The 144,179-nt window shown below is 39.3% G+C and overlaps 5 protein-coding genes and 1 long non-coding RNA gene across 11 annotated transcripts in view; 3 read left to right on the forward strand and 3 right to left on the reverse strand.

Moving 5' to 3' along the window:
* Positions 1-280: 280 nt before the first annotated feature.
* Positions 281-10,759, reverse strand: map9 (microtubule-associated protein 9). 4 transcript variants are annotated; one of them, XM_064335349.1, is made up of 14 exons: positions 10,623-10,759; positions 10,027-10,103; positions 9,550-9,637; positions 8,752-9,360; positions 7,725-7,933; positions 7,282-7,384; positions 7,003-7,070; positions 6,479-6,552; positions 5,958-6,111; positions 5,565-5,654; positions 3,990-4,151; positions 3,157-3,302; positions 2,269-2,369; positions 281-597 (listed from the first exon to the last, which is right to left on the reverse strand). In XM_064335349.1, exons 2-14 carry the CDS (start codon positions 10,099-10,101, stop codon positions 377-379), a joined length of 2,100 nt encoding a protein of 699 aa, XP_064191419.1. In that variant the 5' UTR covers positions 10,102-10,103; positions 10,623-10,759; the 3' UTR covers positions 281-376. The 4 variants fall into 4 exon arrangements, with proteins under 4 accessions (XP_064191419.1, XP_064191420.1, XP_064191418.1 ...); XM_064335350.1 differs by having other exon boundaries at positions 10,499-10,745; XM_064335348.1 differs by lacking the exon at positions 10,623-10,759 and adding an exon at positions 10,175-10,444.
* Positions 10,760-26,005: 15,246 nt separating this feature from the next.
* gucy1a1 (guanylate cyclase 1 soluble subunit alpha 1) lies at positions 26,006-39,183 on the forward strand. 2 transcript variants are annotated; one of them, XM_064335353.1, is made up of 8 exons: positions 26,006-26,569; positions 26,810-26,871; positions 28,616-28,710; positions 28,797-29,509; positions 32,134-32,619; positions 34,383-34,526; positions 38,070-38,224; positions 38,664-39,183. In XM_064335353.1, the coding sequence occupies exons 1-8, from the start codon at positions 26,285-26,287 to the stop codon at positions 38,803-38,805; spliced, it is 2,082 nt and encodes a 693-aa protein (XP_064191423.1). In that variant the 5' UTR covers positions 26,006-26,284; the 3' UTR covers positions 38,806-39,183. The 2 variants fall into 2 exon arrangements, with proteins under 2 accessions (XP_064191423.1, XP_064191424.1); XM_064335354.1 differs by having other exon boundaries at positions 26,015-26,521.
* A 4,067-nt stretch (positions 39,184-43,250) lies between these two features.
* gucy1b1 (guanylate cyclase 1 soluble subunit beta 1) lies at positions 43,251-64,630 on the forward strand. Its single transcript, XM_064335355.1, has 13 exons — positions 43,251-43,388; positions 43,830-43,903; positions 46,604-46,704; positions 47,162-47,280; positions 47,854-48,051; positions 50,969-51,199; positions 52,372-52,488; positions 52,957-53,090; positions 54,522-54,719; positions 56,841-57,078; positions 59,797-59,937; positions 63,103-63,257; positions 63,440-64,630. The coding sequence occupies exons 1-13, from the start codon at positions 43,386-43,388 to the stop codon at positions 63,570-63,572; spliced, it is 1,842 nt and encodes a 613-aa protein (XP_064191425.1). The 5' UTR covers positions 43,251-43,385; the 3' UTR covers positions 63,573-64,630.
* An 8,098-nt stretch (positions 64,631-72,728) lies between these two features.
* Positions 72,729-79,412, forward strand: LOC135254828 (tryptophan 2,3-dioxygenase B-like). 2 transcript variants are annotated; one of them, XM_064335356.1, is made up of 12 exons: positions 72,729-72,954; positions 73,142-73,244; positions 73,465-73,555; positions 73,813-73,883; positions 74,150-74,277; positions 74,908-75,094; positions 75,674-75,781; positions 75,914-76,025; positions 77,570-77,627; positions 77,718-77,797; positions 78,052-78,142; positions 78,536-79,412. In XM_064335356.1, the coding sequence occupies exons 1-12, from the start codon at positions 72,920-72,922 to the stop codon at positions 78,687-78,689; spliced, it is 1,218 nt and encodes a 405-aa protein (XP_064191426.1). In that variant the 5' UTR covers positions 72,729-72,919; the 3' UTR covers positions 78,690-79,412. The 2 variants fall into 2 exon arrangements, with proteins under 2 accessions (XP_064191426.1, XP_064191427.1); XM_064335357.1 differs by having other exon boundaries at positions 74,911-75,094.
* LOC135254829 (uncharacterized) lies at positions 75,102-85,291 on the reverse strand. The gene is made up of 3 exons (XR_010329971.1): positions 85,206-85,291; positions 75,627-75,730; positions 75,102-75,204 (listed from the first exon to the last, which is right to left on the reverse strand). It is a non-coding gene; the product is annotated as an uncharacterized LOC135254829 (long non-coding RNA).
* A 41,474-nt stretch (positions 85,292-126,765) lies between these two features.
* Positions 126,766-144,179, reverse strand: part of LOC135254830 (platelet-derived growth factor C-like) — a 37,333-nt gene continuing 19,919 nt past the window's right edge. Inside the window, exons 2-6 of the mRNA XM_064335360.1 lie at positions 139,530-139,725; positions 137,648-137,828; positions 130,023-130,230; positions 129,239-129,459; positions 126,766-128,702 (exon numbers count right to left, since the gene is read on the reverse strand). Of these exons, the coding sequence (XP_064191430.1) occupies positions 128,595-128,702; positions 129,239-129,459; positions 130,023-130,230; positions 137,648-137,828; positions 139,530-139,725 (914 nt within the window). The 3' untranslated portion in view covers positions 126,766-128,594. The remainder of the gene's footprint in view (positions 128,703-129,238; positions 129,460-130,022; positions 130,231-137,647; positions 137,829-139,529; positions 139,726-144,179) is intronic.

Here is a 144,179-nt window from a genome sequence, read left to right on the forward strand (position 1 = left end):
GTCTGGTTTAGCAGCCTCTTGGTAATTCTGCTTAAAAATAAACCGTGAAAAGGCACGGGCTAATTACAAGCCCTTCAATGGACATCAATGTACAATCAGGTGCACCGGTTCCTATTAGGCCAGAAAATGTTTTTTTTTTCTTTTTTTTTAAATCACAGATCAAAAGCAGAATGAAAGAAAATCATCAGAAAATCATGAATGCCTGGCTGTAATGCATGGTGGGTTGTGCTCATATGTCTTCCCCACAGTGTGCATAGTAAAATAAAACAAAACAATGATGAAAATTGCACAATGAAAAATATATTTTCTGCAAAACACAATCATTTACAGTACTGTAGATCATGAAAAAACAAAAACACATGCAATACATTTGAGCCTAAATTGTGTGATTCAGTGTAAAATTACGACTTTCTTGCGAGGGAGAAAACAGATATAAAAACACAGACGCGACTGAGTGGAGAAAATAAGCGGTTATGATTATCTTCCAAAAGGTACGGTTTTGTTGGGGGGGCTCCACGGAGGAGGGGGCTCGTCTTGGAGAATTGCGCGTATCTTTCTTTGAGTCCGCTCTCTTCTCTCTTGGCGCTCCTTCCTTTTCTGTGGGGGGAGGAGAAAAGAGGGATAACTTCCGACCTGGATCCAATCCCTCAATGCATAATCCACGATGGACCTCTGGGCTGCACACATACAACTGAAATGAATGTTTTTATTACATCAGATCCAACAGCACCATAGAGACCACTGTTATCAGGCAGATGACACTTCTAGGCAGAGCCTGGTAGCAGTATTCTAGCTACATGAAGAGGCCCAACCTTTGGCCATATTCAATCAACCCTCTGTGGTTTGTCTATAACAAATTTAAGAAACATAAGGCTGAGTTTGGTAATCATTTGATGTGATTGAAAGAACAATTTCAAAATGGTAAAACTAACTATTAAATTTGTTATTTAAAATTAACGATGCAATACGGTAGGCTGCAATGTATGCAAGATTAGTTCAAGAATAATATCAAGGCTTTTTCGCCAAATATCAAAGAACATTTAGCAGTTTGCATGCGACAACCACCAAATATCAAAAAAGATTAGCCCTTTAATCTGGTGAAAATAGTCAGGTATCAATAGAAATGTAAGAACAGGACGACGCTCAAATTGTGTGGCCAATGACGTCAAATTAAACCCGTATTGCATCTTTAAAGGAAAGTTAACACATGGTGAATGTGCATTACAATAAAATAACTCATTCCTAGTTCCAAAAATATCACTAGTTAGGTAGTTAGCATTCTAGCCTATATTTGGAACATTTCATTCTGTACAGTGGTGTCTAACATTCTGTTAGCCAGCTATTTTACCTGGAACAGAATCATGCACATACACAAATCATTCAGAGGGAGCCTCCTGGGAACACAACAGTGAAAGCAATGTGACTGAAATTGAGTGCAATCCCTGCCAGGGAACCAGTCTAATCTAGATTAGACCAGATTACATTAGACACAAGTCTACATTAGACAAACCAACTTCGCCAGTTGGAAGAATTACCAAACACAAGATACAATATAAGTCACTTCACAATTTCATCCACAGCCAGAGCTGTTTCCCAATCCTAATGCCTTCCAAGCACCTCATCTGCACAGCCAAATATTCCTACCCAATCCAGTATAAAGTCATTTAACATTCATTTAAAATATGGCAGTGGTTTTCAATGATTCACATTAAGATACTGGTACTGAAAAATCATTAGTAACATATAGCCCTATAGAGTATGGAATTTAGACTCAGACCTTTCGTTCCTTTCCTGTTTCCCAAACTTTACTTGTGGAAACGGAAAGTGCACTACTTAGAGTGATGAGACTTTCAGGGACTGGTCAGGCCATTTTATTCCAAGGTGAGGACGATTTGCCATGTTTTGCCATGCATGACCCCTGAAAGGCTGCCACCAAAGCAGGACACCTACCCTGCTCATGCAATTATAGGTGGCTAGCTAGATGGCCTACAACACTCTTAGTTTTGTGGTTCACTATCAGCAAAGACAGAATAGGTGCTGTCCCAGGCTGTTGTCATTGGGGCTATCCGACACCCTAGCTGGGAGAATAAAGCATTCTTTCAACGCTAAATCCTTTACTGCAAAAGCAATGGAAACATTAATACTATTTTACTAAATTTTCACCATGTGTTGTCTTTCCCCCTTTTGGACAAACCACAAAACGGGAGGATGGAATCACCCTCTGTGTACTTACCAGCCATTTTTCATACATCTCTAAAGCCATTTTACCCTTTTCTTCTTTCATATATTTCTCCTCCTCTTCTTTTATCTTTTCTTCTCTGCGTTTCCTCCTTACTTCCACAAGGATGTCCTTCTTCTTTACGTGACTCCTGAATCATTTGTGAAACAGTTTTTCATAAATGATGTACATGCTGTACAGAACTTCTGAGAGTCCTATATGAAGTAGCTATGTCCATTGCACCTACTAATTGTTTAGTTTTTATTTGTCTTTTGTTATGTAGGATAAAAGGTGCTTTTAAAATCAACTCTTGCAGAGTTTACATGAGTCCACTATAGCCAGATCAGTCTTGATTGTGTTAATTGAATTACCACTGGACTTATTACTGTGTGAACATCAAGCCCATGCCTCTTTTTGGTTATGCTCATTAATGCCTCTGCTTCATTCAACAGCAGTCAGTGAATGCACATGCAAGTGCTAGCGCAAGTGAGGAAGTCGGAATACAAATTTCACCATTCTAACTGCAAAAATTGATTCTTTCCGAATTCGCTTAATGTGCGTCACACGCCCTTGGTTTTCCATGACTGTCCACTACTCCCTCAGTAAAGTATTAACTGACAGGCCCAAGCAAATTATGAAGTAAAATGATGGCTGTAGCTTTAGAATACATCCTGACCTGTGCACACATCTGAAATACATTTTGAGCACTACAAACATTTAAACGATAACACATCACTGACAGCCAACATCTGAAAGCTTCCTGTCCTCTGCAATGTTTTTAGTACATATTTACATATGGTATACAATAACTTTTATTATCAATAATGCAATCTCATCATATATAATCTCATTCGCTATAATTTCATTGTTATTTTATATACTAGTGCCATCATTCTGTACCATCTCGATAAGGCCCCGGATATCAGTTGGGTATTTACCATTCTGAAAGGGTGGACGTGCAGTTTCTCTTTCGTTCCTCTTCCTCCTCCTCCTTCTTCTGCTTCAGCTTCTGTTCTGCCTCCTTTTGTTTTCTGTATTTCTCTTTAAGATACTCATCTTGCCCCGTTTTCCATTTCTCAAAGGCCTGAAATGCACAAGTAGGTATCAGTACAGCAGGAATAACCGTTACTTCAACAAGAATGGGGGAAAAACCATTTTTAAATCAGTGGGGAAAATATGTATCTGATGGGGGTGGGAGTCAGAGATGAGAGCAGAAGAATGCTGGGTAATTATGAATTGGGCAAACACTGCTGGTAGAGGGATTGGTCTGTTTAAGAAAAGAGATGGTCTACTCGAACAGAAAAAAATGCTATTAAATGTACTGTAGGCCTGATTGTAAAATTAGAAACCGCTCAGAATTGAAATCAAGTTTTATAGTAATTTATCCACCAAAAGATTTATTTTCATAAATGCTAACTGCCGAATTCACATAAACTCACATAAGCTGATTTAACACTTAACATTTTTCTGTGAACTTTTTTCTCCTTCATACAAAATATAAAAAATATGGGAAAATACAGGACAGGTGAAAAAAAAAAACAATGTGGAAGCAGTGAGAAATGTTTCGTGTGGGTGGGTGGGATGAAAGTAGCACATTGCGGGACCAATGCGACAGTGACCTACAAATACCCACAATTCCTGAACCCTAGCCTGCTCCATCTTGGCTATGTGGCCCTGTCTGCACTAGAGAAAAGAACCTTTACTAAGGCAGTCAAACAGGAGTCCACACAGTGAGGTAAACATTCATTATGATCAAATATTCAAAGCTTGCCTTCTTGGCCATTTCTTTCTTCTCCGCTTTTTCTTCCATTTCTTGTTGGAGTTTTTTCATCACTTCCTGCTTCTCTTTTAGCTTCGCTTTTATCGTTTCCGCTTTCTTCTCGTTCCAGGCGGCGAAGGACGACTTGGCGTCCACTTTTCTGGAAGCTTCCTCCTGTAAGGGAGGGCAGGTGCTGGCTTCAAACGGAATACCCAAGGACAGAAAGTACGGAAAACGAAGCACGTACCTGAAGATGTATTGGTGTGCTGATCCAATCCATGAGAAGATTTAATTAAGAGACATAATTGCCCCTATTTACATAATTCCATACCCAGAATTACCCATATGGAAAGGCTCAGAAACAGAGCAGACTCCCTACCTTCAATACTTTTTTTATTCATGGCATGCTAAAATGGGCATGCACAGAGTCTCATATAATATCAATGAATTTTCTTCAAAGAAGCTGGTCACTCAGGGGAAATGAATAAAGTTATCATTAAGATGAAGGATGTGACTCACTTTTAATGAAACTAAAATAGATTGATTTGATCGTGGGATCGCAATCTTTGGATACTTGGGAAACGCGATTGATTTACATGATTACCAACTTGACTAATCTTTCACATGACTCCTGAAATCCACTCTTTGAAGAACTGCTCCAAATTAAATAGAGCACGGATAGTACCTTATGGCAGATAATTAACTAGTAAAATAACCCCATGTGACAGATAGCAAATTGACTAAAAGATATTCTATACCAGACGGTCGCCAGCATTAAAATGCTCAGCACAACTTTCACTCCCCAGATGAAAGCGGCCACAGATGCACAGTACTTCCACACCCCCACAATCCCTGCCATTTCCCCCAGCGGAAACCATAGTGATTCAGCATGCTAAGCCACCGCCTCCTACCCCATTTGTAACCGCTGATCTGTCCTGGATCTCTGTGATTCACATATGCGACAATATGCTTGTATCATTACCTTGATGTTGTAGCTTGTCGTGCCTCCCAGTTTGACTGAGCACAGGTTAGGTCAGAGTAATGTTTGCTGTGTGAACTGGACTTAATGTGTCCATGGCTATGAATAACTATCACAAAAAGAGTATTGTACCTTATCGGACCTGTGTTTTGCAGTTGCTTCAATGACCTTCGGTATGCACTTACATCTGCCAAATAAATGTAATGTAATATGGCCAGTGACTCACTCTCAATATTTTGCACAATCATTAATGACTCACAGCTAAAGAGAGGAGCCTTGAAATATTAACGACCGTGGGCATGGAAAACAGTGGGACAGTTCCAGAACGTCCAAGAAAAAACAAACACACACACTTCCAGAGTAGGCCACTGCAGCACTGCAGGGAAGAATGGAGAGACTGCTCCCTCTGCTGGTAGCCAAAAGTGTTTGTTTTAAAGCAATAAAAATGAATATATAGGTAATGGAATTTCTATACGGTCATTTCTTGGGTGTACACAACCAGAGAGAGGTAAATGCACTTTAGAAATTTGTCCCTGCCATGTAATGAATGGTTCACAGGGGCCTTTGATCCAGACCAACTGAAATCTGAAAAAAAAAAATGTCCCCACCTGTTGTTTCTTCTCTTCGATCAACTGTTCCTCCAGCTTTTTAACTTTAATTGCTTCCTTTATTACTTTCTGTTTGGATTTCAACCATTCCTGTGAATTGTTTTGAAATATAAAATCAATGTGAACAAGAAATAATTCATTTTTCATTATGACATGGATACATGACAGGTAGAGTACATTTCAGCAAGAAGTACAATTAATTACCCAAAAAGAATAACTAATTATATACATTTTATGTTTTTATGTTTGCTTCTCTGGGTAAGAGCATCTGCTAAATGAAAAAGCAAATGTAAAGTAATGAAGTATGCTAAATTGTTTGCAAAATAATACATGACAATATAGAAAAGTACACAGTAACAGCATATGGGCTGTGTGGGAAAAGCAATCTTTTACCTGGTAGACAGTGGCCCGGACAGAGTCTGCCATATCGGGCTGGGATTTTATCTGAGATTCAAGGTCATCCAGGACCTTCAAAGCCCCCAGGTATCGAGACTCCGCAGCCTGAGCCAGGGCACTTTTAGGCCTCTTCTTGCTCTGGCCTTGAGAGCTTAAAAAAACAATGAGGATGCACAGAATCACACAGTGCGAATGCACAGAATCACACAGTGCGGATGCACAGAATCACAGGGTGGATGCACAGAATCACGCAACGTGAAATCAGCAAATGTTTTCTTCATTTGTGGTGTAATGGGTAATATTACACACTTAAGTTGCACACCACAAAAAAACCCAAAGAAAATTGATACCGCTCTGCTGGGCAGATCATTAAAGATTAAAACATGCGGATTCAGTGTCGTATGAACGTTCTGACATTGATATGACAGCAGAGCATTGTTTTGGTGCAAACCGCTTACTCAATAGCTGAGGGAGAAAATAATGATACACTGACAGGGCCCGGAAAGAGAGGCACTCACCTGTTATCGTGTGATTTATCTGTGGAGTGACTTTGTCCGCTGTTACCGCTGTTCAAGTCTTTCTCATCATCCTCCTGGGGAAAGCCACAAACGTCCATGTTATCAGGTCCTCTGCCACTTCAGTGCTCTATACTGACTGCAGTGCACCCCACAGCACCAAAGAATGTTCCAGAATCCTAAGTGCCCTTTTTGTGTTAATTAATTTAAATTGTTCGAAAAGCCAGATCCTTTGGAGACACTTGTACAATGGGAATATTTGAAATACGGCAAACAATTCTAGTCAATTGTATCAAGATGCTAATGTGTCTGATCATTGTCTGAAAAGACCAGCCAGGGAATCACTGCCTTTTATTGCACTAAATGGAACTCTTTAAATTAGCTGATAAAAAAACATTTGACTCTGCAAAGACACTTTAAAAAAATACCAATTGTCCACGGTTGAGACGGCTACTGCACATTGTATACCCCAGTGTTGTGTAGTGGGGGATGTCTGATAATGGCAATGGCTGCTCTGTTTTTCCAACCTGGTTAACCTCAAAGGACGTGGAACTGTATTCGTCCTTGCTGCCTTGCTTGTCCTGCTCCGGCAAACCTGAAAAGAACCACAAAATACAGGTATGACTTTTCGAGCTTTGAATTTTCATATGAAAACTCTTGCAATGGCACAAAAGATCTGTGACTTCGGGGGACTGTGCAAATTCGGAAGAATTGAAGATGAGTCAGTAGTGATTATTTAGCGATGAACAAAAATCACAGCTAGGTTCTGAAAAGAACCTAGACACACTTAAAAATGTACCCCTCACCGTCCAACGCGTCTGTAGATCTGCTGTAAGTGTCCGACAGCTGTCCTCTTGATGATGAACACTGACTGAACCGGGAGGAGATACACCGGTCTTCCTCTGTCCTCTGGAACACAGACACATGGGCCAGAAGCATTTTTTAAATAGCGTACTTCTTCCCCACTGTCCTCCCAATTATGAAAGTCCAGCCATATTCACAGGCTGTTCTAACCACTACGACCTCTGCTATCAATATGGGAATGCCAAGACAAGCAAACAGGAAAGTCCCATATCCAACCAAACAAACCAATCATTTTCTATAAGATAATGCATGTCTGACACAAGATATAACAGTAAAATAAACTGAAATGCACTGAGAGAACATTTAACTTCCTGTCCACAGTTTCTGTGCTGTAGTTCCCTTTGGCTCTGAGGCTCACAGAGGTCGCTGCGCTAAGGAGGCTAACCTGAGGGCTGGGATCTCTGAAGGCCTCTTTCTCCCCAGCTGAGGACGCGCTGCTGGCCCTGTCGGCCGAGGACAGGGGGATGGAGACGGAGGAGGTGGGCGGCCGGCTGACCTCCCCTCCGAACGCGCTCTCCTCCTCGGCCTGGCTCCCCTCCCCGGGAGGGCGCTGCCGGGGCCTGGGCTTCGGCCGTTCCTCCCTGAGGGGACTGCCTGTGTGTGGGGGAAGGAGGAAATGGGGGTAGGTTTTTCCTTATCTGACTGTGATAGCAGTGTTGTGCAGAGCTGGAGGAGCTGAGTCTGTCACCGTTAGGTCCCCAACTCTGATACCCTGCTGGGCAGCAGCTGCTGAGCCCATGAACTTAATCTGAATTCCTCTCGTGACTATCCGGCATGGTGACTATCCGGCAGTATAAAGGAATTACGGCAGTGGTAACCAACCCTGATCCTGGAGATCTACCGTCCTGTCGGTTTTCAGTCCAGCCCTCACAAAGCACTCCTCATTCAAAAGTTAGAGATCTCATTGAGCCACTAATTAGTAGAGTCAGGTGTGCCAAATTACGGTTGAAATGAAAACCTACTGGACGGTAGATCTCCAGGAACAGGGTTGGTTACCACTGGATTACGCGTTATGAAAACTGGCCTTATGGAAATTGTCCTTCAGCCAGAAACATAAAATCAGGGGTTTTTTGGATAGAGAAAAAACCTGGAAAAACTGAAATAATTATCAAACCGTAAAAAAGGACTGAGTTTAATCCTCCCCCATTTAATTTCTCTTTAATATCTTAAAAGAGTCTAACGTAACCCTAACCCCCTCTTACAAGGAGGTTTGATATATTTTCACCACAAGAGGGCACTGCGCACCACATAATGCACCTTGTCATTTCTATAATCTGCAACAAACTTATTTCCTTTATAAAAAAGTCAAGACCATTGAGACTTGACCGCAGTGGGTCTCTCATCGATATGAATACTAAGACCTCAGATGAGCACATTGGCAGAAAAAAGAAAAAGCCGGCATTCACTATAACCTGAGCGCGGGCTCTTCCTGACGTTTCGTTCTCGGGGTTGAGGGACAGGTGCTTCCTTCTCCACTCTCGTCAGTCCCTCCTTGTCCTCCGCAATGGGTGTTCCCACCGGCCTGCGTCCGTCAGTCTCCGTTTCCTTCCCCTTTCCGCCCGTCGCCTTTTCCCATCGCTCCCCATCGGTCGGTGTTTCCTGTCTCTCTTTACCCACCTCTCCCCAGTTCTCCTCCATGCCGGTCACTACTTCCTGCCTCTCCTCGCTCCTCTGCGAGGACGGGGGCCCAGGAGAGGCGGACCGGCTCCCGTCCGAGGTGCTCGGCTCCAGGCGGAACTGCACGGACTTGGGCCCGGACCTGTCGGAGCGGGAGGACTGGGAGGAGCCGCTCCTGCTGCCGCTCACCCCGCTCTCCGTCTCACCCCTCTCCGCGTTCCCCAGGTCCGAGGAGCTGCTGGGCGTGGGGGAGCCTTTCCGTCTGGTCTTCATGAAGGACACCCGCTTCGGCTTCGCGCTTTTCTGGTCCTCGTCGGACACCTTAAATTCCACCGCTTTCTTTTTTCCCGCTCTGAAAGTGTCCATCTTCTTCTTCCTCAGACTCAGAAGCTGCTCCAATGCATCTACAGGGTAAAAAAAAAACGATGGAAGGAGTGTCACGTTAATTTCGAAGCATATTGTAAGTCTGGGCATTCTAAGAAAAAGAAAAGACAAATACATGTGTGCGGTCATCAACTCACAAACAGAAATAAGTTGACGATTAAGAAAAATAGCATTTCATTTTTATTTGTACAAGATTTCAGATTATTTACCATCATCATCAAAGTCATCAGCATAAGAGTAACTCTCTTCAGTGTTCATCTTACGTGCTCTGGCAGTGATAGCAGCTTGTAGTTCATCCTGAGAAATACACACATACATGTATGTACATGGAATGTGTGTTTATATATATATATATATATATATATATATATATATATATATATATACACACACACACACACACTCACACTCTGTTATACTAATAATAATACTAATAATAATACAAAATATCCTGATAAATGTACTTGTGTTGTTAAAACATTGTGTTCTTATTTAGACTATGTTATTTCATACAAACAGTAAAACAGAAATACGAAATGCATATTTCTGATGTGGTCTTTAATCAATTAACTATGTCAGCTAATAAAAGAAATAGGTAGGAAATCGTTAATGTCAGGCTGGTGGTATTCAAAGACTCAAATGGCTACAACGTTAGCTATCTAACTGACTTCATTCTGCTTGTGTACCTGGAAGGATGTTCTCTTTGAGGTCTTGGGGCTTTTTTTGTATGCAAGTGTTGTGCTCAAAATGTCTTCTTCCATCTCTGTAAAAATAAAATACTTGAACTGCCAATACTTAGTTAGCAAGCAAACAAGTATAGCGCAGCTAAATTACCCGGGTAACGTTCCATTTTAATGCCATTCAGATGAGTTAATTGAGCTATCCCAGTTATAAATAGGCGTTTGCGGTATTAAGTAGCCAGCTGGCAGCTAACGTTTGGTATTTAGCGGACTTATATCTAGAGAAGCAGCTAGTTTATAATAATTACTGAAAGTATACACATTTTTATGTAGTCAGGTACCAATACAATGCAGACAACGACACTGTAGTTATTATAGCTGATGGTGAATATTAATGTTAGCAACACAAACTATTGTTAGCTACCTAGTGATAAAAACAGCCAGCTACATATGCCTCGCTTGTTTGCTAGCAACCTACCTGAAATTACTTAGCTAGACTATCATAAACGTATGCCTATATATTTTTTAAATAAAACTTGGATTATATTTGAATTCCACAAAAATTAATACAAATGCGTAATAGTATTACAATAAATTCATACATGCTAATAAATTTATACGAAATGCACGGCTGGTTCTGGCAGGAAAACTTAAATTGCAAGCTCGCTTCGGACTGCCTTCACCACTAATCGCAGCAGCCATATGTGACTGTTTCTAGGGAGACGGAACACAACGGAAGTGAACCTCTTTCCAGCTACCTATTTCCGGGATTTTAATATTCTCATTTATTTAACTTGAGACATCGCCATAGCTCCGTGGATATCACGCGTCGAAAAATATGGATAATGCGTTAAAATGTGAATTACGTCCTAAAGATGATATATCGTTCAATGCATATGGTTAATATCATATGCAATGTGGGAACAATTAATGATTTAACACAAAAGGCAATGTGTGCTTGTTCGAGAGGTTCATGTACATATGTGCTTGTTTGCGTGTTATTCAAAAAGCCGCTGCGAACTAGCAGTTCCAGAATGGATCATAAGAGGGAGGAAAAGATCTTATTTTAAAAAGGGTCTGCTGACATACATGTAGCTATGTTGTAAAGGGCGCTTTTTCATCCTTTGAAATGGAATGAAACATGTTGAGAAATAATGACCTAACGTTCGATTTGTAGTGGAGCGATTATCTCGCTTGTTCAAAAATCGAATTAGATAAATGAGCTATCATACAGAATTAACAAAGGGGATCTAGGTTGGATGTTTCCGGCTGTAGAACTATTTGTAGAAAAGTGCATCAAGACCTGCAGACTTCAAAATTTCCCCACTCCCACCAAGAAATAAGAATATTGTTGAATGGTGGTTTTAGGCCTACGCTATTTAAATATTACATTTCCTGATTCATTTCAGTCGTTTGGTCATATTTTGCTTGTCAACTACAACGCTTGTTTGCCTGCTTTTTATTTTAAATGATGGATTTGTGCTTTGGAATTTGTAATTATATTTCTAACTGTTTTAAAATCTTTTTTAAAATACTTTTTTAAAGAGTTCACACTATGGAAACCATAACACTGTTTACATCTGATAAAATTTTTTTGATGCTGCAATGTTTGTGAAAGCTAGCTTGTGCAGTAACTTAAACATTAGGCTGTTTATTGCATTATAATCTAGTCTATGTGCAAAGCAGACAGTTGTGCAAATGAAACAAAGCTGCACCTTTATTTTCTGTCAGCATCATAAGTTTTGTTTGGTTTTCTGAAATAGACCAGTGTTTTTCCAATGACAGTGTACACAGGATGAGAACCCTTTAGGTCAGTAAGTGACCATAGAAGTGGCTTTATTTTATCACCAGTTCCAGGTATTGATGCTTTCCTTGCTACGTGCTGACTGCTGCCTGCTAATCCTGCGTGTTAGTAGTAGCCAAGGGCCCTGAAAGTAATGCTGATGGATGTGGACACACGCTATCTAATTATTTTAGCATCAGTGCACATTCCCTGTCTCCCGATCTAATGCTGAGGTTACGCAATCACTACTGAGTGGTTCTTCAGTTAACCCCCCCCACCCTGCTTTTAAAACACAGAGGTGTAGGTGGGAAGAATCCTTTTAGGAGAATATTAGTTCGTTTTTTTTATTTTTTATGTTGCATCTCGAAGGGAAGGATGATTGTTGCATATGGTGGGCTCTCCACAAATTCCGCTCTAATACATTGTCCACGTGGCTTGCCCAGGGGCAATCTATTTCAATTACTCATAATAGCAGGGCAAATCATGGAGGTATGTCGGTTTTTACAAACTGCGCAGGCCTGCCTTCATGCAGCATCCTCTTGAGGCAAGCATAGATAATTCTGCTGTATTATGTCACCAACAAGGTGTTCTGCCAAGAGGGGTGCATTTGGACAGCATCTCTGCGCATCCTCCTGTTTTATGTTTTCAGGCAGTTTCATCCATGACCTCTTTAGACTCTCCTCCTCCAATTTTCTTTTCTTTTCAAGCAATCTGACAACCTATTTGTGTTAAGCACGCTATTTAATTTTACATTTCTCGACAATGCATGAGACACATTTTTAAACCCGAGTCCTTTATATGGCGTGAAACTCACTTTCTGGCAGTCGGCACAAAAACACAGAAAGTCTGGCGCGTGATCATTGTTTGTTCGTTCCCAGTTAATGTCAGACTTGCTAAATCTGGTGTTATGAGTCATCTCCATTACACTGCGCATCTGCTCGCTACACACCGCCATGGCTATTGTTTAGGTTTTTATGGATGTATACTACACAGCAGCTCCATGACCTGCATTAGGCAAATAAAGATGTAACAACATATGTACAAAGGGTCTGTGTGACTGGTGCAATGCAACTACTATATGCTATATATAATAAACATAGATTTGCCAATGGCTACTGACTATTGCAGTGGCATGTTTTCCCATTGTGACCTATTATGTATTTTCCAGTGATATACAGTTATGGAAATGGGATGCACTACAAAATGCTGTAAGAGATCAAATCCCATTTTTATCAAAACACACAAGAATAAATTATTATATGGGTCAATAAATAGTGAAATAATTCAATTAATCAATTCGAATAATCAAATAATACTTAACTCATTAGAAAATACTACTTCATCGTACTACAACATTGTTACAATTAATTCCATTTTTATTTAGTAATATCCGGTTTTTTTAAATGGCTTTTTTCAAGAGACTACTTTTATATCATAAAGGTACATTTCCGAATATCAGATTTCCAAATAGCTTTTTTCTCTCCGTTTTTCATTTCATGGCAACATTTATCATTTCATAATGACGCTGTCACAACAATGTCACAATATCCGATTTAGCCTTTGAGCAATGAAATAAAAGAAATGATAATTTTATTTGAAAAAGAATGGATTCAAAATTAAATCAATGAAACTTGCTGTTAAGCCGAGTGTACTTGTCAATCATCTCAATAGCCACAATAAACTTTGGTACAGACATGATTTGATTGCAGATGGTTGGGTTCATCCCTGCACTCAAACGAGTGCCTTAACCAGATGAGCCACATAGCAGCCCCTCTTTAAGCCTTTTATTGTTGCAGTGACTGAGCCTGTGTTGCTGGAAAAAGAATGCACGGGAGGTCTGTTTAACAAGCTGAGTGATTTAAATTTTAATGATGACTGATTATGAATGACAATTAATTGATATAAAGATGTCAGAAAGAAATGAACAAATACAATTTTTGAAATAAACCTTTAAAAAGATCTCAATGGTGATGTCCTGTCTGGTTTTCATACGTCCAAATATTTATTTTGTGTTAGACTTGATATTTACCCACAGTAATTATTTCAACTGAATGACAGTTAGCCAACATAGCTTGTGGAATGAGACAGGTGCAAGGGGATTGAAAAGGATCGACCAAAATATCAAGACCCCTCATGGTGCAGCAGATGTCAGTAACAATAATTTTCCAGAACAGCTCTGATTGAATGCTGCATCAGTTTTTCTCATGGCATCAGTCACACAGTCACAGACATGGACCCAGTCGTACATAGTCACACACCTGCACACACACGCATATAAAAATTCTAATACAAAGACACACATACACTGACAGTCACACACATGCACACACATACATGCGCACACACACACACATCTGTTATGTGTCCTTCCTAGCGTGAGTGTCACTTCAGTGACCATGTGCTTGGGGCAGTGCATCTAATGTCTGTCTATGCAGGGCCATCGCAGCAGATTTCAGCTATGCAAATGTCCTGGATGAGTTTGGCATCATACCGAAGTGTAGCATTTGATTTTCCCTCTGCCTGTTTTTGCTGAAAGCACTGGCATGGGATCTAAAAAGAAATCCTTCAAAAACCCACCCACGAATGACTAAATAAAATATTCCCAGCACTTTGTATAGCCTTTTTTCATCACTTTGGGAATGGTTTAAAGATAAACCATAAGTCAAGTTATTACCACAGGCAGTTTCTGGGATCATAGGGTCTGGCATCAAAAAATAGCATAAAACATTTGGAGTGAGCCATGGTATTTATCCGAAATAGACCCGGAAAATATGGTTATTAATACCTAAGGTATTATTTGCTTGAATCCAGCTCGCTCATACATTTCACCCATGAGTCAATACCGTTACTAGCGATGTGATCTCATGTGAACATCCAGACACAGACAAAATGAATCGGTATTGCACGCAATGGCTCAGCACTAGGTGAATCGTGACATCTGAGAACCAAAACCAAAAACATAAGAAAGCGAAGCTATTTATTGAATTCTAACATCAAACCATTTGCAATACTGCCAGGCAAAATGCATTTTCATTTTGAATGATTATAATTCCCTTTAAAAATAAGATTCTTATGTCCCTCTGCGTATAGATTACCTGACAGACTGTGACAGGACTTTTCACAGTGGTAATGGCATCTAAAATAATTTCCCACAGGGTAGAGTTTACAGTGACTCAACTCCACAACAGTTACCAGATGCTGACAGCTCATAGTCCATAGCAAGTAATTCAGCTTGTGCATATATTAGGACAAGAATCTAAGAAGATTCATTATTCATCTATTTATGCCACTAAATAAATCAATACTCATCTGAAGTCTTGTGTTTTTACCCATTCTATTTTTGTTTATTTTTTTTTTTAACAGTATGGTATTTTTATGCGCCATAATGTAAAACTGGTTCATTCGAAGGCAATAAAATATATCTGTATTATTTTGCATTCCACAAATGATCATTTTGCTATATTTCAGGATCCATTTACAAGAAAAACAATCCCTTTTGTTAAAAAGTTTTGTGAAATATTAAAAAGATCCAGTAATGTGCTGCTGGATGGCTCATTCTTGTTGAGACCCTGTGCTGTGGCACATGGATGAGCCTCGTGGCCTAGGATAAAATTTGTGCCAGGCTACTGCCGGCTGTGGCTGGTAGGTCGATAGCGCGATGTGCAATTAGTGATTGCATCGCCCAGGGTATAAGAGAGTTCAGTCAGTTAGGAGTCCACGTTTCATCATTATTCACCGACCCCCCCTGCTGGTCGATCGGGCGGCCGTCGACTGCATTTCTCAGCTGCATATGAAAGGTCTTCCTCTGACCCTGCTCTGTGCTAGCTTGGCTGTAGTCTGGAAAGAAGCAGCTGGCGACACCGTGTGCACAATAATGTAATGCATGTAAATGTACTGTCAGGATTCAATCTTATATTTAATGTTTCTTTCTGGGATTCTTTGTGGGACTAAGAGGGCTTGACAGAAGGATATCCAGTGAGAACCACGTAGCTTGATTATAAAGAAGCAAGAAAAATAATTTCTTTAAGGGCAGAGTGAAATAGGTGTTTTAGCTTAGTTTTTAGCAAATCAACTACAACTACAAATTTGCTACAATCAACATAACCCCTGTCTGTCTACAGTCTTGATAGTAATTGAGAAAAACCCATACAATTCTGTATATCATATTACAAAGTAATATATTATGTAATTATGTAATATTATTTAGATCATTTAAAAATTGTGAAACATGACAAAGTCATGCACAGCATGATCAGTACACCAACATCCTAAATTCCCTAAAGACCCCAACAGACAGATACATTTTCCTTTATATATCCATTGCAGTGTTCTGGAAATCACCCTTTTCGTCTTGAGACAGGATGTTCCCCCAGAAAAATCTACCTTCTTTTTTATTCTCTCTGGTGTTGGCATTTGCCATGTAGCTGGGTACAAAGTGCTCGACAAACATTCCTTGTATGTGAATCTGACGACAGCTGTGCACACAAAGGCCAACATGAACCAACAGTCGCCTTTTTGTATTTTACAGTCAGGGACCCAGGCTGCTATTTGGGCATTAGGCATGTCATGTTTCCAAGAGCCACCATGACACTCTATTTAAACAAACTATATTGTGCTGCTTTAAAAGCTTTCTGGCCAGTGGAGAAGCTCAGTGGGAATTTCATTGTTTACTCCAGATACCCTTTTAAGAACACTGACATTCTCAGGTTAAGTACAGTGGATACAAGTAAAAGTTTGGAGGACATCTGCATGTGGTTGGTAGCAACGAGTTGGTAGCAAACCAATAGAGCAACACTGACAGTGACTCTTTGATACTCTGTGGCTACTACTCGGTAATTCCCTCATGGATCCTGGAAGTATAGCTATGAAGTATCAACCAATCATCGTCTGGATTTATGAATGTACGACATGATTGGTAAAGCTCCTCTTTTATTAATTTTTTTTTACATTAACATTGACATTACAGTCATCTTATCCATATTACATAATGCCTGGCTGTCATATTGTATGTAAAAAGCCTAATCATGTGCTAGCTGAATATTAATTATTTCAATATTTACAAGAATTAAATGCATAGATTCAGTATCAAATGTTTGAGAAGTACAAACTGACAAAAAAAATATCCAGCACTCTTCTGATCCATATATAAGTCACTCACTGAATTCAGAGAAGAATTGTGCTTCTTATTGAGAATGGTACTTGGCATGCTGAATAAAGACAGTATGGTTACAGGACAGATATGGATGCATTTTTCTTTAATCCAAACTGCCTTTGGTCTGAAATATTTTCCTTTTTAAGATTTCATTAAGCAGAATGATCTATCTTATTTCCATTATCGTTTCAGATCTCATTTCAATACCGACAGAAGTTTCAAGCCAGACAAGAGCCAGATGGCCCTCAATTTCTCAAAGTTATGGAGTGATTACTGTCCCTGGCACAATCCTTTTAGGCCGCACATAAAATATTTGAAACAAAGAAGCCTGTTTGGACTGGGAGAGGACAGATAAGAGAGAAATAAACGTGACTGTAATTGAAAGCTTTTTAAAATTTCTATTCGCAGGGTCATGTCCTGCAACATAATGTGTCACGTTCATTTTGTTAATGGAGTGGGGCAGAACAGTGTCACGAAATGACAATATCTTCTCATGAGTGTGTAGTGGAGTGAGCTGTGTGGTCATTGACCAGACAGGCTGACTATGGGGAGGTCAGGTATGTTGACTTCGGAGAGAGCGCAAATCATGCAGAACGACTTCAACTGCCTGAAAGCACAGATGAAGTGGTTAGGCACATTGATCATGAAGAAAGGACGGTCAGGTAAGTTGATGACACATTCATACAGACTAGCTGTGGAGAGAAAGTTATTTGTCTGGGACACTGCAGGCCAGGCTGGCTGGCTGGCTGTGAAGCGAACACAGACAGACATGCTGCCAATACAGGAACTGTGATCAAGTAGGCTGAACTCAGTCTTTCTTTCCCTGACCTCACCCCACTCTGCTTTGATCACTATTGAGCTCATCGCTATTCTCAGGGCTGATGTTCAGCCTATTAACAACAGAGTACAGACATACAGTACAGTCTGTATTTGGACAATGACACAATTTTTCTTGTTTTGGCTCTGTATTACAGCACATTTGATTGAAAATGAAACAATGAATATGACATAAAGTGCTGACTGTCAGCTTTGAGGGTATTTACATACATATCGGATGATCTGTACATAGCAATTACATTTTCATAAATAGTCCTGCCATTTTAGGGGACCAAAAGTAATTGGATAAATTAACATAATCTTAAATAAATATTTAGTACTTAATTGCAAATCTTTGGTATTCAACAGCTGCCTGTCTGTCTGTGACCCATAGACATCACCAGATTTTGGGTGTCTTCCCTAGTAATGATTTGCCAGATCTGTAGGTTACTGCAGCCATCTTAAACTCCTGTTTATTTTGGTTGCTTTTTGTCTTCAGTCTTGGCTCTGGCATGTGAAACACATGTCAATTTGATTCAGGTTGGGTGGTTTGACCAGCCAAGAACATTTGGCTGGTCCAACCTCTTTTGGCCTCTTTTGTCCCTGAAAAATGTTTGCAGAATGTTTGGGCACATTTTCCTGCTGCAAGATGAAGCGCCATCCAATGAGCTTTGAGGCGTTTGGTTGGAATTGAGCAGCTAAAATGTTTCAGTACCCTTCCAAATTCATCTTCCTGCTGTCGTCAGCAGTCACATCATCAATAAAGACAAGTGAACCAGGTCCAGTGGCAGCCATACATGCCCAAGGCATAACATTGCCTCCATCATGTTTCACAGATGAGGTGGTATGCTTTGGATCATGAGCAGATCTTTCCTTTCTCCATACTTTCCTCTTTCCATCACTTTGGTACAGGTTAATACTCATCTCATTTGTCCACAAGAGTTTGTTCCAGAACTCTACAGTTTTTTAATGCACTTTTTAATGAGCAAACTATAACCTGGCCCTTCTGTTCTTGAGTCTCACCAGTGGTTTGCTTCTTGTGGTGGACCCTCTGAGGTTATGCTTTTGTAGTATGGTAGTATTTGAAACATCTACTGTATGCTTACATCCTGGAGAGTGTTCTTGATCCGTTTTATTGTGAGAAATGAAAGTATTCTTCAGTCATCCTCTCCAGTTGTCTTCTGAGGGCTACCAGGTAATTTACTGTTGCGGAGCTCGCCAATGTGTTTCTTATACTGTATCAAGTTTAGGACATAAACGCACCCAATCTGTTGGCTATGTCTCTGATCGATTTATTCTGATTTCTCACCCTCATGATGGCCTACTTTACTAGCATTGACACTCCTATAGTCTTCCCTTTGAGACACAACAGCAACAGACAACAAATGCAAATGCCACACCTAGAATCAACTCTCAACCTTTTGTTAGCTTTCTTGTGCATGAACTAATCATGCAACATCTCACAGTTAGCCAACAGCTGAATAGCCAATTGTATAATTGCTTCTGCTTCCCTAAAATGGAGGACCATGTATAAAAAAGGCTACACAAATTCCTGAACGGATCACCCGGCATGGCTGTAAATACTCTTATTAATTAATGCTGGCAGTCTGCACTTTAATATTCATTGTTTCATTTCAATTCTAATGTGCTGGATAATAGAGCCAAAACAACAAAAATGGTGTCACTGACCAAATGCTTATGGACTGTACTTATGACTACTTCTATTTGGCAGCACCAGATCTCAGGTTCATATGAAACTAGAATATGAAAGCATTGAAATATATAGACCCTGCCTTGAATCTGAAGGCAACTGATGAGTTAACATTCCACTTGTAGACGTTACGCAGGAGCACATGAATAAACCATGGAAAAGGAGCAGCTTCAGGGGTTGTGGCTTGCTGGGGAAGAATGGGCTGGAAGTGCTGGGCAGGTTGGCGATGCCAGCTGACGGTGCGAGGAGCGGATGTCTCACATTGATTTGGCACTGACTGTTTGGCAATCTGACCTGCTCCTTTTCTGATGTGTCAGTTCCCCCATGGATCTGGCCCAGGGTTAAACAGAGGGAAGCAATTAGTTAGAGGGGACGCTGAGAAAGCACGCAATGTGCATCTCAGAAGTTGAAAGTGAAGGCCTTGTTTTTGCAAATAGTTTTTCCTTGATTGCAACCCAGTCAAGTCAAAGGTCTCATCCCTGAAGTCCTGTGTCTATATATTGCCCTTTCGAAATGTCTCGAGTTTCCTCAAGGAAACTTTACATGATGAAATTCATTATAAATGGATAGTTTAATGTTATTTTTGAGGATAGTAATTTTAACCACTGCACATTTTTAAAAAAAACATTCAAATATTCAGTCGCACCCTGGTTTGAAGGAGTTCGTTTCTTTGCATGAACTGTTGGCAGTTACATAATCAGATTGAGATTCATACGATGGTGAGCGTATGTTCAGTTCTGTGTCTAAATAAAGAAAGGGGAAAACAGTTGCACACAGTTCCTTTAGTGGCTCATTTATATGAAGTTCAGAAACATGAATAAGGGACCGCATTGCCGGATTTTCTGCAGGGAGCGGACTTTGCTACTTTCTTCTAGATTGTTTAAACCACATAAACAGCTTGTTGCGTCAGCTTGTCAAATGCACGGTCAAGCACAGCATTCATGCCTCATTTAATTCACATTCTTTTTAATCACGTTATTGTTTACCGCTAGGAGGGAAATTTTCCCAAATCGCCCCTTCATTAACCATTTTAATTGAGTTTTATATCACGTAATGATGGCGTGCCTTCCTCATTTGACCTCTGTAGGTTAGACATTCTTATTCGTTAATTCATTTAAGGGATGTCGGAAACTTGAAAGTGTATTTTTTAAGGAACGAATGTGAAGAGAGGTACACTGATCAGATTACTGCAGTGACGGGCTGTGGGGTGAAAATAAGCAGGAGCTGGGAAAGAGCACGTAAGCTATTTTGAGCTTGGAAGATATTGCACGGATGGACCGGGCCCTCAGAAATATTGCTGCGCATTTCAGATTGAGAAGAAAGGCCAAATATTGTGTACTGCCGGTTATAAAAGGCATAGTATCATTCTTATGTAATTTGTTGTTGCTGTGTCTATTCCTACTCTCCCTTCCAAGTGTCCCATTTTCACTATGTCGAGGGAAAGTCTAAGAGCAAAATCAGATTTTTATTGTTTTCATTTGTTAGGTAGGGCTAAAAATAACTTATAAAAATTGTCCATCGAGTATCAGCATATCAGCATTAACATCCTATTTGGGTGTACTGCGATTTAGCACTTAAAGCTGTTTCTATTGTATTGTCTTTTTGTCTGTTTGTCTATCTATCTATCTATCTATCTATCTATCCATCTGTTTGTCTGTCTGTCTGTCAATCAATCTCTAAACAAACACACACATATAGCAGGTCAGAAAATACGAACAAAATATGAGGACGAAATCCTCTCAATTCAACTTCTTACCTTTGTTGTTGCCCAGGAAGCCTTTACAAATAAGCAGCAGGTATGTCCAAACACATAAACAACTGTATGACAAATATGGGGGGTAGATGAGATGAATTTAATCAACATTCATAAGCAGGGCTGCAGTCTTCAGGACAAGGAAATGGGAGAGCTTTCCCCTGGGGAATGCCTGTTTTCAGGTCTGTTGCTATGGCATTTCACGATAAGCAATTCCAATCACATACTCTTCCGATACTGCATCACTCGTGCTGTGATATTGAGTATACCTATATACAGACCTGGGAAAAATATGGTAATCCCCTCAACCACACACACAGACACATGTTCATGCCAATGATGTTACAGTGCATTGATCTCTGGTCATGAATGATTAATAAAAAATGTTTAATGCTGATATGTGTTATATTTCTTTTAAGTTAAAAATCACATCTCTTAAACTGATTTATTTTTTCATAACACTGTGCATCCTCTTTTTGCTGTTGTTCTGAATGTTTTTTATGGGTTATTGGTGCATGTCTGACAGGATGTAAATTTGTGCAGCTGGTGAAGGTTTTATACATTATGCACAAACGTACAGTACATATTGTTTTATGTATAGTTTTCACTGTATCGATCTGTCATTTATGTCATTAAGTCACAGAGAAAATAAATAAATGAAGAAGGAAACACTTTCCAGGCATAATTTATGCAAATTACTGTCAACATCCACATCTTCATGAACAAAAACTTGATGGAGGATCACTGTCAAATGCATTTTCAGAATGATCTGAATTAAAATATTGAAGTGGGAGGTTTGTTAATGCCAATGCTGTTGATATTGACATGAATCACACAAATCAATATTTGCCATTTACATTTTTTATACCTTTGAAAAAAGAAAACTAGAATAATGTTTATTCCTGAAGCATCATTCGTGCAATACAAAGAAAAGAAATCCAGGAAACTGGACTAACATGTGCTAAGAACATGTACCCTATCATTCCAGGAATGTTCTTGAAACCCAGTACATATTGGTGGCTGGGTTATGGACTTTAAGTAAATCAAAGTAGTAATTCAGTTCATAAAGAGCAAGGATATTATAGTTCAAAATAAAACCTTGGTGTTTTAGTAGAGAAGTTTATTACAGTAAAACCAGAGGAAAGCCTGCTCCTCAGAACAAGCCACTTCACTTCCCATTATGTGGTGTGAAGACTCACAGTATTGACTATGGCAAGCCAGCTGAGCTGTGGCCTTCTTCTGACACCCCACACCTCCCATACCCCCCATACCCCCCCCCCCCCCCTACACATACACACCACATACAACTCATCACTTTGGCACAAGAGGGGGTGGGGTGGGGGAAATTGACTCAAGTTCAATTTCTGCTTCAAGTTTTCTCAATAATGAACAACTTTGGCAAAGTGCAAATTACGCAACAGCAAATTCTGGCGAATGTTTAGTCCCCCTTACAATCTGCTTTGTTAATTTAACATTTTATGTGGATGTAGGCTCTGGTTCAATATAACTGGAATACATTTTTAAAGATAACTTGAAACAAGTATCTTGTTCTTTTTTTAGACACTTACACAACACAATAAACTCTCTCATCACCACAATTAAGAAAACATGTTATGTAAGATTTTGAGAAAAATGCCTTTCACCTCAGAGTTAGGAACATGCACACTTTGATTATATTACACACAAGAATTTATGCATAATTATTGATTCCAAAAAACATTGCTGAGTGTGGTGTGACATCCACAACATTAAGAACAAAATGTATTTTGTTTTGTATTTAATGAAACCTTCCTATGTAAAGAAAACTTGGATCATAATAGCTGTAGGGTTATACCAGTAAGTTTTCAGTATTTACTCGGAGATCAAGGAACAATTAATGATGTGACACAGATATAAACAGTGTGAACATGAAATGTTTTCACTGAGCAATCTTGCTAGATCATCTATTACATGTAAAATGTTATAAAATGGCTATACCTTAATTAGAGCAATTGCAGGTGCATTTCTTTTCTTGGTTCAATAGACAACATATTGAATTATTTCATAATAATGTTCCTTTAATAAGATGGGCTATTTGATAAGCATCTCTTCAATGCTTACTTGGAGCTTTTTTCAGCAGAAATCTAAAAGATATCATCTGATAAAATCGATTCAAACGTGAAAAGAGCTAAAAACAGAAGTCCAGAAAATAAAAATAAAAACATAAATACTTTTATTAAGTTCTCAAATGCCAGGATTTTATTGCGCAATGGGAGAGTAGGCTTGAGCTATCATGCTAATGAACTGTTTTGGTGGGTCATCCCAGATGCTCATCCTTGCATGAAGCACATTACAAATAATAACCGATTGTAGAAGGCTCCTCCCTTCCTGCTCATTATTCTTCCCACGCTTCCTGCTAGCATCACCAGAACTGTGCAACTGTGCGCGCAAGCTCTGAAGGAAAATGCACTCAGTTATCATTATCCTGGTGGTGAGTCTCATCACAGGCTGCATGGTGAGCTAATGACACAAACCACAGCCACAGCCATGATGACTGTACGCTGGGCATGACCTCATTCAAAAAACACAGCTGCTAGCAAATGATCATTTTAATAAAGAACGCGGTTAAAAGATTTGCAGAATTACACCCAACAGGACTCTTACCATTCAACAGTGAAATATGCACCTTATGTGCTGACATCACAAATTATAAAACAAACATTATGAATTCAGATAGTCATTTCTCCAACAATGGTGTAAAATATACAAAATGTAAATAATTATGGTTTTGCTTCATGATTACATTTTTACAGTTGCTGACTTGCGGTTGTGGGCCTTAATTGGCAGAGCATTGGTAAACATTTGTGGGTTAAATAAGATCTTATGTTAAATTTCTTCTTGATGACAGTGGGCATTTGCTTCATAAAAGATACAAGCAAATGATGCTTCCTTCAGCTTGATAAGCATAGCTCCATGAATCCCAAGTGACATGTGGGCCTATTTAGTTATCCAGTAATAAAAGGTAGACTCCAGAAGCAATCTGATATACTAGACAAATGAATGGCTGGGAGCCCAGCTTAAGAGTGAGTAATGTGATATCCTATGGAAACCAAACCAACAGGGAGAAAACTGTTTTTAAACACAGCCTGGAATGCATCTCGTATGCAGGAATGAGCCAAACTAACATGAGGCGAACGATGAGAGATGGATCACGTGGTAAATCCGAAAAGTCTCAGTTCAGTCAGCCTGCCAGTTATGCGCACACATTGGATATAGCCGGGTTTACCATGTGAAGGTGACAGGGAGACAAGCTTGGATGGCTCTGTCTGTTTACTGTAACATCCTGCTAAAGGGAGCTCAGAGTGATGAATATCAACGGAAAGGCATGCGGATCCTTCTGACGTTACGTTTTTGAGGCTCTCGTTCCCTTAGATAAAATCCAGATTTCTGTTTGTGCCACGTGAAAACAATTCCTTCAAACCTTCTTGGGTCTTATAATTTTTAATGGCAATGGGGGTATTCATTTGCTACGCTTTGTTTATATTTATGTACGTCTTGCAGTCAGAAATTTATAATATTTAATGTAACTGGGCACGAGTATTCACGCATATATATTTATAGATTTTTAGATGTATTTTAGATGAAAAAACAAGCATTGGAAAATAATGTTTCACTTATAATTTAATATTTATGAATTTGTAACATTGAGATTCATCTGGGACAATTGAGAATGTCTTTAAAGAACCACTACCTCAACATGTTTTTCTCTTTTTAATTTTTTTTTTTTGTTGTATTATTAAAGAAATTATATCCATTTAAATTGTTATCTTTGCTGAAGGTGCTAATGATAATTTACATACTATTACTGTCGGTATCACTATAGCTAACATGTTATTTTCAGAGGAAATGCTATATGTCATTGTGTTGCTTAGAAATAGAGTTGTGTATAGATTTGGGATATCCATGTTTTTAGCGTCCATGCGGTTGATTGATCATTTATATCTGAATGTGATACACTGAAGTGATTTATTGATATTTCATAAGAACATCATTTCACCACTAATAGGTGACATGAGTATGTGATTTACTGTAAGTTTTGCAATATTTATATGCAGATCACTACCAGCTGTGAAGAGAACAGTAATATCGATTTTGGGGAAGACTGAATTTTAATTATAGCCCATATTTCGGAAGCTTAGCCATTACATCAATGTGAGGAGGGTTGGATGGACAATATTAGACGTAATTTCATTGCGCTCATCAGACCGTGACATAAATTGTGCAATAGGCTAATTACAAATAGTTTCATCTTGCTGTGAGCGCGCAGGAGCTTCAGAAAAAAGACTCTGAAGACCGATCAGCGCTACTAGGTCACTGACTATTTGTGAACCATTGGGCACCAAATGAAAACAAACCAAATCACAGTCCTTGCTTGTCCAAACAGCTACCATGTTTACAAATTCGTGTATAAAAGTGTGCAGTTCAACCCTAAATTAACGAACACGTTGCCCTTAAATGTTACCCATGCTATTACTCAGCGATTGCACCACTTTAATCAGCATATTTTTTATTTTCAGCATATATATTAATGATTTCAAATGCATGCTAAAAATGCGTGAAAATCTACTGTGTACTCGGAGCCTTCGTGCGTGACTGCTCTCCACTCACATTATCTTCAAGCAATTATTTGGTTCAGTGCTTGCAGAATACATGGCATTTTATACGCATCCAAGCGAGCCCAACCTCCTTCAGCATCGATTGGCCACATCGAGGATCTCCCGTGGACTATCATTGGACAGTGGTACCATCGTTTCACTCATCATTTGCCCTTGAATTTACTATGAATCCTGCGTTTTGTTGCTGGCGTGGGGATAGGCTACTGATCTCTTGAAAAATATTTTAATTTCAGAAAGAGAAAGTACGCACTGGATTCATGCAAGTGCTTTGCACTTTCTGTGGACATCTTCTTGTGTGGGAATGCTGTCTGTCATGAGTTGGACACGACTCTGGAGTTCGTGGTGGACAAAATAGTCAATTGTGTTTGGGAGGGAGAAAAGTCGGTCGCTCAGAATGTTTTGCGCAAAACTGAAGGAACTAAAAATTAGCGGGGACTGTCCATTCTCTGTGGTGCTGCAAAATGAAGAACCAGGAGAGTCTAAGGAATGTGCAAAAGCAGGGGACACACTGCCAATATCGAATGAGGTGTGCGGTTCTCTACCGGGGACATTACCTCAGCGAAAGACAAGCAGAAGCAAAGTTAATCTGCATACATTAGGAGAAAGCGTCCGCAAGTTAATGTGTCCAGAGGTAAATAAAGCTTATCGTTTTTTTATGGACGTAGGCTTCACTTTTGAGGTAATGTATAATCAGACTTGTATCAATCATCAGGATTGTGAATGAGTAGAGTAAAGCGCTGTCTGAATTTAAAATGCACCCTGTCTGTGTTTTGTCTGCCCTGTCTCTGCCTTTGAATATTTGGACCTGTGGCGACATAAATAGAATCCGTTTTTTCACCAAGTTTCATATTTGGCCAGTATTGCTATGAACATCTGAATTGAGTATTTATTATTAACTTGCATACTTTGGTATTTGCAGTTTCAGCGGCTGCATACTGCTTTCCTAAGAATGACGAAACAACATAAATTAGACATGATATGGTAAGAATATGGTAAAACTCTTTACATCAATATGAAAGAAATGCTATTGATTGCAGTCAATTATTGCAATGATCTTAAGCATTAATACAAATCAGATTTCCAGGTTGTTGTGCTTTATGGTTCATACAGTACTGAATATTACAGCAGTACACTTAAAATTAAATTTAAATCTCCCCCATCCCCCCACTCGCAGCTCAGACAGGTGCCAGGGACACGAATTGAGCATTAAGATAGATGTTTTCGGTTGTGTGTGGCCACTTCAAATATTATTATTGCTATGATGTTATTGTTTTGATATTATAATTATCGTGCTATATGAATTCATATTTGAATTTTTTTTTGGAGAAGAATAAATAATAAGTTTAACCTCCCAAAGAGGTAATTGCTGAAACTTTAGTATATGGTTTATGACTGCATAGAGCATTTGAACTGTGCTAAATAGGCACTTCTATGATAGAACATATACTGAGGAACCATATCTGGTTTATTAAAATTTAATGTCATTTATGCACATTATTATGTAATTTAGCACATATTCAGGGTTACATGACAGAAGCAAATGAAAGATAGTTGATAAAAATCAGATTAAGAATGTCATTTGACGCATTCTATGTTGAACATGCACTACTGTAGTTCATGAAAACAAGACATGGTCAGACAACCTTTAAATGAAAAAAAAAAAAGATGCATGTAGTAAACCATTAAAAAGTGAGTGAAACCAGACAAAGGAACAAGTAAACAAAAGTTGGAGCAGGAATGTGATCTCGCTTTTTTGCTATATTTAATATGCAGAGCCCTACATAGAAACTATGTTAACCCTCCATAAGCACTGTAAGATTCATGTACACTTGTGCAAAGTAAGTGTATCACAGGTTGTACTATTCCACTATTTATGTCAAGGGAAATGTTATCATTATCATATTTGCTATATCTGTATATTGGGATAATACCATGTATATGTATGGTGGCATGGCATAACCTGTTACAGTATATTTCCGTTCAAAAGAGTATTTTTCTATGTTTATTAAGGTTATTATGAAGGTAGCTACTGTGCAACATTTGTCAGGAAGTGTTAGTCTCCTTCCAGTTTCGTTGTTTTTTTTTCTGAGAAAAAGAGGATGCTTGGAGCCACCAAATAAAAATAAGTTCAAAACAAAAATGAAATGTAAATAAGCTTAATTTAAATTTGGTGCATTTAAAGCTGGTCCCGTCTAAATCCTCAGTTATTTTGTCTGGGCAGGATTGTTTTCAGAAATTAATGAATTTTTGGATCTGTTGTTTCCCATTTTTGCATTTATACAATTTCTTTCAACATTTAAGATGACAGTACTTTTAAAAATGCAAGTATCTTTCCATGTTACAAACTTATTCACCAAAACTATAATTTCTAAATTTCTTAGCAAAATTTCTGATTTATTGATTGCAAGCGACAGCTGTGAGTTTATGACTGCACTTCACAAGCAAATAATTGTATTAGACTGCTGCCAGCAAAAATGTCCATGGGGAAATTTGCACTTTTTTTAATACACTAACTTGGGCTTTATAAACGGTGAAAAGAAGTTTGGATGCTAAACTCCGTGGCCATGGTACATACAGTACCTATTACTCTACCCAACAGAAGCCAAATGAATTGTGCCTTTAAGAATGTTTTCTATTGAATGAACATTTATGTTGTTATTTTATTATTACAGTATAACTGCATATTATTACATTGGTTTATACTTTTGGGTCTTTTTGTTGGCAGTCCTGCAGCAGTTTACTCAGACCTTTGTCAAGAGTGGAGCTTTGGAAATGCAGAAGACTTAATGGAGACCATGACAAATTATTCAGAAAAATCAGGTAAAGAAATGTTTAGTCTCAAACATATATTTAGTAAATAATTTCATAATTTATGGTTTCCCTAATGACCTTTTCAACAATTCCAGGCATTCAGATGGACACCCTGAGAGTGTCACTCGGGGTAGAGGTATTCAAAACATGCCACGAGGAGGACGGGCATATTTTGGGCGTAGTTGGGGGAGCGCTCCACGACTTCCTCAACAGTTTCAACGTCCTGCTGAAGCAGAGCGCGCCTCCGATCCCCGACAGCAGCGCCGGCTACGTAAACAAAGCCTCGGTCCTCTGCCTGGACAAAGACCCGGGCCTCCTGACGGTGTACTACTTCAACCCCCACCCGGCCACCGAGCTCTTCTTCCCGGGGATAATCAAAGCAGCCGCCCAGGTGCTGTACAAGACGGACGTGGAGGTGGTGATGGAGCCGTCGTGCGGCAAGGACAGCAGCCTGCAGGCCCGAGCCCAGCCCCACCTGCTCTACTCGGTGCAGGTGGCCGACCCCCGGAGGCTGACCCCTAGCCCGCTGATAACTCACGCGGCGGTGGAGATACCCATGTCTCTCTTCTACGCGACGTTCCCCTTCCACGTCCTCTTCGACGAGGACATGAGCCTGCTGCAGATCGGGGACGGGCTGAGGAGGCGCTTGAACCGCGGAGACGTCCAGAGGCGGCCGCTGTTCGAGGAGCACTTCCTGATCGTGTCCCCGCAAATCAGGAGCACCTTTCAAGGGATCCTAACCATGCTGAACACTCAGTTCATTTTGAGAATAAAGCAGGCAGCTAATCCTGGTGATGGAGCCGCTAAGGTAAAGCATTTTGTTTATTTTAATATCTTTCTTTAGTTCAGATTACAGACCAATACAGGAAAAAATTGTGCATAAAATTGCTTCAAGGCTCTGACTAAAAATAGACCTTGAATTAAAACAGTTGCGTACCGCACTATCAATCACAACTTCCAACAGCTGGAAGCACGCACTTATGCAGGAAGAAGGCGGCATTATCCCGGATGAGAGGAGATCCGAATGTCAAAACAATGGGAAAGGTTCGCCCATAAAATGCTTACACGGGGCCACTCAACTCCTGTCCTGGAACGCTGTAGCAGAGCGGGGTTTCCAGAATCCACTTTCTGAACCAGGGTGGGAAACTGCGTTGGTTCAATCAAGACGGCTGGCCTGGTTTCAATCAAAATCTGTCCGTTGCTTTGGCTCACAAATACATGCGAGTGTTTTTTTTCCCTTTGGTCATAGTCTGCCAAGTTCAGCGATCACCAAAATGAACATGTCAAACTGTGGCGGTGAAGAAGAAAATGGAACAATTGCATTTCATTTTGGATCAAAGTTATGGACAAGTTTTGGCTGAATCTAGGCCAATGATTAGCTGAATAAAGTGGTCCCATACAATAATGCAATGAAGGCCTTTAAACAGTGCAGCTGTTGGAGGACCAATGTTTTCACACTTTGAAGTTTGTGTTCCCTTTTTAATTAAATATAAAATATACTTCAAAGAACTGAATATTTTGGGTCCTTAATTTTGAGTAACACACACAACAAAATTATTAATATTAAATAATCGCTGATAGAGTACATTTTATCATAAGAACTGTGCTAGAGTTCGACATTGAACTTTTTACTGTATACTTAAGCAGGTTTGATCTCTCACACTAAATTTATAAGCGTCAAAAACCATGCAAGGCACATTTAATCCAAATGGCTTACCACCTTATAACTAAAGCAGTCATAATGTCCTTTATGACAGCCAAAAAAGAGTTAAAAAAAACATTAGTTTTCATGTTTTTTACATAACATTCTGTACTCCTCTCATCAGAAATTATGTAGGACTACAGTTGTTTATGAAACTTTTACAGTGTGGTAATGACATGCTGATGACAGTGTCATGTATGCTTTAGTACAGTAAGGTCTTTTGAAGTTCAGCTCTAACCACTGTATTAGGTTTCCAAGCAGTGGTCAGCAGAAGCCAATGGCTCTCCCAAGGTTTTTTTTCTTTTTCATTTCTTAGAAACTGAAGTTTACCAGAACCGTTCTAGATTAGTTTGAAATATAATATGAATATTTGGAATGATCTGGTGATGTATACGTAACTTGTTCTGGAGGCCATGCTTTATAAGACAGCCGTTACATTTTAAGATATAGCCTTGCTACTCATTAACTCTTGAATAGGACCCTGACATTGGGCGTGCTTATGTTATAAATTATACTATAAATGCAGGTTGAAATTATAGTTAATTCCCCACACAGCGTATACCAAACCATTGGGTGCCAGTATTATCAGTCATAGCAATGCTTCCCCGAGTTGCTCATAGATTATTTGGCACACATTTATGTCAAAGTCCACAGATGTCAGCAAATTAATTTTTGCTGCCAAACGTGTCACGTGGTATGGCAGGAATTTTGCTTCTCACAAATATGTGATGATACTCGTACAGCTGTCACTCATGGTCTGTCACTCGCCTAGCAATTACATTCGAAATTATGACAAATGTGGCAGCTTTTTATGTTAATTTAGCTGAGCAGTTCTTTTTCATGATTTGTTATTCATATGACCTTCAAATTTTAAACAGGTACACGATATGACATTGTTTTGATGAGTGAAATATGTTGCGTTATGTATGCCAAATTTACATAAGATATGTGTTCATTTGCTCAGATGTCCTATTAATTGTGAGTTACATAACATGTAGACTGCCTTGAAATTCTCACCAGCCCTTGCAGATGGGTGCTTCTAGTGTGTCGCATACATGTATATTCAAGTTGGCCTTGGTACACACAACAATTCTAAATATGCCTTCACACATTGTTTTTCTTGGACACCTGTGATGATGCAAGCAACATTGTGCTGCTATTTCTATACAACATTGTCAGCAACAATTTGACTGACAGTAGCATTGTGTAAGAAATGAAAACATAGCATTTTGTTACTGAGAGATACGGACAATTACATTGCAGTTAGATTGAATCTGGGCCTAGGACTCATTTATTTAATCATTTAGTGAGTTGGCCTGTGCTGAAACAGTGCTCTCAAAATATTGCTGTGTTGGGATACAGATTTACAGGTCAAGCTGTGCGTTTGTGCGGCAATTATGAATACATTTTATTTACATTTCATCCTCATCACCTCCTTGCTCTTTAATGGTTGTGGTGAGTATAGGGCAGAAAAGAATTTCTGTAATAAATGTAAACACTTATTACAACTGTTTCAAATGTTATCAAAGTTCGACATTCTTGCATGTCGAAGATATTTTGCAATATCTTATGCTGCTGTGAAATATTTTTATTATTATATTTCTGCAAAAGTTATGTATAGTATATTACAGTATTTTCAATTTCCATATTGGAAAAGCACTGCGAATGTGAGTAGTTTCTCCATTGACTTAACTGCCTCCTGCTGTTCTGTGGTTCCCTTCCCTCTCAAGCTCATGGACCTGAAAGGCCAAATGATCTTCATTTCTGAGTCAAACAGTATCCTGTTCCTGGGCTCGCCGTGCGTGGACAAGCTGGAGGAGCTCACCGGGCGGGGCCTGTACCTCTCGGACATCCCCATCCACAACGCCCTGCGGGACGTGGTCCTGGTGGGCGAGCAGGCCAAGGCCCAGGACGGGCTGAAGAAGAGGCTGGGCAAGGCCAAGGCCGCCCTGGAGCAGGCCCACCAGGCCCTGGAGGAGGAGAAGAGGAAGACCGTGGACCTGCTCTTCACCATCTTCCCTGGGGCCGTGGCCCGGCAGCTCTGGCAGGGTCAGTCGGTGCGGGCCAAGAAGTTTGAGCACGTGACCATGCTGTTCTCGGACATCGTGGGCTTCACGGCCATCTGCTCCCGGTGCACCCCCATGCAGGTGGTGACCATGCTGAATGAGCTCTACACCAGGTTTGACCACCACTGCGGAGAGCTGGACATATATAAGGTGCAGTGTTCCTCTGCCGATATATAAAAATATCTGCATATTTTTACATTTCAGCATTTAGCAGGTGGACTTATCCGGCGTGACCTTCAAAAGTGCATACAAAAATATTTGAATAATGATATTTCACTTTATAATGTGCAGTTTTAAAGTATAATTTAGTAAATATAAATATTTAGTGTTCATATTTAGTCATATTAAAGTATGAATGTTCACATACCGTATAGTTGTGTCATGATGCTTGGAGAACAACAGCGACTGGTAAAAATGAAAAATATGCAAACTTAGTTGAGTGTTTGTGATATGAGCTGACCACACATATCACATATATTTATTTATGTTTCTTGGAAACATACAAAAGCTTCATAAACAGTTTATGTGTAAGTGTCAAGATAGGTTTAATATATTTGACTGGGTTTTTATAGTACATGAAGTATATCCTAAACATATGTGCAGGTCATTGATTTAGGTTTTCTAGATGGCATCTTTTGTTTATTTAATGTGGAACTTAAAATATACCTCTATAAGTAAGCACAATATAGATCAAAATGGTACAGCATGCATGTTGTATAGAGCTAATTTTAAACCACAAACATTACCGATATAAATTTCCTTTTGACTGCTCTGTAGGATTAATAAGTATGTCCATTATAAATAGAACCAGCCATCTGCCCTATTGTCTGCATTGTAACCAAAGTGTTATTTATTGAAAGTGTGAAAACAATGGTACAAAACAGACTGCCTTTGGTGTAGATTAAGGGAGAGAGAGAGAGAGAGAGAGAGATACTTTACATTGATCCTGACTGAGGGTAGACACAGACAATGAGTGTGTGTGTGTGCATGTGTGTAGTATGTTCATAGTATGTTCATTCAGGTTATCAGCACCTTAACATGAGTAAGAGGTGGAGGGGGGGGCGTCCAGGTGTTTGGAGGTGGGGGGGGGGTGTTTGAAGCTGAAGAGAACACTCCCGTCCTGGCTTTTGGTGATTTCTGAAAAATGCCATTTTTGATTTCAGTTTATCTTAGAAATGTGCAGATGGTACCTGCATCATGGGCCCTGACTAAACTGGCATTATCACAGTGCACTGTGCCAATCTGATTAGAGCCTCGCAGGCATAATCAGCATGTCCCTACAGATTAAGAGCTTACCCATCTTGTGTGATCAGCCTTTCAGCCAGTGCTGATGAATTCGGAGCGTGCAAGGGGGTCAGATTAGGACCCGGACTGAACATTCACAGCTGGGACTAAAAATAGGTTCTCATACTTCCCTTGCCAGATGCCTTGCAGCTGCACTGTTGTTTATGAATTATATTTATATGGCGAAGCCTTTCCTCTCAATTGTAAGGGAAATGCTCCGCTGCACCTGTGGTTAGCACCATTCCTTTGCTCGAATGCGGGACACGATGTGGGGACCGAGATGACCAGCTTCAGAGTTGTTTATCGAGGGCAGGTGGTGTAAAGGCATTTATTGAGTAGTTTTTAATGATGATTATTTATCAACTGAATTTCATTAGGGACTACATAGCACGATACACAGGAACTTCAGTGCAAACCATTTTGGCCTAAGATACAGGAGGTCTCAGTTATTATGGGATTGTTGACAATCATTCCAAACCCCCTGTGAATTATTTGCATGCTTCAGAAGTAAGGCCACCCCGGCCTCTTCTCCTTCTGAAAGTGAGAGAAGACAAAACGTATAAAAAAAGAGCAAGGACCTCTGCACAGCACCCAGTGGGTCATGCGACGCCCCTGTGCCCGTGTTCCAGGTGGAGACGATCGGGGACGCGTACTGCGTGGCCGGCGGCCTGCACAAAGAGAGCCAGACGCACGCGGTGCAGATCGCGCTGATGGCCCTGAAGATGATGGAGCTCTCGGACGAGGTCATGACCCCCGCCGGGGAGCCAATCAAGGTCAGTGCCGTGCCTACTCCTCCCATTCACATCACTGTCTGGAGGTGGCGGGTTAAAGGATTAGCCCTGAAAATAATGATGCACAGCATCTGCTTGGTCCAACCCTGATCCATTCTGGGGTAGAGGAGCTTTTTTTCCAGCTTATGAATGTTAATGTACATTACTCCAGGGTAGCTGGAATGGATTAAATTAGATTCCATGTATTTTTAGATTTGAAAAAATAATGAGTGTGCACATCAAAGAAAGGGAGGTAGGGAAGTAGTTCCTATGCATTGGTTCTAGAAAGTCTGTACTTTACTTGAATTTTTATTTTAAAAGAATGAATAATGGACTTCATCTGTGCTGAAAAATAAGGAATACTATACCAGCTATCATTATTCGTTAAATATCCATACATTATGTTGTTAAATGGTATACAGGTCCTCAGACTATGATTTTCTTAATCAAAAAAATAAGTGTAAGTATTGTATTTTTATATATATTTTTTGTTTTCTTGTTTGTTTGTTTTTTCAGCCCTGGTCCTAGGTTTTTGCTTTCACTCATTTTCACTTAATGTATCAATTAGAGCAGCATACACAATGAACTCTCCTCACCTTGTCCTGGGTCTGAATTGGTTCGTCATTTTAAGGTGAAAACAAAAACCGGTGGCCCATCAGGAGCAAGGTTGAGAACAACCCTTGAGTTTCTATAATGCCAACACTTGGCTAATGACAGAAGGATGATTTTATTGTTGAACCCCCACATGTTGTTCAGAACATGACAGCGTTATTAGATTTTTATTGGATAATACAGAATGTCCAGTGAATATGAATGTTTATATCTTTTCATAAATCTGTCAGCTGCTCTGTAAATTAATCAGCTACCATTTATGGAGGCACCAAATTATCAGCAAAACAGCATTCAAGGATCTGAATTAATTCTCATTTGAGGCTGGTTAAATTGCACTGTTGTTCACTTTGGCCACTTGATGTTAGAGATGTGTAGAGGAGGGGCATCACTTTGTTGCTCCTGGCAAAGACAGGAAACCAAGAAGAAACAAACATGCTGTGACTGCTGATCGCGTAATTCTCGTGGTCTAACGGGAGCATCTCTGAGCTACGAAAATATCAACAAAAATTAGTAAATCATATTGTCCTGTCAATCATTCTCCACAGTCTTCGCTTAACATTGTAAGATGAATATTAATGTATTTATGGTTTATTTAAGTGGTGGCTATGTTTTCTTCTTGCTTAAAATATTGGTTTATACCACAGACAAGAGAATGGATGATTTACCTGAAGCATATTGTCACTCCAATAGCATATGCAAGACATCAGTGTGGTGCATTGTTTGAAATGTATCACCAGAAGGTTGCAGGTGCAAGTCTATGTTGTGGCTGTGCTCCAGTGTTCCTGGAGCAGGGCAGCTGTACTATATTGATAAATACTCTCGATGTGTAAATGGAACATCTTGAAAAGATCTAAGCTATGGTAACCCTCAAAAAGGTCCTATGCTCACCAAAATACAGAAATGTTCTGTTTCCTACAGAAATAACAACAATGACCACATACTCTTATCCCATAAGAACATTGCTTTGTAGCTTCTGACCTAATGTAAACACACAGAATTCAGATAAAACTTCACATGCCCACACAATAAAGCCCCAAACTTCAGTTATTTTGTGTTTTTTTCTCCTTCATTTTCCTGCCCATTTCATCATTACAAAATGCTCCAATCCCACAATCAATACTTCTCCTCATTGGACATTTAGCTACATCTTCTGCCAGTAACAACGTCTGATCAAAGTAATCTTATCAGAGTAGCCAACTGCTGTCACTTTCAGACAAGTTTTGACCAAGTTTAACTTTAGCTAGCTTGTTAATGGTTCTGTCGACAGAGCAAGTGTAACGTTAGCGAAGATGCCACCAAAATTCCCGTTCAGTAATGGTCAAATGGGAACCGGTGCCATAGTGCTACCAGGTTTCAGTACCCAAACAGTTCTCCAAGAATGGAAAATTGTAAAGTATGGTGAATAACCTTTCAAATGGTAAGATGAAGAAACACAGGGACAAGTTACATTAAATAATTTAGGTTTTTTTGTTGTAACGTGGCCTCGTTTTTTTAATCAATACCTTTAATGGCAGGTCTAGATTTTGCTGTTAATTCGCAATCAATTTAATTAATGACTTATTGACAGCGCTTTCTATGCCTGAGTAACTAGGCGTTTTTATGCAATGAAAATGTTTTTTGTTGAGATTATGAAATAACAGCACAAGGAAGCATATTCCATTTTTGGTTGCAATATCATTTTTAGTTAATGTTGACCCGGTTGAGGCAAATTGATTTTTTTGTTTTAAATCCCTATCTTGCACATCATTTGTTATACTTTATATCATATGAGACAAAGGTTTCATATAGAATTGCGATTGGAAAACTCAAAAATGCTCAGATAAAATAAAGGCATGTATTGAGGTATTTTAATGATGCTCACACACATGCTGACAATCATAATTGAGCAAGAAATACCTCAGTAATTGTAGTAGTCTGACTGTGTTCTGGCCAATCAGCATGCTTTCCACATTCCCTTTAAATGAGCAGTTGCATCACACATCCTTATTTTGCTGCGTTTGTTTCCACCGTTGACCACTAACCTGATTGTCCATTATGCTCTTAATACAGCAGGGTAATTCACTAGTACACAGTAAAATTGGTCCATTTTGGTCCCATTGGGACCAAACGTTATCCGGTGGAGTTGAATTAACACTGTTAGAGTTGAATTACCACTGGACATTTTACTGTGTATGACAATGAAAAACATTTACTAATAGTAATGAAAGCTTTTACTGAGATTTTTCTCTAAGCAATTACAGAGAAAGGTGGCTTTGACAATGTTTTGCTGAAAATGTACACTGAGTTTAATTTATACTGTATGCAATGGGAGTGGTAATTTTTGTTAAGCCCAATAATGGCAGGTGCTGATGCTGAAATTGCTCTTATTCAACTGGCATTTTATGTGGCTGTGCTTCTACAATCAAACAATACAAACATGGGAGCAAACCACCTACAACTGCACCTTGCAATGCCCCTGTCATAATAATAGGGACAGTAGGAGCTTATCATACAGCCCTCATGGTCTGAGTAGGGCATATCCAAGCTATGAATATATCAACATGAATTAGCAAATCGCATTTTCCTGCTGATGACTCTCCACATGTAAAAATATAAAATTAATATATGCCTCTATCGTTTGCAACAAGATCCATGGCATCATTTTGTTGTGGTGGCTATGTTTGAATACTTCTTGCTTCAATGCTTGGCTTATACCGCATACAACAGAATGGTCAAATTGCCTGAAGCATATTATCACCCCAATAGCATATGAGAGTATAAGTGTGTGGCTCTAAATAAGAAACATATTACCAGGATTCTGCAGGTGATAGTCCATGCTGTGGCAGTGCTGCAGTATTTTTCCAATTTTTACTGTCATGAAGCAAAACCCAACTGTGAGTTATTGGGATGATTAGAACAAATCATAAATGAGTGGCTTTATGCTTTTATTTTCAGATGCGAATTGGACTCCATTCTGGCTCCGTCCTTGCTGGTGTGGTAGGGGTCAAAATGCCTCGTTACTGCCTCTTTGGGAACAACGTCACCCTGGCTAACAAGTTTGAGTCCTGCAGCATTCCAGGAAAAATCAATATTAGCCCAACCACGCACAGGTTAGACAGCAGTTTACTTCTGGGAAAAAAGCTTTCATAAAAAACTGAAAAAAAAGAAAATCAGTTTCTACAATATATACTGCACTCAATTAGCAGGCTTGATGGATATACACTTCAGAATCTGCCTGTCTTATTCTGGAGTTCTGTTATATTCTCCCATTTTATCAGTTCAGTTTTCTTTGGCTTTAACATCCAGGAATCTGTCTCGGTACAGAGAGAGCTTCAAATGAATAATCAGGCCCAATAATGCACACGTATGTCAATACGTGACTTTTAAATGGCTACTGGGCTTTTACATGGCTGCTCCGTTGCTTTAGTCATGAAGTGAAAAATGCCACAGTAGAGGACAGGGCTGGTTATTATTGTGCTGTCAATTCCCATGAGACATGCTTTTTAAAAAATAAGAAATAAGTATAAAAAAAAACTTCTTTTATTTCAGATTGCTGAAAGGTCATCCAGAGTTCAGCTTCATTCCCAGGACCAGACAGGATCTGCCTCCGAACTTCCCTTCAGACATCCCTGGTGTTTGTTATTTCTTGGAAGCTTTTGATCAACGGGCCAGCGAGGCTGTGAAAGACTGAAAGAGAAGGACGTCGCTAATGAGATGCTAACTTCACGACAGGGGAGACAAATAAAAACAGTGTTAACATACAAAGCAGTGGGCTACAGAATTATATGTATATCTGTTGAGGTGATATTGACATCTTCATAACGCCGATGTGAAGTTGCTAAATGAGAAATTAACTATTCTTAATTTGCTGCTGCGTACTATTGAATCCACACGATCACCCATGCCGTAGTTTTAATATCGCACAGTGGATTTTTGCAGAATGCCCTTTGACTGTGATGTCAACGCTTAGCTAGATCACAAGGAATGAATATTCCCAGCAATCATTTATTATTAAAATTATTATTTTTGCATTATAACAAAGCTGCAATAAACTTTTGATTAAATGTGAGTGGGTTACTCAAGTGCCTGTCCTGAATGACAACCCTGTGCAAGTTCAGTGAAAGCTTAAACACTTGATAGGCTATTTCCAAGTGCAGAACATTTTTGAATATTTCTGAATCATGCAGAGGTGGGAAACAGGTATGACTGTCATTTAGACTATCTAAAGTAATACTCTTGTTTTCTAGATTTTCATCACTTTCTTTTTCTTTGAGGTTTGAATACCCAAATGTATTCTCAGTGTTCTGTTCAGGCAAGTACTAACTGCTTCTCAGAGCCACATTCTGCCAGGTACCCCTTCTCACTACAGTATGTAGTCCAGCTGACCAGCGCGGGCATTGTTTTGGAGTAGTGCTTCAGGCACAACTGGGACAGGCAAACCAGAAGGGCTGCTTTTACATGAGACAGGGCCAACTCTGGAGCTGCCAGCCACAGACAGCATTGGCATTCACCAGGCCATAGAGCGTGTCACTACCAGCGAAACCAGTGCTCCAGCAGGCCACACCACTCACTACTCGCCAACAATAAACTTTTCTCTCTTTCATAAGATATATCCCAGTTTTCAGGGACAGGCAAAAAATAACTTTTGTTCTGTAATTTTACATTGATATTGGGAACAACAAATTAAATTAAATTAAATGTCAGAAGCTACCTTGTAAAACCTTCGGTTGTTTTGAGGAACCCGATTGCCTTGACTCATTTGAAAACTAGAAGGTGAACAATTTTCATCCTGTTCAAGTGTTCACTAGCATTTTTATATACTTTTTAGTTGCATTATAACAGCTTTTTTGGACTGCTCAATTCATTTAGTAAGACTGGCATTTATGTTTTACAGTGCAGTTGAAAAGGCTGCATAAAATGCAATGGTGCCTAGTCCTTGCTTTTCATTCCTTTAAAAATGTTTACCTGGTTTCACAGCAGGTAAGAATACAGAAATAAACCCACCAGTGTTTACTTTGGTAATCAGTCCCATGAAAATGGACAGTGTGGAGTATGTGCATATCAAAGGCAGCATTAAACTATATTTGCAACATAACACAGTGGAGTGTTACATGAGGAAAGACTTCTTATTTCGTGCTCCTTTACAGTGACACTAGTCATTACTTTGACGATGTGCTGCAATATCATTGCTTTATTTTATTTGTTATCTAGAATTATTTAGCATGAATTATCTTGGAAAATGACAGGAGTTAAATTATATGTGGCACACAATCTTTTTTTATTGTGTCTATACTAGACATGGCAATTTGTTAAAGTCAAATGGTGCATATACTGTGGGGCTTCTGAAAAATGTAACAATATACGGTCACTCTGAACATTTTACCAACAAAAATCCATTCAGGGATTAGGAAAACAAATAATTTAGTCCATAGTGATGCTCTGACTTGGTTTTCAGTGGAAAACATTGTTGTGAAACCATTGTATATCACTGCCAAGCTTTGATTCCACACACTGAAAATATTTTATTCATTTTCAGAGTAATCAGGCTGCAGAGGCTCTGCAATCAGTTATTTGTAGCAGATATATCAGACTTTAGCAGAAACCACAGGTTTGCAGAGAAACTGTGTGGGTATGATAAAAACAATAAAATCACCCTTAGATTTACAAAATTGAAAATTGATAGGTTTGTGTATGTGTGCGTGCATGTGTGTGTATAAAAATATTCATATATGTGTGTGTGTGTGTGTGTGCGTGTGTGTATATATATATATATATATATATACATATATATCCATTTAGGAGAGGCTTTTCAATCCATTTACACAGCTGGATATTTACTAAAGCAATTCCGGTTGAATACTTCACTTGAGGGCACAACAGCATTCCCACCTGGGAATCCAAACATGGGGTTGCCCAACAATTACGCTACACTGCCATGCCACATAGTATTCCTACAGATGAGAAGAAACACAGTATAATCATGCTGTAATCGTCACATTTCCAGTGGTGATTTGCTCCTTTTTTTAAATCGCAGAGCTCCGAGCCGCTTTAAAAATGATTGAGCTTTTGTAGCAGTGGGTCCATACAGCACATCAAAGGGACAGTGATTCCTAACAGCAATGGCAACAGGCTTCAGGGAAACAGACCGAGAATATCCTGTATTTAGAGTAAACCATTTGTAATTTAGCTTTAGCGAAGTGAGGAATCCCTGAGAATGAAAATGAGCTTAGGGGACTTATGTGCAAAGCAGTCGTGCACTGGTGCCAGTGTTTATACTGAAAGAGATGGATTCTTTGTTAAGAGGCATTGATGTTACGTTTGCCATTGCTGTATTTCTCAGAACTCACAAAGGTGCTCGATGTACAGGGTAAGTGTTTCTGCCGACTGTCACCAGGGAACTTATAAATAAAAAGAATAACCTTAAATTGCAATAGTGTCTTATGAGAATAAGGTATATTGTTAAACATGCTCTGATGTATTCACTTTTTTTTTACCAGACAATTAAGTTTGAGAGATTGATCTCATCCTGTGTCTTTTCATCTTTAATTTGGAAAGGATATCGTCAACAAACCACTGTGAAATTAATAGAACACTTTCCTTTGTATCTGTGTTTTATTGAGCTGGAAATCGTCCTGTTCACAATTACTATATTTTAAGAACATTGAGCCTCAGTTTGTAAGTCATAATATGGGAAATGAGAATAACTCTAATGGGACCATCCCAGGTGATGCAAAGAAGGCCAGCAATTGGATGAGGGTGCAGCTTATGAAAGACAATTTATTTACATAAAATATTACAGAAAGTATTTCATCTGTCCTACTTAGGACCCATAATTGTACATGTTGAAGTTTCACAGATGTCCATGTTGTACTGTATCATTCACAAGCTTAAACTGGGCCCGGGTTTTTTTCAGTTGCTTTTGATTGACTTATTTTGTTGATATATCATCAAACGTAACAGGACCGCATGCTTAAATTGTTTTATAACCACGTCACATACACTCACCGGCCACTTCATTAGGTACACCTGTTCAACTGCAAACTGTTCAAACCAAACATCAGAATGGGGAAGAAAGGTGATTTAAGTGACTTTGAACGTGGCATGGCTGTTGGTACCAGACAGGCTTGTTTGAGTATTTCAGAAACAGCTGATCTACTGGGATTTTCACGCAAACCATCCTAGGGTTTACAGAGAATAGTCCGAAAAAGAGAAAATATCCAGTGAGTGGCAGTTCTCTGGGCGAAAATGCCTTGTTGATGGCAGAGGTCAGAGGGGAATGGCCAGACTGGTTCGAGCTGATAGAAGGGCAACAGTAACTCAAATAACCACTCGTTACAACCGAGGTATGCAGAAGAGCATCTCTGAACGCAAACCACGTCAAACCTACAAGCAGATGGGCTACAGCAGCAGAAGACCACACTGGGTGCCACTCCTGCCACCTAATGAAGTGGCCGGTGAGTGTATATGAAAGTCGTTCAGCCAAACTTCCTGTGAAAAAAAGTTGAACTGGAACAACAGCACACTGTGACTGCTCTTTGTATTTCCAAAAGGAAATCAAAGATAAATCAAAGAACACTCTCACCTGTAACTGATCTGAGCTGTGTTCCCTCTGAGGCACATGACCACAGCACAAATATTTTTCTTTGCTGTTTTATCTAATAAGTTACCCTCTGCCAACTTTACACCGCCTACATTCAGCAATGCAAAGAGGAAGTTCGTAATCGTGGAGGCAGTTTTCCTTCTAATATTATATTAAGGCGCAAATATTTGTAAGCCTAGTATGTAAATATTTTAAAACAACTTATTACCACCAAAGGTATACGTTAGAAAATATAGGCTAAACACTACTGAAAAAGCAAGTAGAATTAAATAGAATTTCTCAATAAGACTAAGATAGCAGCCATGCAGCCACGTTGTGTTAGCCGTTGGCGTTCATCGGCATAGTTTGTGCTCTGAAATTAATGTTTGACGAACTAATACTTTTATGGTACTTCCTTGACGTGTATACTCCCTTCCCATGTGAGCAATATAATGTGAAAAAGGCCGACATTGACCGAAATGTTTACAGCGTTATATTGCGCCGCAAGCTCCTCCTCCTCATCTCTCATTGGTCACCGAAGCAGTGTTATGGTCTTCCTTGAGCAACCATTGTAGGCGGCGCACGCCAATCATTACAGAAATATTTGCACGGAGAGTGGTACCCCTCCTAGAAGGGACAAGCTGTGGCGTCTTGCGGCAAAAGGGAATCCAGAAGAATAATTCGTTTTAAACATGGTATGTAAGATCCTCGAATTGCATTTCGCAGCACAGCTCATTAGGAATTTTAGCTAGTATCAAAAACGCGCACCAGTGTTTGTTCTGCAATCCAATCCCGCAATGGTAGATTATCAGCGAATCCGTTTGATCTGAAAATCTCCTCTCGCCGTAGGTTTCTACTGATTCATATTAACGGATTAATATGAGTAAACAGATCACTGTTAATCAAACAACACTTTGTTTGAGCTGTGTCTTCTGTTTAAGGTACATTAAATGTCTATGTTTATAGTGCATGTAGGCTACTAGGCTGGATGCGATCGCATCCCTCCACCATCACCCCCCTTCTCTCACGTAGGCAACACACGGTCATAGATTTAAAAAAAAAAAATTAAAAAAACGATTAAGCTCCCAAATGTATTATCATATATTTATCCTTCTTTTCTGTCATTAATTTTTCAGTATGGTTTTGTCAATCACGCCTTGGAACTTCTGGTACTCAGAAATTATGGGCCTGAAGTCTGGGAAGACATCAAGTGAGTTTCAGAACCCTGTATAAAGTCACTACGTACAATAATAATATTATAAATGAAACAGAATAACATTTTAATTACTTTTATAATTGGGCTTTTGTAATATTTGTGACAAATTAGTTTATTAATAACAGGTAATGTTCCACCTTCATGATAAACCTGCACAGTTTGTAAAGTTTGGTGTACTTTGCACACGTTTCAGGGAATGGTTTGATAACTTGATTACTTCTCACATAATTAGCTTTGTCTTCCTAATTCACTAAAAAATAAAACACAATAAAAATGCTTTGTTTAATGTTAAAATTTCCTACTGTTTTGATTGGTTTTAGGTGAGAAAAATAAAATAGTATGATGCATCATGTAAGATCATTCAAGGAGTATACTCACTGGTGCGACAAACACATCACACATTCTGACATTTATCTGGACATAATGTGGATGTTATGACTCAATATTTGACTATGTTCAACTGAAGCAGAAAAAAAACTTAAACAAATGAAAGTATTTGTTTTTGTTCAAAAAGCAATTCAGTACAAATCAGTGGCTACTTTTTTTTTTCACTGGTCACATTTGGATATGTAGGTGCAGTGGATTGTGGTTTAGGGCTGACCCAAGATGGTGGTTTGCTATTATTGATTTTTTTGAACATATTCCCGATGCCTTATCTCCTCCGGCAAAATCAGTGGCCTACTCCCTGTCACTCAGCATCAGAATCTACATGTCAGGTAATAATAAAGCAGTGCAGATAGGGCTTTAAAGTTTAAAATGCTTTTTACAGTCGATCTGCTGTCTAGCCTAAAAATTAGGGAAGTTAGAAAACCGAAGGAGAAATAATGATTGTACAGCTGCTCTTGCTGCCATTTCCCAACGAACCCCGCCACTTCGACTAGCCATTTTTCCCTTCTGTCATGCTTCTCATATTAATGCAGAAAATAAAAAAGCAAGAGGCTTTCTTAGTCGCAATGCACATGGAAGGAATAAACAAATTAATAATTATTTCAAAGATCCACATTCCACCTCACGATAAACATGCCTACTTTGGACACATTCAGTGTGATTTAATGATAAAGTGAAGCAAGAGAGACTAATCCTGGCCATAGCTAAACAGAGATGGGGCTGGCGCGTATGTAAACATGCCTGTAACCCAGGCCTCTTTGAGGTATAGCTGAGTCAGCGCTACTGTAAACACCCCTGCTCTGACTCTGTTGATGACCCAAAAATGTCCCGCGGAGAGAGATGCTGAAAGGACAGTCTTGCTACAGAATTCGAGAAGAGGGCCATTGTGCTTTAGAGTTGTTTAAACAAGGCCGATATCTCGTAAATGTGTGCCAACATTCGCCAAGAGTCAAGTTTATTTGACATTTTCTTCCATCTTTTCGCGTCCCAGACTTGACTTCACCTAGTGCTTTTAAGACCAGAGTCACAAGCCCATTTTACATAAACATGTTTTGAGTAGTCTGTGCAGCCTCACCTTGTGAGAAACACTGGTGCTTAAATGTTATCTCGGCTGATGTAACCGGCGTGAGTAATGGCATTATAGCTCATTCTCTCTTTTAGTTGCAGTGTTCCTGGCTCTCAGAGGGGGTACGTGCAATTGAAAAATGAATACTACGTGTTTACTTTTAGCCAGTTTCATTTACTCAGGTGCTATCCCCCTGCCAGTGGAATGCTGTTGCTAGCCAGGCCAGAAAATCAATATTGTTTTTGTAGTTCAACCCAGTCATTGGGTCAGACAGATCAAACGTCACACTGGCCACCGTGACGTTCATTAGCTGGAAAAAATTTGATCTTTTTTTTCTGCTGCTCTTTTTAGATTCTTATCATTCACATTGCTGTGCACACATGGTGATTTGTAATTCAGAAGCCTATTATTAATTATGTACTTGGAACTAACTAGGTGAATCTGGAACCACAGAAGTATTTCCACAATGCAGTGAAGAATGATATCAGCATAACTGTATGGAGCTCCCAGAAATGAATTTAGTGAACTCTTAATGGGAGTCTGCTACTTTTGTCTGTATATCATTCTTTTCTGATTTTTTGTTGTTGTTTCCAAGCACCTGTAAGAGCATTTGAGTTCCATGTGCTTCTGTAAACTTAAGTTTCTCATAATTCCACTGGCATTTACAAGTTGCCGTTGTACAATCATTTTATTCTACTGACTTAAAAGTGTCCCACTATTTACATTTTCTCCTTTCATTTAGTTTAATGCGATGGGTTGGCATTAGCATGATATATCCTTATCTTAATATTTCCTTTTCAGTGATCAAACATACACTTAAATATAGTTACATATGCAGTATAATGATCTGAAATAAGCCATGTGATAAATTTTTTTATTTTATCAGGTGTCCTTCTTGTATACTCCTGTGCTCTCTCTCATAAATCATCTGACTGTACAGGATGCTCAACTGTAGCCTGTTGTACATACAACAGCTATTTAATCGGTAATGCATAAAATAAAGCAATTACATTCAGGGTATGTATCAGATTGGATATTGTTCCATTGAGATTTGTGCTATTTCAAGTTATATAACATCATGTGTTGTAAATTGTAAAATGTTTTTTGGTTATATTCGGTTATTACCCATTGAAAACAGGACTTGGGATCTGTATTCATGTATAAGAACTTGTGAAGGGACAGGTTGAAGTGTGAGTAGGGTCTGAAAATGATTAGTTGAGTGTTGCCATTTTTGTTTCCAGGAAGGAGGCTCAGCTGGATGTGGAGGGCCAGTTCCTCGTCAGAATCATATACGAGGATGCTAAAACGTATGACCTTGTCGCAGCTGCCAGTAAAGTGCTAAGTAAGCAAAAAATTCTATGGTGTATAATAAATAATCAAAGGCATAAATGCATCCTTTTGTGAAACTCTGTCTCTCGTGCACGCCAGGGCTCTTCAACCTAGTTCCATGTTGTTAGTGAGCATTTCATTGATCAATTAATTGATTACACAAGCACTGTAGTTGTTTACACTGTTGACTCAGCTTGCATAGTTTCTGGGGTCCGATTGCTGATGTTCATTTGTGAAACCAAATATCCAGCAGATCCTGTGGCTCTCCACAACCAAGGTTTAAGGCCCGTTGTGTACAAGGTGTACCATTGTGTATTGAAACAGCAGTTCCTAATGTTCACATGGAATAATATTGCATTAGTATGCAAATACATGAATTTGATGGCAAATTTGGGTATTCATCCTTCTATGTCTTCAATGTTTGAAGGCTGCTTTTCAGACTAACCATTTTTTTATGATTTGGTCGACAGAGATCGATGCGGGTGACATCCTGCAAATGTTTGGGAAAATGTTCTTTGAGTTCTGCCAGGAATCCGGCTATGATACCATCCTGCGGGTGCTTGGATCCAATGTTCGAGAGTTCCTGCAAGTATGTCTTGCCACTGGTCACATCCTTAAATATTTTTTCCAGGGGTAACATCTCGTCAAATATTTTTCACATAGGTGCTAAGGGGAGGTGTTAAATATTCGTCAGTGATTTATTCATGTTTCTTTTGTGAAATTATTTATGTAATTTGTCACACATTTTATGATATTAATGTGGGAAAATGAATAAAAAGCAAAGTTCCAAAGGGAGCAGGAATTTAGGCACTTTGGTGTATTTAATGAACAGAATTTTTGGTTTGGACTCCTTGCCTAATTAGAGCCTAGACAGACCACCTGGCCAACTTGTCATTAAATGTGTGAAAATTATTAGAAAGCATCTTCACATACTGTTAGAAACGCAAATTAACCCTTAGAGCCTCTTAGCATCTTTTTAGTGTCTTTGGCTGAGTATTCTTCTTATTTGTTCATGCATAACTTCTTGTACCTTTACTATATCCAGTGTCTGCAAGTATATCCGATGTTTGCAACTCACTGAATTTAGGAGATTTATGTTCAGATTTGATGACCAGAGTTCACACTGGGACATTTTTTTGGTTGGGCCTTCCTTTATTTTTAGAACCTAGACGCTCTGCATGACCACCTGGGCACCATTTACCCCGGCATGCGGGCACCATCTTTCAGATGCACGGACGCTGAGAAGGGCAACAACCTCATCCTGCACTACTACTCTGAGCGAGAGGGCCTGCAAGACATCGTAATCGGAATCATCAAAACTGTGGCACAGCAGATCCATGGGACCGAAATAGAAATGAAGGTGTGTCTCCTTTAGCTTGCTTTAGATTTTTTTTTTGTCGTTGTTGTTGTAATGTACATGCATAACCTGTCATGGGATTGATTTATGGGTCTCTTGCCTGCACACTGGAACCTTGAATGATGTTATTAAATTAATCGCCACGCAAAGATGCCTTTGAGGTGCCCTGCGACGAGGAAATACTTGAGTGTGGTGCTAGAATTCTCTACAGTAGATATTTTTTAGTGCATCACATTTTAACGTCCAATGGCTGATACACAGATTAACTCTTGCTGTGACTGTTTCCCAAAACAAAGAACAAGCTGCAATTTTAAAAAAGAACAAGTTTAGTTAAAAGTGTGGCTTTCAAAAATATGAAGGCATGTTGTATTGCCATGAATTGCTAAAATCTTTAAGCATGCAGGGTTTGTAGTCTGTGCCTTCACATGATTGGTGTTCACAATTGAGTATTTAAATCACTTCTCACATTAAAGACCTTCTCAGACTTTATAGTACAGTATTGATGATTTTTGGTGTTTACCATCTTGTAATTCATTCTAGTGAATAAAAAAAACAGCATCTCCATTTAAGACACATAGATGTTGACAGTGTTGTATGTATTCTTACGTTACGTTTTTTTTGTGGTTAAAAAAATAGCTACATAGCATTTTTCACTACTACTCCTGGACACAAAAGATGAAAATATTGATGCTAAAAGTTGCCATATTTTAACTTGTTATTCCCTAATCAGATATTTATTTCTGTTTCGTTCCAAATGCATGTATTCTTGTGTTTTACGCCTTACCTAGAACCGTGGAGATCAGTGAAATATTCTTTTGTATGGGGTGGGGGTGGTGTTTTCTTTCTAACATGCTATAGTAGCCTACCCTATTCTGTACCCTTGTTCCTTATATATATTGTATGCCTCACTGTATGACCATGCCCCTGCCCATTCTAATAGCTGTGTTGCCTCAAACACTGTCTCTCTGTACAAAGATGCCTTGCTAATGCTATTTTTAGCACAAAGCAATGCTAATTTATGGCCATGCTTCAAATGCACTACTTTTTACTTCAGACTGACCTGAATTGCATGCAGTAAAAGCGAAGCTTTGCCAGCATTTCCATGCCGCCACCTACCCAAGATAAATCCAGTGTTTTCGTCCCCATTTTCATCTCTGTCATACGGTCAGCCTTTATAGAATAATACATAAATATGGTTTTTTCTTTGTTGCTTTTGTTATGTAATGACCGACAGAATAATTATGGAAAAGCCAGGGGTGTTCTAGATTTAAACCTGTATTAATAAGTAAGGAAAGAGTGCAAAAAAAGTTGTGCTGTGCTGTTTTGGCAAAATTTGGCTATTTTAAAAAAGCCATGTTGTGTGTAATCCCAAGGCTGTGTGCTATATTTAGTTTTTATTATTTTCTCATGTTGCTTCTGAGGCTGCCCCTCCCTGAAAGTGTCATTTCTCTTTGAAATGCGACGTGTTTCTCTGAGTAAGCATGACATGAAAGGCCGGGATTGACTTTCCAAATGTGACACATGATTTATCCACATGTATCCAGCGTTGCCATGGAGACTGTGAGAAGAGACAGCAGTTTGACGTCAGTGCCGGGAGGCCCCTGCTCATTGGCTCGCAGGAGGGCATCTCTGTTTTTCTCAGCTCCCCGGTTCTGTCTCTTGTCCAGCATCTTTTTTAGCTCGTTTGGTGCTCAGCAGTTGTGATTCCATGTTAGCAGACCACATCATGTAAAGTATGTGGATTGGAGGGTGTGCTGCCACAAAATAATTGCTGTAGTACGTTTTTAAAACAGAATTTATATTGGGAAGTTTTGTTTTATAAGAAAAACCTGATTGCCTGTCTGAGGAATAAAATGCAGTATATCTGTTCATCTGTCTATATAGTAAGCTCCATAATGTTTGGGACACAGATTTTTTTTTCTTGATTTGGCTCTGGTCGCCGCAATTTGCAATAAAACAATGCACATGCGGTTAAAGTGCAGATTCTCAGCTTTTATTAAAGGGTATTTTACTACATTTTGGTTTCTCCAAGTAGAAATAACTGCTCTTTTTATACATACCAGCCCACCCCCTCCACCCCCCCCCCCTTCAGGGTGCCATAATCTTTGGAACAAATGGTTTACAGGTGTTTCTCATTAGCCAGGTGTGTTCTGTTGCTTCTTTATTACTAGTATAAGAAAGTTTTCAGTATCTAGTCTTGATTCCAGAATTTTGATTGCCTTTGGAGTCTATTATTGGTATTTGTCAGCATAAGGACCGGTGTTGTGCCAATGAAAGTCAAAGAAGTCATGATGAGGCTGCAAAATATGAAAGAAACAATCAGAGACTGCTTACCAAAATCAACCATTTGGAACATCAAGAAGATCAAGAGAACTGGTGAGCTCATTAATCACAAAAGTCCTGGTAGGCTACAGAAGAACTCTACAGTTTGTGACTGAAGAATTCTCACCATAATAAAGAAATGCCTGTCTGGTAGATCAGAAACACTCTTCAGGAGGCACGTGTGGATGACTCAGTGACTACTGTCTGCAGAGGACTTAACAAACAGAACTGCAGAGGCTACACTGCAAGATGCAAACCATTAGTTAGCTGCAGAAAAACAGGATGGCCAGGTTACAGTTTGCTGAGATGTTCCTGAAAGAGCCTGCAGAGTTCTGTAAGAAGGTATTATGGACAGATGAGACCAATAATCACTTGAGTGATGACAAAAACAAAGTCTGAAGCCCAAATGGGTGCATAGGATATGACAAACAGTCCGCAGTACATCTTGTTTATTGTTAGCCTTTTTTTTTACACCAACTAAGTACAACACTGTGTCCCTGTAAAAGTGTAATGGACTGGGCAGTGCCATTGTGTCAGAGTTAACCTTAAGGCTCCTGAGGATTCCTCACGCCTCTTTGCTGGCCTCTTGCCACCACAGGTCATTCAGCACAAGAGTGAAGAGTGCGATCACATCAAGTTTCTCATCGAGGAGAAGGACTCGGAGGAGGAGGCGTTTTACGAGGACCTGGACGGGTTCGAGGAGAACGGGACCCAGGAGACCAGGATCAGCCCTTACACCTTCTGCAAGGCCTTCCCCTTTCACCTGATGTTCGACCGTGACCTGGTGCTCACACAGTGCGGGAACGCCATCTTCCGTGTTCTGCCCCAGGTGAGGCCAGGCCACTGTGTGTGTGTGTGTGTGTGTGTTTGTGTGTGTGTGTGCTTGCGCATCTGTGTATGTGCAGGTGTGTGTGTGTATTAGAAGTCTGCACTGGCATGAAATTTACCCGAGACCTTGATACCCAACCAAGCCCGACTGGTCAAATTTGAAGCTGACCCGAAACTGAAATCACTCTCAGACACGGTTTTACAATGCTTTGCTCGGCTGCTGTGCACTTGAGTTATAGCAATAATTATCATACTGCAATTGGCTATATTTTATTTTCATATGGGATAGTAAACAGTAGCTAGGCTACACAGCTTACTAAGGCATGGTGGCCCATCAGTAGAGCAGTGTGATAGGCTAACAAACCACTTGTCTTACTGGTTAGTAGCGATCAAGCGCTGTACACATCCAGTTTTTGCCAGCTGGCTTACCAGACCTGTTTGCTTTACATATCTCCTTGTGCCTTAACTGCCAGCAATGTTTCTGCTATTTCTTGGACGGTATCTCTAAATTTGGTGGGATCTGTCTTCTTGCTATATTTCAAAATAGCATTGCGTGCCCTACGTGTATGTGACCAGTGAGCTTTTTATCTGTTGTCACAACAAGGTCATAATATTCCCATGAAACTGTTCCTGACTCATTTGGAATTTTAAGTTCTCCCTTTGCAAATTTTCATTTACTTTCAACCACTGCGAAGTTAGAGGCTCACACACATGCACTAGAAAGAGAGAGTGTTCATGCGTAAAGTGGATTACAATATGTTTATTTCATCAAATAAAAACATATACAAAACATAAAATAATAATTCATTGTCACTTACTAGAAAACAAACCTGAACCTTTGATGGGTCCCGTCAGGCTCGGATCGGGTTGCAGACCTCTAGTGTGTGTGTGTGTGTGTGTGTGTGTGTGTGTGTGTGTGTGTCTGTGTGTGCATTTGTGTGTGTGTGTGTCTGTGAGTGTCTGTGATTGTATACCACCAAAAGATAAAACTCACTGTACTGAAAGTCAAGACTCCTTTTAACACGTGACTCACCTTAACTGATTTCACAGGAACACAGAGCTAACCTGTAAACTAATCCAAAATCTCTAGCACGAGAAGTCCAATTTGAAGGTATTGATCCGAGTGAAGGCAAGGCATTGTGTTAACTGATTGCTGCTCCTTGTCCATTTCAGCTTCAGCCTGGGGCCTGCAGTTTGCCCTCGGTGTTCTCTCTGGTGCGCCCCCACATCGATTTTAGCTTCCACGGAATCCTCTCGCACATCAACACTGTCTTTGTGCTTAGGAGCAAGGTAATGGAAAAAAAGCCAACCCCTAAACATTGTCCTTTTGTGGTACTGTTGATACGACGACCATTTGCACTACCCACAATGGCACTACAAATTATGGCATTATCTTTCTAATTATTATTATTATTATTATTCATAAATATCTATCCAACCATTTTGCAAACATTTTTTTTTTTAAATGAGTATTGAACTGAAAAATATTGTTCCTGAACCACACTAAAACCTTTGCAGTGTGGCTCTATATATCATGACTTGTGGCAAAGCCCACTTCTTGGTATATACATTATTAGTGAAAACGGGTTTGGAGAGCTTTGTACAGGAAAGCTAAGGTGATTTCTGTCATGTAAAATATGATTCTCAGGCCCCTCCCTGGTGGCCCTCTAGGCTTGTTTGTTCGTCGCTGTAGCGGTGCAGCAGATGCACAGTGCTGTAACCCCGTTTCTGCGTCCCTTCGGCTGGCTCCGCGTTTAGGAGGGCCTCCTGAATGTGGAAACGCTGGAGAGCGAGGACGAGCTGACGGGGGCCGAGATCAGCTGCCTGAGGCTGAAGGGTCAGATGATCTACCTGCCCGAGGCCGAGAACGTCCTGTTCCTCTGCTCCCCCAGGTGAGAGCCGCGCAGCGTCCGCTCGCCTTCGCCCGCAGCCCCGGGCGGTGCGCGCGCACTGCGCCCCCTCCCTGCCCGCCGGCGGCCCGGCGTCGGCACAGCTGTCGGTTGGCCGCCGGCGTTTCGCAAACTGGCAGCGAAGCGGTTTGCTGGCAGACAGCTGCGGTGAGGTAGCGGAGATGAGGATCAGTTGGAACAACAATGAAAAATACTCGGTGAGTGACCCCGCCCCTAGTGAATGGACATCTGGCACCAAGCAGAGTCTAAATATTCTTTCATTTCATCGCGCCCCAGTGTGGTATAGCATGCTCAATATAGCTGCTGTCATCCATTCTCCGTTGTGCAGTATGTCATGTCTCACCTGTGTGTCTTTGCTGCTTTAGAACCAGTAGCTCCTTAGCAAGCGAGCACTTATTGTGCCACTTTCGGTCGGATAGTTAATGGATGGATTCCTGGTAGCAGGCCGTCCACCAGCTGATTTACCTTCTTTTTACAGCTGATGCTCATTTCAAATGTTTGGCCTCAACTGTCCTCTAGCAGATCATTGTAACTGTTAAGCCCTGCCTGGATAGGATTAGTATTTCAGGACAACATCAGTAATGTTTTTTTTTTTTAACATTGCGCATCAGTGATTGCAATGGCCAATCTAAACGGAAAAAGCTTTTTCTTTTATTGTACCCCAAAATTACTGAGGGGGCCTGTCAGTTTAGCTTTTCCTGGATGTATTTGTCAGACATTTCTGTCTACCCGGAAAATAAAAAAACAAAACACTCGTGTAACGTAATACAGCTGAAAGAAAGATGTTTTTTTATATTTTTACAACATGCCAAAAAATATATGGCAAAAAAGCTAAATATATGAACTATACAAATATACAAAGCCGGAAATGGGAAGTATTACAGAAATGTACTGCCGAAAATAGTTGTAATTCACATCAAATACTGACACTGATCCGGATGGTAGTAGAATTATCAGTAATCTTGGAGTTAGCTGAAAAACAGTAGGTTTTTTCAGCCAGAATTATTATTCTCGTGCCAGATAAAAATCACTGACATGGTCATTCAGGATGTTAATAAAAATTACTTAATTATGTTGGCGACAGTGACATTACCTGAAACTAATCCCGCTCAGACAGGGCTGTGGTCTGCCAGTTTGAAAAACACTAGAAGACTAACAGCTGCGCGGACAATAGGCCACTAGTGGGCCACTCAATGTATGTTTAACGGTGGGGTTGTATCTCACCTCTGTGTGTGTGCATGTGTGTGCTTGTGTGCTTGTATATGTGTGTGTGTGCATGCATGCATGTGTGTGTGTGCGTGCATGTGTGTGTGTGTGTGTGTGTGTGTGTGTGTGTGTGTCTGTATGTGTGCTTGTATATGTGTGTGTGTGTGTGTGTGCGAATGTGTCTGCCTGTGTTGTGCTGATGTGCAGTGTGATGAACCTGGACGACCTGACTCGGCGAGGGCTGTACCTGAGCGACATCCCGCTGCACGACGCCACGCGGGACCTGGTGCTGCTGGGAGAGCAGTTTCGCGAGGAGTACAAGCTGACGCAGGAGCTGGAGATCCTCACCGACCGGCTGCAGCACACGCTGCGCGCCCTGGAAGATGAGAAGAAGAAGACAGACAGGTGCGTCCCTCACCAGTCTCAGAGTATTATACGCTGGAACGTCTATGGTTCAATGTCTCTGGAAGATATAATTACTTTTTTCTTGGTGTGGTCATGTGGTTGGACATGCCCAATTTGGGCATGTTCACATTCATCCAGTGGGCCTTGCAACTACTAAACCTAGTCAGCAGTCTAGGCTAAAAGATTTTTTTTTTTTGACTGATGAAAAATTACACCTTAAGTTTCACGCAAAAGGCATGAAACACACATCTCTCACACACACGTCCAACTCCATAAATCTTCCATGTTTCAGTGAAAGTGACCATGCTGGATTTTGCCAACCCCGGCCCTCACCCCCTCCGTCAACTGTTTGTCAGCACCATGCTGTTCAACAAATCATCCAGAGGAGGGGTCCCCTTCCTCCCTCTGGCCTTAGCGAGGTTCAAGCAATGCATTAAGGCAGCTGTGTAATTACCGCTTAGCTCTCCGGTTAAATTGGTTTTTCTTAGTGGAGGGGCCTGGGCCCATAGCAGGCATGCTTCAGTGTGCTTCAAACTGCTAAGACTCGCCTTGTGAAAGATGGTGTAGGCAGGTGCTTAGGCTAGTAGAAATGACTCGTTCTGTGGCAAAACACCCTCACACTGCAGAATTGTCTGTTTGTTTTTCTGGTGTATTGTAAATTCCATGGACGCATGACTTCATAAATTACATTTGTGAAAGAACATGTGATGGTTTGTTTGATTTTATAGTCTTTTTTAAAACATAAATATTTTCATCAGAGAAGAGGTTCCAAATATGGCACAAGAACATCCAATACCCTGGACATTTTTGTAGATTTTGAGATAAGGAATGCAAGATACTGGGTAACTGACAAAAGTCTAGGACAAACAAGGCAGCAGGCATGCATGTCGTGTATCCTAGAGTACAGGACAGGTATAGCCAAGGACCTGAAGGTATTATATATAAATCTTTTCAAAGGGTTTGAGGCAACCTCTTAAAAGTGTCATTTTTAAACTACAGGCTGGTTAGTATGTTAGATCCTGTGCTTCATTTTATAAAAAAATTCATGAAGAATAAACAAAAACAAGTGCTGTGGTATCCTCCTAAGACCCAGAAATTAATTGTTGTCCCCTGTGTGGGACATGAGTCCCTTGCCTTAACCGTAAGAACCATATTTTCTACTTTTCTGAAATCTACACTATAAGGCACATTCAATAAAAATAAAATTGATTATATTTTTGAAAACATTTTGACTGCCACATTTCATTGCATTTTGCTGCAACAGGTTTTGTCATATTTGTGTTACATTTAAATACTTAAAACCTTTTTTTCCTGAAGGATTTTCTCAGGAGGATAAGCCTATTTTATTGTTATTAATCTGGTGGTTTTATGCATGCCATCCAAAATTCTATAGCTGGTATATTGTGGCATGTGTAATTATGATGATGCTAAGACTAGTTACAGAAATGAATGATATGCGTTTAAACTATTTTACAAAACCAGGGTGAGATAAATGACATTGGTGTCATGCATACTATATGTGCATATTCGACCTACCCTTGAAATTGGAACATTTGACAGATATCTCCAAATTATCTTTGTTTTGAATGCATTACACTGTGAAATGCACTGGCTTGATGGAAAATTCTGGATGTCTTGTTCTTTTTTTTGAGTTGCATACTAATTGATGCTGAGATTAAGATGGGTAAATCCAAATCCTCTTCGTCCTGTACTGCTGATACATTATTTAGAGCATTTCACATTTGGCATAAAGTCATACTTCCAAGTCTGTTGCTATGACAACAGCACCTTCCGCATTTGAGGCTTGAATCTCTAAAGGCACAGCCACGCTGAGCCTGTTTCACATCAGCTCCAGACGGACTGCTCTGTCTGCGTATCCGAATATCTTATCTGTCAGCACAGAGGATAGCCTTTGTTGTGCGTAAGCCATGACATCAGTCACGACATGAAAACAGAAAAGTCAAATGTGAATGTGTCACTTAACAGCATCGGAGCTGCGTGACAGTGCCAGTGTAGCAAACCTTGTGTTATAAAAATTATATGTGGAAGTAACTGTGGCACTGAGAACTAACACACACCATTTGCTTCCCTCCATTACCCCCCCCCACCCCCAAACTCTAGGTTGCTGTACTCCGTTCTTCCGCCGTCCGTCGCTAACGAGCTGCGGCACAAGCGACCGGTCCCGGCTAAGCGCTATGACAACGTGACCATCCTCTTCAGCGGAATCGTTGGCTTCAACGCCTTCTGCAGCAAGCACGCCTCTGCCGAGGGCGCCATAAAGATCGTCAACCTGCTCAACGACGTGTACACCAGGTTCGACATCCTGACCGACACCCGCAGGAACCCCTATGTGTACAAGGTGAGAGAGGCCACCTGTGTCCTGTGCTTTCACCTCTATCCTCAGACCTGTCCTATAAGACATCCCGGATTGGGTGGCAGGGGCAGAAACAGTGCTGATATCACATTATTCATTTGGGAGCTCTGCCAATCATGAAGTACCTTGGTTACAAACAATAGAACAATAGTGGTGCTTGGTACTCTCTGGGTACTACCTGGTAATTCACTCAGGGATCCACAAAGTATAACTAGAAATCATCCTGTAGTCACTATCGGCATTGCTCTCTTGGTTTTACCAATGTACTATGTGACTGGGGGAGCTCCTCTCTGTGTTATATAAAATAAAAATACTATACTGTTCCGTTTATACGTTATTCAGTATAATCGGAACAGTACAATAAAACACCCAATGTGTCAGCCAAAGCCTACTTCAGGGGGTGGTCTACTCAAAAATCACATACCTGTATGTATACATCAATTGTGATGACACATTATGTCCACATTTTATAGATCAATATATACAGTTATGACAAAACTATGAGCATATGTGTTATAAAAATCATCATCACAAAGATCATCAAGAAGAATCCTTAAATCCATATAGAGAGCCATGAGTTCATTGACTCCATATGAAGGGCCATAATAGTTAATTTACTGTATAAACGGCCATAAATCCAAAAATTGTTTCACTGCCCTGGTGTTACTGTGACAAGTTCCTCTGTGTTCCTCTTTCTACCAGAAAGGTGACATCAATACTGTCTCGTGCTCTTATTATCTGTGGGTGTGGGTGGTGCTGGTTGCATGAATTTATGATCCATGACGGTGAGATCCAGAGGTGAATTGCGTGGTTTCACGTTTGTAGCTTTTGCTTTAGCTCGTTTATTCAGTGCAGATAACCAGGCCGAGCGCTCCACGCTGTTGATGTTTTACTGTGGTTCTACAGCAAGATTTACACAGCAGGCTTTCAAACAGAAATGCACTTTTAAGCAGTCAGACACGCCTCACTAAATCCCATGAATTTCAACAAAGCATCACGGCAGAGGTAAAATTTATCTTATGTCTCCAACAAGTGGGTGGTCTATAGCTCTCTCTCTCTCTCTCCCTGAAATGACTTGGTTGTTTGTGTGAGACAGCCCTGCAGCTCAGGGCAGGAGACCCTGCGTGAACTGGATCTTCAGTAAACCATCAGAAGAGAATGGTGTTTCAGATGATCCAAGTTGTCTGCATCTGAAAGCTGTACATGGCTCAAAACATGGTCCTTTCTTGCTCGCCTACTGTACATGACTGTGTCAGCGTCAATTTGATGGACCGTTTTGGTAATTTGGAAGTTATTTCATCGTTGATGAAAAAGTCTGAAAAGGAGGGGGTGTTGGAGGGCTGTGACAAGATTTTTTCATCTCTCTATGCTTGCTAAAACAAGGTCCAATCACAAGCTCCAATCACAATCACAATTAATTGGAAGATTCAGATTGTTAAGTGTCCAGCTGGAACAAAAGCCTGGAAATACACCAGCTCTCAGGAAAAGGGTTGAGTAGCACTGCAGATAGTGTGGCCCTCCAAGACCAGGGCTGGGTTACTTCCAGGCACTTCAGCCTTCCAGAATAAGGGTTGGGTTGCCTTGCTGGGTCTGCTGAACTTCATAATGAGGTTTAGGTTGTCTTGCAGACACAGCAACTCTCCAGGGCAGGGGCTGTATAGCTCTTCCTTAATCACACTGCCAATCCCTATCTAAATAAAGAAAGGTAATCCATCATCCAAGTGCACTAGTTCTCTGAAAGGTCCAGCAAGGAAAATGTTTCCATGTTCCCACTGGACCGTTCATTTTATGCACTTACTGGCTTATCAGGGATTTTCTCCCAGTGATATCAAAGGAGTAATTTATCAGCTGGCTTTAGAATTCTCCACAGGTTCAAAGAGGCCATTTCCTTTTCAAACGCTAGTATTATACTGACCTTCTAACGTCTAATGGTATCTCCCTTTTAAAGGGTATAATTACGAGACTGTATACATACTGTATTTGTATATATCTCATGCTGAGAGTACTATCGAGGCCCTACAGTACCTACAGACCCCCTATTCAAAAACCCAAAGAGGTGTACCAAGAAGTGCATAATTCTTGTGAATAAGATCTGGTGTGATTGCTTCAGGCAGTATTTTAAATATTTTCAAGTTTATGGATTAGGAGCTCCAGAAGGAGCAGTTTACACATTAGAAACTGTAAGACAATTAGTGAGAGTAGATTTATTTGTTAGGAGGGGTAAGGTAAGTAAGAAATTACATTTTTTAAATTAACATATTTATATCTGTCCATTATATCCTTCCATATCAGTCTTTTTTCCCTCGGGTGAGAAATACGCAGTAATCTACAGTCCATCTGTACTGCTATTGGCTCATTTTTGCAGGCACCTCCTGTTTCATGGGAACACGCACAGCGCTTGATTAGCAAAGCCAGTGTTCACTTAACAAGTTGATAACCACCTTTATAATACTGGTTAAGCCAGATTTGTCAAGCCAGCTAACTCAAAGAATCCCTGGCAGTGATTGACATGGATTCAATCAAAAGGTTGATTTAAATGCAAGGATTCACAGATCACCCAAATCAAGTCACTAAGCTGTTTATGCTGAGAAGAGTCACTATTGGATTTATTGAGTTAAGGACGAAAGCTGATTGAAGCCTGGCCGCTGTGTTAAATTCAAACTAGAAAAGTACCCTTACCCCCTTGCACTTGGCCCCTGGCAGGTGGAGACGGTTGGGGACAAGTACATGACGGTCAGCGGCCTCCCAGAGCCTTGCACCCACCATGCCCAGTCCATCTGCCACCTGGCTCTAGACATGATGGAGATAGCCGGCCAGGTCAAAGTGGACGAGGAGCCAGTACAGGTGAGGAAATGATGATGTCATTAACTTGGGTCTTCAGGCCACCATTGCAGATGCATGGAATCCTATATTCGGAGGATGGGCAGAAATCTCTCGCCGAAATGTCACATGCTAATTCAAAATGATGCTAAATTAAATCAAGCTAGACAGGTGCATTTGAATTTAAATAATGTAGAAGCACACGAATGAAACCATTTTTTAGACCATTTTTGCTACTGGTCATCCGTTAACCAAATGTTGCATTTTGACACAGCCCAACAATGCAATCAAATTTCAATCTGTGCACTTGCTGATTAGAACATTATTATCCGTGATTAGAATCCTGCAGTAATTTCTTTTCTTCCGACAACTGACAGCTTCCTGCAAACAGTCACTAAGAAGCTATGGACAGCGCACTGTTGAGGAAAAGCAAATAAAAAGCATACTTGCACATAACCATTGATAATTGATGTGAAATCAAGCATCTTCATCTATCAGCAGTACATGATACTCTATAATATATAAAGCTACACTGTAAAAGGTTCAGTGGGAATTCAACTCAAAGAGTTTGCGAAAGTTTATATGAGTTCAGTGGGGATCAGATGTACACTATTACAGTTGATTTAGCACTGAACATTTTATTGTGCACCAACTAATGCTTTTATGTTGTTACATAACATTATTACACCGCTTAGCCTTTTTTAAAATATATATTTTTTTTTTTTACAATATAAGAGATAGGGCAGCATTCTAAACATTTGTGCATAGCATATATAAAGTAATATGGCTGGGTATTACTTGGTTTATCGGAGTTATACGTGGTGTTACTCTCTATATATATATATACAGTATATATATATATATATATATATATATATTAATGTAAAAATGTTTGCCTACTGATTGGTCCTTTTAATCCAGCCATTTCAGTATGCCACCATAAACCAGCGGTATGTGAAAAGCAGAAGTGATTCATCACCTTTTAATTGGCTGAAAATAGATGCAGAATCCCTGCTTGTGAGGATAAGCGGTTTTAAAGCTGATCTTAAACAGTGTGCTTTTGTTTAAACTGAAGGCTGGAGTTTGTTATTGTGTCAGAGACTGCCGGAGACAAAGCTTTGGAAAATCACGTCTGTGTAATGAAGGCGTGTTTATTAGGCAGATGGCATGGCCAGCACTGGAACACAGCTTGGCAGTGGAAGCAACTTCAAATCATCTTACTGTCCAGCATTTAAAAATACATCCGCATTTAACTTTTGCTCTCTTTCTCTCTCTCTCTCTCTCTCTTACCCACACACACACATATACTGTTTTTTTGTATTTCTCTGTCCCTCGCTCTGTTTTCTCTTACACACACATACTCTCTTTCTCTTTGTATCTTGTATCTCTTTGTATTGCACTCTCTCACCCACACACGCGCGCACAATTATTTTCTCTAGAAAAACAGAAAAAGGTAATGTTTTACAGTCGGTGAAATGAATGAATGAAATGGCTGAATTGTATTCTTGAGAGGGCAGATTGGGACTAAATGAGATACAAATGATTTCAGCCCCTATTGATGGAGTGAATTCATGGATATTAAGAAGGTACCATAATATAATGAATATTGAATTTTAATGGATAATTATTTTTAAAAAGAGAACATTTCTGTCTCTTACTTGGAGTCACGTGGATGTCTGGTTACGTGAGATTGTAAGCAATGTCGGTAATTCTCATTGGCTGCAGCGGACATGTTGAACTGTTGCAGGACCTGAGTAACCTACTTCTTTCAGAGTAGATTAATCATTTTTCATCCAGTGTACGTTCCCTGGCTCAGTTTCACTGGGTAGCCAGTGGACACTCCAAAGGGGCCCTGAAATAGTGTGTGCTTCAAGAAAAAAACAGGTTTGGTTTTCTAGAAATTTCATCACAAAGTCACTCTCCAGTATTACTCTGAGCTGTAATTTTAAACCAGCAGGGAAATATTGCTCCATTTTTTTATTGGAAGAACATACTGGTTAATTTCTTCCATGTTTACTCTTTACTGGAATTCAGACCACTCACCTATGCCTTTTTGAAATATAGCCATCACAGATGTTTTCATCACATATAATTTATCAATTCTTCATGTAAATATATTATAGTTATCCAAATGTTTTCAAGTTTGCAAATAAAATCTACCAGTTTTTTAAGATTGAAATAAATGAAACATTTTGAACTGGAATTGTGCCTCTGTTGTTTTGGCCAAGTAAGTTGGCGCTACTATGGGTCATTTGTATATTCTGATGGTTTGGTTAAATGAAAAATTATTAAATATAGACACGTGGCCCTAGTCTATGAAAGGTATGGACGTTCCTGATTTTGAGTTTAAAATGGAAAATTCCAGCTTGAACGAACTGGTTGCCATGATTCTGCAAAGTGCTTGTTTATGCAACAAAATTCTATTTCTGCTTTGGCCTTTTTTGCTTTAGAAAGGTATGGGAGTTAGGACATTTCTCTGTGCTGCAGTGTATAGATAGAAGGATTGAGAAAGAGATGTCTCCTGGACCACAATATTTTCCCTTTCTATTCCTTTTCCATCAGTGGAAATGATTGACACACAATTGCTGTTGGACAGGGCCAGTCTTGTAGCCATGACAGTATCTATGGCACTTTAAATTTTTCTCACTTTTACTTGAGAAATACAGTCGTTATCCAACATTTTATTAATTTTAAAACTGTACTGACATGGCAGCAAAACAATAGATTTTTGTCCTTTGAAATTAATATGCAAATTTTCCAGTCTTATTCCACAGATGTGTTCACAAATTGTTCATTATATGTTTCGCTTTGTCATGTATGGTCAGGTGGCCAATTTCCGTGATTGTGGTCAATGGAGTCTGACCTTGGCATGTCTGACCCAAGTACTGTGGGAGTTGTAGTCTCAGATGTTGCCATCTCTGTATTTTTCTTTAACACAGAAATTAAATTAATTTTTGAAAGGACATTTTCAGTATCTAGTTTATAAACTTATGGAAAACAAAAACAAACTGTCCAGACATCACTGAAATAATTACATATTTTTCCAATATTCTTGTATATCATGTTTTTGACCACTTCAACCATCATAAAGTACAAATAGTTGGAATCTTGAATCTTTCAAAAAGCAAGTTCTCATAAAAAGCACAGGCCTTCTGAATATCTTGCAAAGTCAATTTTTATCTTTCCTAGATAACCATTGGGATCCACACTGGAGAGGTTGTCACAGGGGTCATAGGTCAGAGGATGCCTCGCTACTGCCTGTTTGGAAACACAGTAAACCTGACGAGTCGGACAGAAACCACAGGAGAAAAGGGAAGGATTAACATGTCTGAATACACGTACAGGTGAGGAGAGGTTATTTTATGCTTTTATTCATGAAAATCTCAAGCTTGGTCCTGAACATTTAGTGAAACGATGGCAGGTCGTTTTAAAAGTTTAGTTTATTTCCACATATAGGTAATAAATAGAAGTTTCGAAGCAGCTCACAAATGGCTATAAAATGTGCAAATATACCTTTGCTTTGCAGGTGTTTGCAATCAGCTGAAAATGCAGACCCACAGTTCCACCTGGAATACCGGGGGCCTGTCGCAATGAAGGGCAAAAAGGAGCCAATGAAAGTGTGGTTTCTGTCGAGGAAAATGGCGGAAGGTGACATGTGACCAGTAGTGTCCGAACTGTGAATGTTCATTTGAAGCTGTTCTCCATTCATGGGCTCTGCAGCACTTGTTAGTAGCATTTACTTTATGGTAAATATGCAAGACAACACACATTCTATTAGTAAATATTTAAAAATCACCCCTTTAAAGGGACTACTTTCACCGTGTATATATATATATACACACACATATACACACACAGTGAGCAGCATAATGTTTTGGACAAAGCCCTATTTTTTTCTTGATTTAGCTCTGTACTCCATAATTTTAGATTTGTAATCAAACAATTCATATGGTTAAAGTGCATATTCTCAGATTGTATTAAAGGATATTTTAATACTATTTGGTTTCATGTAGAAATCACTGCACTTTTTATATAGCCCATCCCTTCATGTCAGGGTGCCATAATGTTTGGGACAAATGGCTTTAGTTCTTTACTGCAAGTATAAGAGAGCTTTCAGTTTCTAGTTTTGATTGCCTTTGGAGTTTTGATTGGCATCTGTCAGCATAAGGACCAGAGTTGCGCCAATGAAAGTCAAGTTGTCAGAGACATAGGTCAAACCTTAGGTTTACCAAAATCGATCATTTGGAGCATCAATAAGAAGAAGCTCAGTAATCGCAAAGGGCCAATCAAGAAAAAAATATGGCTTTGTCCCAAACATTGTGGCATTCACTGTATATGCACTCACACACATATTTATATATAAGTGGTTTTATATAAGAGCTGCCACTAAGATATTAAATGGCTTGTACTGTATGTATAAATGAATTAGCCACCTAAAATATTAGAAATAATGTAACATATTTTATAAGTATGGCAGTATATTGACAGTGTCAAATTTAAATTTGTATGTACTGTTTTTTGTTGTGTATAAATCCATATTTATGAACCACTACTTCTCACCTGATGGACAATCGATTCACGCATAGCACACCATGTCTGCAAGTACACTATGAAAATGGAGGTTGTATTGTTGTGAAACATAAGCAAAGTACTATATGAAATATAATTATAAATTACATTTTATAAACCTCAAAACATTAAAAAAACTTTCATGCTATTTATATTGTCTATTTCTGTATTCTGTATTTGTATGAAATGCAAACACAAAAAAAACATACTGCTATAACTGTCAATTACATTGTAATTCAACATATTATGCATTTAGGTTTTCAAAGAATTTTTTTTAAGGATTATGCAGTGTTATTACCATATTTTTGCTGCCGTAATCTCACTTGTGAAGGATAATACAGTCCATACTGTTTATGATGTACCATGTTGTATCTAGTTCCAGTAATGATTTATATTTGTGTGGTTGGGTGTATATGTATGTAAGTATGTACGTATGTGTGTGTGTATGTGTGTATATATGTATGTAAGTATGTATGTTTGTATGTGTGTATTTGTGTGTGTGTGTGTGTGTGTGTGTTTGTCATACTATCTTTAATGATAACGATGGACTTTGATGAACAGTTTATTGCTGTCATTTGTCATTAGTGTCAGTCCATCATTAGCATCACTGCACACAAGTGCCTACAAAATATGGGAAATATCATGTAGTTTTGTATTGTATTCAAAAGCCGACAGACTCCTCAAAAATAACGCATAAGGCACAGGAGTCTTTTTTTTTTTTTTTTTGCTTCTCTGCAAGACTTTGAAGCTCAAGTAATCAGTCATTTTTTTGCTGGCAATGTACTGTAGCCTAATAGCTTGGGAATTGGGCTTGTAATGCAGAGGTTGCGGATTTGTTAGCCAGATAGGGCCTGCCATTGTGCCCTTGAGCAAGGTAATTAACCTGAATTGCTCTGGATGAGACCATTTGCTTAATGTCTGAGAGTATTGTGTAATGTATGTTTATTTGAAATAATAAACACCACGCATGTGTCCTCAAGGCTTAAAATATACTCAACCCCCATTGCCTGCAGAAGTGCAGAAATCCTCAGAAAGAAAACATCTGGCTTTGAAAAACATCCTCACATAACCCTGCAGTGTGTCTGTGTGGGATTTTGGACAAAAAAGGAAAATGTTAAGATTGAGAGGAGTCTGAGAAACGAGAGGAGAAAATAGTTTCATACTTCATCCCTGTAATAGAATTTATGATGTGGTGTCTCAATTATGATTTGCAATTGCTTTAATTCTTTGCTGTTTAAATTGCATTTGAACCACCCAGAAACTGTATTGTGTGAGGGTAAATTTGCACGTGGCTACATCGCATGCAATTATTGTATGCTAATTTTTCTGTGTGAGAATTGCTTCCTCTAAGTTGGCCCTTTATTTGAATACTGCTTCTGGGAGACAAATCCAAAAGTTAAAAATGTGTCAATGTGTGTCAACTACTCCATATCATTTGCCCATCTGGAGGTATTTATGAAAATATCTGACTTTCTGTCAGTCTGTCTGCCTGTCTCTCTCTTTCCTGCACATACACACACACACAAAGCCAAAAAGCACGTTCTTTTTTTAACACAAGACACTCATGGTATTCAACACATGAAAACATTATACACAACAACAAATACTAAAATTCAAAGTGCTTGAAGCTGTGTGCAGTAAAACCACAGCGACTTTGCGCAGAGCTAAAGAAACGTATCGCCAATTTAATATTCAGGACAGATGAAGGAGAGCTGCAGGCCATGCATGGTGTCGAAGATGAAGGTTGAGAAAGGAGTTCTAACAGGAGCCAGTTGCAGAACAGCGCAGATACTGGGCAATGCCAAAAACAAAGTAGTGATGGAGTGAGGCTGAAAGGGAGATTCATGAAATCACCCAGCTATTTTCACCCCTGCCCTAAGCCGCCACTCGAAAACTCACTTGTAACATAATCAAACGTGGTATTTCTGTTAGATTTGTTTTTAAGTACAATATGTCTCTGGCTTGTAGTGTCTTCAGACGTGGTGTGGAAAAGGATCCAACTCTGATTACAAAATCAAGATTTTTTATTTTTTATTCATTTATTTTTTTACTCAGTGACTCATTACCTAGGCATTTTCTTCAAGATTAATTCTGATTACACAGAAAATGCATGTTTGGACAGGACAACATGATTAAACCGCATTGGTAGGTGACTACGCCATAATATTCAGTCTGGTTGTCAAAAGCACCAGATAAAATGAATGGTATCTTAGATCAGATTGCTTGATTGTGCCGAGTGTGTTATTGCAATGCATTAAACAACTGGAAGTTTTCCCTGCAATTATGCTTGATTTAGAAAAGATGACAGTGCCAGAATGTTCCCATTCTGGAATCTTCTTTACTGACTCTACGGCAGAACATAGCAAGAAGGGAAAAGTCCATATACAGGAACATTTCTTGGAACAGAATATTTGTGCTACTGAATACAGAGCAGGGGTAGACAAACATTGAACTCTGGTAGGTCCGTCTAACATGTGGTTTTCATTCATTTAGAGTGGGTGCAGTGGAATCCGACAGATTGATGACTACTGTCTCTCCACTTCCATTAAATCACCTTCATTTTGACATCAGTATGATTCTTCGAGTTTAGCTTATACTCCGACTCATTTAAGTTAAAAACCCCTCAAAACAGTTGGGCATTAGCTCTAATGTACAGCAGCTGTTTGTCATCTAGGACACAAGTCACTAACCTCACGAGTACAAAGTCCAGAATTTAACCCATGGTGTCTCACTTTTGTCCTCTAATATGGATTTTACTTATGCTATAATTGCTTACTAAGAAGCCAAACTGGTCTAATCTGTATAATCTACACAGTGAGCCGACATCAGTGTATGATTAATTAACTGCAGATGTTGGCATGAAATCCTGAAACAGATACAGCTGTCCACCGGAAAAGGATCCCCTACCCCTGGAAACCGGTTTTATTTAATAGGTGAACATAAATTACAGTCGTGCTAAAATAATCACTGGGCTTAAAGTTCATTTAAATCAATTTACACAGATATTCCTATGTGATATTTAGAATGGCAAAAATAACTTCATACGGCCAAAATACTCAGCATATCTTTTAATGTTGAAGGCAGATAACTGTAGCATGAATTTACATAGGTGAATATTTAATTTTCTTAAAAAAACAGGTTTCCAAAACACTGAGATGTCTTTTCCCTTGAGATGCCTTATGTGTAAACAGGGTTATACGACTCTGTTGTGTTGGAGAGTCACAACCCTTTAGCCCTCTTTACACCATTAGTATCTTAAAAACTGAAATGAGATGGTACCATTAATGCAGTAATTATCTAAATGTGTTACATACTCAGTGCACTTGTTAAGGTTTCCCAGGGCCTCTGAGTACCCTTGAAAGACCTTCCCTTTATACATCTGGCTTACATGTAGATTTTATTCCATTCACAGAAGTACAATGTGTTTCCTATCCCAGGATCTCAATGGCAGAGCCATCACGCCCAGTGAGATGTGTGATGCTGAGCCAGCTGTGCTGTCACTATCATTAAGGCAGAGCGAGTCTATTTCAGGATCACTCTACACTACTGTGTATAAAAAAGACTCAGTACTGCAACCATAAACATGGATTCCCACTCACAGTGTTGATGAGAATCATGAATAAAAGGGAAATGTTTTATAATGCTTCTAAAATGTCAGTCATTTATTTGTTCATTCCATTTTTTAATATTAAATATTTTCCGTGAATATACGTGCAAGAAGTACTGGTTTCCCTGCACATGGAAGAATGACTCTCTGTAGGCATAAAATCCTTTTTTCAGTCCGTTCTTGCCTCTGCATCGATGTCTGCTGAAGTCCGCAGTGCAGTTTTGTCTCCCTCTGGTGGCTGATTGAAAGCACTGAATCTGTTATTGCTAAATCAGAGGGTTCAGTCAACCTGCTTGTTATTCTCAAGTGCACAAGACAAATGTTTTCAGAATGGCATTGAGATTTTGTGACACTGAAAGAAGTAGACTACTTTTACTTTTAATTTATTTATTTCCCCCTAAAAAAGTACTTAACAGTTAACAGCATGGAGCATACTTTATTCGCCAGGTCATGAATTACACTGTTAAAATCAACCATTTCTATTAGTTTGTCTAGTTGAATGTCTTTTTGTTTCAAATAAGAATTAATTTGTGAAAGAATATTACAATCAGCACGTAACAATTTGCATAAGGAGTAAGGTTAAGAAGAATGGAATTACATAACCGCAGAAGTCACATGGGGGCAGCACGGTGGTGTAGTGAACAGCACTGACGCCTCACATTCAGCAGTGGCTGGGTGGAGGTTGCTTGCTCTCTCCATGTCCATGTGGATTTCCTTCGGGTACTCCGATTTTCTCCCACAGTGCTATGCAAATATGCGCATAACAATGATTATGGTTTGTTATGCAGAGTATATTATGGCTTTAATAATGGTAGATAAGTCCCAAGTTGTGTTGAAAAAAAATTATTTAAAACAGTTGTTTTACTGTTTTTCTGATGTCAACAGTATCAGCAAATAGGAGTTCACAAATACTGTAATATTGAGAGGAAAGTACCCTTGTTTAAAAACTTTGTGACATAACTATGCTCAAAATCAAAGGATGTTTTATTTTCTTCAAAACTATGACAGTCACTGCAAGTCTTTGCCAGAAGCTGGTAACCAATTTTAACATTAACGCAAAGAAACCTTTAAATAAGGAGCTCAAAACACATATTTTTGATACAGTTTACCAGCAAAATGTATACAGTGGATTTTTTTGTGTTATTGTTCACTGGTTTTAGTTTCAGATTTGGGCAATTATAAAGGCTGAACCAATATTATTGGAATGCAATTGAACACTGAATATGAAGGGACACTTTACAGTATCACACATGTCCACTCGTCTGCTATTTAATAATGTGACTGTACTGTGCACACATCACGCATAGCCTACCACGAGGTACTGACTCATGTCAAGGTCAGATTGCAAAAGTGCAATTCTTCAGCCCAATGTCGCCATTCTCAGTTTATTTCAGTACACACAGTTTGTTTTCAGTTGTGTTTGGATATAGGTTTAATTGTTAACCCAGAGGTACTACGAAGCGAGATTATGGGGTTAGCAAGCTAACTTAAAGGGTAAGCACATAACGGCATCCCCCGAAGATATTGGATTTGTACGAGGTTTTCATGAAATTAAGCTGAAATCGTTGTTAGCATGACTTCAAGTTTGACAAATTGACCACTCCTGACCAAAACACCTGAAAATTACTTGTCTTATTTGTGACGCATGACAGCATTTGGTTTAAAAGATGACAAAAATGGACAGCATTTAAATATTTGATTCTGAATCAAAGGGTGTTATTTGTGACTCAGATGACTCGGATGAGTCTGTTGAAGACATACTCGCTCATCCTGATACCGTAATACAGCCGGTCAAGCTTGAGTCTGACGTGCAGGGATTGGAATTGGAACTTTCTGGGAAATTCACACTAGCTGAGCTCCTCCTTCAGCACTACAAATGTAGTGACAAGTGTAAACCAAAACAAAAAAATGAGATATTATTTGTTTTAGAGGAAACTACATTCAAAACTATAACTTAATTGACAGGGAACTAGCATTTTTATCAATATTAAACTTCATTTTGAAAATGACCAATGTCACATAATGTGAATTATTACATTATTGTCTTCATATTAAAATTGTGTTTAATACTGCATTACTTATTTACTAAACTAGTCGACATGGATAAAAATGGGTTCTTTATAGATAATGCATTGAATGTGTGGGGTTTTGAGCAGCTTACAGACCCCTTATCAGCTGGCCTGTTTCTCTTTCCTCTGTCTGTCTCCAAGAACTCAGGTTATTATGTGTCTATATTTCTATACTGTTAAATTCATGAAATTAGCAGTAATTGCTTGTGGTGGATTCTATATATGCTTATCAAATATGTATGAAACATTCTCACAAAAATAACACTTTTTATCTTGTGATCTCAAAGCCCTCAACCGCTACCAATGTGCGTGCACCTGTGAAATGCATGCAAGCCATTTCATACCAAAAAAGGTCATCACCCATCAGCTGAAGTGGAGAGGGAGGGCAGTTTTGAGCCAGTTTTAAGCTGGGGGGTGATTAGGTGGCCAGGTTGAGAATTTGACACCAGGGAACCATTTACAGTACTCTTTACAGTGAAGGGCTATGGGATCTTTAGGGACTTCGTGAGTAAGGACCAAAGGAAGGTATTATTGTACTGGGGCACTGATGTTTATTTGATCCTGATGGAAGACCACTCTCTAGAATCCATTTACTTCCAACCAGGTCTTCCATCCAAGTATTAATGGGCAGCAGTGTGTGAAAAAGTTGTGATTAAGACTCTCATCGGTTTTGGGACTCAACTCAACTTTCCACATCTGTGGCTCCACCTCCTCATCGTTACTATTTTTGTCCTTTTTCAGTGTAATAAACCCCGCTTTTGTGCCAACCGATGTCTGTGTGTTGTTGGGAAACAGCTTAATGCAGGAAATGTTCCTTATGCAAACAAACCTTTATATTTTCTCATTAAAAAAACGTTGACAGAAACAGTTGCTATTGGTTTCTGACAATACTATCATGTACCTGGGCCACTCCTATCTAATGGGCGGGGCATACCTGACAGGATAAAAGACTAAGGACAGGTTCCTAAAGGTGTTGTTCTTCTGCCCTGGGGTGGTTGCTGAAATGGAACCATACTGTAAACCAAACCAACCCCACTTCAAACCAGAACTAACTGCACAGGTCCGGATGTTTGTATTTCAACTGCTACGCTAAAAATCCACTCTGACAGGCAGCCTTTCTGAGAACAATATTCAGGTCATTATGCTCCCCCATCCACGCTGCAGGTGTGCCATGTCAACAGCGATAACAGAATACAGATTATCTTGATTACAGATTTGTTCACTCCTTCTCGTACATGCAGAAGCATTGAGTCATTACAAACCTGATGAGAGAATTTATGTTCTATACAACAGTCTCAATGGTTTTAAAGTCATGAGGAATGGAGAATAGGAGAACGGAGGAGCCAGTTAAGGGATAAGGGTCAAAAATTGGAGAATGTGACTAGGTGAATTGAAAAAACCACAGTAGTTATGAAACATCATAGGAAAAAGGTTTAAAAAAAGCTCAGGTGGGGGAGAATTAGTCCAAATGGTGGAGCATTATTTTATTTTGATAGCTATGGTGGAATGGCATGAAGTGCAGCAACCACGTAATTCTGTTTGTTTTGATGCCGTTCAGCCTATTTAACTCTCATCACGCGGACCCTCCACAATGGCACGAGGTCTGACTACCTCACCTGGTCAACTGGGTGGACTTTGGCATGCTGCCGCTAACCAATGTTTATCTCTCCCTGCTGTGCCTCCATTGCTGGAGGTTACAAGGTGTCACCTGCTAAGGACCGCCTGACATGCCTGGTTTGTACCATCTGAGTTACTGTATGTTGCTAATTCCACTGTTCCTATGCTCACTATGGCCTACAACATCGCTCCAGACTGACCCCTTACAGCATACAATGTTCTAGGCTACACCCTTTATAGATCGTTCTAGATAGAATATTACAGGTTTCGTGGTAGAAACGTATAGTTCTACGTAAGATCTTTAGAAGATTAAACAACTCCATGCAAAACCATAAATAAGAAAGGGTTCAACCTTAGATTGTAAAGAATCCTTAATGGTTAGATACCTTTGTTATAAGAGTGTAGGAATTGGGACTTCTTGTGTGTTCTTTACCTGCTGTGGACTCAAAGATGTGGATCCCCAGGGTTTAAATTTACTGCATGTTTTAGATGGACCCTGATAGTTTTCTACATGCAATGAAGGATATATTAGATGTAAATGCACTTGACATGTACTAGAGTAAAAGTAAATGTACTGGCATTCGAAAGTACAAAAAGAAATATAGATAAATCCCAGAAAAACAATCATGAGAGAATTTGTAATCTCACTTGTAATGTATTCACCTTTGGATATGCGTGAATCTTAGGAAGTATTTACCGTAACCTCAGTAAGAGCATCCATAGTTGAGGACAGGAACTGCACAATGCAACGTACACAACTTAGGTGTGCATGCAAGCGAGACATCCAATAGTTGGCATTTCCATGCTTTCTTGTTTTTTTTTGTTTTATTATTATTATTATTATTATTATTTTTTGCACATCAATTTTACAGTGCACAGTCCTCTGATAAGATCAAAGTACAATCCCCCCCCCAGCCCCCCCCCCCCCCCCCCCCCCAAAAAAAAAACCTGCTTCTAGAGAAAGGTACACATACAGCACATTACACTGAATTTAGCCACACGGATGGAGGCTGGGCCATGAAACAGTATTTGATTGGATGAGGGAACCTTTAAATAATTAGCATTCAGCAAATACGTCAGTCACCATACAAGCACAGCAGTGAAAAACCACAGTCTGATACAGTAGCAGTAAATTATTTGAGCTATGAGTGGATGTCCCTTTCTTGGACAGAAGCATAAGTACGTATCACTTCCTGAAAATGGCATTATGTAGGATGTAGCTTTGCTTCAGATGATTACGCACACAATTGTAAAGTGAAACATAATTCGCCATATTGCATACTCTTTAGGGTAAGAGCAATTTGACATCCTATTAAGCTTTATGCATTCTGGTTTGACATGTCTGATTTTTTGCTGTAAAATACAGATTGTTCAAAAACATGCTCCTTCTGAAGGAAGATGAGGATGAATCGCAGAGGGGAATCAACAAGGCCAGTAAAGGAGGCATTATCTACGGCGAGTACCTACAAGTAAATACTTTTTATTTCAGCACTAACAGCCAGAAGAATTTCACAGCAGTTAGCTAAGATATCAATGCCTGTCACACAAAGGCCATAGTGATCTGTGAAGAATTCAGTGTTCTTTGCTTGGCAACATTGTAGCTCAGTAGCAGCTTTTGATGCACACAGGAAATGAGGAATGGTTCTGAGATTGAGTATGGAGATGAAAGCAAACCACTTTTATCTACAGTTGGACAAGGTGATGAGCGCGCAGGTACTCCAGAGTGAGTTGAAGGGAGACAAGATTCACGATGAACACTTGTTCATTGTCACCCATCAAGGTAAGTCAGATGCCACCATGATCCAATCATTGGTTTACAATAGTACAAGGGCCCATGTGTACTTCAAGTGCACACTTGTAAAATTCAAAGAAATGTATAATTTTTTTTCTGTGGGCTATGGGACCCTAGAAATGTCTATGTATGATGTTATATTGAAAATATTAGTACATTTGTGTGTGTGTGTCTGTGGTTATATGTGTGTAACATAGATTCATGCCTATAGGTTCTATAAAGAATATTTTTTTTATTTATTTCAGCTTATGAACTGTGGTTTAAGCAGATATTGTGGGAACTGGATTCAGTGAGAGACATTTTCAGAAATGAACAAGTAAGTACCCTAAACTATGTCAAATTTGCTCTGCAAATATTACATGCAAATAATAATATTTCAGGTTCAACCTTATTTCAGATCATTATAATAAATATGTTCTAAGAATTTTCATAAAACTCTTACCTTTTAACCATCCTATACTAAAAGAGTTTTACTATAGGAGGGTTCTTATTTGTGTTGTTTCTGAAAAGTGTATTTTTTTTCCTGAAAAACAAAAGTAGCAAAAGCTAAAGATCAAGAAATAGCTAATAATGTCCCTTCAGGTTCGAGATGAAAGAAACATGCTCAAAGTGGTGAGCAGAATCCACAGAATCACCATGATCTTCAGGCTCCTTGTTGAGCAGTTTGCAGTCCTTGAGACCATGTCTGCATTGGACTTTTTTGACTTCAGGTAAAGTCTTATGGAATTCCATATATGAGTATTAACATGTCTAGTTAAAGTGCCAATTTCAGGCAAAGGCTTATCAGGCCTCAAATTGGAAATTGTTGGCACTTGAAAGTTTGAATATTAAATTGAGGTACTATTCCACTTACTTTATCTTACTTTATCTGTGCCCAGCACCTTCTTTGTTAAACATGTGCGTGAAAATTATTTCAAGCAACTTCAAAAAAAAACAAAAAAACAGCCTAAAATCATATATTATAAGCAGATTTGGCAACACTAGCACCAGACTGGACCTGGGCCTCATAAACTAAATAGTAACTTTAAAAAGGGTATCCTAAATACAGTATATTTCAAAGTAGAACCACATGTACATGTTGAATAGTAATTGTGAGGTTAACAGTGTCTGGAAAATAGACTTTATGAAAGTGAAGTAAAAGAAATTACATGGACAAATTATCAGTGTTAAATCAACTCTACTGTAGGGTTTTTAGAAGTCCAGTAGGGACCAAATGTGTTATACCTGAGTAAAAATGTTCTGTCAGAGTTGACGTTAGACTGTGTCTTTTCAGCAGAAATGACTATGATGTGGTGGTTGTGGCACTGTTTTGATGGAGCCTACATGTTGTGATTGGACAGAAGTTACCTTACCCCGGCCTCCGGGTTCCAGAGCCTTCAGTTTCGCCTGCTGGAGAACAAATTGGGGGTTGCAGACAGTCTGAGGGTTCCCTACAATCGCAAACATTACAGGGATAACTTCCGGGGCGATGAGAATGAGATCCTTCTGAGGTCTGAGAAGGAGCCGACTCTACTGCAGCTGGTGGAGGTACTCCTCTTCCGCTAGACTCATCTCCTTTACTGCTAACCCACTGGAGTGTCCAATCAGATACCCTCCCTCCGGTTTCTGTGCTATACCTGTGGTAGCTCAAGTGTCTGCTAGTATTCTGCACTTAGGTGACCGAGTAAAGTCACCGATTGGCAAAAGTCAATGCTTCTTGTTTCCAAAGCCTAAACTGTCTGATTGAAAAGATGCATCACTCTAGGACCAGTTTGACGTTCTGTTCTATAAGAATGAAAAATGTAGTCGAACTGTTTGAATGCATAAAGGTATATTGCCTGTGTACAACAAAGAACTTTCAGTTTTGAGAGTACTTTGATTTGTTTTCTATTATTAACCTCTTTCAAGAAGTTTCCAGAACATGCCTATCTGATATACAGTATAAAAGACAATTTAGCAGCAAAAATGGTTGTGTAATTTTGGCAAAAAGAAAAGAAGGATAAAAGACATAAATGACAATATTTTGTCACTCAGCAGATCCAGTGTATTTTATTCAAGTTATTAAAATTATGCAACTTACTTAGACATATCTAAGACATTCACTTTATTCATATTTTTGTATTCCAGAAATGGCTGGAGAGAACTCCTGGACTTGAAACAGATGGTTTCAACTTCTGGGGTAAACTGAAAGAAAATATTGAAGCAGGATTTATGATTGAAACAGAGAAAATTGAGGTACGTACTGTTTTGTGTCATACAAATCAATGCAGATGTATTACTCCTTAATTACATCCTTTTTTACATGATTGTTCAATAATACAGTACGAACTGCAAATTAATGAGCTGTAAACCTGGGATTGTTGACAGCAAAAACCAGAGTCTGAGACAAAGCAAGATATGATGGATGATCTAAATAAGCAAAAAGAGGTTTTTGCATCCCTGTTTGATGAAAAACGGCACGATCATCTCTTAAGCAAAGGTGAGCATCTCCTCAGCAGTCAAGTCAATAGTCTGATACCCATATGGTCACAATATGAGGGCAGGTTAAACAAGGCAGAAACAGAAATTAGTTCATCAGTGATGATGATGATGATGATTAGTATTATCATTATTATTATTATTATTATTATTATTATTATTATTATTATTGTTGTTGTTGTTGTTGTTATTGTTGTTATTGCTATTGTTATTCAGTGGCACTGTGGTCAGGGGTCTGTAATTTACCAGTAAATTGTGAGTTTGCATGTGAGGTTGGCCATGGCTGCACCCTGATACCTTACCAAAATTGCACCAGTAAATATTAATCTATAGATGCAGTGAATCAACAATGGCTAACATATAAGCCAACGAAATGACAAAAGATAAGTGTAATATCACTACTGTACAGATACTGTCTGTAACATATACAGTCAGGACTATAAATATTTGGACATTGACAAAGTTATTGTTATTTTAGCTGTCTACCGCAGCATATTGGAGTTGAAATTAAACAATGAATATGAGCTCAAAGTGCAGGCCTTCAGCTTTAATTTGAAGATATTTACATCCAAATCGGGTGAACGGTGTAGGACAGCACTTTTTATATGTGGCCCCCCCCTTATTGAACAATTGGCTGCTCAGCTGTTCCATGGCCAGACGTGTGTTATTCCCTCATTATTTAATTTACAAGTAAGCAGATAAAAGGTCTAGAATTGATTTCAAGTGTGGCATTTGCATTTGGAATCTGATGCTGTTAACTCTCAATATGAACTCCAAAGAGCTGTCACTGTCGGTGAAACAAGCCATCATTGGGCTGAAAAAAACAAAAAACCCATCAGAGAGATAGCAAAAACATTAGGTGTGGCCAAATCAACTATTTGGTACATTCTTAAAAAGAAAGAACGCACTGGTGAGCTCAGGAACACCAAAAGGCCCGGAAGATCACGGATAACAGAAGACTACTTTCCCTGGTGAAGAAAAACCCCTTCACAACAGTTGGCCAGATCAAGAACACCCTCCAGGAGGTAGGCATATCTGTGTCAAAGTCAACAATCAAGAGAAGTCTTCACCAGAGTAAATACAGAGGGTTTACCACAGGATGTAAATCATTGGTAAGCCTCAAAAACAGGAAGACCAGATTAGAGTTTGCCAAAAAAACATCTAAAAATGTTGTACAGTAATGGAACAACATCCTATGGACAGATGAGACAAAGGTCAATTTGTACCAGAATGAAGGGAAGTGAAGGGTATGGTGAAGAGAAGGAACTGCTCATTATCCTATAGCTATGTATAAAAATGGTTGTCATTCCTACATTGTTCATACAATATTTTTGACAAGACCCTTAAATTAAAGCTGAGAGTCTACACTTAAATCGCATCTTGATTGTTTCATATCAAATCCATTGTGGTGGCGTACAGAGCCAAAATGATGAAAATTGTGTCACTGTCCAAATACTTATGGACCTGACTGCACACAACTTATTCCATCATCATTTTTTTAAAAATAAAAAATGAATGACAGTTTGAATAACAATCATCCCACAGGTGAAAGGAGGCTCTCGTACAAGGCTTTGCAAGGAGCGCTGATGATTTACTTCTACAGGTAGGTCTGATTTTTATTTGTTTACATGCTGTTTTTCATCCTGAACTGAAAGTGGACCCAGTTTCACACCCATCTTGTCTTGTACCTCAGAGAGGAGCCCCGGTTCCAGGTCCCATTTCAGCTCCTGAGTTCCCTCATGGATATTGACACCCTCATGACGAAGTGGAGATGTAAGCCTCAGATCAATTGACATTATGTGATACACGTACTCCTGTGCAAGTCTGGAGTTCGTTTCATTGCAATGCGGTCAAATCAGAACATTAACTGTTTGAAAAATACCCACAATGCCTTATTTTTTAATAGATTTCAATTTCCTGAACTGTAATGGAATTGACCCCAACCCTGTTCTCGTGATTCCCCCATCTTGCCCCTGTCGCCAAAGAGCTAAGAAGTGTTGGGACAAAATTGAATTTTTCTGTTCCAGACAATCACGTTTGCATGGTGCATCGAATGATTGGCAGCAAAGCTGGAACTGGTGGTTCATCTGGTTATCACTATCTGCGCTCCACAGTCAGGTATGCTGGACTTTCTCTGGTGATATATACTGTAAAATATATGTCTATATATATATTTATCTGTACCACAAATCTTCTGTAAATTTTTTCATATTATCAGGTATCATGATGTAGTATTTACTATATGATTTTTTCTCTACTCTGTACAAATATCATTCACCACATAATGGTTAACTGGTAACTTGTGGCCTTGTTTGACACGCTAATTGCAGTTCTTTGTTCGCAACACTTGTAACTGGGCGAAGCTATTCACTAGAATAGCCATGGAATGAAATGACTCAGCCTAAATTGCACAAGCTGTAGATTAGTCATGTAATGCATGTGCATGTTTGTCCTCAGCGGAAACAGATGTCTCATAAGAGGTTTACCGGTGTTCTGCTTGTTTGTTTTTAGTGACCGGTACAAGGTTTTTGTTGATTTGTTCAACCTGGCCACCTTCCTGGTTCCACGCGCCTGGGTGCCCAAACTGAACCCCAGCATCCACAAGTTCCCCTACACTGCGGAGTGCTACGACAGCTCCTACTCTAGCAATGAGGACTCAGACTAGGACATGGGTAAGGAGGCGTGGCCAATCACCGGCAAGGGAAAGAGAAGACCCCATCCAAATGCAGAGGCAGCCAGTTTTGGGGAGAAAATGTTAATCAAATATTTGATGTTGTTTGATGTGCTGTACATAGGTCTGGAAAATAAAAGGACAAAAGGGTTCAGCTGTTAGGGATAAGCAAGCGGTGGGGGCAGAGGGTATTCATGTTGTCTGAAAGATTTTGTAATATGGGAGTATAGCACCGGGGTGGGGAAAATGTATTATATTCACAAACAAGACAACAAACCTGGCAGATTACTGATTTACAGTAAGACAGGGCATATAACAGCACCTGCTTAAGAGCAAAGGGTCTACATTGTAATTGTGATGTTATGCAGTGACTGGTGACTTTTTAATTGTGATTGAGTCTGAAGACTGAAGGCTTCACAACTCACAACTCATAAATACATATTTATATATTTTATATTTATATGAGTATTATTTAAATCATAATCTGGGTTTAGACTTTCACTAAATGTACATATGGTAATTTGTAAATATAATTGTCCGGTTCATCCTCTGTTTTGAAATAACTATCCACATATGGTGCAGTGTAATATATGTATTATATCTGTATTTAACTGTAAAATGTAAACAATCTATTTTCAGTATATTCTGGATAATTGCATCCATGTATTTACAGGATTTATACCGCAAAACTTGTATAAATAAAATGTTTCTAGTGAATTCTATCCATTTCCTCATACCATGTCCTACATATGGACAATGCTGAATTGCACATATATTACAATATCTGTATTATAGTGGAGCAAATATGAGATCTTGACTGAAATTGTGTATTTTATGATGCAAGCACAAAATTTCTCATACGGGTACAACAAGTTTAAAGGATCATTTTTATCTATAGGACCTTTACTGATTTTTCCCCTCTAACAGCGAAGGCTATCCCCTTCCCTTTGCCAGTGCTGCATAGTGTGCTGTCCACTCTATTTCCCGTGCCAAATTTTATTGATTATCTGGATTGATATGTGGGCTGGATCAAAATTTGTGGGGGAGGCGTATCATGGTCACGGGGCTTGAATTTGGCACGTGCCCAAAATGACCCCTCATTCACTAAGTGTGCCTATCAGAGCTGATCCTTCAGAGTGGGTTACTTGACCCAGCCATTCATCACATGTACAGCCTGGGGCCTGCTGAACATGAGTGATATATCAGTGATATATTTCAACTATGTCCCCCTGATGCCCACAGACTAAAAGTCAGCATTGAGAGATTCATGTCTTTTGAGCTGCACTAGCTCCCCTGTTGTACTGTGTGACCTGCAGGGTGTGAAATAGCCACTGGCTTGCAGGCAGAAGAGTACACTTGCCTCAGCTGTAGCCATATTGCTATTCCTGCACAGATGGCAGAAGCAGATTGGTGACTCAAGATATACACATTTGGCAGTTGCGAAGACTTTTTTTTTTGAAACAAACTGTCCTTTACAAAATTAAGATGCCAATAATGGACAAATAAACAAAATATGAGTGCAGAATGTTTTTTATCATAATCAATACTGATATTAATATTGTTGATACTAATAATGCATTCATAATTCAATAATAATACTGTAACAAAATTATTATTATTATTATTATTATTATTATTATTATTATTATTATTAATCATCATCATCATCATCATAATCATAATAATAATGCGATATATTGGCGACCTGTCCAGGGTGTATTCCTGCCTCTTGCTCAATGCACACTGTGATAGGCTCCAGAACCTCCATGACCCTGTCTCGGATAAGCAGGTATAGATAATGGATGGATAATAAAAAGAACAAGAAGAAGAATAAGAATAGTCACTGCCATCCTCATCACCATCACCATCATCATCATCATAACATTAATTATCATTATAACAGTACCATTTTCTCATTCATATTAAAGTTGTTGACACAATTGTCACAATTGTCACACAATTGTGTGCTCTTGCTTAAAAAAACATGCAGTGCTTTGCCTGTTTCAACCACGCATCCATCCAAAGTGAACTCTGGCAACCCAGGAAGATAACAACGCTCTTGAGTCCCATGGAACTAAGTGGAAACTGTCATTATTAACCAATGCACTTCACCAAAACTTTAGCTCGTTAGTCTACTGAGGTATCACCACTATATGTGCATCTCCATATTTTATTTCTATTAAAAATGAATGAATGCACTTATTTATTTGTCATATGTATGCATGTTTGCAATGGTAACCTGTGATCTGTGTTTGCATCTATAAAAAGTGGAATGATGAAAATGTGTCAGCATCCATTAATTAGGTCAACACTGCAGATTGGTCAGTTATGTTTGAAAAACGTTAAGTAGTAAATGCATTTCTATAGGAGCTTGTACCTGAGGTCCACGGTTTCAAATGGCAAAAGGAACTCTGCAGCAGTATCCTTGACCAACATGCTATTGCTCAACAAGACCCAGCAGCATGAACTGTTTGCAGAAAGCACATATGGAATTGCAAGCATGATGGGTTAAGGACGTCTGCTAAGCAAATTTGCAGAAATTGGAAGTGAACTGTTGTTTCTGTGGTCCAAAATCCAAATGTCCAAAAGTCTAAATATACCATTGAAAATTTGACATCTTCATGTATTCCAATAGAGAAAAATTCATTTAAATATAGGTCATAGGACACATCAAAACAGTGAGAACTCCATAGAACTGCAGTTCAATGGACAAAACGAAATAAAGCCGATGCAAAATAAAATAATTGAGAAGTTTATGCCCACTTTGCTGTATCAGTCCCAGTTTTTATTGGCTCCTGTAAGTAGAATATGTCTGTTTTCAGAATGGTCTGGCATTTCAGAGTTTTTATCTTTCAAAAGCATGTATCTTTTCTGGGGTTAGACCAAAGGTGGTCATTTTTCAGTTAAATATGATTAGAGGTCATACCCAAGAGCGTCATTTGATTGGGGTTTCCGGAATGGATGAGCTTGTGATTAAAATTGTGCACATGAATTACTTAATTAAACCTGGGATACCAGGTGAGTTAAATCTCTGGCCAATCAGTGGCATAAATTAATCAGTTATCTATCAGGTATGAAAGAAAGCCTGTGTATACTGGCCTTGAGGGCCTGATTTGCATATTTGCTATAAAGCAGGAGTTGGCTTGATATTCAGTTCCTGTACTAAAGTCATTTGTATGGGGCGGGTGGTGCACAAAAACACATCAGAGATTAATGACTCTTTTTGTTGACCGAACATTAACTTTTAGACCTTGTTTTTCTGCCTATGACCTTTAATATACTAACCTCTCTGACTTAGTAGTCATCAAAGACCCATCAATGTCCCATTGTCTCCATCAAAAAGCCATTTTCTATCTACTAATATGTGCTTTTGTGCTGTTAAATTTCTTTCACTATTAACTTCACCCCTCTGCAACTGCTCATCTGGGCTTACCCATTCACTGCTGGAACCAATAGTCCTGCCTCTGTGACCACAGTACCTCTCTCGTACATTTGATCTAATCATACTGCCCACACATCCAGTGGAAAGAGTGGGATTTCCCTGAGTGTAAACAAACAAGGTTGGTTAAATAGTAGTGTGAGTAACCTGTGCATCCAGAGTAGACTCAGAGAATGGGATTCATGATAAATCTCTGAGTTTTAAAATTTGCTAACTTCAAGTCAATTGATCATAACATATTTGTGTGGTTAATTACCCCCCTAAAATCAATTCTTGGCTGCATGTCAGAACTGAACTGTTTTTCTTGATTGTGCTAAAACATAATAAAGTCATTACAGGGGATTTTCTTCTCCATATTGACATTTCCTCAAATGTTCATGTCTCAGAGTTTTTAAGCCTCACAAATCCTCTAATCTATTGGAGCAGGTGTCTGGCCCAAACTTACAATCACATCCATCTTAAAGTTTGAACTTGTTTGTTTTTTTTGTTTTATTTTAATGTGATGGGGAAATTTTTTATTTCTGATCATCTCAATGTTGTTTTTGATGGTTCTGTTTCCAGACTACTGACCAGAGCAAATCCTAGATCACATATTACTTCAATTTTATCATATCTACATTTGATTTTGAGATTTTATATACCCAAGCATATGAGCTTGTATTACCTTACAGGACTGCTGGACCAAGGACTGCTGGCTATCCCTCGGTCTAAACGGAAGACGAAGGGTGATCGTGCTTTTGCCACTGTGGCGCCTAGGTTATGGAACAGCCTTCCCATTGATATCAGATATGCGAACACTGTGGACACTTTTAAGCAGTGTCTAAAGACTCAGACAGACTTGTTCAGACAGGCTTTTAATTGATGCCCAAATTGTTTTATGCTGTTGTTTTTACGGATGTGTGTGTATGTGTGTGTATACATTTGCTGTTTTTATTTGCACTTTGTGAAGCACTTTGTGGCCCTTGTCCTTGAAAAGTGCTATATAAGTTTACTTACTTTCTTACAGCTCTCAAAGATTACTCAGACCTAGGTTGAAAACCAGGGGGAACTAGCCTTCTCAGATAAGGTGCCTAGTCTCCGTAGCCGCTTTTTACGAAACATTAAAAAATGCTGGGTCAGTGTTATCATTTTTACTGTTGGTGCAATGCTGCCATCTGCAGACTCCAATAAGTCAGCAGTCATTGGGCCTCGTTCGCAAGACTTTTTTTTAAAAATTATGCTTACTTTTGTTATTAAAAATGTTCCCACGAAAAAACAATATGAGATTTATGAGACATGTGCAGACCTTTGTTTTTGTGCATATCCTTGGTGTGTGAGATGATGAATGCTGACTGTTTATAAATTTTATGCACAATCCTGTTCATATGATTTGCATAAGGATACAGCCATGAACAAATACAGATTTAAAAAAATTAAAGAATGTCGAAATATTCTCAGAAACGTTCTTACTGCAGTTTACAATCAAATGAGATTGTACATGTTTTGTAAATGAGGCCCATTATGCATGGGGAAAAATCAAGACCAGCACAGGATACAACAATCGCAGACTCCAATTAATTCATAATGAACTAATCTGAATGCTATGCCAGGAATGCAATGCACACATTAAAACCATATCTGGCCAAACAGAGTTTCAGCTCTAGAAGAAATTCAAATATGGGCCAACCAGAACCAGCTACTATTCTGGCAAGAACCTAAAATACGAAATTTATTTGAACATTGACTACTACACATCTATGGATAGTTGTGAAAGACATGCACGTCTGGTTGCTGTAGGTATACTCTTGCCATTTCCCTTGACCAAGGCACTGGCCTCAGAACTGGAGTTGGTCCCCAGGTGCAGCACTGTGGCTGCCCACTGCTTCCAAGTAGCCAGAATGGGTCAAATGCAGAGGAAAAATTACCCCACAAGGTTCAATATAGAATATCTTATCTTGTATCTATCGTTTTTTCAAACAACAGATAAAGAAGTACTGCTTAGGTCTATGAATTATATATATATGTTGTGTGTCACCTATTGTTTTTATGACCCTGATGAAGACCTATTGTCAATACTCACTAGTCTGTTTCATTGCCTTGTTCTAGCCCATTCAATAAAGGCTTTGAATCAATTTGTTTCACTTGGAGACTGAGTGCCTTGGAATTTTTTCTTGGTACCACACTTTTTAAAGTTTATTCACTTTCCAGAAGCGGTGTCTTCTTCAAGGACTGTTGTTCAATCTATCTTTTCTTGTTGGTGATCGTTAGATTTGGTAATTCATTAGGAAGTAACAGATAAGAAATCTACCATTTGATTGACAACTGTCATCAATTGTTCTCAGAAGCAGCTTCAGGTGAATGTTTATAAACACCCAAACAAGCCACGTTTCATGTCAAAGTTCCAACTGTACCATGAGATTGTTTGTGCTGAAAAAGAACCTCCCTAGGGGCTGCCAAAATCAGCCCTTTGAATAAAGCTTTGAAACATAAAGGTGTGTAAGTCTAAAACCACCACAAACTTACTGTTGGAATTGAAGACAAACCCACAACACATCCTTACTAACTCATTACGGACTACTTGGTATGCCAAAACGGCATTGTGTGTGGATAAGTGCACTATAAATTTATAAGAAAATTATTAGATTATAGGGCCTACCTTATTTTTTGAAAAAAATAAATAATAATAATAATAATAATAAATAAGCAAAAGACTCAATTCTGACATAACTTGACCACTTCGAGTCATTTCTGTATGTGCGGCATCTGTCAATCCATCTGCTAAGCAAATTCAGATTAAAATGTGATACTGACCAGAATTTCAAGCCACCTACAATTACAGTTATTATAGGATGAATAATACTAATAATACTAATACTAATAATACTAATACTACTAACATGTATTATTATTATTGTTAGTAGTAGTAGTAGAAGTAGTAGTAGTAGTAGTAGTAGTAATAGTTGCAGTAGTAGTAGTAGTAGTAGTAGTAGCAGTAGTAGTAGTAGTAGTAGTAGTACTAGTAGTAATAGCAGCAGCAGCAGCAGCAGTAGTAGTAGTAGTAGTAGTAGTAGTACAGTGCTTGAGGTACTTACTACATGATTGTGGTGTAGCCTGCTGATGGGTGTAATAATTTCACATTATCTTTCTATGCTGAGAGAGTGATGTTGTTTAATTCAAGAGACTCCCCTTCTTATGTAAATACAACTGCAAATGGTCATTAGTTGAGAAACCAGCACACAGTGCAAAGTCCAACACAAAACAGACATTGAAAAAATAAACCCCAGACAAAATGTTCTCTCATTTCCCCCTCGAATAGCATGTTTGTGTGTGTGTGTGTGTGTGCGTGTGTGTGTGTGTTCTCTCAATTTAATGCAGCATGTTGACAAATGACTATAGGATAGGGAGCATTATTTCAACACACCGCCACCGAAAGTAGTAGAAGTTCTTAAATATAGAAAAACATGTTTGATGTTTCTGACTGTTTTGCTGGATGGAGAGGTAAAAATTTGTTTCTGTTGCTAAGCAACAATTTGTCTTCTCAAGCCACATTAAGATTGTCTTCTCTATTTTTTATGATAAGCATGTTCTTACTCAACAGGGAAATGTGTTTCTAAATGAATACTGTATGATAACAAATTGAAGCATGTAGAACCCATGTCACTTTAACCTGATTGTTCATTATGAAGCCTTGAAAAACAAAAGATAAATATACAGAGAACTAACATGGACAACAGATGTATAATGTTAAATTATCACAAGGTGCATTCAGCAAAATGCTTCCTCAAATGAAAACTAAGCAGAAACAACTTAATGAATAGTATGCCAATGCGTCTCTCAAGAAATTTGGGTTTACTCATTGATACTGTAATGATTTTGTTGTCTAATAAAGGTACAGATTATCAAATAAACATACATAGCCAAATGTACTGTTATAGAACCAGCAAAATGACACTTATCTAAAGATGCTAAGACAGACATGCAATCATATAAGGACACAGCAATACATATGGAGAAGAAAATTACAGAAGTCAAAGGTGCTATTTAGTTATTACAATTAATAATACAATCACAGCATTGTCTAAAATAAGTACAACGAATGAATTAAAACGAAATAAACTGCTGTACAGTGTGGTATGCCGTGTCATACCATACCATATACCATGTCAGTATAAAGTGTTGTTATCTCTGCAAAAACAAGAATAAATGTGGTCTGTTATATGTAAATATGCTCCAGTCATATCTACATGTGCAGAACTTTATCTATACTTCTGCATGTCCAATTCACATACTCTGTTTCAGTTTTACTATACCCCAGAAAGAATGAGCTACAGATGCAAGATAATGTATGGAGCCAGTTCATTTTCTTCAGGTTAAATTACATACCAGACTAGACCTCTCATGAACAGAGGAGGATATTTCCCATAGCATGCTCCACTGTCATGTTGCTAATTTAGAGCCTGCCTAAATTTTAAAGCACGGACTGAAAAATTCCAGATTTTCTGCATGGCTGGCCCTAATTGCCACAAAACTGTTTGCTCTGCAGTTTTGCCGTCCAGAAGAGCCTGTATCTGCCGATAGTTCCTCTTGCAGCCGAGTGAACATTTGTGGCCTTGCGCCTGAAACCCTGGCTCAGCAGTAAACAATATTGTATTTTGACTGCATTTCTGTTAAGTTTGCTGAAAAGTATTTTTTTTCTTCATTTTGTCTAAGCCTTTCCAGAGGTAATTAAAATAAGATTTCACTAAATGTTAGAGGGATTAGCAAACACATGTACCAACACACATACACACACACACACACATACAGTGCGCTTTACAAAACACCTCCTCTGTGCCACCTTGGGCAACCGATGTGTTTTTCAACCCCCAGCCTGAATAATGCATGTTTCATATAAACGTCCATACAATAGAACCATCTACAGTTTATTGAAAGGACAGGTGGACAAGAGTAGCCTAAGTCGGGAAATAGCAATAAAAGAAGGAATCATGCAATTACATGGTGTGGGAGCTACAGTATACTGTTAATCTGGCTGTGTTCCAAAGCTTGTACTTGTGTTCCACAGACAGGTGACAAATTAAAGGAAAAACCAACATAAAGTGTCTTTGTAAGGTGTTGGGCAACCAGGAGATGCCAGAACAGCTTCAATGCACCTTGGGATAGATTCTAGCCAGTTGTGCAGTCTTCGTGACTGAAGTTCCTGCCATCTGTGCCCCAATAATGAACCTTCTTTCAAAATCACTTGGATCTTTTCCTTTATCCTTCTTGATCCAAAATTGAGGTCAAATGGGCCAGCTCAGCATTTTATACATGCCATAGAGCATGATTGAATGTTGTATCATGTAGTACACCTGTGTGGAAGCATATGCATTCATTATGCTTCTCCACTCATTTATTCAGGTTTTTCCTTTAATTTGTCAGAAGTCTGCATCTAGAGCGTATAGCAGGTGCAGAAGTAAAATGGTCATGTGATCAAGTGCGTTTCAAATTCAAGAACGCAGCAAGGCAACATCACAATCTTAATCTTAATCACATGATCATGACTGGACAAGCTGGTAAAAATCCTTAGTTGTTGTCCAGTGGCCTCTGCAGTCTCCTGTGTGTTGGAGGACAGACGGCAGCATTGGAAATGCAGGAAGCAGCCTCATTCTTGGCCTATCGACCTCACTGCATGGCGTTTCATGCCCTGGCAGCCAAAGAGCAGTCATTAGCACCTTGTTGTTTCTCACCAGAGATGTTCTTTGGTGCCATGCCAGGTAACACCTCTCCACCTCACCTTTGCTCCATCCCCCTGCAGAGAGAGTGAAGTGGGAGCAATGGAGCCGGTACGCTTGTGTGAGATGTTCCCAAAGGATTGTGGGTAATCAGTGGCTCAGTTTCCGGACGAAAGCTTTCTGGAATGCCTCACTGGCTTGTCACAGGAGTTTCAGTGGCATTTATGAGGGATGGGCATGGGGTTGTGTGACAATTACCAGCCCCATGGGAACTAACATTGACCAGGACCCCGGAAACGCTGCCTCAGTGCCAGATCCCTTCATAATGCAGAGGGAAACCTGTGTCTGATCCTTCCAGAGCACATGCCAGCAGAGAGTCAGAGAGATTTTTATTGATGATCCCTTGCCTTGAAGTAAAGTTTTGTGATTATTGGAAGATTTTCAAGTTAGCATTCACATGTCATATTGGAAGAGGAAAGGAAATTCACTCACTAAAGTGCCAAACAAAATGGTCTTACCTTCAGGATCACAGTACTTACCAGAAATCAAATACATTGATTGGTGCATGTGCCCTAATTTCATGAAACAGATGTTTGAATATACATATCAGTAGATCTAACATGCATAGATAAATTACAATGTCTCTCGTATTTGGTTGGACGGAAGCACATCGCAGACGATTGGGTTGTGCTTCACCTATGAGATAAGCATAAAAATATGATGAAAGTTCATTGCATTTTTATTTTTGGTTGAATTCTGAAAATGAATGCATTGCCATGTAGGTATGTATGACAACGGTGCCACTAATGTAAAGTTTCTGTCAGGTCTCTCATTGACGTCTTCAGTCTGTGGCCTAAGGTGTCACACATTGAATGCAGGTCTGTTCTAACGATAGCTGGTGCAGTGTTCAGCACCCATCAACATGTAGTTGCACAACTCTGTTCAAGAGGGAAAAAAAACACATTTATTTGTATATAAATACAAATATTGATTTAATCCATAGGGTTGCCAACTGCCCTGTAAAATACATTACATTTGTAGCCTCAGTTTTGAATATAATTCAACAGCTGGCTAGCTAACTATCCATGATTACAAACATACTGTGTGACCATTCTGATTGAAAACCAAACTGAATTTTACTATTTGGAAACATGAGTCATGACAAACCTAGCATAAATTTAGCTTGCTATCTAGTTAAGAGAGGGACTAGAAATATGTATTTGTTGCTAAGTGGTAGTGTTTAGGATATTTGCTCGAATACTTAAGTAATGTTTCCACTGCAACAGAATTGCATATTTTGATGTTTTGATTATAATTCAGCTTTTTGTTGCCAAGCCATTGTATCAACAAGATAATGACCATGGGGCTGGGCATTAATCATTTTGAATGCCCTTTGCCTGGGCAATTTACTACCTCCACGTCAGGCATTGAAATGTATAAAGCCCAGCCCTTCAGCTGTTACCACATACAGTATGTTACCCTTGTTTCATGTGCTGATCCATTTCAGCAGTTTATTTAATCATTTATTTGCTTTGCTGGGAAACATTTACAGTCATGCAGTCTTTTATTAGACCACCTCAGAGAGAGGGAGCTTTGTAACTGGTCACAGTGGGTTGTGGGACTCACATTAAGATGTGCAGTGAAATGGACCCAAGCCTGACCTGTAGCTTCCTCTGACTCTGGCATTAAGAAAGTTTAGCTAGTTCCATCTCTGCTAAGCACATCTGGGAGTGCTCTTTTTCACCTTAAGCACATCCGGGAGTGCTTTTTTTCACCACTATGAAAACGCGGGCAGCCACAGGGCCACTCCGCCCCACAGTTAACGATATGAAACACTCCCCACTGGCATTATGGGACTCCGCTCTGCTCTGAAAGGTCTGAATCCTGAGGACTAGCTCTCACGACCGTTGGTATGGCTCATCCTAGAACTCTGTTTTTCCTCAGGGCTGAGATAAACATTTCAGGTGGATCTGGTTTAGTGTAAAAGAAACAACGCATCACAAAATGGCTGCAGAGAAACTATATAAACAATTAAATACATTTCTTACGGGAGCTGTTCCTTATTACAACCTCTTGGTGGCGGTGTTGTCCACTCATTACGCAGGCTCTGCTGCATGTGGTCCCTGTTGTTCCGCAGGGTATATTTTCCTATCTCTGCTACGTGCCTAACCTAGGGAACTGAACCCAGCATGAGCACGGCTAATCTGCAGTGTTTGACAGTTTCAGAGATCAATCCCACATGCTGTTGACACCGGATCCCCTCTGCTCCATGGCTTGATAATCAGAGATTATTGAAGGAACAGAGCCTTATCAAGTAAGAGGCTGGAAATATCAGTGCCGAAGCTCGAATCGGAGCAAGCTTAGATGAGGGGCTGCATTGTCATTGTCTGTTCAGTGCCCGTGAAGACCCACAGTAGGGAGGCATGGTTGAGTGGGCGTGCATTTTCTACAGGAAGTGGCCTTGATTGAGCCATAAACTTCCATTCTGTGACAAGGGCAAACAAAGATATTCTCTGGCTCTTTCCTGCACAGAAACTACAGAATATCTTTGCACATAATGGAAATGCATTGTACATAATGCGCTGTCCTCTTCTATGACAAAATATGCATATGCATTATCATGCATTCTTTTTTCTCCTTTATTAATGAAGTTATAAATGAACAGAATGGTAATCAAACGGTGTTAATATTTTATTACATTCACAGTTTTAGATGTAGTGGGAATGTTCTTTTTGGTTTACAATTTCTAGATGACATCACATTTCTTCACTGATTATGTCTAGTGAGAATTATGCAAGGAATGTTTTGAAGTTAATTGTGCTAGAGGCAAACTTTTTCTTGTTCCCTGAAAGTGTGTCATCTTGGAGCCATGCTGGGACAATGCAATCCTCTATTATCTATGCATGGGAACCCTCAAGGAGCGGGTTACAGGCTTTTCAGTGATAAGTGATCTGTGGACAGCAGTGATCTCCTGCCTTCTACCACACAGCTCATTCTAAGAGACAGACACAATTCACTCAGCCCATTAAAACGATAGAGTCCCCTCATTAGACAAACAGACACAATCTACTCAGAGAGACACAGGCCACTCAGAGAAACAAGTTCCTTTAAACAAGCACAATTCATTCAGAAAAAAGTCTCCTCAGACACCGCCTCTCTGAGAAACACAAACTCCTCAAAGACACACAATCCCTCATAGAGATACTGTCCTTCATAGAGACACAGTCCTCTCATAGAGACACAGTCCTCTCATAAAGACACAGTCCTTCACAGAGACACAGTCCTCTCATAAATACACAGTCCATCATAGAGACACAGCCGCTCATAGAGACACAGTTCCCTCAGACAAATACAGCAGAGAGTGAGGATGAGGAACATAGCGAGCATTTTGTGGATTTGGGCTTTACATTCAAATATACATCCAGTCTAATTCAATATACTGCATATGCACTGTTTGTAACACATTTTATAACTGCAATTTACAGTTACTATTTAATTTGATTATTTAGCAGATACTTTTTGGCAAAGCGACTTACAAAAATAGGGGCGACATAGCTCAGGAGGTAAGACAGATTGTCTGGCAGTCGGAGGGTTGCCGGTTCAAACCCTGCCCTGGGCATGTCGAAGTGTCCTTGAGCAAGACACCTAACCCCTAACCCCTAACTGCTCTGGCGAATGAGAGGCATCAATTATAAAGCGCTTTGGATAAAAGTGCTATATAAATGCAGTCCATTTACCATTTAAAAATGCATTTCACAGGGTAAGCAAAGACCACAACAAACATATATGCAAACTTGCTGTCATATAAATGCCACCATGAAGTTTAATGCCTCACAATGTACAAGAAAGAGAGAGAAAGGAGTTGTTTTTTTTTATTAGAATCACTGAGGTGTAGTCTGGAAATGTGAGGTTTTAGGTGTTTGTGGAAGTCAGTGAAACTGCTTTCCTAAATTACCGAGGGAGGTCATTCTACCATTGAGGCATGAGGGCAGAGAATAGCTGGCAGGAGCTTAAAGAGACGGGAGAGCCAGCTGGCCAGAGGATGCTGAACTGAGAGGTCTGGATGGAGTGAATGATGCAATCATTATCTGGAGATAGGAGAGGCCGTACCATTCACTTGAATGTGAAAGATTTGAACTGAATACAGACAGCAACTGGAAGCCAGTGAAAGGTGGTATAACTACTAAAAAGGTATGGTGAAAAGAATCCTTTCACTGTGGATGGTGTAGCAATTAGCATTCAGAACTGAGGCATGTAGTTTACCCGACTTCTTTGTCTGCACAGCAAGCTAATGCACTGTAGGACAGGTCACCTCTGCACACAGAACAATCTTTCTCTAAGTGACATTAAATGGTCATGGTCCTGGAGGTTATGGCTTGTTGATGGTTGATGACTTTGACTCTATGCTAAATGCAAATCACAAACACAGGCTGTACAACCCAAAGTTTTATGTAAGGTATATAACATCTGAGCCCAAGCCTCAGCCCTTACATGGACTAGGCGTAATAGCATAGTACAGCTGAGAATATCCATAGCTACAACAGGCATGGCTCCCTATGGTTAGCCTGCTGCAATACATTGTCATTAAATTACCTTGGTTTAGCTACATTTAATTAATTAAACTGTGACACCTAGGGATAACTGACTCATTTAAAACATTCATCTCCTGCAGATGAAATTGCAATGGTATAAGTGAAAGAAATAGCTCCCATGAGGGCTAAAGAGCACATGGCCTTTGCAATAGTTATCCCTTATATTTCCAGCAGTTCTCTACACATGCAAGTAAGAAAGCAAGTAATTAAGCAAATTAATGATGATGATGATGTTGATTATGATTATGATTATGATTATTATGATTATGATTATGATTATGATTATGATTATTATTATTAATAATAATAATACTAATAATAATAACAATCATCATCATCATCATCATCACCATAAAAAACATAAATATTTCTGTTAAGCCAGCCTATGAGGGGCCAAACAGGAAATATATAAATATAACTCTGAATATACAAATGTAAGTCTGAATATATAAATATAATTCCTGAATATATAGATGTATCTCTGAATATATAAATTAAATTCCCGAATATATAAATTCAATTCCCGAATATATAAATTGTAATTCTGAATATATAAATGTAACTCAGTTTATAATCAGGCATTTCACAAGACAGCCGTTTTTATTTTTTGAATAATTTCTTTTTTTTCTTCATGGCTGGCTTAACAGAAATATTTAAAGTTTTTTATGATGATGATGATGATGATGATTATTATTATTATTATTATTATCATTAATAATAATAATAATAATAATAATAATAATAATAATAATCAACATCATCATCATCATTCATTTGCTTAATTACTTGCTTTCTTACTTGCATGTGTAGAGAACTGTTGCTGGAAATATAAGGGATAACTCTACACCGGCCATTTGCTCTTTAGCTCTCATGGGATGACAGAGGATAGGGAATTTTAACCCCCCGTTCTGAGTTTCTCAGGATCGTAACCAAAACATGAAGGCTTTGTAGAAAAGAGAATAGAGCAGAACCTGTCAAACATCAAACGGTAATTATCCCTTCGAAAAAACTTTGACTTTATCCATCGCCAATTACACCACCGCCTTTCTGTCTTTCCACGCCGTCTTTGATGCTGTCTGCGCACGTGTGTGTTTATCAACAGCTGGGGTCAAAGGTCGAGGGTAGTTGCGCAACCATAGAGCGAGCGCAATTAGTGCTGCATCCTGTGTGCCTCATATCAAGAAACCTTTTGTGACCAATTAACCATGGTTCTTAAGTCACTGCATTGCATTACACAAAGGGAGCACAACAGCTGAAGCATATTGACATATATGTGTCATACAAACATCTTTAGCCCTGCAGTTGCCAATATGATTTTTTAACATCCCTTTCTTTAGGGTGTATGACACTTCAATGCTTTCTATATTGGGTGGCAAATATGACTACATTACAGATAATGTAATATACGGCAAAAATACATTGGCAATCACAAATAAGATAACAACTGTAACATACACTTATTGTTAACTATGAAATAAACGCACTTAAATTAAGTAAGAGGTCTGCACCAGCAGAATATCCCCCAGCCCACTGATTGGCTGCTGCTGGTTAGGTGGGAGGTGCCAGAAAATTTCAACTGGTCAGTCATGATCTTTAATCCACTTTGTGTTGAGTGAGCATGATGTCTATCAGTAACTTTTGGCACATACAAACAAAAATAAACCAGCAGTTTTCAGAATGGGCTTTACAATTTCTGCATTTTTAATAACCTGATTATCCATTTTATTGTATAAGACCTGACCTTTTCTGACTGATGTATATAGCCAATATTTTACCTTTAATCTATGATAAAATTGGAGGCCTATATTTACACTAATGAGTAAAAAATGAAACTAACACAGTACCCTGTCCTGGATCGAAGCATCAAATTTCTTCTTCAGTTCAACCATTTTAACACAAATGCCAGAGCCTTCAGTAGAAAAGAGGTGTAATTCAGTCTTTGCTAGTGTGTTGAAATATTGGCTGTGCAATCTTAACTGGAACTACCTGAAGCGATGTTGAAGACTGGATGAGACAGAGGAGGAGAGATCTGGGGTGACAATAATTATCACAGCAGCACATATATCAACTTAGAGGATGTCCTGTGCATATTATCACAAAAATCACATGCTCATTGGCTAATTGTTTGATATTAATGCCAGGGCCAGGTATGGGGGCCATTTCAAATACAAACAAGCAGCTTGAACAGTGCTCAAATAAACTTCAAACTGAGGCACACTTGAAGACACACACACACACAGAGTTGCTCAGTGCTGCCTGAAACTACATACATCTGCTTCTTATCATTTACACCAGTAGGAAAAAATGGAAAGAAAGCATAAACCCATCACTGCTGTGTGCAGACACATTACAGATTCACATCCCTTCAATAACAGCAATGAAAAGAGAAATACAAAGCATCCAGTGTTTTTTTAAATTTTGCACACAAAACGCATGATATTAACATTGGAATTGCTGTTACAGCACAATGGTTTTTCTATTGATGGACAGGCCATTGTGATTTATCACTACTATAACTTCTGATGTTGTTTGTTAATATTTCATAACACTATGTAAATGTTTACTTTGCTTCCTTTATTATGGGGTGTGTTATTAATTGCTCATACATCAATATCCTTGGATCACATGATAAAAACTGTAGCTTCAATTCTAAAACCTGTGTATATGGAATCTCATCTACCTTTTACAGACCTCTAGTTCCTGTGCATGCCCTTGAACCTCTCCTCATTGCGAGGTAAAAGATGGGACACTATAATTAGATAATTGGCCACTTCTGCTTTTCCCTGTGGAAATACATAGCTCAGTTAAAGTGTTCATTACCTGGCTGTCAGTGCAGGAGTGGCCTTTCAGTTGATCCCGCCGAATCAGGCTGGGGCGGGTGGGGTGGGGGGGGATGGGGTTCGATACGCCCTCCTGTGCACATGTCACTGGCGTTTCTGTCCTTGCACCTGGTAACTTAATCATGCATGCCTCCACAGTGTTTTATTAAATTATTAAAGATTTATTGGCCCGCTGCATGCAATCATTTTAGTGACAAAGCCATGGGTTCACATTCATTCATATGGGATCATGGTCTAAGTTTATATGCAGTCAAATAGGGATCAAACAGGATCATATTTCACATGTACTCTATTTAACAATAAATGTTTTACTGTGTAACCAAAGTATACTATATACAAATTTGAATGCCACCCACAGAAAAATAACTTAAATAAATATTTTATTTGTTTATTTATTTTATGTGACCCTTATCTAAACAGGAAGTCCAGGTGACTTCCATAATCTCTTTTACAAAGGTGATCATGTAAGGCCAAGGGGGCAGCTCAATTAACACAGAAAATTACTGTATATAATAGCATAGACTTCAACGGACTTCCAACACTGCTCCTCAAATTCTTGATTTCAATTATTTTGGCAAAATTAAGGTCTCTAGACAACTGATTTCTGAAGATTCCAAATCCAAGCAGCCAGGAAATCAAAAGCCTTGCTGCCTAGGTCAGTTCTTACTCTTGATACCTGAAATTGAATCAAGGATGGAGTGCAGAGATTATAAGGACTATGACTCAATGGTTTTTGTGTATGTTTTTAGTGTGTGGGTCAGGAGTTAAGACCACCTGACCTTTGGGCACCATAGGCAGTGATGAGTAAGGGGTTTACAAGGACTGATGAATCCCAAAGCTTCATGTCAAAGTGAGTCGCACACTTTGAAGGATGACATCACATGACATCACAAAAAAAAAGAAACATATATAGGGAAAGTGGGGTAAAATCTAACACGGGAGCTTGAACAACATATTTCAGGTTAAACACACAGAATTACCATCTTTTTGTTTCCAACGAATGACGGTTCAATTAATATTTCGGGAGATATTGCCAAAAGTCTGTTTTGGCTATGTACAAGTTAATTTTTGTACCGGGAGTATTTTCCGGCAACTGTATTGTGTGTATGTAATTGTAAACAAATATTTAGTGACATACAGATTATATAGTTTTGATATAGCATGCAAGCTTGCTGGAAATTCTAGCCAGGAAAAAGTGTAGACACCCCCCCCCCCTGCAGGGTTAAACTGAATGTGGTTGTAAATCCGTTGTCAGTAGGCTATTAATTAACCAATTGATTGGATTTGTTCAACTCAGACCGCTTCTTCGTAAAACTTTTTAAACTCATCTTTAACTTTAGGCTACGTGGTGACATGTGACATCGACTGATACAGCTGTGTGGATTGAACAGATATTAGACAAGAACTAGTACAGTCTTGTGATTTTCACTGATATAGATAGGTCACAACAAACTTATGAATATAATCAAAAAATAAATTAAAGACTGGCTGTATCATATAACATGGAATTTTATTGAATTGCCTTTCAGAATTGAGCCAAATACAGAAACCATTAGTTATTTCCCTGCTTGCCCCGATTTTTCATAGTTTGGCCTAGTCCCTTTAGTTCTAGTGAAGGCAAACCCTAATGCAATGACATTCTAGATGTAGGAAAAAATAAACATAGAATATAGAAATCTACACATCACATCCATGATAGTTGTCAGCCAATCCCCCTACACTCCAGTCTGAAAAAAAAAAAAAATCTTTTTACTGATTATGCCCCTACCCCCCCTCCCCAGAACACAATTACTACAATACCACCCCCCCATCCAGTTAAGATGGCTATACCAGGTTACAATCTCATCTAGGCCAGTATAAAGCCAAAAGCCATGTCTGCATTCCATGCAAGGATCACATCTTTCTCCCTACCCCGCTCTGCTTTCCCCTTATCTGAATATTGTGGGCGAAAAAAAATCAATACAATTTCCTGTCAGGTTTTTTCACCTCTCTGTGTACATAAGAAGAAAATTTCATTTCTTTGAAAGTCAGCATGGGGGAAATGGAGCATGGAAGTAGCACTTATGACAATGAAAGTAATTAATTTAAAGTGGTGCTCAGACAGGGACTTATAAAGTACCATCATAAAGTGTCTCTCTCCTTAAAACCATAAATTCAATCAAATCTGCCAGTGAAGATATTTCACAGAGCTTAAAAATGATTGTTTTAGGGTCATTAGTGCTTGTCTTATCTTTACAGTCTTGGAAGGAGGACAGATCTCTCTCTCTCTCTCTCTCTCTCTCTCCAGATTTTTCTTTGCTTGGAAACTGGAATGTGACTACCATGTTAGGTCAGGCGCACAAAGGCACTTTATTTGTGTGTGGGAAAAAAAAGTCTATTTCTGTCCGCTCATAAACACATCTTGTCCAAACTAAACTGAACAAAGATAGAAAACAGTTCAAGAAGCAATAGTAAATTATTCCTTTTTTCCCTTAACTTGGGGACACCAAGAGTAGATGTAAAATGAGATAAAAAATAATTATTGGCACTGAAAAAATGCAAGAATATGAAATCATAGAAAACAAATACATAAAATCATGAATATGTTGTAAAAAAAAAAAAAATCTATTCCAAGCTATGGAATATAGCACTAATAATCCTGTTCTACTATAGATGTTTTCTAATATCCTGGTTTAAATACAGTAAAATCAGGAGTTTACCATCCATAACAACACCAGTGAGTCAATTCAAAACATGCATTCAGTAGCTATGCCTGTCTGGAATACACAGGACCATTAACCAAGCTAAGTGAATTTTAATTTAATATTTCACTTAAGCGCTTTATAAAGAGTGTTGAATTGTTAGGGAAACCTCTCTCAGAGGAAAGGTCCTTAGTAGGAATCAGTCTCAGATGGGAAGAAACACCAGCAGTCCCTGCAGTTCATTTCTCAGGGATGTTGTCTATTTTGCAAGGTATTTTTTGGCAGATCAGTCCTTCAGGGATCTCATGTGAGGAATTATTGGCTCAGTAATATTCATCCTCCCAAAAAAATGAAAGCTTTGGCTTCCCACAAAGGATAATGTACTCAGAAGTCTACAGTTTGGAAATTTTTTACAAAGAACATCTGAAGCAGAAGGATCATTGTCTTGCCCTTATACTCTAATACATTAAGGCTTAGATGTGTCAGTAATGTTACTTATGTGTAAATGCAACTCAGAGACCTTGATCTGATGGCTAAAATTAGGACAAATGTTGATTGAACCCAGGTGTAAGTCTTCAGTCTGTGCTATGTGGGGATTCGGTGAGTTATCATCTAGGTTTTATGTGGTAGGGTCCTTTGAAGACATTCTGACCTGTGTTTTACTCTCATAAGGATAGGAAAAAGTAGACAAAAGTTACATGAATAACTGATTATGGTTGCTTTGCGGTGATGCATTGTTAATGAGCTGCATGTTTTCTCACATGCAGAGATGTAAAGAAAGCAAAGTCAAACTACAAAGGACAATACATAATTGTCCTTGTTTCAATCAAGGTTGAATTATTAGGGTTGTTTTTATTGCTACTTTCAAGCAAGATTGTATAAGGTAAACTGAAGATATTATCTTGTCAGAAGGAGTAATGTATTATAGATTGCAATAATTGGATCTATGTAGCTGCAGGGCTGAATGATTAACAGTAACAGAATGCACTGCAATGTGTTGAGTCATACTGTACTTGAACTATACACATAAAGCCTATATAATAATAATAATAATAATAATAATAATAATAATAATAATAATAATAACCAGCCATCAAAGCATATTGAAGTTTAAATTTTTATTAATGAAAAATAACAAAGTTTCCATAATATATGGAGCAAAGTTCAAAACAGCTGTTGCAAAATGATTACTGCATGTATTAGTACATGACATTATGCCATCTTTCAAAAGCTGCTATACATTGGCATGACTGATTATGACAGGTGTTATGCCCTGTATATTGCAGTCTTCATAGGGTATTGTTGAAGAAAAGTGTTACCTGTTATTCATTGTTTTTAAATCCATAGTTCTTCATAGTAGCCAGCAGAAGCATGAATCCTAGTTAGGCTAATGCGATCACGTTAGTTTTGTATTTGGCAGGATTGTTTTGTCTGATTCTGATTAGGCAAATGTGATTTCAGTGCTAGTTTTGTACTTGGCAGGATTGTTTGTTTGTTTGCTGAACAGGTTACCCTACAGGGTTGGAGTCCTGATCTATGTGGTCACTTCTGGCACTACGATCTTTACTTCACTCTAGTGTGTTTTTCTGCACCTCTGCACCTTGAACAGATGCACTTGTTGTACGTCGCTCTGGATAAGAGTGTCTGCTAAATGCCTGTAATGTAATGTAATGTAATGTAATGAATCAGGTTGTTTCTCTGACAAACCACAAGATTTACATTAAGATATGCAGATCACTATCATTTTTCTGTAAAGGCACCATAAGGGGATTTATCTAAGTCAGCCTGGTTTACCAGATAAACAATAGCAGTACATTGGAGATTGAACATTCATGTCTGTGTCCTGACCAGCTCTATGGAGAACTTAGAGTGCCTGTTCTTCTTTTATCTGCATGTCCTGATTCTTTGAACTCTCACACGTCTGAAGATATCTTCTACACAGTAAAATGTTCTGTATTTGTTCAACTCTACAAGTGCTAATTCAACTCTTGACAACTCTGGAATGTGGGACCAAATGTTATCTGTTAAGAGTGGAATTAATACTGTCAGAGTTGAATTAATAATGGACATTTTACAGTGTAACAATAATTTTCAAGTCATACTTTACAGGTACAGTTTATAGGAACAGGTCTTGAAGAAGGTCAAAAATAATTCTGAAACATTACCTTACCTGTACATTACCTATTACAGTACATATAACCTCATCATGGTTATCCGTTGTACATAAATGTGTTGCATACTGTATTTTCTAAATTATCCAAATAAATTGAAAGCCTTCTGGAGCTACAGAAGGTTTCATTTCCACTTGGTATGCAATATTCAGGAGTTGATTTGTACTTTTTCTTTGTCTTGATCATGCTCCTGGCTGTAAAATTTATATTAAATAAACCAGCCTCTCCCTCCTGTGGCACCCGCAACAGATTTCCATCAATCGATTGTCATTCGTTTATCACACCCTTCGATCACTTCTTAAATTGCTTTTTTATGAGAGCACTTGCTACTTTTATTAACTAATTGTGGTGCTGATATTATCAGCTCCCCAATAAGTTAATATAAGAAGCCAGAGCTGTGTAGCAAACGCTTGCAGGATTTGAAGTTCAGTGACATTGTTTCTATTAAAGTGGCTGCACTTGCTTCCAAAGAATCAATATATAGCCTAGCTCATGAATAAGTGGTCAGGAAAGACAAGGCAGCCACAGGGCATGTCTGTCTCCTGCATGTCACCTGTGAAAATGTCAAGGTATGCATACTGGTGCGTACATTTTATGGGAAAAAGTTGGTGGAAAGGCATAGAATTACTGTGCCTTCAGGGGAGTATAATATCCAGTAGCGTGCAAATCACGTAATTCACTGCTCATTACTGGCATTACCAATATACTCAAAGAAAATGTACTGTAAAAAGTGAAGGTTAATGAACAATTATATGTAATGTAACCCTTTAACTTTTGTTGGATTTTCAGATGGTGGGCTGTGCGTGCCTGCAATGCCTACTCTGATAGCACGTCCTTAATACAACCAGATCATCACATATAATATAATATTCTGAGCACTAGCAAATGCTGTCTACATTGATACCACTATGGGAGACTGAAGTTTATACGCATCAGCTGGCAGTATTGTATTCTTATGACATATCAAGGCTATTCAAGCACAGCTCTGAGCATCTGAATGAAGTAATTAAATGTGCTGAGGTCATGTTTCAAGGTCACGTGGACAGATGAAAATCCACATTTGTCTTTGAATTCTCTGGGGACCTCACCCTGGTGTTTCCCTGGGGGAAATTAGGTCTGTGTCCTTAGTTCATTATCATAGGGGTGCAGTGTTCCAGGGGTGCTAACCCCTGGTTTAGGACATCGATGCTTCAGGAGAACAAACTAATTTTATTGGAGCATTGTGTTCCCTCTTTGCACAGGCTTTCATAGTAGTTCTTCAGTTCAACTTGGCTAATCACTTTAGGGAATGGGGAAATTCGTTTTGTTTCACTCTTCAGTTCTCAGCAGAGGGCCTTGCCCTCCCAGCAGTTATATAGGCCTGCTCAGAGCCAGGGCCACCTCTGACCTTCTGGGGCACTAAGACACATTCCTTTAGGGACCCTCCCCCTATTCTTGGGATGTGGGTTGTGTAGCAGCAGCAAACTGTTCTTTTCTCATTGACAAAAAAAAAACCGAAAAACATTAAACACACACACACATACATACACACGCACACACACACACACACGCACACACATTTCCTAGCATATTTATAATATTGCTGTCCTATCTTGGGCCATATCCAGTGACTGGACCCCTGAAAGCCCCCCACCCCCTTATGTGCAGGCCTGCATACAGCAATAGCGTACACAATATGACTTCAAACTTCACCCAAAGAAAAGAGTTGAAATACACGTGTGACTTGTCAAACGTTGTCTGCCAGTAGTTTTCTTGGGGATAATTGTTTCCTTTGATGCTCTCAGTAGGCCTAGCAGTGCAGTGTTGGAGGATCACTGGCTCTAATGGGATCTTTTGAAGCCTCCATCAGCTCCCAGAATACATCTGTTTCCCCTGTGTCATCGTCAGAAGCCCACATGCCGGTATTATCAGTCAAGGAGTTCCCAATAACAGCCCATGGCGACATAGACACAAAATAATTTTGATAAATATTTTCCAATTATAATTCTAATATTTTTTACACAAATTCTAGACAAGCTCCAAATATAGACTTCCAAACGTCCACCCAGATCAGACAGACTTGTTTCTGACTACTGGTTTGTTTTTAACAATAAGAGAAAATACATTTAAAAATAATAATCCTTGAGGAACCATTAACTGTAGTACACAATTTACGTTTTTGTTTATTTATTAATTGTGAATGCATTCCACCAATTTGATTACACATAATACTTATTTTTTCAGATGAAATACTGGAATGCACATACTTTGTGTCATCTATTTGAAAAAGAGCCTTGTGGGTTTATTACATTTCTGGCAGAGTGATGATATTTGCATGAGAGATGCATGGGTTCTGAAACCTATGTATGCTGATCTATGGCAGAAAATGTGCGAGACAAAGAAATGCATGGTCCCTGTTGCGCTTGAGATGAAATGAAATGTCTTTATTAGGTTTTACACAGCTGAGCCCCTTCTGCAGGGGTGTTCTGTGCCACTCTCTGAGTCCAGATCGCCAGCCCCGGGAGAGACGCAAAAATCCGTCCGCTAAGAAAAGATCAAATTGCACCGTAAATCTCCGGAGCGGTTGTAACTTTTCTGCTGCTGAAGTAGCTGCAGACGATAAAACACCGCTGTTGCCACTGCCAGGCTCGGTAGTAACCTCAAACGGGCCTTCCGTTACCAGGCCGGATTAATTGAACTGGGACGTGTGCTGTCGGTCACTGGCTGGACGTGTCGAAAGCGCACTAAAACGAATTGTTTCAAATTTCAAAGGATGAAAATAAAAATGAATGATGTCGCAATAATTAGCGCACATTTTTTCCAGATGTCCAGAGCGCTATCCGGGGCTAAGGGCACGCCGAAAAGGGAAGAGGAAGTTTGAACCGACGCGCAGTTCATAGGAGCCTCGAAAACAAAGGCGAGAGATTGGGCGGGAGTGACTGGCCTCCGTATCACCTCATCGGTCAAAAAGATTTCACTGTGACGGGCCAACTGCTGGAAGTAGGAAGACATCAATCAGCTACCTGACAGTCAGCCTCATGTGGAAGCCAAACGGGCATTGAGCCAGCACACTAGTGTGATCGTGGCTAAAACTGGGCATTATGTGCACAGCTCTGGCTGTGCTGCCTTTGGCTTGTTTTAATCTGAACCTTGACAAAGTCAATTGGGGGCAGCACTGCAAAGTCAGTTTTTAAAAAAAACGTAACCTTTTTTTAACCAGGACACCCCTTGAGAAAAAATATATTTGCGGAGAGAGACCTGGCCAAAATAGCAGCAATAAAATAGTTCTGGCAGGGCCCGTCATGAAAATAAAGTAGAATGAAAAGTACATTATAAAGTCACCCAAACTTTCTTTGCTGTGAAATGGAAAAAACTGAGTCAACTGATAAGTAAGTGAGATCATGTAATAGCACTCCGATTGCCTGTCTTATTGAATGATTTAGCTCATGACCCCCTTCTCTCGTGTGGATTTGCTTTGTATATTAGAGGAAGGTTAGTGTCCCCTTATGTTCAATATCTAGATTTCTGGGGATTTTTTTTTTTTTTTTTGTCAGGCATTTTGTTGATGGCCAAAAAACCAGTGGCTGTTCTGTATTCACTGTGGGTCCTTCAACAATTGAGATGAGCGCCGGCTGTCAAACTCGTCCTCTGTGCCCAGACAAAGAATAAAGGACCCTTTGACTTTGAAAGCGGGGCTTAGATTCATTAGCATGACAGGTTGCGGTGTCAGAGGACCGCTGGCTGTTTGGCGTAGTCATTACAATCGTTAGGTTTTATTCTCTGGCGCTCCGGCTGCCACACTCGTCCCTGGTTCAGAATAGAACTCCACAAACGCGTCCTTCCACGGGCTGTTATCTGCTTTGACCTTGTTTCTCGGGGAACAGCGTTCAAAATGTAAAAACCGTCGCTCTGGAGCAAACTCTTTTTCAAAACCTGTCGGCGACCGCTGTAGAAAATGAATGACCGTATATCGCTGTGGTGATTTCCTTACAATACACATGTTTAACATTGGAAGAAGGTTCCCATGCCAGGGGAGGACAGAAGCGACAAAGCACGTTGAATACCGGAATGTTCCGGAATTCTCGCATCTTCCTGTGTCCAACTCTGTCTGTCCACAAAGGGGGTGTGTCGCGGTGTGCGACACGCGCATTTATATACCACAACACCAGAGGATCAGCAATGATAAATCTGATATGCAATGATCAACAATGATAAATACATCAGACCTGGTGAGAGCCACCTGTACCTCTATGGGCATCAAATAATGAACAGTATATTATAACATTCATTCATCAGAGTAATTTTCAGGTTAAAGCTTCACTGAGGAAAATACATTTGGCATTTTGCTGGACAAATAGGCTGTGTTGCATTAAATGAAGAAATGGAAAAAAATAATTTCTTCTTACACAAAGCAATTATGAAATGAAATGATCATTGATTCCATTCTGTTCTTATTATGTTCATCCATCACATGTATAAACCATATATATCAATGAACTAATGCGTGCAACAGCAATATTTCACAGTAATAGCCTGGGCTATTGGGAATTACTGGTGCTAATGATTTTTATGCTCATCATAATTCAAGCACCGTTTTGCATGCACATAACCCAAAAAGGTAAAACTGTGGTTTAACGTACATCACATATTTCCATGGTCCTTGACTATACATTGAAAGGTGTTTGCATTTCTTAATGCGGGGATGGATTTTAGCAAGGATTCAGAGGGTAGTGTTGGTATGCAAAACAAAACACTGGGCCAAGAGCTCGGTTTTCGGTTGCCGGGCAACCTGCCCTATTGTTTTAAACATGCTCAGTAGGACTGGCAGCAGCTGCCACAGCATTATCACTCTGGGTGCACTGAGAGCTTGTAAAGTTAAGTTAGGAGGCTGTTGGACCATGTGCAGTTATACAGATGGATATTACTGTCAGAGAGAGAATGTAAACAATCCCCCAGCAATACACTGGATGCTATGTCGGTTGTTTCTACTCTGAAATTAACCGTGTTTGACTCACTAAAAGTGAGACAACAAGTACCGTAGACTGAGTCGAGCTAACATCCAAACCACATTTATTTTTTTTATCTCCCCAGGGTAACTCCACAGGTTTTGGTATGTTGAAACTGTGAGCAGCTAAAACCAATCTCATACAGCTGTTCAACTTACCTTTATCAGTGAATTAAATATGATACTTTTAAATGTATGCAATGGAAAAAGGAAAACATTACTTGCATTGAAGCTCTGATTGAAACACTATTAACAAAGAACAATGTTTTAGTCATTTTAAACAAAGAAAGAGCTACATTACATGTTCTACATTAATTGCAATATGGTTATGCATTTTTTGCAAAAAGCGAAATTCTGGAAAGCAAGGTGTTTTCAGACTGTGTAGGAGTATAATGTGTGTAGTTTTGGAAATTGCAGGTAGTTCATTCTACCACTGGGGGGCAAGATCAAAAAGCATGAAGCCACAGTGGGGGAAAACAACAGTATGGGGATGGACTGCAGTGAGGAAGGAGTCATGTCCTTGATTGTTATTCTTCTTTTTGGGTCTCCCAGCTGGACAGTTACAATTTAAAGAAACAAGTGGCAGTGCTACGCAATGCTAATACTATGGCTGTGCCACTTGGGTGGTATATTCGCGTTCACACATATGAGATATTACGCTGATATGATTTCTTTGTGACTAGTAACACTCTATGAATAAAGATGGTCTGTTAAACATGTGTGAGTCATTGATTGTAACTTACAGATGGTAGACTTCATGTTCCTCAGTCATTGCGTCTTGTTATGACTGTGTCGGGAGATGATTTCATCAGACGATGCCCGACCTTTCCACCCTGAGGACTGATACCCCCTGCTGGTAGGCTAGCAGTGGTGGCCAAATCTTACTTCATCTGCAATTTTCAGTCACATTAAATACATTAAACTACATACAGGCTACATTAAACTGCCATAAGATATTACACCTCTCCAACCATGGCAGTACATCATATATATATATATTTTCAGCAAATTATGCTAAACAGATTTTGTTTTAAAATTTATCTGTATACATTATGACAGTGTCATAACATCTGTTGTGTCACACACTGTAATTAGCTGTTATAGCTTATTATAATAATGTGCCATGCCATTAATTTGTGTAATGTAGGCTGGCACAGTTGTGTGACATTCCAGTAAAGTACTACCCCATTTTCATGCAGAAAATATTATTCCAGAAACCGATATATTTCAAGTGCACAAATCATAGTACATGTGTAATTAATTCACTGTGGTCAATATAGTGATGTGTGATGATGTCACACTTTGGATCATGGCACAAGCTGCCACTATCTACTGTTACTTTAACTCAAATCAGATGCTGTTTCGATGTCGGCAAAACCTGGTTGTGTCTAGTGAATTGTTTTGAACATGGCATCAGATAGGACAGAGCAACACATTCAAGTAAAAGTGGTGACTGCAGATTTTCAATGTGTTCCGCTCAGTTGAAAAACAGCTCAGCAGTTGTTGCATTTTGAAAGCCTATTAAATCTTGTTTCTTTATACCCCGTGACCACTCTTGGCAAGTGTTTCAATTATTGGAGGGAAAACCTGATGACTCACAATGAAAGCCTCCTTTTGGCAAAGCTGGACACATGACAGTCCTCCCTGTGGCCTTAAGAAGTGAAGGAAACAGTCCAGACCCTTCACAGGATTACATTAGTGTCTCTGGAAAATTGAAAACAAATTTCAAAGGAAAAAAAAGTTTTCCATAAGACATGAAAAATGCGTACTTTATTCATAATGTGTACAAGTATGACATATGAACTATAGACATTTCACCATTATATTGCAAGGATCAGAGTATATGATCTGAAGTGTGTGTGTGTGTGTGTGTGCGCGTGCGTGTGCCTGCGTTTGTGTGTGTGTGTGTAATCATTTCAAACCCTTCTTGAATAAAAAATACCCTAATTCCTAACTATGCTTCTAAAGGCACAACTATGCCACCCACTCCTGAGCCAGGAGCGATCCTCTTCTGCCAGCCCATTTCCATGGTGACAACTGCTACCCTGTGGGTGTCTGGCACACTGTCAAGAAGAACTAATGCAGAGGTCATGTGACCACTGGGTGACATAAGTCCACCCAACTTCTGGTTGTATGAAAGTGTCCAGCGGCTGTGGACTCCCACACATATTCAGCCCAAAGCCACACCTGCGATGGCTGGACTTCAGTGGTCAGCATCTGCTTGTGATTATCTACCTTTACTGACAGATCTTTAGTTATATGGTGACTTCAGAGCTTGAATTTATTGATTAAATTAATTAATTTTATTGATTAAAAAATCGGTTACTCTCCATAGCTAGAGAAAATTCACACTGATGCATAAACACAATACTGGATTTGTTATGCATATTATAATATTCATATTATAATGTTTTTCAGAAAGTGTCTTAAATGCATTGCAGAAAGGCTGTAACCTCATATTTAAGCCAAACCTTGAAAATGGATCTGACATTTAAAATTAGTCAATAGCCAAGTGATTACTGTTAGAAATGGACAGCATAACATTTAAGAAACATAATCTGATTTATCCTAAAGGACATTTTTCACATGTGCTCTGTGCAGTGACACAAATTATGACAGTATATCAATTATATATCTAACCTCATGTAAAATGTTATAAATCAAAATATTATTAATGAATCATTGAGTAATTAATTATGTTTTTGTTCCAATTATAGTGCGTATCATGTCGATCTTGAGCATAATGGAAAAATGTGTTACTTATCAGCAGTTTGTCAGGATATGAGAAGACTGATAATTGCTTTCAGATTTGGGGGTATGGTGAGCCAAGTTTGTTACAACTAAATGAGAATAAGCCTGTTCCTCAAACAATAAAGATGTGTTTGATAAGGAGCCAAATTATAAAGGGAAAATAAACTGAGGAATTTATGAATTCCAAAGGTTGCGGTGCACGCACATTTGCAATTACGTGTAATTATGTGTAATAATGTGCCGTTAATAGTCTAGCTCCTGTTTCAGTGTTGTTCTCAATAAAAAAGAATAATAAAAAAGCTTGCGGAGCCAAACAAACAAGCACATTTGCTCACAAAGCAGGATAAAAATGTGATGAGCTCATGCAGTCTCTGTGGAAGGTAATGAAAAATAAAAAGTAATGTCAAAGTCATACTTCAGTTCTCAGGATTGTGAGGAATATGCTATCAAACTGCATCAAGATTGTATGTCTTACAGGTGGTCTTGTCCACATCAACATCTATTTTCCAAGTGGAAAAGAGAATGACGAATTGTGTAATATTTAGGCTGATTGCTGCAACAGCACTAAAAACAATGAGATAACAGCATGTGTCTGTCAGATTGATTTAATGTATCTCACGCAAACAACATATGAATAGAAGATTCAATCCAAGCAGATAGGCTGTGACAGAGATCATTACCTAAAGAATAGAACAGTACACCATGGATATTGGTTGGAGTAGGGTATGGTACCCTAATTACAGTATATCAGTATCATAACAGTGTACTGTACATTGGCATGAACCTTTGTTAACTTCTACTCAGACATATAACTGATGATTTGTTCTGCTTTTAGATTCAAATAGCCATATACTGCTGATCTTATGTATTACAGTACGTGTGATTTATAACCAAAGGGCAGGTTTTTTATGCTTCATACTTAACTGCATATGAACTGTATTTTTGTAGTTTACAGCCTGAGCTAAATGAAACAAGTTTTTGGAAATTGAAGATACAGAAAATATATAGAAATAAAATATATTATCACAGTATTGCAACATTCCACAGTATATGAGCAAATTTACTATTGTGCATTTACAACATTGCAATTTATTATACTGCTGTGGAATATATTTATCATTATATATCCATTATGAGTCCACTTAAGTTCAATATATTACAGTATGTCCCATCGCATTAAGGTTTCAAATGTGAGTTAATAACATGCTAACATTATAAATCTTAAATTGTAAGAAAATATTATAGGTAATAGTTACATAGCTGCTTAAGAGCTTGAGAAACACCAGCATCAATCCAGGATGCTGCTCCAGGATTATTTCATCAAAGGAGAACCAAAACAAAGTCACTTGATGAAACTGGCAGTTCTTGCCACAAGTTGAAATTCTACAGTAAAATGATCGGCAGTTGCTTGTCTGTTTTTCCTAGTACTTTAAAGTAAAACACAGACATCACGACCCTGGAGTAATCCACTTCCACCCACTGTTTCCCATTGCTGAGGATGTATTCCCTTTGGGGTCCTATGCTAACGTCACATTAGACACTGTTACTCATGAAACATCCAAAAGCTCCTTCTGCTTCAGCTTCATACTTTAATTCTTGTCATAGTCGCAGAGGTCTTTTTGCAACTACTCACATACTGTAAGTATGAGCATCCTGGTCGCCTTTTTAAAACATGATCCTATACATGTGCAATGAGCTTCCAAGTGAACGTCTGCTACAGAACATGACCTCACCCCTGGATGAACAATAACAGTGTGATCAGTTCCCTAATCAGTGGACCATTGGTTTTTTGCTGACAGTGCAGCCACAGATGGAAACCCCCATTACACATACTGGTGTTAAATGAATGGAAGATCCACACCTGTGTGGTAGATGCTTTGTATACATGTTTGTTTGTATAAGGGGGGGAAAACACCATGCCATTTATAAGTGAGGCAATAGAATTATGCATGTACTGTAAACTGCATTTGCAATCCAGTCTTTGCAACTGGACTTTCATTTGTGTTCTTTTTTCCCTTCATTCTCTGTTTTACTATTTGACATTTGAGTCACATAACTCATATTTCTGATGGCTTTCACAAATCTACCGTCTAGACAATGGGATAAAAAGGTGTTCCAGATGCCAGTGGATTTACAGACTGCCCTTTGTAAGCCAAATAGTGGACTCACCTTTTCTCAGACAGAACGCCAATCTATGTTCCTGTGTTTTTCAAAAACAACTTTTTAATCTCACTATGAAGATTCAATTATAAACGGTATAAGGTTGGGAGGAAAGGAAAGTAAAAAATCCCCCATAATCAATTTAAGTATGTGGAACAGAGTACTAGTGGCATGTTTCTGCCCACTTCTGGATTTAACCTAATTTACCTCACTTTATTATATATATATATTATTGTTATTTTCTTTAGCTCTAAAGAATTTATCAGCTCTAAGAGATATTTATGCCTACAGGGATATTTATGCCTTATTTGGCTGTGTATCCAAAAGAAATCTTTATCAGCTTCATCACATTCAGACCTTGACCAGAGGTGGCAGCATTCAGTTATTTCTATGCAAGCTTTTGAAATGTTTATAATAAATTTATAAAAATTTTCAGTAATTGGTCCATCATAACATCTACGCATCTCCTTCATGAGCACTACATATAACCTTCATCAGTATTTCATAGACAAATATAAAAGTTACTGTTTTCATAAATGCTTTAGTCAGCAACAGCAAAGAAGCACATGGTGATTGTCACTTTGTACTTATGTCATGGTAATAGTGCTCGCTGGATCAGCGGTGACATAACACACCATCTGATTTTTCCTGCATGTGAAGTAAAAACTAGATTGTGTTACAGAATAAAGCATTTAAGATAATCCGCTTAAGAATGGTTCCATCTGATCTGTTGTCATTTGAGATAACTCTTTCTCCATTTTCTCTTTTACGAAGTGGTGTCATATCCGCTGTGCTCTGTTCGAGAATGGTTTCATGCATGTTGTCCTGGCACCAGAGGGAATGTTATCTAAACATTAAATTTGTCCAGTTATCCTGTTTGTCTTGGATGAAAAATTTTGGTTTGGGACATTCTTTTTTTTTTTGGTGCTATGAGTATCTTCCCGGAACAAGCATGATATGAGTGCAGCTGTGGGTTCGGTAAATGAAGTGGAACCATGTTGTCACACAGTGCTCCCAGGAAACCACACCCTTTCTATCTGTAAGTATCCATCCTAGCCACCTCCCATTGCCTTCAGTGACACCAGTAGAAAAATTGGTATGACACATCTCTCATGTTTTGAAATCCTCTCTCAGTTGTGACCCAAGCACAGCTCAGTATAATTATATATGGGGGTGAAGTGGGTGGTCATGTAGATCCGCAGATCTTTTGAGAGAAATGCTCTCTCTCTCTCTCTCTCTCTCTCTCTCTCTCTCTCTCTTTCTCTCTCTGTACAGACAGCTGAATGCTGTATTTAACAGGCAGAAATATAATTTCTCATGGCATGTGGTGATAGAAGGCCTGTTCAAGTCTACTCACTATAGTCATGTAGGTCTCGCACCCTACCTGAGTAAACCACCTCCTGCTTCTCTGTTTAACAGTAGCCCTCCCCTCTTTGCTTTCTTCCTCTTCCTGTTCCCATATGGGTTTGGCATGCACTTGTTTCAATGGTGGCTGTTTTGCTACCATTTTACAGGAAACAATCACACAAACGACATGTGGCTGTGCCTAAGTGCCACTTTAGGGTTTGGGTTTTTCCAAACTGAACATTATCCAAAAATACCAGCAGCGGCCAAAAACACAAACATTTCCCCAGATGTAATGTGCGTCATGTGTCCACATATCATTGCTGCAGATTTATTAGTTAAAAACTGCTGTGTTTCACTATACAACACTGTTAATGCAAATAATTTCTATTATTTTTTTACAATTATTTTACTTAATATATTTATGTAATTCACAACAGTGAGTGGACACGGTTGACAGCAGAAGTGGCCTTTTTATACACAAATGGGCCCTACCTGAGATTTATTGTCCTACCACAAATCAGCGACACATGATGAAATAGACTAGTCTTCATTCATGCATGATGTGTGTAGCTTGGAAAATATCCAGAACATTAGAATAACATTTCAGTGCTCTGCAGCATAATACAAAGGGAAGTACCCTTATAACTCAGATTACAGGTTGCCAGGGAGGTTATTTAAACTGAAGGTGCGTACCCCTATCCCTCCTGCCACCTAGTGGTATAGGCGGTACTGCCCACAGAATGGGGATAAAGCAAAGATCCATAATTTATTAAAACATGCGATACAAACATTCCACACATAAGCACTCAGCACCTTCAGTAGACTAATTTCTGGGCCAACAATGTTACTCATTCCTTTATCAGCACTCTGGGCAATATGTGGCAACAAAAGAAGCCTCCCCATGCCCTGATTGCTTATTACTCCCTACACCACATCATAAACTTATTTTTTTATACTTTCTACAGTTATCATGTCTCATTTATCTTTGCATGGAGAAATCGTATACCCTTTCAGCAGTCAGAACAGCGCCTCAGGTCACAGAATAGATCATTCAGAAAAAAAGTTGTAAATGTCCATATGTAATGTACTTACATTGTGCTCACTTTTGGAATATCCAATCTCAATGGCTCTTTTGTCAATGTAAATATCAGACACTATTTTAAACAAAAGTCTTAGTCCGTGACTGGCAGATCTGATGTTCTTTTTATGTACAGGAGTCCTTTGGCCAACACAACTGTAACCTTTAAAATGAGCCCTCATTGGTGTCCATGGGTCTGGCCATTTGCAAATAATCTATGTGGGTATCTTCCTCCCCCTTCCTGTGTGTAATGTAGATTGTGCTGACAAGCAAAGAGTGAGCACAGACAGAAGCAAGTTAATTTTCAAAACACCTTAGCACAACATATTTATAATTATGGCAGATTGGAGAAAAAGGTTTTACACTGTCATTGAAGACAAGAGGATCTGAATTAGAGGCGTTATTTTCAGATTTGTAAAGTGGAGACTCTCTTGAAGAGGGTGCTCTACACAAGGATATGCCTGCTGGTGGGCATGTAAGTTCACTGCAAAAGGAAATTCCTACAGCTTTTCAGCAAGCTACCCAGTTTGCCTATTAGCTTCACCTGGTTGCGGGTGCTTTTTGTGTCAATAGCTCAAATTTCTTTTGAAATTTAATATTTCAAATCTAAATTTCCTTTTGATTAACACTGATGGAACATTCAGGATCTGAATGACACACTTGCATCTCACATCACAATTGGCCACTGCAGCTGCCACAGATACAGACCATCTCACTCTTGTGCAAAGCTTCAAACAGACAAAATTTTTGGCGAAAATCAAAAATCAAAATATATGGCGAAAATACAATTCCGCCAGTGCAATGGCTTGCAACACGCCATGTACCGGCTGGTCTTGATGGTACATGTGTGCCCTTCAAATAATGGCACAATCCATGTCTCTGCTACTGTATGTACTGCCACACAGTTATAAGGCTTCATTTAAGAGTAGTGCAAACCAGGTGAAAATTGGAGTTATGGGGTGAATTAAATGCATAGCCAACAGTGTAGAATTGCATGAAAGGAAAATGTAAGATATGAAATAAAATATAAATATCAAATTGTAACATGCACATAAAATGCAACAAAACCTGGATTATTATAATAAATGGAAGATGGCAACCAAACTATTGCACTTCACCTATATACTCACTGTATTGTCACGTGCATACTATCCATGAAACTAATTATATTCAGTCAGTATTTAAGTAAATACTTGCTGGTTTAAATAATGTAAACAAAGGAGTTAATAAATTGATTACAATTAGCTTTTTCTGAGATGATCCCCATTGATATAAGAAGCTGGTACAAAAAGGCAAAAGATTGAGGGGCCCCTACCAGAAATGGCACAGACAGCAAAATGCACGAGGTCCAGACTGCAAGGCCAAGAGGTCAGGGGTCATGGGTCAGGGCTCAGGGGTCAGACAGTCCCCTGTGGAACCCTCTCTCTGTGGAGAGACCAATCCAACACAAACAGATGGACTCCCAGAGACCAGACTGTTATAACAGACTGCAGGTTGCATGTGACAACAATTTCACCCAACAAAAGATGTTCCAAGAGACTTTGAGCCAAATATTTTTAACGTAGCATCAAAGATTTTCTCCATGAGGGGCAGTGAAAAATTTATAGGATCCCAATAAATCTTCAGATATTCAGTTCCTGGCAGTCACATTTATTGGTTCCATTTAGACTGGAAATTTAAGGTAAAAGTTGGGGCAGTAGGTTTTTTAAAACCTTGGTGCCTTATAACAGTATTATGAACTATTAGCATTTCCTTTAATGCTTGTAGTAAGCTCTGACTGTGATTGTCATAGCTTCATGGCAGGGGAACAGTACAAAACAAAAAAAACTTATGAGCAGCAATACGGAAAACCGTAAAAAGGTATGTTTTACATGTCCGGGAATAACAAACAGAAGTCTACAGCTGCGATTGCCCTGTCCAAATTGAAATCCTGCTCTTAGCTGTCTGTGAGCCCTGCCCTTTTGACAATGCAATCAGCTGTGGAATGTTTTCACAGAGAGATTTGAAAAGCTCAGCTCAGCAAGGCAAATGCAGCACAGATCCAGACATCGCATGATAGGCCAAAAGCATAAACAATACCTAGAGATGTCCAAGGCTTTAGAGGCCGACATCAAAGGAAGCTTGCAAGATTACTCCTTATACGTGTAAGTGTTTTGTAATTCCGCTACTTTCCAAATTGGCGTGTTTGATCTCTTAGATCAGAGGGAAACTTCAAAGATAAAAATGAATCACAAAGTGGCTAGAGCTGAACTGGTGTACAAGTTTGTGGAATACCATTAGAACAGTGTTGTGCATAATGTCTGGTAATCCAAAGGTGCTCACTTATGGACCAGTGGTGTATGGATGAATAAAGATTTTCCTTTACTTTCATGGGTACAACCACATGTCTTATACACACACACACAAACACACACACACACACACGTATACACTTGCAGCACATACCAGCAGACTGATACTTTCACAGGAGCATCTTATAGACAGAAAATGTGAGGAGGGGCATATACTTTCATATTCATCATTGATTGGTGAGCAGTTTCTTTAGTGATCAGTCTTGTCATATGAGTAGCAGGACTTAGAGGGTCAGGCTATCTGTAATCAATTAATTTAATTTATGATATGAAACATGTGCCTTGTGATCTGTTCACAAGTTTCTTGTCTTGTTGGTGGTTATCCCTATCCTGCTGCAGACCATTATACTCATCTATTCAAACCATAGGAGGGTGGAATATGTATATAATACACCACCAGTGCTTAAAATGTTTGAAATGTTTCAGTTTATCCAAGGGTGGATCAATGGTGTCAAAATAATTCATTTAAACTATTCCTTGCACCTGTGGCCAATGGTTATTCATCATTGGAGTGTGTCCATCTCCACTATGTCACAGTGATTACACCCAAAGTAAACCACCCAAAGGGAAAGCCTTTTTGTTACAGTACATTACATGGCCTGCTAAGTGTGGGTGTTTCTGTCATTAAGCATCCAGATTTGTTATTCCCTGCCCCATGTCATAATGCATATTTTCGCTTCTTCAGTGGGTGCTTCTCCATAAAACCCTAATCTAATTTTTTTTTTTCCTTTAATAAAAATTTGGCATTTCCAATCCCACCCAGATGCTCAATCTACATGCAAGTGTGCTCATATATGCCTCCTACTGCTTGCTCGCGAGAGTGAACATAACTTGAGGTACTCCTATGAAACACGCGGTGCCAGCCAACTGCTTCTTTTCACACCGCAGCCATAAGTCTCGCACACACACAGCAGGAGCGGAGGAGATCCAATCATACCCATGTGCACAGAACAAGCCATGGGTGGCGGGTGCCCAGATGGCTAACAGGGCTTGCTCGAGCTATGAACACTGCCATACCTGCTGACTGAATCCCTCCCATATATCCTTTGAGTGACACCTGTGAAAGCCAATTGTGCGCTGTCCCTGCAGGGCTGCTGGCCACAGTCGGCAATGGCCTGGGTCGCATCCAATCCGAGACCGTGGCGTTCACACAACTGACACTTTAACCAAGTGATCTACCCAGCAGCCCAACCCATTTATAATTTAACCTGCTTTATCCCTCATTGTCTTTTTTATTTCATAAATTTACTGCTAATTTTTTTTTATCACATGATTTTTTCACAATTACCATATTATTTCAAAGCACAACTGACGTTTGTAGCATGCGTGTCTATATTAGCTGCAATCCCAGTCTACTTCTGCTGTTTTCAGACAGATGAGAGGCAAGGGAATCTGCTTGGCAACAAGACAGGGCACTCATAAAATAAATCTGAGCCATAAATATAAATCTGAAAGGAGTTTAAAATCATAAACCAAAGTGTATCAGGCGCCACTTCGGTTCCCTGAACCACAACCCCCTCCCCTTCACAAACCCCCGCATCCTTGACACAGACCAGGATTTAATCACGGTACATGCTTAACATAAGACATTATCTTATTATTTAATCTAGATTTCTTGGAAGTCAGATTTCTTTCCCAATAAAGTCATCAGATTTTCTTTGAGACTGATAGCAAGGCTGTTATTTGCATTGATGGCATGGATGTACAATGCTGTTCTGAATGCTTATATTTAGAAATTATATGGTGTGGAAAATATCATAAATACTAAACAGGGGCCCATATGTAAACAATTGGCATCACTATAGTTTTAGGATTCATGTTGCAGCCCTTTGAAATGACTCCAATATGAGGTCCAGAAACCCCAGAGAATACGAAAGATGACATATTGCATTATTGTAAATCTCACTGTTCGCTGAACATGGGTTGCAACCATATTTTTTTGATCCTCCTTCACAATAAATAACCCCCATCTGACCTGATCTGCAGTACAAAAATAAAATGATACACGAGTATTAGAGATTCTCTGTGGGTGGCCCTTCATGTGATTGAGACATAGACAAAACACAGCAAGCAAACACACACATACCTGTACGTACTTAAGCACACTCATACTAGTGAGTATGTAGAAGTGTATGCATATGTGTATTCACGCACACACACACACACACACGTGCACACACATGTAGCTACACACATACAAACGATGTCACACGCACACCCATATGAGTATACACATACAGACATAAATACAGACTCTCAAAATGAAGGCGCAGCGATTTAGGTCCTGGAAGGTATGGAAGGGATGCTGGCGTGTTCAGCATGCTGCAGTGGCGGGTATTAAGAGTACCTTCGGAGGGTCACAATAAGGCATTTCCTCACTGCCTTTTCAATAATGCAATGCCTGTTCTACATCATGAAATAGGAGACACTTACATTTCAGGCCAAAAAGGTATTTGCCCCCGAGCGCTATGCATCAAACTCCAAAGCACATCCGTGTCTTTAAAACCCTCGCCCCCCATCTCTTCTCTTTTATTTTTGAGGGGGAGGGCGAGGGGGAGGGGAGGCCTGACAGGCAATTACAGGATACTTCTTTCCTGGTTTGTCACTCCAGCAGACAGTCTTGACGGATGTAACAAAGGGGGAGACGAATAGCCTGACGGGGCAGCGTGATCCTTGTGGTCAGTGTCTGGGCAAAGCCGCATTCCAGGACTTAAAGGAGGCCCCGCATTTCTCTTTCAGTCCACGGCCCACAATTTCAAAGAGCTCCCTTCTCAAAACAGCGCCTTTCAGACGGCCTATGGGCTCTTAAAACAAAATAAAGAACCGAGCAAAAAAAAAAACTCAAAGGTTTACGGTCAAAGTACTCCAGCCTAAATCTTTACCAGTGCTTTCTGTCTCCCGGAGAGGAACAGCTCACCTCATGCTTTTTAAAAAAGCCAAATACTATTCCTTATTTACTTTATACTTTTTTTCCCAATTTGGAATGCCAGATCATATTTGTAGTGTTGCTGCTCCATAACTGCGATATCTTCTGGCCCTTGAGTAGCGCACCTGTATTTTGAGGTGCCTGCTGCCAACTGGCACTTCCTGTAACTTATGTTCACTTATTTTCAGTTCTCAGCATCAGAGCTGCACTCATTGCCCTGGTAGTCTGCCCTTCAGTTCCTAATCAGCAAAAAGGAGTCACTGTACTGCTATGAGACAGTTCATCTGGCTAAAAATTCGCAGAACCTATTTTCCATACAGCTGGAAACTTTACTGATACAGTCCGTTTGAAATGACATCACTGCATGCCATCAGACTTTGCTGAGTTTCCTGAATTTGTAAGTCTTAACAGAAGGTAAGCTGACTCTCACTCGATCCATGTATGTGAGTGAGTGAGTTAATATGTAAGTGTATGAGTTACCACATAACAACATATAATAGAATCAGGGCCAATCCAGTAGTGATTTGATATACATACAACATTTTGTGGAGGGCACAAATTTCATTAGAGTCATTAGAGCTTCACATTTGGTCTGTAATTTTGCAATCAGCCAGTTCAGAGGGCAGGTATTTCCTAATGACTCGTCCTGACTCACGTCCAGTCCATGTATGAGAAACTGGAAGCAGAATGCCTTTGTACTGGCTTGCTGCTTACAACTTCTGGGATCAATGTTTCCATACGTACTGTCAAGCTGATATTTGTCCTGTTCTCTCTAATTATGTATTAACCTGAAATGAAAAGGGATTCAACATAGGCTGCCCTCAGTTCTGTTGGGCAGTGCACTCTACCAATTTCGGAGCTTTGATTTAAAATGTAATGGTGTGTGCGCCTTGCAATAGATTGGCGGCCTGTCCAGGGTGTATTCCTGTCTCTCGCCCAATGAATGCTGGGATAGGCTCTGTGTCCCTACCCAGGATAAGTGGGTATATATATAATGGATGGATGGATGGATTTAAAATGTATGTTGCGCTATATTTTGTTGTGAGTATAAATAAAGCATCACAAAGGCTTCACTGATTTAATGAGCCGTTACAAAGAACTGTAGTTTCAACATTTTAAAGGCCCTAAACCTGTATACCTCATATACCAACTTGTTAAGGAGATTGTCATATTGTCATTTTGTGCCATATTTGAAATGAATAGACTGTTGTAACTGCAGATCATCTACGGTTATTCTGGTAATTAAGTGATTAATTTTGAATAAACCTCCATGCCTAGTTCCCATGAAACATTTCCATTCAAATTGTTTTGGAACTCATTTCATTGACAGCAGATGTGCCTACTCTTAAATTGCTGTAAAGCCATTCAGCATCTGTCATAACAGGGTGAAAACAGACCGGCCCCTCGTTATGAAACTTCATTACAGCAGTTTTTCATTAAACCAGAGGGTCTTAATTACAGTTGTGGCCCAAAAGTAGGGCCCAAGCACGTTTACTATTTGCCGCAAAGTGATTAAATTAATTTTATTTTTAGTTCTGACGTGACAAGTGACTATCAGCATCCAGCATGCCTAGTTATTATGATCACTGAGTGCACCAACATAATACTGTACACTGTTGTCTCTCCTATTTATAATACATAAGGGTAGATCAGAAAAATGGAAATAGTCCACAAGAGAAAATGAGGGACAACTGGTAAGTGCAAAACAGAGATTTCCATAAAGGTACATACATAATGACCCATCCATTAATTGAGGGAAATAAAATCCCAGCATTCAGAAAGGTCATGAATTAAAAAGCTGCAGAGCCTGGTTGCCTATAATTATGGCTTATTATGACCTAAAATTATGTCCACTGTGGTTAGGAAAGAGGGGTGAATATTAGGGCACATTTGGAATGCATTAAGTGGCTAAGATGGGTCAACTTTCTGATATTTCACAAGCAACGGTGTCTAGAGAAGGTTTTTTTCAAATAGGATATTCTGGAACAACGCCTGAGACAGCATTTTTGGTTTCCGTCAACCGAGTCAACTGGCTTTCTCGTGGAAGAGCGGAGTTGTATTCCACAGATGCTGGTAGTCTCAATGCTACAGCACAACCAGGCCACACTAGCCATCTGTGCTCCCCTATTAAGTTGCACCTCGCTTCCATTCCTCATTTATGGTCCACAAGCCATAATTTGTAGAAAGGAAAGACAACAATGATACGTGTAAATGTAAAGAGTTCTGTGCGGAGAGAAAATCAATTCTCGCTTGCTTCTATGATTAATTCATGTGTAGAGTGTCATGGCCGTCTTGGGATCCCAATTCATTCTTATTGTTCTCAGATTCAAACAAAGCTCTTGAGCCGCTGAGCCACTGAAGTGCAGATGAGTGCTGACAGTATCTGTGCTCCGTCAACCCCGGCACACCTGTGACGTCAAACCCAGGCGCACCTGTGACGTAAAACCGCTGCTTCCATTCACTTTGCATTCCAGCAGCTAAGCTCACCTAAGCCCTGAGTCATGGGGGGGAGATTGGGGTGGGCAGACTGTAGGTACCGAAATGACCAGACCAAGGTCGCTCGTGTGCAATGAGACACCAAAGTCCTTGGCAAATGAGAGCTGCCCCTCCTGGGCAATGCTACAGCCAGTTATGACTCGCATGTGAATTTGTTTCCAGAATATTGGACCCCCCCTACCCCCAAAGAATCCCCGTTAATTCTGTTTTTAAACAACATTAATGAAAACATCTTGTAAGCAAGTGTAAAGTATAAATATATGTTTCTGATAAGGCCGGGCTAGCGTTATTCTATGCTTGTTCACTTTTGTTTATGTTTGTTTATCTGTATCCAACAGGAAGAGAGGACACATTTACACATGACCGGACCTGGTAATGCTAGCAATATACACTGTATGCAATCGATACGAAGGGGAAAAGTCCTTGACAGTTGTTAAATAGTGATTTGTATGGTCGGTAAATCAGGGAAGAAGTATTATTTTTATTTTACCTTTTCACAGTATATCCAGGTAGGTCAACTTGGACTTCAACTGGGGCAACTGGGGGCAGGGGACAAAAATAAATTGGAAGGGATTTTACAGCATAGATTGTAGACATTGTATAGCCAGACATATGTAGGGAATGATTATATGGCTAGATATAGAAGGCCAGAAAGATATTGTTCTCAGTAATTGATGAGAACATTTTGACTTTGAACACAACCCACTGAACGTTTTCTCTAAATGAAAAACGAGGAAGTCTGATTTAGAATGACTTTCTGGAAAGGACTGCTTTGCAGTAACACCACAGGACAGCCCTGTTATTAACGTACATATTTACATAGACATTGTTTAATGTTGCTATTTTGGAATAAACATGTCACATGAAACCTATATGGTTAAATTGTATTTTCCTTTCCAGTATTAGTTGCTTCAATATCATGTGTGTCAATCTATATGGTAATTAGTCCCTGGTGGAAATAGGTTTGTGTCAATATCAAGACAGGTTTCTCTATTTTGCACTGGGACTTTGTACTGAGGAATGTTGATACTACAGTATATGAAATGGGCTTCTTTACAATCTGCAGACATGGGGACCCCTGATTATGGTGGAGGGCATTCCTGGGTTGGGTAAATGGTTCCATGTTGTCACATAAACTGAAAATATGTGAGCCATTTATTCTCGTAATGCTATAACTTCTGTAGCAGGGCTTCTCAGCCTGTTTTGAATAAATATCTGGAGTAATTCATCCTATCCCAGAAGCTAGAGCAAGAATTAGATTTAGAAGAAAACGTGTGAGAATATTTAAAATGCTCGTTTTCTAACGATGGTACCTTTTCATTAATGTCCAACTCATGAATCCAGCATAACGAACAATGAATGTGAGCGCTTGCTCTCCTCTAAAACTGAAATAGTGTTTTATCTGTTTTGTGAGGGGGATGTGCCCTGTGCCAAATGAAACGTAAGGAAGGAATGTAAGGGAGAGGAACATTACCAGGGCAACCAGGGAGTTCTGCAAGTGTCACATTCGATGGCAGTTTTGGAGCTTAACGCTATTTTTCCAAGGCCAAAACAAACCACGGGCAAAGTCACACCATCCGTGCCAGAAAAACCACTCACTCTGAGAAGGGCGCTCATGATGTCACAGCACATGAACACTTGATGAGTAACTGAATAAACTCGGGCTCTTTTAGCTTTGAAGATGTGCCTGTTGTTGACACATCAGCATTAACAAGAATTTGCTGTGCTTCTGGCCGGCACTGACTTGTTAACCGTGCAATGTTAACACTAATATACATTGCATACTTCAGATAGGGTTTAAATTCATTGCTATTAAAAGTTAGGGTTATAATGCGTGCTACGATAATTATATTTTATAGCTAGTTTAGGTATACAGATATTCCTCTGATTGCATTCAGTATGGTGTGTTTATTAGTTTGGTATCTGTTGTTTGGTTTTGGAAAGTAGCTGAGTAAATGAGCAAGTCCATGAAATATGAAAGTGTTTAATAGATTGAAAATAAAGGATTTATTTTGTCAATAATGTTTCTGGGCTGCATCTGTCATTGTGTCTGAATATAAGCTGTCTTTTCCCTGAGGGAGCTGTGGGTGGTATTATTTTTACCGACCAAAGAAATCTTTGACCTCTAATGCTTAAAGCCATATGGGACATGCATCTGCTATGAGGAGTAGGCTTTTTTTGAAGGAAATAAAAGTATGTTAAATAGTGAAGGGACGTGACAAGAAATTATTTACAAAAGGAGGAATGGAATTTGAGTCATGGAATCACTAATTATTCTGTTTACACAGCGTTATAGAATGAATTTGTCCATATATATGTTACCCACACACACACGCATGCACACTCACACACTCACACAATAAATACAGTATTTTTGCTTAATTAATGATACCAGCGAACAATACCATCCGTAGCATTTCATTGGAAGTACAATAAAACAGCTACTGTGGCATGCAGCAGTATTTTCTACAGTATACTCATAAGTATCTTTATGGATGTAAGACAGTCCTAATATTAGCTGCATACATAATCCTTGTGAGTAAAGAGCAACGTTTTTTTCCCTTAAGCTTAAAAATTATGCATAACTCTTGTGATAGGTTATTATAGAATAACATATACTAATTTATGCAGAAATATTTTTGAAAAGCATTTCAAAGCAAAAGGACTGTCTCACTGTCCATGTGAATATATTGAATACCTTGTATTTCCACAGGACTGTTTATATGGTCAACAGACTAAACAAGACAGCTTAGAATAGACCTACTGGAATTTTATTTTCTCTTTGTAAACAGTTCAACTGAAATCTGCAGTTATAGAATTTTTTGTGACAAACAGGAGGAGTCTGTGGCTGCATCCTTGCATACTTGCATGCTCTCTTTCTGCTCTACTAAGTGAACACATTAAGGGATGCCCTTAAGTAGTCATTTGTTTTCACCTTATTCCTTACACCACATATGCATTAATATTCACTGCACATTGGATTGGGATCTACTGGGATTTGGAAATAAAAGGAAAGATTTTGCTCATTTTGTGTGCCTCAGTTGACAGCCCTTACTGGATACCTGCCAGCTAACAAACAAGCGGCCCGCCCTCGGCAAAGCTGTCGGTCCGCCGGCGTTTTGCAAACCGGCCCAGCGGCAGCCCGCCTGCTGAGGACAGTTGCAGCCATACAGTACAGCCGGGACAGCTCAAGCCTTTCTTCCGCGGTAGGCGAGATAGCGAATGGGGAGGGCGGGTGAAGGTCGCAATGGCAGACCGGGGGGGCAGTGGGAATTTTATACGCATGGCCCCCTCAGACATGTGGTGCCCTAGAGGACCGCTTATATAGCCTGTGCCCAGAACCAGCCCTGCAAGGGAGTAGACATGAGTTGTTAAAAACATTCAAAATACAGTACTTAGTAAATGGGCCAATAGTGGTCCAACAGGAGCTTGTTTGCTAAGGTGGTTAACAGCCTGGAATAATTGCCTGGTCTCTCAGCACCTTGTAAACGAGATGTATAAATATTTCTCATGCTCAGCATAGACTACCAATCTGAATTTTCAGTGAGCTTCTCTGAAAAAAGCCATGCAATTTGCCACACCAGTGCTGAGACATTTAAATGTATCCCGATGTGCTTATTTCCTGAAAGCTTCGGATATTACACTGCAGAGATTAGAGAGCAGTTCCTGATGCAGTCAATGCAGTTTCCCATGTATGATACAATAAAGGTATTTCCTTATGATTAAATAAGGAAGACAAATCACTTTTCAGCCATGCTCACATCATGCTGAACAGCAAAGAAATGTTAATTCAGCTCTGATAACATTAATGGGAGTCAAAAAGGGATAAAATGTACACTATCAGAGTTGATTTTATGCTGAAATTGCATTGCATGGCCAAGTAGGGAGTGTAACAGATTATACACTGTCAGCATCAGAATATTTTCTGTGATAAAAGATGACTGTACCAAACTGAGAAAGAACCATACAGAAAATATTACCACTATGATACCATTATATTACCATCTCATGTTCCACTGATATACAGTAACTGTTCAACAATTAACAATAAAAACAGTTATACAGACTGCATAGTAAAAGGGAAAGGGAAAAAACTGTGCATATGGTACATCACCACTTCATCAAAAGAGTTCAGAATGAATAATTATATCAGTGTTGCATAACTGAGCCTAAAAAGATTCTGTCTAGAAAATTCTGTTAAATGTCTAAAAAACTTAGTATAACTGTATAATTTTACATTTTTACTGATTGCATTTATGCTATCTTTATGGGATGTATCAGGGACATTCAGTACCTGATTTAGGAAGCCATATATTGTATTGTACTTCACAGTAAACCTACACATAAAAAGCTACATGTGAAAATTCTACTAGCAATGTCTAATAATGTACGTGGAGCATACACCTGGCATCTTAAATTGTCTATTTACTGCTGAAGTTATCTCTGATGTCATGACTGTCCTGCTTTGATCTTTGAAACCCATTAAATGCCTGCTTTTCAGAAGATTCTTTTCTTCCACATTGACTCATCATTATACTGATTTAAGCAGCTGTCAGACTCAGGGTCTTGCAGCATCTTATGTGATCACGTTCCCCATCAATCTGCTGATTGGACTTCGGGCCCTGCGTGACCTGATCTGAATTCACAGAGGGAATCCTGAAGTAACCCTTTGTCAAACAGGAGCAGGTACTTATATGCAACAAATCAGATGCAGAGTATAAGGGTACATTCTAGATTTTCCTCCTCTGTTAAACTCATTACAAAGTTTGTCAGGCACTAATCATTCTACAAATAGTATGTGACTGGAAAATAGCCAAGAGTGGTGCTGAAAGAGATGGCTAAGTGCTCAGAAGATCTATCACACAGTATGTAATGTTTTATTTCATATAATCATAATCTGAGAACTGGGAAACATAAACATGGAATGCTGCGTGTGTTGTGTTAGATGTTCTACCAATGTTCTAAGCATGGTTGTGAACATCACAAACTTTCCCGAGGTCTGGTTGTTTGTGCATATAATGAGTAATAATGAGTTTTCTGAATCATTTTATAACTGATTTTAGCAATCGTACCTTGAATGTTATACAATAAATGTTTACACAGATTTTAGAAACACAGGAATGTATCGCTTTTATCAGTTAACATTAAGCCCTATGTTCATTTTAATAAGTATGATATGGTTGTGATCCCAGCTGAGTTTTTAGTGATGGCAACTTCTCTGGCTTGTGGAATGAGAGATCTTAATGCTGTCCTCCAGCAGATCATTATGGCTGGCATACACCTGTAAAGCAGATGTTGGCAAGGAAAAAATTAAGCAAGTTTCCAGCACCATTATTATTCTCATTTAAATGCAGCACAGCAGCACACAAACCAGCCTGTCATCTCTGGTAAACATCACATGGGCTGATTTGACATGATTGGTTTATTTTAGCTCTAAAATGTCAAGTGGAAGATAAGCCTGTATGTGAATGTGGTGAAGATTTAGGCAAGTCAAAGAAAAAAGATTGTGGAGCAAAGGCATTAATGAAAGTTGACCACAGAAGACAGCTAAATTGCACATGGTTATGTTTTGGCATAATTTATGTTGATTAGCTGAGCTCAGTTTGGAGAAAGGAAAACAGAACTGGGGGTATTTGGGAAATATGGATTTTTAGACACCAACGCCACAAGTCATATCTGATTACTACTGGAAACAATTCCCTAAAAAGTACAACCTTTTCCCCTTACTCTCTTAGAAGCATTCAAAAGCGTAAAATAGGAGCCCGCCATGAGTATAAGTATTCTGTATGCAACTTCTGTACACTAACATTGCACTATACAATGACACCAAAGATGCATTATGGTGCTGTAATCAAGCTACCTCTCCTGTTCCACAGGGCTTGTCATAATGCCTACTGGTATAACCCATACAGCAGTGTTTAGGGAATTAATTCCCCTGTTACAAAATACACTCAGGGGCTGACAGATGCCCTTCAGGCTCCCATTACTCGTTCTATGGAAAGACCACAGACACACTGCTGGACCTAGCCCAAACCCACAACCCAGTCCTAACCTTTTACAATGCTGGGGTGGTTATAGTTTACGTACCACACAGCTCTTAATCACGGGGACGTCCATAAATAATTATTTAAAATCTGTATTCCTCATTTGCTTCACAGACTCTTTTTGTTTTTGAAAAAAGTAAAGAGAAAAGGTTGTATAGCAACTGCCGAGAGGTATACTGTTAGGCATCCTTAAGTATTAAATATGCGTAATATAAACGCACAATTGTTTCAATACTTAAATTCTGTTCTGCTCACAAATCCAAAGCACATCAGCAACATACATTACTGGCATGCATTATATAAAAATATTGAAAAAACATAATTTATTATAAGAGACATACTCACATTAATATATTTGGATTAGGGAGAGAGAAATAAATCTCAGTGTAAGATTGCTTTTACTCTAGTTACCATTACTTTGTCTCCAAACAATCCACCAAGACTACTGTGCAGGGATATATATGTACATACTAACTCCCACTTAACCACCGCCTGAGTTTCCATCAACAAAATCATGAACTGGACATTAAAAACAAAGCGTTTTATTAATGGTTTCAGAGCAGAAATTCTGAACAAAGTCTCAATTGTTAACTGCAGATTTATGCATTACAGTCCACAACTGAACCTGTATTCATATTTCATTTAAGATCAGTAATAATAACATTTTCAGTGTGTATTTTGGCCAAAATTAAATACGGTGAACAGACCGACTGCCAATATGATATTCTGTAATTTTCCATATGTTTTGAGGTTAGTTAAGAGGGAACCGGTATTAAATAATTTTTCAGTTTGCACAGTGAGAACCCAAAAACTAACTACAAATATTGGAAGGTTAGAAGCTTACTTGCACATACGTCTTTGAAGACTGAAAATATTTTTTTAACTTTAGACACAAGAACTGTAGACTCACACTGTGAAATAATGCAATTATAAAACTAACTGTGATTACAGTTGTAATGGTGAAACATCAAATTACAAAGTATTGTTTATTGTTGACGAGTAACATTGAATGTGTGGAAACCAATTTGACAGTTAACAAAATTAAAATCAGATGGCTACTAAATTCCATACCAAGTAAATGCCTACCAAACATCAGTTCTGATGTTGACAAATCTGAAGAAAAACAAGGATAAGAAAAAAGTATCCAACCTCCCATCTTAAAGAGTATCTACCTCTAAATAATGTACGCTCACACATCACTGTGGTGTATGAAATTGCAGCAGGATTTACAATATATTCCAACATATCTCAGGTGTGTTGGTTCATATTACAGGAAATGTCAACTCATTTTCAGAATTTAAATGAGGAGGTCCTTGCTCCAGTACAAAATTGAAATGCCTTTTTCTTTACTACAGGTCCACTGTGAGTTTGTTTGACCTCACTCTGCTATAACATTCCTTTTAAAAGAGCATACATGTAACATGATGCTTCCTGACCTTACTCATAATGCTTTGAACCAGCAGTAAAAGCTCATTTCCTCTTTTGCTTTAATCAGGGTTATTTGTAGCTCTTATCAGAGTCTCTGCTTCTCCTGTTACAAATTACAGGAACAAGAGACAAAACAAGAGGACAAAAAGCAGGAACCTTGCAGGAAAAACAAAAGAAGTGTTAAATACCTTTGGTAAGATATAAGGCAGTATTGAGAAAAAATGTTTTAAATACAAAACTAAAAACTACAACTGTTTATAGGTGAAGACAGATTCAGTAAAGAGCTTGTGGAATGGGGTTGTGGGATTGAGGGACAGATGAATGCAGAGCATCTCTCCTGAAGCTGCAGCTTCAACAGGCAGTAAAGGCCCGTGCGCCCATCGGGGCGATGGCAAAGAAGGGGGCTCTGTTCCACACACGCACCAGTCCTCCAGCGACGGGCTCGCGCTTTCCCAAGACACCCTTAAGACCATGTGTTCGGAATTTAAAACCGTCTCCGGCGAAAGGAGTTCCGAGGGAGTCAAAGGGCGGCAGTTTCCAAAGCTCTCCGCGGCTTTGGACACGGTCCTGCCTCTCCAAAGAGGCCTCTTGGCGGCTCGCGCACCCAGCCACTGAAAACAAACGGAAAACATTCCAGTGACATAAAAGAGCGAGTAATTAACAGCTCCCGTCCCGCGCGAAGGTTCCCTGGCCCTCTCTTTGAGGACGTGCTGCTCAGCAACAGGACTCATCCAGAGGTTTCAAATCCCATTGGTAATTTGTTTTTGTCGTTTTTTTATATATATATAAACTGGGCAGCTGGTGTTAGGGCAATCCCATTCCGCCCGGAGTCCGTAAATCTGCGGCGGAGACGACTGGGAGCTGGGCCTTGCCGTAAGGCGTACAGTATGTGCCCTTTGAAGCGGGCAAGCTGGCACGCTTCTACCCCTTATTGCACAAGCAGTCACATTCCTCGTGGTGTTCCAGGGAAACGTCCGTCAGAGATTTCAGGATTCCTCGTCCTCCGGCCCTGTGTCTCAGTAGCAGAACCTACCAGGCGAACAAACATTATTAGACTTCTGACTTAAGTAACCTGCTATGGTCAACTTAAAATAAAATATAATGGTAGGAACCTTATTACATTAAAAAACCAACAAATATATGGATATTATCCCCTAGAAAAGTGCAAAGCTTGACAACATTTCCCTCTTTTCTGCCCAATTTGGACTGGCCTATCAAATTCATCAGCTCTCACTGCTGAATCCTCTACTATCGACTCAGGGGAGAACAGATAAACAGACACTCTCCCCTGAAGCATGCGATGTCAGCCACTGATTCCTGTTACACCAAAGTTTGCAAGTCAAGCTTGCACAGCCATGAGGCAGAGGGAGACAAATCATGTGAAGCTGTGGCCTCCAAAACAACCAGCAGGGGTTGTTTGGTGCCCATGACATAGCATGTCTAATGTCTGATCCACACTGATCCACATGCTCAACCACACTGTACACCACTCCCAGGCATTACATTCTCAAAGAACTATCCATGGCATGAAGTTTCTCTGGACGGTCAAAAAAGGGGCCCCGTACCTCGTGATATTTCTTGGTGACTTTGGTGGGCGTGCAGTGGCAGTCGTAGCACCTGTGGGCGCAGCAGGGGCAGTTCCCCCCACAGCGTTGCACCAGGAGGCAGCTGGGCCAGAAGATGGCGTCGGTCCTCTTCAGCTCCTCCCTGAGGGACACCGAGAAGTTCCGAGGGGTGCAGCTGTACAGCCTCACCTCTTCTCTCAGCAGGTTCAGATCCACCGCACCTGTGGGCCATCAGGCCAAAACAGATTTACATTGACATTTTCATTCAGGCATTTAGCAGATGCCCCTGTTCAGATCAGCTCACAAAAGTGCATACACACTTTAGGGAGGGCTTTGGCAGAGTCTAACAACAAGGAATAAAGAACCGTAATAGTGTGATTTTGTGCCTTAATGTGTGCCCAATTTTGTGCCCATGTTTTCTTTGGTACTTATTCTACAAACTCTACTTACCATAATGCTCATGTTAAGAATGATATTTATATGTGTGCATTGTTTGATACATTTTCAACTCTGCTCAGTTTTACATTCACAGAAATATGATAGCAACAGCAAAAATAAAAAATAAAAAATGTATGGCATCGCCCCCTGCAGGCTCGGAGGTCCTAATAAGTATATGCATAGGCCAACATCAATGCTCTCAGCTGGATGAGGCCATGAATCAGACACAACCGACAGGGCACTCGCACCTGACACAAAGCCATATCATGTGGAGCCACAGGAAGACGACGAAGAGTAAAAGAATTTTGCCGCACAAGGAAAGAAAAAACAAAAATAGAACCAATACCTCTGGATTTCCTAGGGTGGATGAAGGACTTCCCAAGCGTCTGCCATGTTGGTTTGTACAGCTCCTCCACATCCTGCTGCCATCGGTCCGGCTCCAGGTATTTCATAACCTCCTCCACCGTGCTGAACCCAGCGACCGCGTCCGTCAGCACCTCCACAGTCTGCAGAGCCGGGGGCAGGACCGAGGGGGCTGGAGTCGAGGGAACGCTCTGAAGTTAAGAACACACACAAGGAGGCCCAATGCTTTCACCTTCACCCAGACTCAGTATTGTTTTTTTTATTATTATTCATTTCATATAAAAGTGAAGGACATCTTTGTCAGGCTGATAGCATAGCAGACTTGCTGCCTCCAAGACGAAGACATTGCAAACATGATCTCGAAGGGAAATAAGTCTCTTTAGCTCCTGTCTATAGTCTCCCACAATCGACCCCTACATCCCCCCCCCTCCACCAAACACACAGAAACACACCTAACCCCAATTTCCGACCAACATTCAACCAAATGTCCAAATGCTCCTTAGACAGTATGCAAGATTTTGCAAAATAAAATATAAAAAACTATAGCAAAACTGTCTGTGTGATGTGCGGAATATAACCCTCTCCTGACATAATGGAGCCTGGTCTTCCATAGAAAACTTTGAAGTATTTAGTTGCATTTTACATTTATGGTTCAGATTATTTTTGAAAATTATTGTCAATTCATTTTTGTTTTACTGATCCAAATGGTCTTAAAATTTGGCATACATTGTATTACAGTATTAATAAAAGCACTGTAATGTATCAATCTTAAGGCACCAATACAGAATAATAACCTCCATTCTATCCAGCCTCATTTAATAACAAGTGCTCAAGACTGGATACAGGCTTAGCCAGAACATAAGGACATCCTTTCAGACATTTCAGAAAATGGAATAAATGTCAAGAGACACTATATACTGTAGAAGGGCATCTGATAAAATAAGACTTCAAAGTACAACGATCTGATCTTGACATGAAACCCAAGTGGAATGTGCCTTTAAGACGCCCACACTGCAGATACGGTACATATGCAAATATGTTCACCATGTGCAGTGCATTCAGTATTCAAATGAGGCACAATTTATGTAATGAAAGTATAAATCAGAAACTAGAATCACAATAACTCACTGCTTCTTATGTTGAGTGCAATACTTTTCATCCCTGCCATTTAATTATTTGCTGAGGTTCCGGTAGAACATGAAGAAGATATTGATCTGTACTGTGAATCTTGAACAAGAAGGTCGAATAAAATTTCTCAGATATTCCTGCTTTGTGCAAAAAGTGACTTCTGAAATATAAATGCCTTTCATAAAGGATACAAAACCAGTGAATTTCAGAAAGATTTATGTTTGATACATGCAACCGAACTTCTACCCTGGGATTTGTTTTAAAGGCATACTATGCAGGATTTCTTACCTTCTTTCATGCCCATGTTTACAATAAAAAAAATGTCTCTTCCTTTATTCTCAAACCTGCCTACACCCCCAAGATGTCGAAGCTCACACACCAACAAAACAAGTAGATATTTTGCTCTAGCTACTATGTTGGTAGCTTTATAAGATTGTATTGCAGGCCATTGGAATCACATCTGTCAAAAATACACCAATAGCTGCATTCAAACCAGTCAGTCACTATGCAGGTATGCCAAAATGCTCACCTGACATATCTGATAACAAAAATTCCCACTGCCATATGCAGCAAAGTTACAGGGTGGTAATATTAGAAGTTTCTGACAGGTGGACTATTACATAAATAACAATATAGCATACAATGTATGCATATTTAAGAAAATACAGCAGCTCTCCTCTTCTTGAGAGGGTGCTTTGTAAATGCATCATAGCATAGCCAAACACAAACAATGATCTGGGTTTTTAGCTCTAAATATGCAATTGAAGGGAAATTTGTTCTTCACAGCTTAATGATCAAAAAGGATTGACCTTAATAGTAAAAGGCCCCATATTTCAAAACCAGTTCCAGCTCATTGAGATCCCTGTGTAGCACTGCCAGAAACGACAAGAACTGCTCTCTCCTTCACCCTCCCTCAGGTGGAATGGCAGAGTTACTTTCCCCCTTTCCCAGAATTCCTTGCTGTCCAGTTCATCGTTGTGCAGCAACAAGCACAGGGACCACAATGGCTCTTAGTGCGCTGGTGGAAGCCAGAATTCAGAATTTAGTCTGTGTGGAGGTCTCCCACAGCTTCCATTTCAAAGACAATTTCACTTGAGTCTTTTTAATGTCAATCTTTCCTCTGTGCGCCAGTGTTTTCACAACCTTTTCGCCTGCCCTTAATGTCTGCAAAAAACGCTTCCTTAAAACAACTACAGATGGGGCTTCTCTTTTTTCCTCTCATGGAAGTGGTAAAGAGGAATTATTGCTGTTTAAATATAAACTAACTGCTGCCCTGCGGCCCAGGGTTCTAGTAGCTCTGGTTTACCACAGAGGAACAGAGGACTGCTGTTTGTACGAGCTTCCAGAATGAAGGAATCCACACAAAATGCCAGGGCAAGTTTCGTGCAAACCAGCGACTTCACTCTCATTAGTGCAGTCAACTACCCCAATAAGAATGTCACACCAGTGCACACGGCAGCCAATTAAATTCACTAAACACGCATACTCATTACTGTTTGCCCCCCCCCCCCCCATCCCCGACCCCCTTTTTTTTCCCCAATTGCAGAATGCCCAATCATATTCGCTCGCAGCGCTGATTGCTGCAAGCTCCACTGTCAATTTGGGAGAATGCAGACAAGCATGTGCTCTCCTCCAAAGCTGGTGATGTCAAGCCGCTAGCTTATTTCACATCACAGTCCATGACATCAGACATGACATTCAGAGGAAAACACTTCATGCGCAGCTGGAGCAAGCAGACTGTGGGCCCTCGAGTAACAAGTCACTGAATCCCTCCCTCCCTGGTCAATGCTACGGACAATTATACTTTGCAATGTGGGGCTGCCAAACACAGTCAACGCTGAGCATGGCTGTATATGACTGGCCATTCCAAATTTGGGAAAAAGTGGGGGAAAGAGCGTTTTTTTTTATCTTATCAAAAGGGCAGGAAAATATAAAAACTGACATGAAACTCATTTCAGGCATATTTCCCCATACATAACACATACATAAATGTGTGTTGCCCAATTCTGTTAATTATTATCAGTACTGAGAAATCATGACCAGGAAGTTAAAGTTGAATTTGTAATGGCCAATCGGTGGGTAAGGTGTGTAGTACAGTCAGGAGAAAGAAAACTAAATTAAAACACAGTCAAATCCCATGCAAACAGTGGTCAGATAGGTCAGATAGGTATCTAATAACCCTCCAAGAGGATCTATATTCTTGTGTTAAAAGTTTAACTAATAAAACCAAGTTGTGAAAACACGAACAGACTACAAAAAAGGAATGTATTACAGGCATCATTCAGGAAATGTGTGGCAGACTTCCACTGCATTCCAGATGTAGCCATTAATATCAATGCTGTTTGGACAAAGAAAACTTCTTGAGTGCCAAGATAAATTTCACACACTTACACGCACATAGATACGCATGTACGCGCACATGCATTCCAAGAGATGGTTAAGTGTCGTTCAAATGCTTGCATCTTGTGCTCATATGCAAGATGAACTCCAACAGCCCTTATTAACCAAAATTGAACTGAACCCTGCATGTAATAATTCAGATATGATAAAGCCTTTTAAGAGACAAAACAAAAAGACAAATATTACCAAAAATTAAAATAGAAAACATAAAATATGGAAAAATAATTAACTGAACACATTCAAAGCAATAAACATCCTCTTCAATGGGGCCTGTCTAATGGCTCTCTCTCCCAGCTGCTGTAAAATTATAGGTTCCTCAGACAACCACCTCCTCCACTATAAAAATAGTGCCCAGACTCCAGTGGAGATTTTGCCTGTCGTCCCTCATGAAAACACATCTCCCCTCGGAACAACACAGCATTCCTTCAGAGACAGGACCAAAGTCTCACGTCAGGCTACTGTAAAAATGGCCAGCTGTTTTCTAAATTCAGGGCATAAACTGAATAATACTTTTTTAAAAACTATTACTGTAACTTGGGCCTGAAACATGAAATACATGTAATCTGAAATTTAAGTTCAAATGCAACAAAAAAATGTGTCATTCTTCCTTCTTCCTTTCATGGAGAACCATTATTTAAGAAATGTAATGTTCGGTAAAAAGTCTGTTAACTGAGACCAGGAACATGAAGTAAAGCTTTGTTGCACTGAAACAATGGGCCTTATTGACACGAGCGGGAAACCGCTGGCAAGCATGAACATCATATAAACAACTCTGAAAAAGACCAAGAGAAAGACTGCACATCAAAGGGAAACAATATCATAGAGGAAACACTGCTATATTATTTTTCAATCCATAGCAAGTACATATTTCACAATACGTTAGTTCAACAGTTTTTTATGTCAGAATATTTTTATATATTATATATGAGAAAACATAATTTGAAATACAGAATATTATTCTATTCTATCAATGTTCAGGTGATTTATTTTCACGCAAGTTTCAGAATAACTTGTGCTTGCCATTTTCCTGGCTCTGCTCCTAACTTGTAATCTGATTGAACATACTTAACTCTTACTCTTAATATTAAATCTTAATCTTACCTAAATTACTTAAAGTCTGCCACTTTCAGATTTAATCTGTGCCAAATGCATTCCAGTTGAAGATAAAGTTTTTATTTGACAAGGATTAATCACTACTCCCTTATAACTGGTTGTCTAACTCATTTCAATTAACATGATTCAGAAGTCAGATGGGGTTTTGGCAGCATGTTCATTGTATTAATTTGGCGCGTTACACATATTAATTTCACAGTTCTGTGCTAAAATGTAGCACTTTGCCTGTTCACCACAGAGACTGAGGGGGTGGATGAGCTTAAATTAGTACCTGAAGCCAACTGCATGAATGTCTGCTTTTATGTGCTCATCATCATGAAGAGAAAAGTGGCCTTGTGTTAATGGACAACACTGAACCAATGTATACGTGCATGAACATAAAAAAGAAGCTGAGCAAATTTAATGAAAAGTAGCAACAGGAAAGTGAACTGCAACTTGATATGTAATACTGTATAATGGAATAAGAAAGGTTTAGTGAGAGTACAGTGTATGAATGTACAGTTACGATGCAAAAAAAGCAACATGAAGGAAATCCAAAGAGACTTGGACACAGTTGTACTATTTTTCAATTGTTCATTAACTTTGAAATTCACATTCACTTACTGTATAAGTTTATTCCATTTTTTGGTGAACAACATAAGTTCAACTGTCAGTTTCATTTTCAGAAAGCTGTGAGTATAATTGTTGAGTTTTAAAAACTTGCTTTGATCTACTATTCAATCTGAAGTCTGTCAGGCACATTGCCAACAGTACACACAAAGAGCATAATAAATGCTGTTGCGGGCAGTTACACTAAGTACAGTACACCACAGTACATCTTCCCTTTACCCCTAACTTTGAATCACTAATTAGTGTTGTTACTATTTGCTGCCTATGACAGATTAAGTTTGGCAGTCAACAAAATGAATAAAAAAAATATCTGGCACAACTGAGTAGAAGCCTGTCAAAACCTATTTACGGATAAATCTTAATCGGGAGACTTGAATAGTACACTTCCATAACTCATTGCTTACAATATATGATGACAGATGCTAAATATATTAAAATGACTTTTAATCATTTGAATATATTTTCCGGTTGTTCCTTTATTATTGGTTTGGAAGTTTCCAATCAACAAAGCTTAACCACCATGGTGACGTGCACCTAGTCTTCTGTCTCTAAGGTTTTGTACAAAAGTAATGAATGCCACCATGGTGGTTAAGCTATGTTGATTGGAAACTTCTGCCTTTTGCCAGACAGACTTGACTGGTGCAGAATGACTGGGGAAAAAAAGAGTTCGTGAATGCTCTCATACACAGGAAATCCAGTTTTTCTTTTCATCCTATTCTTTAGCAGGGGTGGGCAAGGAAGTCTGTTTATCTGTATATCTGTTTCTGGATTCCATGCCAACTTCTACTCATAATTATTTAATTAAATTATTTATATTTATAAATTTGAGACTAAAGGTCTTCCCATTATTGAGCAGCAACGATACCTCTGGTAAATTTTAAATAATCTAGTTATTTTACAATAACAAACTAGCTAGCTACATAAAGGAATATACGCACACTATATTATTAAAGGAATATAAGCACATTTTGTTGCCATTTACTATCGTGGATACAGGTACAGTACTTATCATTCTCCACTTATCATGACTGCAAAACTTAAAATGATGGAAAACTTCATTGGAAAAGGAAATGGTTACCCTACACATAGCAAATAGCCCTTCTATCAAGCTATGATCAATTCAATGACAGACAGAAGATATGAAAAAATAAATTTAAGGGCATTATGTGAGTGACAGCAGATGTGTATCATGTCTCCATTTTGCTGCCTAGGATGAGGAATTAAGCCAATGCAAAATTAATTTTTTTCACAGGCACGTCTCAAGTCAGAGGCCAAACCCAGCCTCCATCTTGTTAATCCTTCTTTTGCTTCCAGCCAGAAGAATTAATCGGGGAATTAATTTATCCGCAGGCAAACAGCCAGCCAGCTTCTGTGGAGCCTTTTTTCTCATTGTGACAGCTAATCTCCAGATGATGTCATGATGTGAATACCAACAACACAGCATCTCAGCGATCTCCCGTCTACAAAAACAAAATGTATACAGCTATATCAAGGGCAGAACATATCTGAAGAGCTTTAAATGTCATTGTTATTTTTTAAAACCTGATACGAATTATGGCAGGTATAATCAAATGTGGGCCTTGGGACCACAAGCACTGCAGGTTTTCATTCTTCCCTTTTAACCAGGGACAGACTGAGAACTGGGACACCAGGGAAGATGGATCTCCGAACAAACAGTCACATGAATCAATCTATTGACTATCAGATCGGAAGGAAACACAGCAGTACTATTAGAGGGCCAGATGTAAATATCCCTGATTTGGTAGATATCTAATGTCTGCTTTGCATTTAGTCCATAACTTTCACAGATACCTTTTCAGCAAGTGTTACTATGTTGCTACTCATCCATATTATTTCAATTTATACGTACCATATCCAAACTCATATTTGTGGTGAGTGATATGACAATTCAAACAGTGATTTAGACAAAATTAAGGACAAATTGAACTAACAATAATAATAATTACAGCCCCCTATCTCGTATGTATAGTAATGAAGGGAATGACAATCTTAGCAGTAACCTACTAACAAAGAAACCATATAAAAATGTTAGGGGTGCACAATGTGGGCCAGCCCATTCTAGTATTTCATGTCAACAGTCATGCTTAGCTGTTTTGCTATTCTTAATTATTTAATTACATCAGTTTTTTTTTAACTGATCTTACATTTCTGTCAATATTAGCTACATGAGTTACAGCTGCAGACTGCACATGCACCCTGAGGAAAAAAAACAAAAAACATTTTTCAATGGTCCCCTACAGCAGTGATCCAGAATTGGAGTACACTCATGTTTCGAAACACACCTGCTCTCCAAGAATAGTGCGGTAGGCGCTCACTAAACTGACAGAGGATCCTTACCACTTGGAGCAGAGAGTAGTGGATGCAAAATCCTGGTTTTGAGGGGAAATACTGGTCTGATTTGAATCTTATCCTAATCTGGTTCCCCTTGGACACCTGCTTTCCCGGCGACGACTCTGAGCCGCACCATCGGCCGAGAACAGCGCCCTCGTCGGGCTCCTCGATCTCAACGAAGTCATACCTGAAATCGCCAAAGAAAAACGAATGAGCATAAACTGAAAAAATCAAGAAATAGCTCACCGGTGTGTTGTTTCAAAAAAGAGATAGCAATCAATGCACTTCTGTGTTGCTTCCAAAAAGTCTTTAACAGAAGTACTTCCTAAGGAACAGTTCTGACAAACAGGTATATTTTAGCAGTTAGGATGATTGTTTTGGCAAGACTTACTTGCTTGACTTTTCTTTTCAAACATGGAAAGGAAAATGGTAACATGCAAAACCCCAGAATTTGGAGAGTGATGACATGTATTCTTTTCTAATAACACCGTATCAGACAGTGACGTTTTTCACCTGGCAAGCAAATACAAGGCTGCATTGTAAAAGAAAGAATAGGTGCTTTTAAATAATCATCTTACACTTGACAATGTGCCTTTGTCTTCCATTATTTAGGTATGACCTTAATAAGAATGTCTTCAGATTATGGCTGTGTTGAATACGCCCATTGCTCTCATTTTAGGCACTTTGCCAGGACTAGAGTTAACCTTTTGACAACTGGCAGTACTTTATATTGCGATTAAAATGCAGTATTTTATATCTAAAACATTAGCATTTTAATTGCTACATAAAGTACTGTAATATACAGCATAAGGCAGACACACACACGCACACACACACATACACACGCACACACACGCACAGTACTTCCTGGGACAGGAAATTGACCAAAATTGAACAAAAACATTAACGCTCTGTTTGAAAATCAGCAGTCTATGCTAGCTGTTTGATACTGCCATGGGAACAGCAGGAATCAGAGATTGCTGCAGAAGCTCCATCTGGTCTGTAGGTCCCTACAGAGAGCTTTTTCCATGGCATCCAGTTTGCCTGTGTCTCTCCCAGCACCCAGCCTCTGCGTGACATCATAACGCCTTTGAGACAGATGTCACTGTTTGTTACCCATCAGCAGAGGGCAGTATCCCACGCCTTTACTGGCTGTGTTTCTCTCACTCGAGGCATGGCATCTTACAATGCAACAAATGCATCACACCCAATTGTTGCTGGTACATGAGGTCAACATGCACTGCTCCTGTTGATCAGAGAGGACATAGGTGGACAGGGGTCTGTGAGGTTGTGTGTATCCAAGGTATCCCACCAAATCCTGTTCCCTGTGACTCACTGCTCTACATAAATGAATGTGCACTGTATCAAATGCAGGGTCTCTTGCCAATTGCACATCAGTTATCTCTCTGCCTTCTGTAGAGTGACCTTCTCGGAAGCGCAGTCTAGGTCATTATTTAACAGAACACAGGGTCCCATTCACGGCTCTCGCCAGGCCTGGATTTGGAAGGTGATGATGACCCGTCTCTGGCGGTACTGTGGAAGCATCACACAGCCACCAGGGGGCACTGCAGGAATGGCCAGACCTGATATTGACAACCTGCTATGTCCTGCAATCACCAGGATCTCCCTGAATGAATATACAGCTAGGAGGATGCTACAGTATAAACTGCAGTGTATGATATAAATGAGAGGAGATGCATAACATCTGAATTACCGAATATTACTGTAGCAATCACAAAGACTTCAGTCACTCACCTGCTACAACATAGCCTAAATGAAATTAATTCTATGCATACAAATGGATTGGTATAAACATATAATCAGTAAGTGCTAAAGAGAAAAGCACTAAAGTGCCTGAAGGTAATGCACCAGCCGTTGTTGTACTCACTTGCATATTCCCTCCTCTGGATCCTCCAGTCCAAATCTTTTGTCGAACGTCAGCTGTATCCGAACGTTATCGCCGGTGGCAACGAGCCTCCAGACAAGCAGCTTATTGCGGGGGTAGGTGTGGGGGAAGTCGGGACTGTGCACTGTTCCATCGCCAGACACCGTGATGACCTTCTCCTGCTTGGAATTGTGGACTCCTTAATAGAAAAGAGACCATTTTCAATTTTCGGCGTTTCATCCTTAATGCCGCGCGGTGAAAATGAGCAGTCGCTTCTCCTCATTACTCCCCAAGCGCTACTCCTCATTACCAAATCATTTAAAAAGCCGTTGAATTATGGCATAAATGTAATGAAAGACATTTTCATCAACAAAGCGCACTGCAGTTAGATAGAACCCTGGCCTCTGTATTTGTACGGAATGAGGAATGTTGAGACACAGATTATTCTAGTTGGGCCTTATGTGCTTCTTCACTAATAATATGGAAGCATCTGAAAGCTCCTTACCTGAGGTAAAGCCTCTGATAGTCCATGCTCATTAACTCCAAGTACTGAGGCAATAAATATTGCAACTATATCAGAACTATAAACGCTAGAATTAGTTTTAACCGAAGTTCATGTACAGCTTCAGATTGTAAGACCGATATCATGAGAGGCATACATTTGTTGTGAACCACAGACCTGACACAGTTGTAGGTACGAAAGAGAGGCACAGAAGCATGGCCACACAGAGAACACTCACCTCGGATCGGGAAGACCTACCCCACCCCTTCCCGACCCGAGGAGAGTTAAAGTGATTTGTCATCATTATTTAATAGGTTGCATTTATGTAGTGCCTTTCATCTCCCGGTCACACAGTGCAGTGAATGGGAGGAAACTCACCTCCGTCACATTTTGTGCCGGATCAATCACCACATATCGGCTCGGGTGGTGAGGGATGGAATAGGCCTATTTCGCAAGATGGTGACCAAAACCAGATGTAGGGTTACTTTGTTTCCGGTTACCGTTGCTACGGACGCAAGTCCATTTCTGACAGCGAAAAATTGAGCCTAAACAGCGACGTGTGTTCTCACAGTCCCTGATAGCTCTGCCAAAGTTCACTGGCCGATGTTATCCGCATTGTCGAAGAATTGCCAGTGAACGTTAAGCGGTCTAAACTGGACAAGGGCTATAAATTCTTTTTTGAGAAGTTTATATAAGAATATATAACTTCAATTCTGAATATATAAATTACAATTCTGAATATATAAATTCAATTCTGGATATATAAATTACAATTCTGAATATATAAATTCAATTCTGGATATATAAGTACAATTCCCGAATATATAAATTCAATTTCCGAATATATAACGTCAATTCTGAATATATATAACTTACAATTCTGAATATATATAACTTACAATTCTGAATATATAACTTCAATTCTGAATATATAAATTACAATTCTGAATATATAAATTCAATTCTGGATATATAAGTACAATTCCCGAATATATAAATTCAATTTCCGAATATATAACTTCAATTCTGAATATATAACTAACAATTCTGAATATATATATAACTCGGTTTATAATCAGGCATATCACAAGACAGCCGTTTTTACTTTTTGAATAATTTCTTTTTTTTTCTTCATGGGCTACTGAGTGAGAAAAACAAGTTTAACATTAGCATCAGTAAAATTTGACAGTAGAATCAAGGATAAGCAAACAAAAACGTTAAATAATTAAAATTTGAATGAGGCAATAATTCGGACTTCATTAAGGGGTCCTTATTTTCTTGGTATTAGGACCTTTCAAGTAGGGGCACCAAATTTCACAGGGAATGGCCCAAAGAGCTAGAGAAATAGAAAATAATCTCTTAACCAGCGAGAGTTTCATAGAAACTCTTGCTGCAGCATGCGACAGAATACCGTGTTATGGCTCAATGGCAACCTCCAGCGCACACCAAACTACGGAGGAAGAGGTCTGCACGCTATTTCGGAGAAGTTGGAGAAGTGTCTCAGGTTGTAAACAGGAGCAAGGAAACGTTCGCCTGGTTGAGAGCCTCGGCGAAATAGCATGCAGACCTCTTCCTCCGTAGTTTGGTGTGCGCTGGAACTTGGAATGTCATAAAATCAGTTAGCGAGCTATACGTTATGTTATGATTAGCAAATTACGTTTTAGCCAGCTAGCTTGTTAGCAAGCACATATTTGGATATTCAGTGTTGAAACTGCAGATGCACGTTTATTTTAGTTGTTAATTGTAATTACAAAATGTATTGACGGACATCGCGACAAGCCTACTTAAGATATATCAGATGATTAAAAAATGTGTGGGTAGTTTTTATCAGCGATGAAAACAAACAGCTCGGTAGTGAACTGAACACCATTACACAGGCGATCTGACAAGCAATATAAATCTTTATTAGAACAAGTGCAGCACAAACATGTCACAAAATAGTAACGGTAGTACAAAACTTGTGTACGCCATCTTGTGAAATAGGCCTATTATTAAGACAATTAAAGCGGAGGACGGTTAGCCGGCCAGGTTGAGAGAGCCGGGCTGGGAACTTTGCCAGGACACCGGGGAGCCCCCTCTTATTTGCTATAAGTCCCATGGGATCTTTAATGATCCCCGTAAGTCTGGCTTAACATCTCCTTTATAAGGCGGAGGCATTTGTTATACTACAGTATTGAATACACGGTTTTTTTTTTTTTTTAAATGAACGAGAGTAGAAAGGCCTTACATTATGACACCAGTGGAAAATAAGAATACCGAACAGAATATAACAACAGGGAAGTCGTTTAACAAATAAGGACAGTCTCAGGACTGAACAGAATCCAGTATGTGTGTCCTGCAGTTAAGTGTACATGATTGCACTGGGGAAAGTACAATAATCAACTTTTAATAAATGTATGAATGGTCTGATAGTACAAGGAGTGATAGAAAGTAGACATCAATTATTCATTTTATTCTGAGCAGCTGGTATTCAAAGACTCTTAACATGAACAAACATCATGGGCGTATTGGCTTTTTCACAGATTGATACAGGAATCAGCCCTTCACATTAATACTAATTTACTACAGACTGAGAACAGCAAACAGCTACTAATTTTGCCTTTCTGCTCTTACAGGGCTCGATGGACAACCCTACAATGGGAATTCTGGCTTGTTATACATGTAGAAATGAGTATCTGACAACCAATCATTGAATAACGTGATGTACAGTAGCTTAATTTGGCTTATAGACAAGGCAACATTGATCTTATGGTTGATTTTGATACCATAGGAATAGTATTATATATGATACTGTTCTCTTAATCTAACAACACTGTTAGGTTTTGCTGTTTGTGTGAATCTGTTGAAGTGAGAGGCACTCTTAATTGGTGTAAAATGTGGAGCAAATAAAAATGCTAATGAAAAACAAACCTTTTGAAACAATCCTGTATCCCAAGTGTAGGGCTCTCAAATAGCAGTCCAGAAGAAAAAAACAGTCATAATTGAATTATTAAATATTTATGCCGATTTAATATATCTTCCGAAGATAACCTTGTGAAACTTGAAATCATTATTTATTTAGTTGACATCCACAGTGTGTGTATGAACAATAACATCTCAGCTCGGTGATTGCATAAAGGCTTAATGAAACCTTGGCTGGGATTTAAAATCATAAGAGTGGAATAAAGGGATGTAACAGCTATGGAAGGTAAGCTGGGGACAAGTTTTTACAGTAAAGCTTCACACTTCACACTTCACACATTCAAGTTTTGATTTGCAGAAATAAAACGTGTATTCTGAGTACTACTTTGTGTTCTCAGTTATACTGCACTGTTATTAAGAAATAATCACTACTGTCGCAGTGAGCACAAGCCCAAATCAAGATGGAATCTATTAATCGAGAGGGGTGGAAATCTAGGTTGAGAGATGTTTTGACATAAACTGACTAGGTTAGCTCAGGTTAGCGCCAATTTGGCTTTAAGCGGATATAGCCTGGCTGTGTCCTAGTCAGCTATAAACCTTCAACCAAATACAGCCGGGTGTTCAGGCCTGTGTTCACTGGGGTGTATGTGCGTTTTTGTGTATTGTACGTCTGCATGTGCTAACATACAGTATATATGAGTGTGTCTGTGCTCTATGTGTGTATGTGTATGTATGCGCACACGTGGAAGTGTGCATGTGCATGCACTTGTTTGTATGTGTGTGTGTGTTTCAATCAAACTGTCACTCCCTCTTTCTTCCTGAGGCTTACCAGGAGGTAGAGAGGAAGGAGGAAGAGACTCTTACTGTCGGCTCTAGGTGTCCGCAGAAATCAGCCAATCTGCAAATCCTTTTTCATTCCAAAATCTGGGTCCTCCATGCACCTCACATTAGCTGCTGTACCAGCAACTCAAATCATTAACGTAGATGTATATACTCCAGATATTAAATAAAACCATAAGAATAGACCCCCATCTACAGCTGGGAACACCTTGCTGTTCCTCATTCCCAACAGAAATAGATATCAGCAGGTCGCTTATGTGTGGTAATTGGTACTGTTCCTTCAGCCCTGAATCTAATCTATCACCGCAGTGGGCCATGGGGAGTGCGCTGACAGGTAGTAGATTAAACAGGTGGATAAGCATATTCACGACACTGCAGTGTATCAAGGCCGGATTGCTTTACAGTGGGAG

This window comes from Anguilla rostrata, chromosome 5 (assembly GCF_018555375.3).
Source record: "Anguilla rostrata isolate EN2019 chromosome 5, ASM1855537v3, whole genome shotgun sequence".
NCBI lineage: Eukaryota > Metazoa > Chordata > Actinopteri > Anguilliformes > Anguillidae > Anguilla > Anguilla rostrata.

Coding starts and splice junctions, on each gene's coding strand:
- map9 (XM_064335348.1), bottom strand. Junction 9,361..9,549: donor TGATGACTTTGATGATGATG/GTAAATAATCTG, acceptor TTTACCCTGTAG/ATGCATTGGAGCAGCTTCTG. Junction 5,655..5,957: donor TCCGGGCCACTGTCTACCAG/GTAAAAGATTGC, acceptor AACAATTCACAG/GAATGGTTGAAATCCAAACA.
- gucy1a1 (XM_064335353.1), top strand. CDS start 26,285: ATGTTTTGCGCAAAACTGAAGGAACTAAAAATTAGCGGGGACTGTCCA. Junction 26,872..28,615: donor CATAAATTAGACATGATATG/GTAAGAATATGG, acceptor TTTTGTTGGCAG/TCCTGCAGCAGTTTACTCAG. Junction 38,225..38,663: donor ATTAGCCCAACCACGCACAG/GTTAGACAGCAG, acceptor CTTTTATTTCAG/ATTGCTGAAAGGTCATCCAG.
- gucy1b1 (XM_064335355.1), top strand. Junction 53,091..54,521: donor CTGTTCCTCTGCTCCCCCAG/GTGAGAGCCGCG, acceptor GCTGATGTGCAG/TGTGATGAACCTGGACGACC. Junction 57,079..59,796: donor GGAACCCCTATGTGTACAAG/GTGAGAGAGGCC, acceptor GGCCCCTGGCAG/GTGGAGACGGTTGGGGACAA.
- LOC135254828 (XM_064335356.1), top strand. CDS start 72,920: ATGAGTGGATGTCCCTTTCTTGGACAGAAGCATAA. Junction 72,955..73,141: donor TTTCTTGGACAGAAGCATAA/GTACGTATCACT, acceptor TGTAAAATACAG/ATTGTTCAAAAACATGCTCC. Junction 73,245..73,464: donor TCTACGGCGAGTACCTACAA/GTAAATACTTTT, acceptor TTTTATCTACAG/TTGGACAAGGTGATGAGCGC.